The sequence below is a fragment of the Pleurodeles waltl genome, chromosome 4_2 (assembly GCF_031143425.1).
Source record: "Pleurodeles waltl isolate 20211129_DDA chromosome 4_2, aPleWal1.hap1.20221129, whole genome shotgun sequence".
In the NCBI taxonomy this organism is placed as follows: Eukaryota; Metazoa; Chordata; class Amphibia; order Caudata; family Salamandridae; genus Pleurodeles; species Pleurodeles waltl.
Window position 1 is genome coordinate 994,176,071 of NC_090443.1, and position 144,179 is coordinate 994,320,249.

The 144,179-nt window shown below is 45.8% G+C and overlaps 2 long non-coding RNA genes across 2 annotated transcripts in view; both read left to right on the forward strand.

Annotated features, from left to right (window-relative positions):
• Positions 1-9,353, forward strand: part of LOC138294243 (uncharacterized) — a 17,138-nt gene extending 7,785 nt beyond the window's left edge. Inside the window, exon 2 of the long non-coding RNA XR_011203296.1 lies at positions 8,933-9,353. This is a non-coding gene — a long non-coding RNA (uncharacterized lncRNA). The remainder of the gene's footprint in view (positions 1-8,932) is intronic.
• A 25,367-nt stretch (positions 9,354-34,720) lies between these two features.
• On the forward strand, positions 34,721-84,114 carry LOC138293577 (uncharacterized). The gene is made up of 2 exons (XR_011203053.1): positions 34,721-35,318; positions 83,714-84,114. It is a non-coding gene; the product is annotated as an uncharacterized lncRNA (long non-coding RNA).
• Positions 84,115-144,179: the final 60,065 nt, after the last annotated feature.

Below are 144,179 nucleotides of genomic sequence, written 5' to 3' on the forward strand. Positions count from 1 at the left end.
CTACGTACTTCTTTGGAATACAGGTACCTTTATCTAATCTAATTACTTCTTACTATGCCTACCCATCCCTTGTTGCTCATTTGGCAATTTTCCTTCCTTTGTCTCTTCTCTCTCTCCTGTGTCCCCTCCATAGCTTCAACTTACCTTTTCTCCCATTTGGACTTTCTACTTTTTGGTGTACAAGTTTAGATAGTTTTCTTTAAATTCCTAGACATTTTTTCACTAACTCACGCGTGTTGCTCACTTCATGCACAAGGAGCCGTATATACAGCTCTACATTCATGCATGGATCGGCTTGCCTTTGGCACAGCACTTCTTGATGTCCTTTTTCGAACACATTTACTTGGTGTGTTGATAATTTATCCCACTTTTTGGCTACCTTAGGCTATTACTGACACTTCTTTGCTCCTTTCACATCACATTATTAGTTACCTGGTTCATGTCTGTATTTTTCCTATTATTTATATATGTTCTAATATTATACTTTTTCACGTCTATGACAATCATACGTATATTTTTTTCACACTTTCAATACATTTCCTTACTATTTGTTGTTTGTATGTATCATGAAATAGCAACAAACCTTTGTACCCCATATTCCCTACAGCCTTGAAAAGTCACTGTGTGACGAAACATGTGTTGGCTGTGTTTACTTGACTATACCTATTGACCTACAAATGATCGACACAAATAAAAATCCTTCTGAAAGATGAAGATTACTGTACTATCAATCAACCTTGTTCTTTACTCACCAAAGTTGTTCACTTTTACTCTATTATTATGTATGCTTTCTGTGTGCTGTGGTCATATTTCCTCAGGGCTTTGGAGGCGTAGGGGGAACCGGGGCTTGTGTGCCAAATTATGGCGCTACACTGTTTTTTGCGTTGGGGTGTTCCTGGGGCCAGGGAAAGGCACCTGTGGGCAATTTCCATGGTCTCCGACCCACAGCCTACAGGTCACCTTATGCCTGCCCAGACCAAGGTCTTACATAATGGCGATAAGCAAGCTTAGCCCTATTATTTAAGGCCCCTTTCTCCCCGTGCTGGATTTTAGCACGGGGATAAATATGGCCCAAAGGCCATACCGTCCTTTTCTGGACGGGAATGCCTACCTTACAGCTCATGGACGCAAAGTAGGTTTTCCCCTCCAAAAAATGACGTAAACTCCATCACTTTGGTGCTAGACGTGTCTAGCGCCAAAGTATAAATATGGAGCTAGGTTTGCGCTGAATTAGCGTAAATCAAAATGACACTAATTCAGAGCAAACCAAGTATAAATATGGGCCATAGAGATGAAAAGTTGTAGGATGAATTAGCAGGTAGGTAGGACCAGCTCCATCTGCAAGTTTTATTCCATTTCAGGAGCCCAAGTCCCAAAGATCCTTCTTCCAAGGTTCCTCAAATTCAAATGTAGAAGCTGGAGTTGGCAACCATGGAGAAGGAACTTCAGGGCATATTTACAAGAAAGTGGTGCATCAGTCCCGAAGCGCCACTTTTCTTCTGTTGCGCCTGCCCCTCCTAACAACACCATGGTTGTGCCGTATTTACAACACAGCGTACCATTACAGTCATTAGCACAAGAGCGTGTCGAAAGTTTTGATGGTTTTGTTAACCTTAATGTAGCAAAGCACAGAGAAACACATTCATTAAAATAGTTGTCTTTTTATTACTGATCTGAGCTAAACGTTAAAAATGAAGGAAATATTGGTATAATTAGATCTTGTAGGTTTCACTGCACCTTTTTTTCAGGCCTCCCTGTGCAAGCCTCTACAAACTGAGCCTTGGGCTCAATGCATTAGTTTATAGCTATGGAACAGTGGAACAGTGTGGAGCACTGATTGGACCACTGCTGTATAAAAAATATATATATATAGAAAAAAATAAAGTGACTCAGCGCAAGCCCCTTGTAAATAAGATCCTTTGTGCATAAGGCTAAGTTCAGCTGATGTCCATCGGGGCATTAATACCTCCCAAAGACATCAGCAGGACACATGACAGGATCAGACCCAGATGTACCATGAAAGGCTCAGACCCAGATGTCGAAGGTGTCACACAATGCTGCGCAGCACCCAGAGGTACTCAAGGGGTGGTAGTCATCTTTGCATAAGTCTCCTATCTTTGATGCAGTCACACTGCGTGTGGTGACTGAGGACGAGCGAGTGACATTTTTGGAAAACCTTTGCTAAAGCAGAGGTCGAGCAACATATTAATAAACAAAAGGTTTGCATAGATAGTTTGGTTTGGAATTAATCTGAATAGATTTCAAGATCATAATTTTTTATATTTTTGTAAACAAAGGTTCAATTAAGCACTTTGTGAGGGTTGAAGTCTGTATTTTCTCTTTCTATCTTTAGATAATTTGTTAGACTGTGCACACACTTTTGAATCTAAAGGACACCAGGGTAAGGTAGATCAACTAACAAGGCGCGTCGCTCCCAATGGGAGTTGATAAACATCTTTGGAAGGTTTCCAACTCACACTGTGTGTACGGGTAAACACAACTGATGTCCCTGGGGCCATTAATATCTCCATATGACATCAGCGGCAGCCATCAAAGGCTCAGACCCGGATCTACAAAGGTGTCACACATGCAGCGCAGCACCCAAAGGTACTGCCTGCGTTGCACGACAGGGAGAGGGCAGGAGAGAGACATTTCTACATATATGTGTCTCCTGCCCTCTCCCCCACCGCTGACGCGCGCACACACCTTTGCACCATGGTGCAAGTGTGTCCCTAATGAAGTCAGCCTGGCATCACACTGTAAATACACCAGGATGCAGCACCACAGGCCGTCACTAGGGGTCCCTAATCAATGCAGCCCAGCCACCAACCTGTATGTGCACAGGGGGTGTAGTACCAAGACTTGTCACTAGGGCTCTCTGAACAAGTCGTGAGGCTGTTACTAGAGGTCCAAGGTGTCCATAATGCATTGCAAAAAGTCAAACCCGGAGCCTCCGAAACTAAATAAACTTCTCATAAGTACACTAATATAGTTGTACTCAGCATAATATCACCAAAAGTTTTTCTGTTCGTCTCGACCTTTTTAACTTGTATTTAATTGCCCTACTATTGAAAAGATCAAAAATTATACTCTGTTAAGGAGTTTCTTAGGTCAATTGAAGATTCGCATGTTGTGTATATCCTATTTGAATTAGTCACACTGCGTGTGGTGACTGAGGCCATCTAGTGAAATTTTTGCAAACCTTTATCAAACAAAGGTAGTAATTTGTTCAAAACGAATGTCATGCTTCCGCAGCGCTATGTGATTTTACAGTGTATGAGTGGTCACTTTCCCTGTTTGGACTTGCCTTTCAAAAATTCTATGTTATCGTGGTGAAATGCTTCACGTTTGCTACTCCTTGCGGCAGATTTGTTACCGCCTCTGTTACATGGATGATTGCACTTTTGCTGGTAGGTTTGACTGTAGCCAACTTTTGGCGGAGGGCCGGCGCAATAACATCCGCCTGGCCCTGGGAATGACCGGATTAAGCCGCTTTAGTGGATAACCAACAAAGGGAGGGGCATTCTGCTCCCCCTCCTTAATGGGAAGACAAGCGCGCCAAGGGCGGCGGAAGACACCAGGCCAATGAGGGCCTGGCAAAGACAAGTTTGGGTTTAAATCCCCCTATGAGGAAACACCACCGCACCCATGCTGGGGCACGTGGTGGGGGTTTAAAAGGACTGCGCTGCCCCTGCAGAAAATACATTTGTGGGGCAGCGAGCAAGAAATGCAGGACGGAGGACAATGTACGTGGTGGGCGCTGATTTCATTTTGCGAAGGCCTCGATTGGAAGCTACTGGCGGCGCGATTGATGACCGTCCCGCCATGCCCCCGGCATATCATCTCTGCTCTGGTTCCTGAGGCCTTTTTCCCCTGCTTCAGAACCCGCGCCGCTGCCAAATCCAAGATTTTATTACAATAATGGAGGCTCCTATTATGCTTTCTTCTCTTGCTTTAATTCAGATAGCAGCCAAGAAAAAACTACAAGTCCCAACATTCCCTGTTGGGAAACTACAAATAACTACTATGTCATACCATATGTCATAACAAGTAACCAATCACGAACATGGAAGGGTATAAACATATTGACTGATAGCCGCAAGTCCTCTTTTCTTGCTGCTAGCAGTCAAGATAAGTACTACCTTTCTATTCATCTACATTTATGTCTTAATCAGTGTTTTTTAACTTATTTGACTTAGTTTTCAATTATAACTTATTTCGTTATTTTCCTTTTCTTCTTTCCGTGTTCATTTACTGTCTGCAACGTTATTTTTATAACGATATTTTATAATCTCTCTTTTGGTGTTGGTTATCGCGCCCCAACGTTCTAAATTGAACGCCTGGGGCGCGCTCTCTAATACGCTGCGTTTCTCTTCAAAACGCGAGCGGTTTCAGCCAGTTGACAGCGCGTTTTCTTGACGCGTGTCGGATCAGCTGTTTCTCAGCTGAAGCTTGTCGGCTGTCAGTCAGCGCTGCCGGGAAGACGTTTATCTCGGAAATCGGGTTCCTTAGTTTATTATCCGTCAACGCGGTCACGCTTGGCTGGATTATTTAATTATAGCTTTTCCGACGGTAACGGAGACATTCAAAACTCAGTTTATTTTTAAACTTGTTCAGAACGGATTTTATTTATTTATTCAAAAATAAGTATTTAACCCGGTTTTTAAGGGAAATTTTAGTTCTTCAGTTTTCATAAATCTCTTTTAAAAATGGAGAATTATTCGGAAGAAGACGACGCTCAACAATTTAAAGAAGATTTGGATCTATTTATCCAGGATTCTGTTCAGAAGGCGGTATCTTCTTCAATTTCGGGGTTTTCTAAAACTTTTGAAGCCTCCATTAAACGGCTAATTTCTTCTGCTTCTCCTTCCAAATCTAGGAAACGAAAGTCAGACAATGTTGAGGATAAATCCGACTCTCCTGCAAAAAAGGTAACTAATCAGCCGTCTACCCCCAGCACTTCCTTTCCTATACAGATCACTAATTTGGGAGACACAGAGGATGATATGGGTGATTCTGATTCGGATAGAGACTCAGATAAGGATGATCCAGACATAATGATCTGGCCAGGGCCTTCGGAGAAGAGGCGTAAAACTTCTCTTAATAAACTGGGAGAGTCATCGCAATCAAAAATAAAAAATTCTTTATTGGACTTTGAGGGTCAACCGATGTTTGACCCCTCCCTTATCCGTCACCCAAATTCCACCGAATGGACTCCCTGTGATCACGTTTCGGAATACGTGTTAAAGAACTTGCGACAACCACTAGACAAATTAGTGCGCAACAGACTTAAATCCGAGTGTCCCAGACCTTCACTGCCCAACAACATTACCAATACTCCTGCCATAGATCCTAATATGATTATGTTTTTTACCAAATTTGGGAAAGATCCCAAAAAAGGAGTGGACAGAGCCTGGACCAACTGTCAGGACAGGTTGCTGGACATATCTGGTCCACTCACCAGAATTTTGGACCTAGCGGAAGAGGCTAGGATGGAGGGTAAGAAAGTGGATCCGGTAATTCTTTCTAATTGGGCCCAACGGGCGATATGCCTTCTTGGCAACGCAAATGCATCAATGGCACAGGAGAGACGGAAAAGTCTACTTTTAAAAATTGATCCGAAACTTAATTCTCTCGCTTCTAAAGAGACTGGTCCGGAAGCCAATGGTTTGCTGTTTGGGGATTCATTCCTTAAAGAACTCAGCAAATATGTACAGACTTTTACTTCTATGGATAAGGCTCAGTCTTCCATGCACAAAATCTTCCACTCCCGTGTTTTTGGAAGAGCCGGCAAAGGTAGGAGCCGCTTTGCCGGCCGTTACACCCAGAGGGGTGCGGTCAGTCAGACCAGAGGCTCCACTTCCTACCCTCAGGAATACAAGCCACAATTTTATCCACAAAGATACCGGTCTTTCAGACGTGGCTTTAGGACTAGAGGCTCCCAGAACGCAGGTAAGCGCTCTTCCTTATGGCTCATTGTTGGTGGGAGGCCGGACGGCTTTGTTTATAATGAATTGGCGCTCTCTAACCGCAGATCCTTGGGTCCTGCAGACAGTCTCGGGTTATCATATAGAACTATATTCAATTCCGTTTCAACATCTTCCTCCAAAGCCCTTAAAGTTTTCCGCACAACAAGATGCTCTTCTCTCTCAGGAGGTCCACTCTTTAATTCTCAAACAGGCGATAGAGCCATGCGATCCTCATCCTTCAGGCTTCACCAGCACTCTTTTCCTGATACAAAAAAAGAACAAAAAATATCGTCCTGTTATAAATCTAAAGTTTTTCAACAAATTCGTAGTTTACCATCATTTCAAGATGGAAACCATTCTCCATCTTCGAGATTCCTTGTTAACAAACGATTGGATGGTCCGTTTAGACCTACAAGATGCCTACCTTTCCATTCCCATTCATCATTCCTTCAGGAAATTCTTACAATTTCAGTGGAACGACCAATTTTATCGATTTACATGTCTTCCGTTTGGCCTTTCCTCGGCCCCTTGGTGCTTTACCAAGGTGTTGAAGCCAGTGGTAACTCATTTACGAACACAGGGATTCAGGATTATCGTATATTTAGACGACTTTCTAATCTTACATCAGGACAGGTCCATTCTTTCACAGCAGGTAGACACATTAGTTTCTCTTCTTCAGGATTTAGGTTTTTTAATAAACAAAGAAAAATCCAACCTCATTCCATCTCGTCACATGGAATTCTTGGGGTTTCTCATAAATTCGGTCAAGGCCACCCTTCATCTTCCGACTCAGAAAATTTCCCATATCAAAAAGGAGATTCTCCTAGTTCTCAGCAAATCTCAACTTTCGATCAAAACTCTCGCCCGGATAATCGGTCTATTAGCATCTTCTATTCAAGCCATATTTCCAGGCCCTCTTCATTATCGAGCTCTTCAAAGACTAAAAATCCGACATCTCAGAGAAGGTTTTACTTACGAAGACCTGATTCTTCTAGACCACGAATCCAGAATCGAACTCCAATGGTGGCTCGATCATCTAGACGCGTGGAATGGCCGGGCAATATTCTCTACAGCACCAGATCTTGTCTTAGAATCCGATGCAAGTCGGACTGGTTGGGGCGCAAGATGCGCTCAGTTCTCGACTGGAGGTTTATGGTCAAAAGAGGAGTCTTTTCTGCATATAAATTGTTTAGAGATTCTTGCAGGTTCCTTTGCGATCCAAACCTTCGCCAAAGACAGGGTAAGCTGTTCTATTCTCCTTCGGATGGACAATCTTTCAGCGGTTCGTTACATAAATCATCTGGGAGGTACTCGATCAAAACCCCTTGCCGAACTAGCAAAGAGCCTATGGGAATTTTGTCTCCAAAATCAGATTTCTCTTCGAGCAGAGTATCTTCCGGGGGACATGAACACAATCGCAGATTGGTGTTCCAGATATCTTCGAGATTCCAGCGACTGGCGTCTTCACCCTTCAATATTCAAAGTTCTTTCTTCCAAATTCGGTCCCTTCTCGGTCGATCTATTTGCTTCTCGTTTAAACAATCAGATTCCGCGATTCTACAGTTGGCGACCAGATCCTCAAGCTTTGGCCACCAATGCTTTTCAACAGGACTGGTCCAATCAAACCAACTATGCTTTTCCTCCTTTCATTATGATTTCCAGGGTCTTAGCTCAGATTCGACGTCAGACCACCAGAGTACTTCTGATCACCCCCCTTTGGAAGGGTCAGCCTTGGTTTCCGCTAGCTCTCGAATTACTTATAGACCTTCCGATCCTTCTTCCAATTTTTCCATCCCTTCTATTAAATCCTCAGGGTCAATCTCACGATCTGATACTCAATCAGTCCCTCCAATTAGTCTCTTGGATGGTTTCGGGTCTGCCTGGAGAACCCCAGGAATTTCGCAGGAAGCTTCAGATTTCATACGTCAAGCCTGGGCTCCTGGCACGACCAAAGCTTATAGGTCCGCCTGGTCAGTCTGGCATAATTGGTGTTTGCTCAGGGGTGCCAATCCCATTTCAGCAGATGTCGTCCTAGTTGTTAATTTTTTAGCATCTTTGGCTGCTCAGGGTAAGGCCTATAGAACGGTCAATATGTATAGATCCGCCATTTCCGCGGAACATGATAGAATAGATAATAAACCTATCGGTGAGCATCCTCTGGTATGTCGATTGTTAAAAGGGGTTCGTTTTTCCAAGCCTCCTTTACCCAAGTACAATTCCATGTGGGATGTAAATGTAATCTTACAGTTCTTTTTATCTCAACCGTCTAATTCCCTTCTATCTCTAAAATTACTTTCTGCTAAACTAACCATGCTTCTCTGTTTGGTTTCTCTGAAACGTATTTCCGATGTTAGAGCATTAGATGTGACCTTGGTACAGTATACCCCTCAAGGTGTTTTCTTTCAGATACAAAGAAGAACAAAAACTAATTTAATGTCTGTTTTTTATCCATATTTTCCCGAACATGTTAATTTATGTGTGGGCAATTGTTTGAAAGAATACATTGCTAGAACCAAGGATTTGAGAAGGTCTTCGGAAACCCAACTTCTCGTCTCTTTCAGACCCCCTCATAAATCAGTCACTTCCACCACCTTAGCACGGTGGGTGAAATGGGTTATGGATTTGGCTGGTATTAACATTTCCATTTTTGGGGCCCATTCTACCAGAGGAGCTATGGCTTCCAAAGCCTTTTGGGCAGGTCTGGGTTTGGGAGACATTCTCAAATCCGCTGATTGGTCTAATGTTTCAACTTTTAGAACTTTTTATTGTAAACCTGTTTCTCATGTAGCTAATTCAATAATTTCTATGCTTTGAACTAAGCATAATAGGAGCCTCCGTGATTGTAATAAAATGGAGATTTTCTTAGCTTCAGTGAAAGAAAGTCTTGATTTTATTAATACACGGAGGCGAGTATTATCCCACCTCTGTTGTTACACTGTTAACCCTCCCTTTATTTTTATTAGGTACAACCTCCACCAACAACCAGTCAACTTAAAACTTTTCCTCCACCTTCACGAGACATTCCGCGTGCGGCGGTCTACTCGAGTCAAGCAAGGACTTTGTTTCAAGATCTCTTCATTCCTAACCTGGATCAAAAGACTATTAATATTATATATCGTTGTGAAGCTTTGTTTTCAATTCTTTTGGCATGTATTATTTTATTGTTGATATTTCCGTTGTTCAGAGTGACTTAACTGCTCTGCAAGAAAAGAGGACTTGCGGCTATCAGTCAATATGTTTATACCCTTCCATGTTCGTGATTGGTTACTTGTTATGACATATGGTATGACATAGTAGTTATTTGTAGTTTCCCAACAGGGAATGTTGGGACTTGTAGTTTTTTCTTGGCTGCTATCTGAATTAAAGCAAGAGAAGAAAGCATAATACTCGCCTCCGTGTTTTAATAAAATCAAGACTTTCTTTCACTGAAGCTAAGAAAATCTCCATTTTCTGCATCATTCACGGACCGAAGGCGCACGCGACAACTTACAAAGGTAAATAGTGACATAAGGGTTGCAGACTGTGAGCCTTATATTGTCTTTGGCGGGTTGTCGAACCTAGAGAGATGGTGTGTGCATGATTTCAGTTTCACTGACTGAACACACAAAGAAAACCACCTAGCACGTCCAAGATCACACATGTTGTTAGCTGGTAAAGTTCATCTTCCTCACGCTTTTCTCAAATTAAGCGTTTGCCATTATAGTGCCAGGGTTTATCAAAACAAGTGGATGAATGATCTATCGGTTATCTCATAAAAATTACTCGGGTGAGATTACAATTACATTTGAAATCATGATTGAAAAAAAAAAAAAACTGAATATAGCCCCTTGATCCACAAGAGCAGTGGAGACATAAAGGGGCATATTTATACTCTGTTTGCGCCGGATTTGCGTCGTTTTTTTTTACGCACATTCGGCGCAAACGCTGCCCCATATTTATACTTTGACGTCCGACGCAGCGGGCGTCAAAGTTCCACCATGTGCGCCATTTTTTAGAAGGGGGAACCAGCCTTGCGTTAATGATATGCAAGGTAGGCGTTCCCTTCTAAAAAATGACTCCCAGGCCTGTGCGCCATATTTAAACTCCCGTGCAAAAATGACGCACAGGAGTAGGCGGGCCTTAAAAAATAACGCTCAGGGCAGGCGTTAAGGGACCTGTGGGCTCGGAAGGAGCCCAGAGGTGCCCTCCCATGCCCCCAGGGACACCCCCTGTCATCCTTGCCCACCCCAGGAGGACGCCCAAGAATGGAGGGACCCACCCCAGGGACATTAAGGTAAGTGCAGGTAAGTATATTTTTCCGTAATTTTTTTGTGGCATAGGGGGGCCTGATTTGTGCCCCCCTACATGCCACTATGCCCAATGACCATGCCCAGGGGACATAAGCCCCCTGGGCATGGCCATTGGGCAAGGGGGCATGACTCCTGTCTTTGCTAAGACAGGAGTCATGTCAATGGCGTCTGGGCATTAAAAAAAAATGACGCAAATCGGGTTGAGGCAATAATTTTACCCCAACTTACCTTTTCTTCCCTGGGGTGGGTCCCTCCATCCTTGGGTGTCCTCCTGGGGTGGGCAAGGGTGGCAGGGGGGGTCCCTGGGGGCAGGGGAGGGCACCTGTGGGCTCATTTTGAGCCCACAGGCCCCTTAACGCCTACCGTGACCCAGGCGTTAAAAAGTGGCGCAAATGCGGGGTGTTTTGACCCGCCCACTCCCGGGCGTGATTTTTGCCCGGGAGTATAAATACGACGCATTTGCGTCGCCGTCATTTTTTTAGACGGGAACGCCTTCCTTGGATCTCATTAACGCAAGGAAGGCGTTCACACAAAAAAATGACGCTATTTGCCCATACTTTGGCGCTAGACGCGTCTAACGCCAAAGTATAAATATGGCGCTAGTTTTGCGCCGAATTTGCGTCGAAAAAAACGACGCTAATTCGGCGCAAACGGAGTATAAATATGCCCCTTAATGAGCTAGATCTCTTTCCTGCTGCCACCCCATATGGTGATTAAGATCTGAACGGAGTTCTTCATGTTTATGCCTATTCATTAGGGCAGTATCGTTTATGCCCTTGCCAGTGATATGTGATGCTGAATCAATTGTCGACGTACTGTGTTTGATGCTTGTATGGAGTCTCCCGTTACATAAAAAGTTTCAAGGCCACAGACCACCACGCTGAGAGGGGAGGGTTTGTTTATTCCAAGAGTGTCCGAAGACATTTAGGGGCATATTTATACTCCGTTTGCGCCGAATTTGCGTCGTTTTTTTTCGACGCAAAACTAACTCCATATTTATACTTTCGCGTTAGACGCGTCTAGCGCCAAAGTTCATGGAGTTAGCGTAATTTTTTGGCGTGAACACCTCCCTTGCGTTAATGAGATGCAAGGGAGGCGTTCCCGTCTTAAAAAATGACTCCGAGGCATGTGCGTGGTATTTATACTCCCGGGCAAAAATGACACCCGGGAGTGGGCGGGGCAAAAAACCCTGCATTTGTGCCTCTTTTTAACGCCTGGGTCAAGGCAGGCGTTAAGGGACCTGTGGGCTCAGAATGAGCCCAGAGGTGCCCTCTCCTGCCCCCAGGGACACCCCCTGCCACCCTTGCCCACCCCAGGAGGACACCCAAGGATGGAGGGACCCACCCCAGGGAAGAAAAGGTAAGTTGGGGTAAGTATTTTTTTCATTTTTTTTTTTGGGCATAGGGGGGCCTGATTTGTGCCCCCCTACATGCCACTATGCCCAATGACCATGCCCAGGGGACATAAGTCCCCTGGGCATGGCCATTGGGCAAGGGGGCATGACTCCTGTCTTTGCTAAGACAGGAGTCATGTTGATGGGGGATGGGCGTTGAAAAAAAATGGCGCAAATCGGATTAAGACGATTTTTTTGCCTCGACCTGACTTGCCCCATTTTTAGACGCCCATATGCCATTTTCCCCTACGCCGGCGCTGCCTGGTGTACGTGGTTTTTTTTCACGCTCACCAGGCAGCGCCGGTCGGCTAACGCCATTCTATAAATACGGCGCCCGCATGGCGCTTCAGAATGGCGTTAGCCGGCGCTAATTTTTTTTACGCAAAACTGCGTTAGCGCAGTTTTGCGTCAAAAAGTATAAATATGGCCCTTACAGCTTTAAAATTCTTTCACACAAAAAATAAATAAAAAAATAAAACCCTAACGCTTCTGAAACATCAATTAAAGATTATGTTTATTCAAAGTTTAAAATTCAAGGAAATATTAAAATCGAGGGTAACTTAATGGGCCACTATAGGCAGATAAAACACACAGAAAATGGAAAACATGTAAGGTAGCATGTATGTGAAAGAGGTGTAAGGGCCGGAGATACCACCTTTAGTGCTGGGGAACCAGGTTCGAGCTGTGGCACAGCCTCCTACGATCTGGCGCAGAGCGCTTAATCTCCCTCGGCCTAGCGAAAAGGAATATGTCCTCGTATCATGTAACGGGTTCTCAAGTAAGTGCCCCAATACTTGCAGACCAAGGGCCATATTTATACTCCGTTTGCGCCGAAATTGCGTCGTTTTTTTTGACGCAATTTCGACGCAAAACTAACGCCAACTAACGCCATATTTATACTATGGCGTTAGAGGCGAATAGCGCCAAAGTTCCCGGAATGTGCGTCATTTTTTAGCGTGAACCCCTTCCTTGCGTTAATGATATGCAAGGGAGGCGTTCCCGTCTAAAAAATGACTCCCAGGCCTTTACGTGGTATTTATACTCCCGGGCAAAAGAGACGCCCGGGAGTTGGCGTGGCTAAAAACGGCGCATTTGCGCCGCTTTTTAACGCCTGGGTCAGGCATGGCGTTAAGGGACAAGTGGGCTCAAAATGAGCCCAGAGTGCCCTCCCCTGCCCCCAGGGACCCCCCCTGCCACCCTTGCCCACCCCAGGAGGACACCCAAGGCTGGAGGGACCCACCCCAGGGACATTCAGGTAAGTTCAGGTAAGTATTTATTTATTTATTTTTTATAATTTTTTTTGGCATAGGGGGGCCTGATTTGTGCCCCCCTACATGCCACTATGCCCAATGACCATGCCCAGGGGACAGAAGTCCCCTGGGCATGGCCATTGGGCAAGGGGGCATGACTCCTATCTTTACAATGATAGGAGTCATGTTGATGGGGGATGGGCGTCGAAAATAAATGGCGCAAGTCGGGTTACGACGATTTTTTCGACGTAACCTGACTTGCCCCATTTTAAGACGCCCATGCGCCATTTTCCCCCTACGCCGGCGCTGCCTGGTGTACGTGGTTTTTCTCGCGCACACCAGGCAGCGCCGGTCTGCTTGCGCCGGCTAACGCCATTCAATAAATACGGCGCCCGCATGGCGCTTCAGAATGGCGTTAGCCGGCGCAAAACTTTTTGACGCTAAACTGCGTTAGCGCAGTTTAGCGTCAAAAAGTATAAATATGGGCCCAAGTTTCACGCTATTTGGTGGGTTGCAATAAATGGAAAAAAAAAAACGAAATAATAATAAATATATATATATTTTTTTAAAGTAAATAAAAAAGAATTGAAGCAGCAACCTTACCAGAATGTAACGAGGCCCAAGGAAAGTTAATGTATGATTATTATGGTATGTTACTATTTTTCTAGAGGTGGACAAAACAAGGATAATGGTCTACAGGTAAATAAAACAGAATGGGATAGAGGCATAACAGCCCGTGCTGCTACCTTTGTAGCTGGCGAACCAGGTTATGGTCTAGGCACTGGATCAACATCCTGTGATCCTGGGCAAATCATTTAATCTCCCCAGGACTAGCAAAAGGAATGTGTCCATGCGTAACGTACCAGGACCTCAGGTAGAGCACTGCAAATACTTTTAGGTTGAGTCTCGCTAAATAAAACTGCAATAAATAGATATAATAATTTAAGCAGTAACATGCTGCTATGTCACACACGACTAGTGCTAGAGAACAATGTATTCCTACATGAGGGCCATTGGTACAGACAAATCCCAGGGAGTAGCAATGGGAGCAAAATTCTCACCCTCGTATGCTAACCTATATATGTTTTTTTTTTTTAAAACAACATCTGTGGGCAGACTGCCCCTCTACCATCACACAACATATCCTCTTCTGGGGAAGGTACATTGATGACATACATGTTATTTGGACTGGTAACAGACAGGACCTATCCACACTTATAGACCATCTTAACACCAACCACTACAATCTGGTCTTCACGCACAAGGTGAATCAAAATTAAATTGAGTTTCTTGATCTTCTCTTATACGCTAGTAACAGCAGAATCTCTTTTAGAATATATAGGAAACGGACGGCTTGTAACTCTATCCTCAATGCACTCAGTACACATCCTAGTGCTCAGATTAAGGCCACCCCCTATGGCAAAATGGTAAGAACCAGATGTAACTGCAGTGAGAACGAGATCTTTCTAGAGGAAATGGATTTGTTAGCCCAACGCTTCCACAAGAGAAGATACTCTGCGGAAGCAGTGTCCCTAGCCAGGAAACACATAGGGCCATATTTATACTCTGTTTGTGCCGGATTTGCGTCGTTTTTTTACGCAAATTCGACGCAAAACGAACTCCATATTTATACTTTGGCGTTAGACGCGTCTAGCGCCAAAGTCCATGGAGTTTGCGTCATGTTTTAGCGTGGACACCTACCTTGCGTTAATGATATGCAAGTTAGGCGTTCCCGTCTAAAAATGACTCCCAGGCCTGTGCGCCTTATTTACACTCCTGTGCAAAAATGGCGCACAGGAGTGGGCGGGTCAAAAAAAATGACGTCTACCCGCGTTAGCGTCATTTCTTAACGCCTGCTCAGGGCAGGCGTTAAGGGACCTGTGGGCTCGGAAGGAGCCCACAGGTGCCCTCCGATGCCCCCAGGGACACCCCCTGCCACCCTTGCCCACCCCAGGAGGACGCCCAAGGATGGAGGGACCCACCCCTTGGACATTAAGGTAAGTTCAGGTAAGTATATTTTTTTATTTTCTTTTGTGGCATAGGGGGGCCTGATTTGTGCCCCCCTACATGCCACTATGCCCAATGACCATGCCCAGGGGACAAAAGTCCACTGGGCATGGCCATTGGGCAAGGGGGCATGACTCCTGTCTTTGCTAAGACAGGAGTCATGTTAATGGCGTCTGGGCGCCAAAAAGAAATGGCGCAAATCGGGTTGAGGCGATAATTTTGCCTCAGCCTGACTTGCCCCATTTCTTGACGCCCAAACTCCATTTTCCCCTACGCCGGCTAACGTCATTGATTAAATACGGCGCCCGCATGGCGCTTCAGAATGGCGTTAGCTGGCGTTAACTTTTTTGACGCACAACTGCGTTGGCGCAGTTGTGCGTCAAAAAGTATAAATATGGCCCATAGTCTCCAAACAACGGAGTACCCTACTTATTAGGGGACACAAACAAATCTAACATCAGTAGGAGAAAGGAAATCTCCCTTATCACTAGATTTAGTCCTGTCAGCAATTCTTTGTTTCGTATACTTAAAAAACACTGGCTTCTGCTACTTTTGGACACAGGGTTTGGGACAATTGTAGGCAAGAGACCATCCATTACTCACAGTAGGGGCCGTACTCTGAGAAACATTCTCTGTCCAAGTTACCTAGCACCTCTCACACCAGCCCAACCCCAAATGTGGTTACCCAACAAACTGGTTGGGTTCTACAAATGTGGTTGCTGCATTTCGTGCCAATTTGCTCTAAACAGAACCCTGACTTTCACATACAACACGGGGGTTAATTACCACGTTAGACAGTTCATCAATTATAATACGAGGTTTACAGTTGACTGCATCATTTGTGTGTGTGGACATATCTATGTGGGCAGCAGGATCCGCCCTCTGAAAGAACGCATCCAAGAATACATCAGAGCAATTAGGAACTTCAGTGCCACCTATCTGCTTGCAACACACTACAACTCACAACATGCGGAAACGCACATTCCTAACATTAGGTTCCATGGCATTACCCAAGTAGCCCCATCACCCAGAATGGGGGATAGGACTAAAGAACCAAATGGATACTTAAACTTCGGGCTGTGGAAAAAGGTCTAAATATTGACAGGGAACTTTGTGTTTTTGACCTTATTACACTGTTGACTTGTATGCAACTTGAGACTTCCATACGTAATTTCCCTTGGCTGGCTATACTTGAGGACCAGCTAACACTATGGGTACTTGTCTGCTTGTATATGTATATGGATATATTTTCAAACCTCAGTATACAAACATCCATTTGTAGTTATCTCAGTACCAGTGTTCTTTACACATCTTGACATGGTCATACCCTTTGATTGTTTTGCCTCTACGTACTTCTTTGTTTGTTTAAATATGTCACCTTAATGCTATAATATATTTTGTGCTGTGTGAATACTTGATTGCCTCATGCCTCATGGCACTAGCCTGTCGACTGACTATTTTAATTCTGCCTATATGTTAATATACTTGCTTATTAACAGCAGGTACCTGCTTCCACTATACCGCATGACAATGTTGTACCATCTCACATCTTCAACTTGAACTGGTCTTTGGATGGGTGCACACTGATGCAGTACTCTATATTTTGTCATCATATTTCTCTAAATAATTGTTACCAGCCCGTATGGTTCTTTGCACATTGTGGAAAAACTCCTTCACTGCACGGGCTTACCTATGCAAACGGTCTCCCTTGTCTGTTTTCTAGGCAACACCACGCACCAGCACGACTTTATTTTATCCTTCACAGACTCTGCAATTTGTAGGACACCTCCATTCTCTCATGACTTTCTCCCTTCTTTGTCTTACCAATGTTTTTGAGGTGCACTAGGACTAAATGTGCCTAAAAACTTGGCCTTTCTTAGTCTTTCGTACTCAACATGGCTGCCATTATACACACTCTCGTAAGATAACTCCTGCGGTATAGCTTCTATGGACTGCATTGGGTTAAGTCCGTTCTCTATGTCTAACCCTCACAACCATTATTTAACCACAACCATTTGGTACGCTAACGGGACCGTTCTAACCAGAGAGCGCGCATGCTTACGAAGCGGGGATGTAAGTTCCTTTTCCTTCGTTTTAAGGGAGGCTTCATCACTTTTTTCTTTAACGACATTTTACAATAATCACTACACTGCTCAAGTTTTGATCACGAAATACGCTACCAGGACTTTTTATCTTTCTATGGGGGCCATTAACGTGAGGCTTCGCCACTTTTTTCTTTAAAGGTTCTTTTACCATATTCACTGCGATACTTAATGATTAACCATGGGATACGCTACCAGGATTATTCTGACCTGATAGCGGGCACGCTTACGAAGCGTGAATATAAGCTCATTTTCCCCCAAACTAAGGGGGGACACTAACGGGAGGCTTTGACACTTTTCTCTTAACCCACATATGTTTAGGTCTACGGTTAACTGACCTGGCCTTCTTACTCCATAACGTTGGGAACGTACGTATATCCCTTGCAGAATTCTTATGCCAGACTAGGTGTGTTTTGTCCCATGACCCAGCAAATCTTTTGCCCGCAGGTCCTGGTTACACATCTCTCACCTGTGTACTAGTAGGATACCTCAAGCTTTCTCCCTATTCTTCACAGGACTTACCAAGGTCCTCTGGCTCTCTACTCTAACATACTTGGCACTAATGAACATTTTGATGCCCACTACTTGGCAACATCCGTACTATTAACTTTACTACGTACTTCTTTGGAATACAGGTACCTTTATCTAATCTAATTACTTCTTACTATGCCTACCCATCCCTTGTTGCTCATTTGGCAATTTTCCTTCCTTTGTCTCTTCTCTCTCTCCTGTGTCCCCTCCATAGCTTCAACTTACCTTTTCTCCCATTTGGACTTTCTACTTTTTGGTGTACAAGTTTAGATAGTTTTCTTTAAATTCCTAGACATTTTTTCACTAACTCACGCGTGTTGCTCACTTCATGCACAAGGAGCCGTATATACAGCTCTACATTCATGCATGGATCGGCTTGCCTTTGGCACAGCACTTCTTGATGTCCTTTTTCGAACACATTTACTTGGTGTGTTGATAATTTATCCCACTTTTTGGCTACCTTAGGTTATTACTGACACTTCTTTGCTCCTTTCACATCACATTATTAGTTACCTGGTTCATGTCTGTATTTTTCCTATTATTTATATATGTTCTTATATTATACTTTCTCACGTCTATGACAATCATACGTATATTTTTTCACACTTTCAATACATTTCCTTACTATTTGTTGTTTGTATGTATCATGAAATAGCAACAAACCTTTGTACCCCATATTCCCTACAGCCTTGAAAAGTCACTGTGTGACGAAACATGAGTTGGCTGTGTTTACTTGACTGTACCTATTGACCTACAAATGATCGACACAAATAAACATCCTTCTGAAAGATGAAGATTACTGTACTATCAATCAACCTTGTTCTTTACTCACCAAAGTTGTTCACTTTTACTCTATTATTATGTATGCTTTCTGTGTGCTGTGGTCATATTTCCTCAGGGCTTTGGAGGCGTAGGGGGAACCGGGGCTTGTGTGCCAAATTATGGCGCTACACTGTTTTTTGCGTTGGGGTGTTCCTGGGGCCAGGGAAAGGCACCTGTGGGCAATTTCCATGGTCTCCGACCCACAGCCTACAGGTCACCTTATGCCTGCCCAGACCAAGGTGTTACATAATGGCGATAAGCAAGCTTAGCCCTATTATTTAAGGCCCCTTTCTCCCCGTGCTGGATTTTAGCACGGGGATAAATATGGCCCAAAGGCCATACCGTCCTTTTCTGGACGGGAATGCCTACCTTACAGCTCATGGACGCAAAGTAGGTTTTCCCCTCCAAAAAATGAAGTAAACTCCATCACTTTGGTGCTAGACGTGTCTAGCGCCAAAGTATAAATATGGAGCTAGGTTTGCGCTGAATTAGCGTAAATCAAAATGACACTAATTCAGAGCAAACCAAGTATAAATATGGGCCATAGAGATGAAAAGTTGTAGGATGAATTAGCAGGTAGGTAGGACCAGCTCCATCTGCAAGTTTTATTCCATTTCAGGAGCCCAAGTCCCAAAGATCCTTCTTCCAAGGTTCCTCAAATTCAAATGTAGAAGCTGGAGTTGGCAACCATGGAGAAGGAACTTCAGGGCATATTTACAAGAAAGTGGTGCATCAGTCCCGAAGCGCCACTTTTCTTCTTTTGCGCCTGCCCCTCCTAACAACACCATGGTTGTGCCGTATTTACAACACGGCGTACCATTACAGTCATTAGCACAAGAGTGTGTCGAAAGTTTTGATGGTTTTGTTAACCTTAATGTAGCAAAGCACAGAGAAACACATTCATTAAAATATTTGTCTTTTTATTACTGATCTGAGCTAAACGTTAAAAATGAAGGAAATATTGGTATAATTAGATCTTGTAGGTTTCACTGCACCTTTTTTTCAGGCCTCCCTGTGCAAGCCTTTACAAACTGAGCCTTGGGCTCAATGCATTAGTTTATAGCTATGGAACAGTGGAACAGTGTGGAGCACTGATTGGACCACTGCTGTATAAAAAATATATATATATAGAAAAAAATAAAGTGACTCAGCGCAAGCCCCTTGTAAATAAGATCCTTTGTGCATAAGGCTAAGTTCAGCTGATGTCCATCGGGGCATTAATACCTCCCAAAGACATCAGCAGGACACATGACAGGATCAGACCCAGATGTACGATGAAAGGCTCAGACCCAGATGTCGAAGGTGTCACACAATGCTGCGCAGCACCCAGAGGTACTCAAGGGGTGGTAGTCATCTTTGCATAAGTCTCCTATCTTTGATGCAGTCACACTGCGTGTGGTGACTCAGGACGAGCGAGTGACATTTTTGGAAAACCTTTGCTAAAGCAGAGGTCGAGCAACATATTAATAAACAAAAGGTTTGCATAGATAGTTTGGTTTGGAATTAATCTGAATAGATTTCAAGATCATAATTGTTTATGTATTTTTGTAAACAAAGGTTCAATTAAGCACTTTGTGAGGGTTGAAGTCTGTATTTTCTCTTTTTATCTTTAGATAATTTGTTAGACTGTACACACACTTTTGAATCTAAAGGACACCAGGGTAAGGTAGATCAACTAACAAGGCGCGTCGCTCCCAATGGGAGTTGATAAACATCTTTGGAAGGTTTCCAACTCACACTGTGTGTACGGGTAAACACAACTGATGTCCCTGGGGCCATTAATATCTCCATATGACATCAGCGGCAGCCATCAAAGGCTCAGACCCGGATCTACAAAGGTGTCACACATGCAGCGCAGCACCCGAAGGTACTGCCTGCGTTGCACGACAGGGAGAGGGCAGGAGAGAGACATTTCTACATATATGTGGCTCCTGCCCTCTCCCCCACCGCTGACGCGCGCACACACCTTTGCACCATGGTGCAAGTGCGTCCCTAATGAAGTCAGCCTGGCATCACACTGTAAATACACCAGGGTGCAGCACCACAGGCCGTCACTAGGGGTCCCTAATCAATGCAGCCCAGCCACCAACCTGTATGTGCACAGGGGGTGTAGTACCAAGACTTGTCACTAGGGCTCTCTGAACAAGTCGTGAGGCTGTTACTAGAGGTCCAACGTGTCCATAATGCATTGCAAAAAGTCTAACCCGGAGCCTCCGAAACTAAATAAACTTCTCATAAGTAGACTAATATAGTTGTACTCAGCATAATATCACCAAAAGTTTTTCTGTTCGTCTCGACCTTTTTAACTTGCATTTAATTGCCCTACTATTGAAAAGATAAAAAATTATACTCTGTTAAGGAGTTTCTTAGGTCAATTGAAGATTCACATGTTGTGTATATCCTATTTGAATCAGTCGCACTGCGTGTGGTGACTGATGCCATCTAGTGAAATTTTTGGAAACCTTTATCAAACAAAGGTAGTAATTTGTTCAAAACGAATGTCGTGTTTCCGCAGTTAAGAACATCGTTATATAGAATTAAAAAACATGTTGTTAATCGATCCAGCACGCAAGCGCTATGTGATTTTCCAGTGTATGAGTGGTCCCTTTCCCTGTTTGGACTTGCCTTTCAAAAATCCTTTGTTATCGTGGTTAAATGCTTCACGTTTGCTACTCCTTGCGGCAGATTTGTTACCGCCTCTGTTACATGGATGATTGCACTTTTGCTGGTAGGTTTGACTGTAGCCAACTTTTGGCAGCGGCCGCCCCCACAGGGGCATCAAGGGCCGGCGCAATAACATCCGCCTGGCCCTGGGAATGACCGGATTAAGCCGCTTTAGTGGATAACCAACAAAGGGAGGGGCATTCTGCTCCCCCTCCTTAATGGGAAGACAAGCGCGCCAAGGGCGGCGGAAGACACCAGGCCAATGAGGGCCTGGCAAAGACAAGTTTGGGTTTAAATCCCCCTATGAGGAAACACCACCGCACCCATGCTGGGGCACGTGGTGGGGGTTTAAAAGGACTGTGCTGCCCCTGCCGAAAATACATTTGTGGGGCAGCGAGCAAGAAGTGCAAGACGGAGGACAATGTACGTGGTGGGCGCTGATTTCATTTTGCGAAGGCCTCGATTGGAAGCTACTGGCGGCGCGATTGATGACCGTCCCGCCATGCACCCGGCATATCATCTCTGCTCTGGTTCCTGAGGCCTTTTTCCCCTGCTTCAGAACCCGCGCCGCTGCCACATCCAAGATTTTCTGCATCATTCACGGACCGAAGGCGCACGCGACAACTTACAAAGGTAAATAGTGACATGAGGGTTGCAGACTGTGAGCCTTATATCGTCTTTGGTGGGTTACCGAACCCAGAGAGATGGTGTGTGCATGATTTCAGTTTCACTGACTGAACACACAAAGAAAACCACCTAGCACGTCCAAGATCACACATGTTGTTAGCTGGTAAAGTTCATTGTTTGCCATTATAGTGCCAGGGTTTATCAAAACAAGTGGATGAATGATCTATCGGTTATCTCATAAAAATTACTCGGGTGAGATTACAATTACATTTGAAATCATGATTGAAAAAAAAAAAAAAACTGAATATAGCCCCTTGATCCACAAGAGCAGTGGAGACATAAAGGGGCATATTTATACTCTGTTTGCGCCGGATTTGCGTCGGTTTTTTTTACGCACATTCGGCGCAAACGCTGCCCCATATTTATACTTTGACGTCCGACGCAGCGGGCGTCAAAGTTCCACCATGTGCGCCATTTTTTAGAAGGGGGAACCAGCCTTGCGTTAATGATATGCAAGGTAGGCGTTCCCTTCTAAAAAATGACTCCCAGGCCTGTGCGCCATATTTAAACTCCCGTGCAAAAATGACGCACAGGAGTAGGTGGGCCTTAAAAAATAACGCTCAGGGCTGGCGTTAAGGGACCTGTGGGCTCGGAAGGAGCCCAGAGGTGCCCTCCCATGCCCCCAGGGACACCCCCTGTCATCCTTGCCCACCCCAGGAGGACGCCCAAGAATGGAGGGACCCACCCCAGGGACATTAAGGTAAGTGCAGGTAAGTATATTTTTCCGTAATTTTTTTGTGGCATAGGGGGGCCTGATTTGTGCCCCCCTACATGCCACTATGCCCAATGACCATGCCCAGGGGACATAAGCCCCCTGGGCATGGCCATTGGGCAAGGGGGCATGACTCCTGTCTTTGCTAAGACAGGAGTCATGTCAATGGCGTCTGGGCATAAAAAAAAAATGACGCAAATCGGGTTGAGGCAATAATTTTACCCCAACTTACCTTTTCTTCCCTGGGGTGGGTCCCTCCATCCTTGGGTGTCCTCCTGGGGTGGGCAAGGGTGGCAGGGGGGGTACCTGGGGGCAGGGGAGGGCACCTGTGGGCTCATTTTGAGCCCACAGGCCCCTTAACACCTACCGTGACCCAGGCGTTAAAAAGTGGCGCAAATGCGGGGTGTTTTGACCTGCCCACTCCCAGGCGTGATTTTTGCCCGGGAGTATAAATACGACGCATTTGCGTCGCCGTCATTTTTTTAGACGGGAACGCCTTCCTTGCATCTCATTAACGCAAGGAAGGCGTTCACACAAAAAAATGACGCTATTTGCCCATACTTTGGCGCTAGACGCGTCTAACGCCAAAGTATAAATATGGCGCTAGTTTTGCGCCGAATTTGCGTCGAAAAAAACGACGCTAATTCGGCGCAAACGGAGTATAAATATGCCCCTTAATGAGCTAGATCTCTTTCCTGCTGCCACCCCATATGGTTATTAAGATCTGAACGGAGTTCTTCATGTTTATGCCTATTCATTAGGGCAGTATCGTTTATGCCCTTGCCAGTGATATGTGATGCTGAATCAATTGTCGACGTACTGTGTTTGATGCTTGTATGGAGTCTCCCGTTACATAAAAAGTTTCAAGGCCACAGACCACCAAGCTGAGAGGGGAGGGTTTGTTTATTCCAAGAGTGTCCGAAGACATTTAGGGGCATATTTATACTCCGTTTGCGCCGAATTTGCGTCGTTTTTTTTCGACGCAAAACTAACTCTATATTTATACTTTCGCGTTAGACGCGTCTAGCGCCAAAGTTCATGGAGTTAGCGTAATTTTTTGGCGTGAACACCTCCCTTGCGTTAATGAGATGCAAGGGAGGCGTTCCCGTCTTAAAAAATTACTCCGAGGCATGTGCGTGGTATTTATACTCCCGGGCAAAAATGACGCCTGGGAGTGGGCGGGGCAAAAAACCCTGCATTTGTGCCTCTTTTTAACGCCTGGGTCAGGGCAGGCGTTAAGGGACCTGTGGGCTCAGAATGAGCCCAGAGGTGCCCTCCCCTGCCCCCAGGGACACCCCCTGCCACCCTTGCCCACCCCAGGAGGACACCCAAGGATGGAGGGACCCACCCCAGGGAAGAAAAGGTAAGTTGGGGTAAGTATTTTTTTCATTTTTTTTGGGGGGCATAGAGGGGCCTGATTTGTGCCCCCCTACATGCCACTATGCCCAATGACCATGCCCAGGGGACATAAGTCCCCTGGGCATGGCCATTGGGCAAGGGGGCATGACTCCTGTCTTTGCTAAGACAGGAGTCATGTTGATGGGGGATGGGCGTTGAAAAAAAATGGCGCAAATCGGATTAAGACGATTTTTTTGCCTCGACCTGACTTGCCCCATTTTTAGACGCCCATATGCCATTTTCCCCTACGCCGGCGCTGCCTGGTGTATGTGGTTTTTTTTCACGCTCACCAGGCAGCGCCGGTCGGCTAACGCCGGCTAACGCCATTCTATAAATACGGCGCCCGCATGGCGCTTCAGAATGGCGTTAGCCGGCGCTAATTTTTTTTACGCAAAACTGCGTTAGCGCAGTTTTGCGTCAAAAAGTATAAATATGGCCCTTACAGCTTTAAAATTCTTTCACACAAAAAATAAATAAAAAAATAAAACCCTAACGCTTCTGAAACATCAATTAAAGATTATGTTTATTCAAAGTTTAAAATTCAAGGAAATATTAAAATCGAGGGTAACTTAATGGGCCACTATAGGCAGATAAAACACACAGAAAATGGAAAACATGTAAGGTAGCATGTATGTGAAAGAGGTGTAAGGGCCGGAGATACCACCTTTAGGCCCATATTTATACTTTTTGACGCTAAACTGCGCTAACGCAGTTTAGCGTCAAAAAGTTTTGCGCCGTCTAACGCCATTCTGAAGCGCCAAGCGGGCGCCGTATTTATGGAATGGCGTTAGACGGCGCAATCAGACCGGCGCTGCCTGGTTTGCGTGGGAAAAAACCACGTAGACCAGACAGCGCCGGCGTAGGGGGAAAATGGCGCATGGGCGTCTTAAAATGGGGCAAGTCAGGTTACGTCGAAAAAATCGTCTTAACCCGACTTGCGCCATTTTTTAACGACGCCCATCCCCCATCAACATGACTCCTATCATTGTAAAGATAGGAGTCATGCCCCCTTGCCCAATGGCCATGCCCAGGGGACTTCTGTCCCCTGGGCATGGTCATTGGGCATAGTGGCATGTAGGGGGGCACAAATAAGGCCCCCCTATGCCACCAAAAAAAAATATAAAAAATAAAAAATTATACTTACCTGAACTTACCTGAATGTCCCTGGGGTGGGTCCCTCCATCCTTGGGGGTCCTCCTGGGGTGGGCAAGGGTGGCAGGGGGGGTCCCTGGGGGCATGGGAGGGCACCTGTGGGCTCATTTTGAGCCCACAGGCCCCTTAACGCCTGCCCTGAGCAGGCGTTAAAAAGTGGCGCAAATGCGCCGTTTTTAGCCACGCCAACTCCCGGGCGTCTCTTTTGCCCGGGAGTATAAATACCACGTAAAGGCCTGGGAGTCATTTTTTAGACGGGAACGCCTCCCTTGCATATCATTAACGCAAGGAAGGGGTTCACGCTAAAAAATGACGCACATTCCGGGAACTTTGGCGCTATTCGCCTCTAACGCCATAGTATAAATATGGCGTTAGTTGGCGTTAGTTTTGCGTCGAAATTGCGTCAAAAAAAACGACGCAATTTCGGCGCAAACGGAGTATAAATATGGCCCTTAGTGCTGGGGAACCAGGTTCGAGCTGTGGAACAGCATCCTACGATCTGGCGCAGAGCGCTTAATCTCCCTCGGCCTAGCGAAAAGGAATATGTCCTCGTATCATGTAACGGGTTCTCAAGTAAGTGCCCCAATACTTGCAGACCAAGTTTCACGCTATTTGGTGGGTTGCAATAAATGAAAAAAAAAAAACGAAATAATAATAAATATATATATATATTTTTAAAGTAAATAAAAAAGAATTGAAGCAGCAACCTTACCAGAATGTAACGAGGCCCAAGGAAAGTTAATGTATGATTATTATGGTATGTTACTATTTTTCTAGAGGTGGACAAAACAAGGATAATGGTCTATAGGTAAATAAAACAGAATGGGATAGAGGCATAACAGCCCGTGCTGCTACCTTTGTAGCTGGCGAACCAGGTTATGGTCTAGGCACTGGATCAACATCCTGTGATCCTGGGCAAATCATTTAATCTCCCCAGGACTAGCAAAAGGAATGTGTCCATGCGTAACGTACCAGGACCTCAGGTAGAGCACTGCAAATACTTTTAGGTTGAGTCTCGCTAAATAAAACTGCAATAAATAGATATAATAATTTAAGCAGTAACATGCTGCTATGTCACACACGACTAGTGCTAGAGAACAATGTATTCCTACATGAGGGCCATTGGTACAGACAAATCCCAGGGAGTAGCAATGGGAGCAAAATTCTCACCCTCGTATGCTAACCTATATGTTTTTTTTTTTTAAAACAACATCTGTGGGCAGACTGCCCCTCTACCATCACACAACATATCCTCTTCTGGGGAAGGTACATTGATGACATACATGTTATTTGGACTGGTAACAGACAGGACCTATCCACACTTATAGACCATCTTAACACCAACCACTACAATCTGGTCTTCACGCACAAGGTGAATCAAAATTAAATTGAGTTTCTTGATCTTCTCTTATACGCTAGTAACAGCAGAATCTCTTTTAGAATATATAGGAAACGGACGGCTTGTAACTCTATCCTCAATGCACTCAGTACACATCCTAGTGCTCAGATTAAGGCCACCCCCTATGGCAAAATGGTAAGAACCAGATGTAACTGCAGTGAGAACGAGATCTTTCTAGAGGAAATGGATTTGTTAGCCCAACGCTTCCACAAGAGAAGATACTCTGCGGAAGCAGTGTCCCTAGCCAGGAAACACATAGGGCCATATTTATACTCTGTTTGTGCCGGATTTGCGTCTTTTTTTTACGCAAATTCGACGCAAAACGAACTCCATATTTATACTTTGGCGTTAGACGCGTCTAGCGCCAAAGTCCATGGAGTTTGCGTCATGTTTTAGCGTGGACACCTACCTTGCGTTAATGATATGCAAGTTAGGCGTTCCCGTCTAAAAAATGACTCCCAGGCCTGTGCGCCTTATTTACACTCCTGTGCAAAAATGGCGCACAGGAGTGGGCGGGTCAAAAAAAATGACGTCTACCCGCGTTAGCGTCATTTCTTAACGCCTGCTCAGGGCAGGCGTTAAGGGACCTGTGGGCTCGGAAGGAGCCCACAGGTGCCCTCCGATGCCCCCAGGGACACCCCCTGCCACCCTTGCCCACCCCAGGAGGACGCCCAAGGATGGAGGGACCCACCCCTTGGACATTAAGGTAAGTTCAGGTAAGTATATTTTTTTATTTTCTTTTGTGGCATAGGGGGGCCTGATTTGTGCCCCCCTACATGCCACTATGCCCAATGACCATGCCCAGGGGACAAAAGTCCCCTGGGCATGGCCATTGGGCAAGGGGGCATGACTCCTGTCTTTGCTAAGACAGGAGTCATGTTAATGGCGTCTGGGCGCCAAAAAGAAATGGCGCAAATCGGGTTGAGGCGATAATTTTGCCTCAGCCTGACTTGCCCCATTTCTTGACGCCCAAACTCCATTTTCCCCTACGCCGGCTAACGTCATTGATTAAATACGGCACCCGCATGGCGCTTCAGAATGGCGTTAGCTGGCGTTAACTTTTTTGACGCACAACTGCGTTGGCGCAGTTGTGCGTCAAAAAGTATAAATATGGCCCATAGTCTCCAAACAACGGAGTACCCTACTTATTAGGGGACACAAACAAATCTAACATCAGTAGGAGAAAGGAAATCTCCCTTATCACTAGATTTAGTCCTGTCAGCAATTCTTTGTTTCGTATACTTAAAAAACACTGGCTTCTGCTACTTTTGGACACAGGGTTTGGGACAATTGTAGGCAAGAGACCATCCATTACTCACAGTAGGGGCCGTACTCTGAGAAACATTCTCTGTCCAAGTTACCTAGCACCTCTCACACCAGCCCAACCCCAAATGTGGTTACCCAACAAACTGGTTGGGTTCTACAAATGTGGTTGCTGCATTTCGTGCCAATTTGCTCTAAACAGAACCCTGACTTTCATATACAACACGGGGGTTAATTACCACGTTAGACAGTTCATCAATTATAATACGAGGTTTACAGTTGACTGCATCATTTGTGTGTGTGGACATATCTATGTGGGCAGCACGATCCGCCCTCTGAAAGAACGCATCCAAGAATACATCAGAGCAATTAGGAACTTCAGTGCCACCTATCTGCTTGCAACACACTACAACTCACAACATGCGGAAACGCACATTCCTAACATTAGGTTCCATGGCATTACCCAAGTAGCCCCATCACCCAGAATGGGGGATAGGACTAAAGAACCAAATGGATACTTAAACTTCGGGCTGTGGAAAAAGGTCTAAATATTGACAGGGAACTTTGTGTTTTTGACCTTATTACACTGTTGACTTGTATGCAACTTGAGACTTCCATACGTAATTTCCCTTGGCTGGCTATACTTGAGGACCAGCTAACACTATGGGTACTTGTCTGCTTGTATATGTATATGGATATATTTTCAAACCTCAGTATACAAACATCCGTTTGTAGTTATCTCAGTACCAGTGTTCTTTACACATCTTGACATGGTCATACCCTTTGATTGTTTTGCCTCTACGTACTTCTTTGTTTGTTTAAATATGTCACCTTAATGCTATAATATATTTTGTGCTGTGTGAATACTTGATTGCCTCATGCCTCATGGCACTAGCCTGTCGACTGACTATTTTAATTCTGCCTATATGTTAATATACTTGCTTATTAACAGCAGGTACCTGCTTCCACTATACCGCATGACAATGTTGTACCATCTCACATCTTCAACTTGAACTGGTCTTTGGATGGGTGCACACTGATACAGTACTCTATATTTTGTCATCATATTTCTCTAAATAATTGTTACCAGCCCGTATGGTTCTTTGCACATTGTGGAAAAACTCCTTCACCGCACGGGCTTACCTATGCAAACGGTCTCCCTTGTCTGTTTTCTAGGCAACACCACGCACCAGCGCGACTTTATTTTATCCTTCACAGACTCTGCAATTTGTAGGACACCTCCATTCTCTCATGACTTTCTCCCTTCTTTGTCTTACCAATGTTTTTGAGGTGCACTAGGACTTAGGGCCTTATTTATACTTTTTGGTGCAAAACTGCACTAAGGCAGTTTTGCCCCAAAACGTTTTGCACCGGCTTGCACCATTTTGTAGCACCAGCTAGGCACCATATTTATGGAATGGTGCAAGCCGGTGCAAAGGGTAGGCTAGCTTAAAAAAAAATGACGTTAGGCAGCTTTGAGTCAAAATAAATGATTCTGACCAGATTAGCATCATTTTTTGACGCTAAGGGGCATATTTATACTCTGTTTGCACTGAATTAGCGTAATTTTTTTTTTACTCTAATTCAGTGCAAAACTAACTCCATATTTATACTTTGGTGCTAGACCCATCTAGCACCAAATTTATGGATTTAAAGTCATTTTTTGGAAGTGGAAACCTACCTTGCCTTAATGAGATGCAAGGTAGGCGTTCCCGTGCAAAAAAATGACTCTATGGCCTTAACACCATATTTATACTCCCATGTAAAAATGGTGCAAGGGAGGGAGGAGGGGTCAAAAAATGGAGCAAAGCTTGCTTTGCCCCATTTTTTAAGACCAGGGTCAGGGCAGGCGTTAGGGGACCTGTGGCCCTATTTCCATGGTGGAACACCATGGAATAAGCCCAGAGGTGCCCTCCCTAGGCCCTAGGGGCACCACCACCCACACTAGAGGGACTGCGAGGATGGGGGACCCCATCCCAGGTAAGTACAGGTAAGTGCATTTTATTTTTGAAAGTGCCATAGGGGGCCCTGAAATGGGCCCCCATACATGGCACATGGTGCAATGGCCATGTGCCCATAAAATGCCGCTAATCTGGTTAGAGTCATTTTTTTTTTACTCTAACCTGCCTAAAGCCATTTTTTGCTGCTAAACCCTCTTCTTCTATACTGCCAGCCCCACCCGACTAAAGTCATTTTTGAAAACTCTAGCCTACCCTTTGCACCGGCTTGCACCATTCCATAAATATGGTGCCCGGCTGGTGCACAGAAATGGTGCAAGCCGGTGCTAAACTTTTTGGTGCAAAACTGAGTTAGTGCAGTTTTGCATCAAAAAGTATAAATAAGGGCCAATATTTTGCTAGTTGGTGCCACTTTTGCGTCATAAAATGACTTTAATGCGGTGCAAAAAAAGTTTAAATCAGGGCCTTGGTGCTAGATTGGTCTAGCACCAAAGTATAAATATGGAGTTAGTTTTGCACCGAATTAGAGTAAAAAAAAAAATGACACTAATTTGGTGCAAACAGAGTATAAATATGCCGCAGAGTATAAATATGCCCCTAAATATGGTGTTAAGGCCATAGAGTCATTTTTTGCACGGGAACGCCTACCTTGCATCTCATTAAGGCAAAGTAGGTCTCCACTTTCAAAAAATGACTTTAACTCCATAAATTTGGTGCTAGAGGGGTCTTGCACCAAAGTATAAATATGGAGTTAGTTTTGCACTGAATTAGAGTTAAAAAAAATGACACTAATTCGGTGCAAACAGAGTATAAATATGCCCCTAAATGTGCCTAAAAACTTGGCCTTTCTTAGTCTTTCGTACTCAACATGGCTGCCATTATACACACTCTCGTAAGATAACTCCTGCGGTATAGCTTCTACGGACTGCATTGGGTTAAGTCCGTTCTCTATGTCTAACCCTCACAACCATTATTTAACCACAACCATTTGGTACGCTAACGGGACCGTTCTAACCAGAGAGCGCGCATGCTTACGAAGCGGGGATGTAAGTTCCTTTTCCTTCGTTTTAAGGGAGGCTTCATCACTTTTTTCTTTAACGACATTTTACAATAATCACTACACTGCTCAAGTTTTGATCACGAAATACGCTACCAGGACTTTTTATCTTTCTATGGGGGCCATTAACGTGAGGCTTCGCCACTTTTTTCTTTAAAGGTTCTTTTACCATATTCACTGCGATACTTAATGATTAACCATGGGATACGCTACCAGGATTATTCTGACCTGATAGCGGGCACGCTTACGAAGCGTGAATATAAGCTCATTTTCCCCCAAACTAAGGGGGGACACTAACGGGAGGCTTTGACACTTTTCTCTTAACCCACATATGTTTAGGTCTACGGTTAACTGACCTGGCCTTCTTACTCCATAACGTTGGGAACGTACGTATATCCCTTGCAGAATTCTTATGCCAGACTAGGTGTGTTTTGTCCCATGACCCAGCAATTCTTTTGCCCGCAGGTCCTGGTTACACATCTCTCACCTGTGTACTAGTAGGATACCTCAAGCTTTCTCCCTATTCTTCACAGGACTTACCAAGGTCCTCTGGCTCTCTACTCTAACATACTTGGCACTAATGAACATTTTGATGCCCACTACTTGGCAACATCCGTACTATTAACTTTACTACGTACTTCTTTGGAATACAGGTACCTTTATCTAATCTAATTACTTCTTACTATGCCTACCCATCCCTTGTTGCTCATTTGGCAATTTTCCTTCCTTTGTCTCTTCTCTCTCTCCTGTGTCCCCTCCATAGCTTCAACTTACCTTTTCTCCCATTTGGACTTTCTACTTTTTGGTGTACAAGTTTAGATAGTTTTCTTTAAATTCCTAGACATTTTTTCACTAACTCACGCGTGTTGCTCACTTCATGCACAAGGAGCCGTATATACAGCTCTACATTCATGCATGGATCGGCTTGCCTTTGGCACAGCACTTCTTGATGTCCTTTTTCGAACACATTTACTTGGTGTGTTGATAATTTATCCCACTTTTTGGCTACCTTAGGCTATTACTGACACTTCTTTGCTCCTTTCACATCACATTATTAGTTACCTGGTTCATGTCTGTATTTTTCCTATTATTTATATATGTTCTTATATTATACTTTCTCACGTCTATGACAATCATACGTATATTTTTTCACACTTTCAATACATTTCCTTACTATTTGTTGTTTGTATGTATCATGAAATAGCAACAAACCTTTGCACCCCATATTCCCTACAGCCTTGAAAAGTCACTGTGTGACGAAACATGAGTTGGCTGTGTTTACTTGACTGTACCTATTGACCTACAAATGATCGACACAAATAAACGTCCTTCTGAAAGATGAAGATTACTGTACTATCAATCAACCTTGTTCTTTACTCACCAAAGTTGTTCACTTTTACTCTATTATTATGTATGCTTTCTGTGTGCTGTGGTCATATTTCCTCAGGGCTTTGGAGGCGTAGGGGGAACCGGGGCTTGTGTGCCAAATTATGGCGCTACACTGTTTTTTGCGTTGGGGTGTTCCTGGGGCCAGGGAAAGGCACCTGTGGGCAATTTCCATGGTCTCCGACCCACAGCCTACAGGTCACCTTATGCCTGCCCAGACCAAGGTGTTACATAATGGCGATAAGCAAGCTTAGCCCTATTATTTAAGGCCCCTTTCTCCCCGTGCTGGATTTTAGCACGGGGATAAATATGGCCCAAAGGCCATACCGTCCTTTTCTGGACGGGAATGCCTACCTTACAGCTCATGGACGCAAAGTAGGTTTTCCCCTCCAAAAAATGAAGTAAACTCCATCACTTTGGTGCTAGACGTGTCTAGCGCCAAAGTATAAATATGGAGCTAGGTTTGCGCTGAATTAGCGTAAATCAAAATGACACTAATTCAGAGCAAACCAAGTATAAATATGGGCCATAGAGATGAAAAGTTGTAGGATGAATTAGCAGGTAGGTAGGACCAGCTCCATCTGCAAGTTTTATTCCATTTCAGGAGCCCAAGTCCCAAAGATCCTTCTTCCAAGGTTCCTCAAATTCAAATGTAGAAGCTGGAGTTGGCAACCATGGAGAAGGAACTTCAGGGCATATTTACAAGAAAGTGGTGCATCAGTCCCGAAGCGCCACTTTTCTTCTTTTGCGCCTGCCCCTCCTAACAACACCATGGTTGTGCCGTATTTACAACACGGCGTACCATTACAGTCATTAGCACAAGAGTGTGTCGAAAGTTTTGATGGTTTTGTTAACCTTAATGTAGCAAAGCACAGAGAAACACATTCATTAAAATAGTTGTCTTTTTATTACTGATCTGAGCTAAACGTTAAAAATGAAGGAAATATTGGTATAATTAGATCTTGTAGGTTTCACTGCACCTTTTTTTCAGGCCTCCCTGTGCAAGCCTTTACAAACTGAGCCTTGGGCTCAATGCATTAGTTTATAGCTATGGAACAGTGGAACAGTGTGGAGCACTGATTGGACCACTGCTGTATAAAAAATATATATATATAGAAAAAAAAAAAGTGACTCAGCGCAAGCCCCTTGTAAATAAGATCCTTTGTGCATAAGGCTAAGTTCAGCTGATGTCCATCGGGGCATTAATACCTCCCAAAGACATCAGCAGGACACATGACAGGATCAGACCCAGATGTACGATGAAAGGCTCAGACCCAGATGTCGAAGGTGTCACACAATGCTGCGCAGCACCCAGAGGTACTCAAGGGGTGGTAGTCATCTTTGCATAAGTCTCCTATCTTTGATGCAGTCACACTGCGTGGGGTGACTGAGGACGAGCGAGTGACATTTTTGGAAAACCTTTGCTAAAGCAGAGGTCGAGCAACATATTAACAAACAAAAGGTTTGCATAGATAGTTTGGTTTGGAATTAATCTGAATAGATTTCAAGATCATAATTGTTTATGTATTTTTGTAAACAAAGGTTCAATTAAGCACTTTGTGAGGGTTGAAGTCTGTATTTTCTCTTTTTATCTTTAGATAATTTGTTAGACTGTGCACACACTTTTGAATCTAAAGGACACCAGGGTAAGGTAGATCAACTAACAAGGCGCGTCGCTCCCAATGGGAGTTTATAAACATCTTTGGAAGGTTTCCAACTCACACTGTGTGTACGGTTAAACACAACTGATGTCCCTGGGGCCATTAATATCTCCATATGACATCAGCGGCAGCCATCAAAGGCTCAGACCCGGATCTACAAAGGTGTCACACATGCAGCGCAGCACCCGAAGGTACTGCCTGCCTTGCACGACAGGGAGAGGGCAGGAGAGAGACATTTCTACATATATGTGGCTCCTGCCCTCCCCCACCGCTGACGCGCGCACACACCTTTGCACCATGGTGCAAGTGCGTCCCTAATGAAGTCAGCCTGGCATCACACTGTAAATACACCAGGATGCAGCACCACAGGTCGTCACTAGGGGTCCCTAATCAATGCAGCCCAGCCACCAACCTGTATGTGCACAGGGGGTGTAGTACCAAGACTTGTCACTAGGGCTCTCTGAACAAGTCGTGAGGCTGTTACTAGAGGTCCAACGTGTCCATAATGCATTGCAAAAAGTCAAACCCGGAGCCTCCGAAACTAAATAAACTTCTCATAAGTAGACTAATATAGTTGTACACAGCATAATATCACCAAAAGTTTTTCTGTTCGTCTCGACCTTTTTAACTTGTATTTAATTGCCCTACTATTGAAAAGATAAAAAATTATACTCTGTTAAGGAGTTTCTTAGGTCAATTGAAGATTCACATGTTGTGTATATCCTATTTGAATCAGTCACACTGCGTGTGGTGACTGATGCCATCTAGTGAAATTTTTGGAAACCTTTATCAAACAAAGGTAGTAATTTGTTCAAAACGAATGTCGTGTTTCCGCAGTTAAGAACATCGTTATATAGAATTAAAAAACATGTTGTTAATCGATCCAGCACGCAAGCGCTATGTGATTTTACAGTGTATGAGTGGTCACTTTTCCTGTTTGGACTTGCCTTTCAAAAATCCTTTGTTATCGTGGTTAAATGCTTCACGTTTGCTACTCCTTGCGGCAGATTTGTTACCGTCTCTGTTACATGGATGATTGCACTTTTGCTGGTAGGTTTGACTGTAGCCAACTTTTGGCAGCGGCCGCCCCCACAGGGGCATCAAGGGCCGGCGCAATAACATCCGCCTGGCCCTGGGAATGACCGGATTAAGCCGCTTTAGTGGATAACCAACAAAGGGAGGGGCATTCTGCTCCCCCTCCTTAATGGGAAGACAAGCGCGCCAAGGGCGGCGGAAGACACCAGGCCAATGAGGGCCTGGCAAAGACAAGTTTGGGTTTAAATCCCCCTATGAGGAAACACCACCGCACCCATGCTGGGGCACGTGGTGGGGGTTTAAAAGGACTGCGCTGCCCCTGCCGAAAATACATTTGTGGGGCAGCGAGCAAGAAATGCAGGACGGAGGACAATGTACGTGGTGGGCCTGATTTCATTTTGCGAAGGCCTCGATTGGAAGCTACTGGCGGCGCGATTGATGACCGTCCCGCCATGCCCCCGGCATATCATCTCTGCTCTGGTTCCTGAGGCCTTTTTCCCCTGCTTCAGAACCCGCGCCGCTGCCACATCCAAGATTTTCTGCATCATTCACGGACCGAAGGCGCACGCGACAACTTACAAAGGTAAATAGTGACATGAGGGTTGCAGACTGTGAGCCTTATATTGTCTTTGGTGGGTTACCGAACCCAGAGAGATGGTGTGTGCATGATTTCAGTTTCACTGACTGAACACACAAAGAAAACCACCTAGCACGTCCAAGATCACACATGTTGTTAGCTGGTAAAGTTCATCTTCCTCACGCTTTTCTCAAATTAAGCGTTTGCCATTATAGTGCCAGGGTTTATCAAAACAAGTGGATGAATGATCTATCGGTTATCTCATAAAAATTACTTGGGTGAGATTACAATTACATTTGAAATCATGATTGAAAAAAAAAAAAAAACTGAATATAGCCCCTTGATCCACAAGAGCAGTGGAGACATAAAGGGGCATATTTATACTCTGTTCGCGCCGGATTTGCGTCGTTTTTTTTTACGCACATTCGGCGCAAACGCTGCCCCATATTTATACTTTGACGTCCGACGCAGCGGGCGTCAAAGTTCCACCATGTGCGCCATTTTTTAGAAGGGGGAACCAGCCTTGCGTTAATGATATGCAAGGTAGGCGTTCCCTTCTAAAAAATGACTCCCAGGCCTGTGCGCCATATTTAAACTCCCGTGCAAAAATGACGCACAGGAGTAGGCGGGCCTTAAAAAATAACGCTCAGGGCTGGCGTTAAGGGACCTGTGGGCTCGGAAGGAGCCCAGAGGTGCCCTCCCATGCCCCCAGGGACACCCCCTGTCATCCTTGCCCACCCCAGGAGGACGCCCAAGAATGGAGGGACCCACCCCAGGGACATTAAGGTAAGTGCAGGTAAGTATATTTTTCCGTAATTTTTTTGTGGCATAGGGGGGCCTGATTTGTGCCCCCCTACATGCCACTATGCCCAATGACCATGCCCAGGGGACATAAGCCCCCTGGGCATGGCCATTGGGCAAGGGGGCATGACTCCTGTCTTTGCTAAGACAGGAGTCATGTCAATGGCGTCTGGGCATAAAAAAAAAAATGACGCAAATCGGGTTGAGGCAATAATTTTACCCCAACTTACCTTTTCTTCCCTGGGGTGGGTCCCTCCATCCTTGGGTGTCCTCCTGGGGTGGGCAAGGGTGGCAGGGGGGGTCCCTGGGGGCAGGGGAGGGCACCTGTGGGCTCATTTTGAGCCCACAGGCCCCTTAACACCTACCGTGACCCAGGCGTTAAAAAGTGGCGCAAATGCGGGGTGTTTTGACCTGCCCACTCCCAGGCGTGATTTTTGCCCGGGAGTATAAATACGACGCATTTGCGTCGCCGTCATTTTTTTAGACGGGAACGCCTTCCTTGCATCTCATTAACGCAAGGAAGGCGTTCACACAAAAAAATGACGCTATTTGCCCATACTTTGGCGCTAGACGCGCCTAACGCCAAAGTATAAATATGGCGCTAGTTTTGCGCCGAATTTGCGTCGAAAAAAACAACGCTAATTCAGCGCAAACAGAGTATAAATATGCCCCTTAATGAGCTAGATCTCTTTCCTGCTGCCACCCCATATGGTGATTAAGATCTGAACGGAGTTCTTCATGTTTATGCCTATTCATTAGGGCAGTATCGTTTATGCCCTTGCCAATGATATGTGATGCTGAATCAATTGTCGACGTACTGTGTTTGATGCTTGTATGGAGTCTCCCGTTACATAAAAAGTTTCAAGGCCACAGACCACCACGCTGAGAGGGGAGGGTTTGTTTATTCCAAGAGTGTCCGAAGACATTTAGGGGCATATTTATACTCCGTTTGCGCCGAATTTGCGTCGTTTTTTTTCGACGCAAAACTAACTCCATATTTATACTTTCGCGTTAGACGCGTCTAGCGCCAAAGTTCATGGAGTTAGCGTACTTTTTTGGCGTGAACACCTCCCTTGCGTTAATGAGATGCAAGGGAGGCGTTCCCGTCTTAAAAAATTACTCCGAGGCATGTGCGTGGTATTTATACTCCCGGGCAAAAATGACGCCCGGGAGTGGGCGGGGCAAAAAACCCTGCATTTGTGCCTCTTTTTAACGCCTGGGTCAGGGCAGGCGTTAAGGGACCTGTGGGCTCAGAATGAGCCCAGAGGTGCCCTCCCCTGCCCCCAGGGACACCCCCTGCCACCCTTGCCCACCCCAGGAGGACACCCAAGGATGGAGGGACCCACCCCAGGGAAGAAAAGGTAAGTTGGGGTAAGTATTTTTTTCAATTTTTTTTTGGGGCATAGGGGGGCCTGATTTGTGCCCCCATACATGCCACTATGCCCAATGACCATGCCCAGGGGACATAAGTCCCCTGGGCATGGCCATTGGGCAAGGGGGCATGACTCCTGTCTTTGCTAAGACAGGAGTCATGTTGATGGGGGATGGGCGTTGAAAAAAAATGGCGCGAATCGGGTTAAGACGATTTTTTTGCCTCGACCTGACTTGCCCCATTTTTAGACACCCATATGCCATTTTCCCCTACGCCGGCGCTGCCTGGTGTACGTGTTTTTTTTTCACGCACACCAGGCAGCGCCGGTCGGCTAACGCCGGCTAACGCCATTCTATAAATACGGCGCCCACATGGTGCTTCAGAATGGCGTTAGCCGGCGCTAATTTTTTTGACGCAAAACTGCGTTAGCGCAGTTTTGCGTCAAAAAGTATAAATATGGCCCTTACAGCTTTAAAATTCTTTCACACAAAAAAAAATAAAACCCTAACGCTTCTGAAACATCAATTAAAGATTATGGTTATTCAAAGTTTAAAATTCAAGGAAATATTAAAATCGAGGGTAACTTAATGGGCTACTATAGGTAGATAAAACACACAGAAAATGGAAAACATGTAAGGTAGCATGTATGTGAAAGAGGTGTAAGGGCCAGAGATACCACCTTTAGTGCTGGGGAACCAGGTTCGAGCTGTGGCACAGCATCCTACGATCTGGCGCAGAGCGCTTAATCTCCCTCGGCCTAGCGAAAAGGAATATGTCCTCGTATCATGTAACGGGTTCTCAAGTAAGTGCCCCAATACTTGCAGACCAAGGGCCTTATTTATACTTTTTGGTGCAAAACTGCACTAAGGCAGTTTTGCCCCCAAAAGTTTTGCACCGGCTTGCACCATTTTTTAGCACCAGCTGGGCACCATATTTATGGAATGGTGCAAGCTGGTGCAAAGGGTAGGCTAGCTTAAAAAAAATGACGTTAGGCAGTTTTGAGTCAAAATAAATGATTCTGACCTGATTAGCATCATTTTTTGACGCTAAGGGGCATATTTATACTCTGTTTGCACTGAATTAGCGTCATTTTTTTAAAACTCTAATTCAGTGCAAAACTAACTCCATATTTATACTTTGGTGCTAGACTCGTCTAGCACCAAATTTATGGAGTTAAAGTAATTTTTTGGAAGTGGAAACCTACCTTGCCTTAATGAGATGCAAGGTAGGCGTTCCCGTGCAAAAAAATGACTCTATGGCCTTAACACCATATTTATACTCCCATGTAAAAATGGTGCAAGGGAGGGAGGAGGGGTAAAAAAATGGGGCAAAGCTTGCTTTGCCCCATTTTTTAAGACCTGGGTCAGGGCAGGTGTTAGGGGTCCTGTGGCCCTATTTCCATGGTGGAACACCATGGAATAATCCCAGAGGTGCCCTCCCTAGGCCCTAGGGGCACCCCCACCCACACTAGAGGGACTGCGAGGATGGGGGACCCCATCCCAGGTAAGTACAGGTAAGTGCATTTTTTTTTTTAAAGTGCCATAGGGGGCCCTGAAATGGGCCCCCATACATGGCACCGGGTGCAATGGCCATGCCCAGGGGACCCGTGTCCTCTGTGCTGGCCACTGGGGTGGTGACATGACTCCTGCCTTTTCTAAGGCAGGACTCATGTGGCATCGTAGGTTTAGCACCATAAAATGACGCTAATCTGGTTAGAGTCATTTTTTTTTACTTTAACCTGCCTAAAGCCATTTTTTGGTGCTAAACCCTCTTCTTCTATACTGCCAGCCCTACCCGACTAAAGTCATTTTTTTAAACTCTAGCCTACCCTTTGCACCGGCTTGCACCATTCCATAAATATGGTGCCTGGCTGGTGCACAGAAATGGTGCAAGCCGGTGCTAAACTTTTTGGTGCAAAACTAAGTAAGTGCAGTTTTGTAGCAAAAAGTATAAATAAGGGCCAATATTTTGTAAGTTTGCGCCACTTTTGTGTCATAAAATGCCGTTAATGCGGTGCAAAAAAAGTTTAAATCAGGGCCTTGGTGCTAGATGGGTCTAGCACCAAAGTATAAATATGGAGTTAGTTTTGCACCAAATTAGAGTAAAAAAAAATGACACTAATTCGGTGCAAACAGAGTATAAATATGACGCAGAGTATAAATATGCCCCTAAATATGGCGTTCAGGCCATAGAGTCATTTTTTGCACGGGAACGCCTACCTCGCATCTCATTAAGGCAAAGCAGGTCTCCACTTTCAAAAAATGACTTTAACTCCATAAATTTGGTGCTAGAGGGGTCTAGCACCAAAGTATAAATATGGAGTTCGTTTTGCACCGAATTAGAGTAAAAAAAATGACACTAATTCGGTGCAAACAGAGTATAAATATGCCCCCAAGTTTCACGCTATTTGGTGGGTTGCAATAAATGAAAAAAAAAAACCGAAATAATAATAAATATATATATCTTTTTTTAAAGTAAATAAAAAAGAATTGAAGCAGCAACCTTACCAGAATGTAACGAGGCCCAAGGAAAGTTAATGCATGATTATTATGGTATGTTACTATTTTTCTAGAGGTGGACAAAACAAGGATAATGGTCTACAGGTAAATAAAACAGATTGGGATAGAGGCCTAACAGCCCGTGCTGCTACCTTTGTACCTGGCGAACCAGGTTATGGTCTAGGCACTGGATCAACATCCTGTGATCCTGGGCAAATCATTTAGGCCCATATTTATACTTATTGACGCTAAACTGCGCTAACGCAGTTTAGCGTCAAAAATTTTTGCGCCGGCTAACGCCATTCTGAAGCACCATGCGGGCGCCGTATTTATTGAATGGCGTTAGCCGGCGCAAGCAGACCGGCGCTGCCTGGTGTGCTTGGAAAAAAACCACGTACACCAGGCAGCGCCGGCGTAGGGAAAAATGGCGTTAGGGCGTCTTAAAAATGGCGCAAGTCAGGATGACGCTAAAAAATCGTCTTAACCCGATTTGCGCCACTTTAAACGACGCCCAGACGCCATTTACATGACTCCTGTCTTAGTAAAGACAGGAGTCATGCCCCCTTGCCCAATGGCCATGCCCAGGGGACTTCTGTCCCCTGGGCATGGTCATTGGGCATTGTGGCATGTAGGGGGGCACAAATAAGGCCCCCCTATGCCACCCAAAAAAAAAAAAAAAAAATTTTTTTATACTTACCTGAACTTACCTGAATGTCCCTGGGATGGGTCCCTCCATCCTTGGGTGTCCTCCTGGGGTGGGCAAGGGTGGCAGGGGGGGTCCCTGGGGGCAGGGGAGGGCACCTGTGGGCTCATTTTGAGCCCACAGGCCCCTTAACGCCTACCCTGACCCAGGCGTTAAAAAGTGGCGCAAATGCGGGGTTTTTTGACCCGACCACTCCCGGGCGTGATTTTTGCCCGGGAGTATAAATACGACGCATTTGCGTCGCCGTCATTTTTTTAGACGGGAACGCCTTCCTTGCATCTCATTAACGCAAGGAAGGCGTTCACGCAAAAAAAAGACGCTATTTGCCCATACTTTGGCGCTAGACGCGTCTAACGCCAAAGTATAAATATGGCGTTAGTTTTGCGCCGAATTTGCGTCTAAAAAAACGACGCAAATTCGGCGCAAACGGAGTATAAATATGCCCCTTAATCTCCCCAGGACTAGCAAAAGGAATGTGTCCATGCGTAACGTACCAGGACCTCAGGTAGAGCACTGCAAATACTTTTAGGTTGAGTCTTGCTAAATAAAACTGCAATAAATAGATATAATAATTTAAGCAGTAACATGCTGCTATATCACACACGACTAGTGCTAGAGAACAATGTATTCCTACATGAGGGCCATTGGTACAGCCTCGTATGCTAACCTATATATGTTTTTTTTTTTAAAACAACATCTGTGGGCAGACTGCCCCTCTACCATCACACAACATATCCTCTTCTGGGGAAGGTACATTGATGACATACTTGTTATTGGGACTGGTAACAGACAGGACCTATCCACACTTATAGACCATCTTAACACCAACCACTACAATCTGGTCTTCACGCACAAGGTGAATCAAAATCAAATTGAGTTTCTTGATCTTCTCTTATACGCTAGTAACAGCAGAATCTCTTTTAGAATATATAGGAAACGGACGGCTTGTAACTCTATCCTCAATGCACTCAGTACACATCCTAGTGCTCAGATTAAGGCCACCCCCTATGGCAAAATGGTAAGAACCAGATGTAACTGCAGTGAGAACGAGATCTTTTTAGAGGAAATGGATTTGTTAGCCTAACGCTTCCACAAGAGAAGATACTCTGCGGAGCAGTGTCCCTAGCCAGGAAACACATAGGGCCATATTTATACTCTGTTTGTGCCGGATTTGCGTAGTTTTTTTTTACGCAAATTCGACGCAAAACGAACTCCATATTTATTCTTTGGCGTTAGACTCGTCTAGCGCCAAAGTCCATGGAGTTTGCGTCATGTTTTAGCGTGGACACCTACCTTGCGTTAATGATATGCAAGGTAGGCGTTCCCGTCTAAAAAATGACTCCCAGGCCTGTGCGCCTTATTTACACTCCCGTGCAAAAATGGCGCACAGGAGTGGGCGGGTCAAAAAAAATGACGTCTACCCGCGTTAGCGTCATTTCTTAACGCCTGCTCAGGGCAGGCGTTAAGGGACCTGTTGGCTCGGAAGGAGCCCACAGGTGCCCTCCGATGCCCCCAGGGACACCCCCTGCCACCCTTGCCCACCCCAGGAGGACGCCCAAGGATGGAGGGACCCACCCCTTGGACATTAAGGTAAGTTCAGGTAAGTATATTTTTTTATTTTCTTTTGTGGCATAGGGGGGCCTGATTTGTGCCCCCCTACATGCCACTATGCCCAATGACCATGCCCAGGGGACAAAAGTCCCCTGGGCATGGCCATTGGGCAAGGGGGCATGACTCCTGTCTTTGCTAAGACAGGAGTTATGTTAATGGCGTCTGGGCGCCAAAAAGAAATGGCGCAAATCGGGTTGAGGCGATAATTTTGCCTCAGCCTGACTTGCCCCATTTCTTGACGCCCAAACTCCATTTTCCCCTACGCCGGCTAACGTCATTGATTAAATACGGCGCCCGCATGGCGCTTCAGAATGGCGTTAGCTGGCGTTAACTTTTTTGACGCACAACTGCGTTGGCGCAGTTGTGCGTCAAAAAGTATAAATATGGCCCATAGTCCCTAAACAACGGAGTACCCTACTTATTAGGGGACACAAACAAATCTAACATCAGTAGGAGAAAGGAAATCTCCCTTATCACTAGATTTAGTCCTGTCAGCAATTATTTGTTTCGTATACTTAAAAAACACTGGCTTCTGCTACTTTTGGACACAGGGTTTGGGACAATTGTAGGCAAGAGACCATCCATTACTCACAGTAGGGGCCGTACTCTGAGAAACATTCTCTGTCCAAGTTACCTAGCACCTCTCACACCAGCCCAACCACAAATGTGGTTACCCAACAAACTGGTTGGGTTCTACAAATGTGGTTGCTGCATTTCGTGCCAATTTGCTCTAAACAGAACCCTGACTTTCACATACAACACGGGGGTTAATTACCACGTTAGACAGTTCATTAATTATAATACGAGGTTTACAGTTGACTGCATCATTTGTGTGTGTGGACATATCTATGTGGGCAGCACGATCCGCCCTCTGAAAGAACGCATCCAAGAACCCATCAGAGCAATTAGGAACTTCAGTGCCACCTATCTGCTTGCAACACACTACAACTCACAACATGAGGAAATGCACATTCCTAACATTAGGTTCCATGGCATTACCCAAGTAGCCCCATCACCCAGAATGGGGGATAGGACTAAAGAACCAAATGGATACTTAAACTTCGGGCTGTGGAAAAAGGTCTAAATATTGACAGGGAACTTTGTGTTTTTGACCTTATTACACTGTTGACTTGTATGCAACTTGAGACTTCCATACGTAATTTCCCTTGGCTGGCTATACTTGAGGACCAGCTAACACTATGGGTACTTGTCTGCTTGTATATGTATATGGATATATTTTCAAACCTCAGTATACAAACATCCATTTGTAGTTATCTCAGTACCAGTGTTCTTTACACATCTTGACATGGACATACCCTTTGATTGTTTTGCCTCTACGTACCTCTTTGTTTGTTTAAATATGTCACCTTAATGCTATAATATATTTTGTGCTGTGTGAATACTTGATTGCCTCATGCCTCATGGCACTGGCCTGTCGACTGACTATTTTAATTCTGCCTATATGTTAATATACTTGCTTATTAACAGCAGGTACCTGCTTCCACTATACCGCATGACAATGTTGTACCATCTCACATCTTCAACTTGAACTGGTCTTTGGATGGGTGCACACTGATACAGTACTCTATATTTTGTCATTATATTTCTCTATATAATTGTTACCAGCCCGTATGGTTCTTTGCACATTGTGGAAAAACTCCTTCACCGCACGGGCTTACCTATGCACACGTTCTCACCTATGCACATGGTCTCCCTTGTCTGTTTTCTAGGCAACACCACGCACCAGCGCGACTTTATTTTATCCTTCACAGACTCTGCAATTTGTAGGACACCTCCATTCTCTCATGACTTTCTCCCTTCTGTGTCTTACCAATGTTTTTGAGGTGCACTAGGACTAAATGTGCCTAAAAACTTGGCCTTTCTTAGTCTTTCGTACTCAACATGGCTGCCATTATACACACTCTCGTAAGATAACTCCTGCGGTATAGCTTCTACGGACTGCATTGGGTTAAGCCCGTTCTCTATGTCTAACCCTCACAACCATTATTTAACCACAACCATTTGGTACGCTAACGGGACCGTTCTAACCAGAGAGCGCGCATGCTTACGAAGCGGGGATGTAAGCTCCTTTTCCTTCGTTTTAAGGGAGGCTTCATCACTTTTTTCTTTAACGACATTTTACAATAATCACTACACTGCTCAAGTTTTGATCACGAGATACGCTACCAGGACTTTTTATCTTTCTATGGGGGGCATTAACGTGGGGCTTCGCCACTTTTTTCTTTAACGGTTCTTTTAACATATTCACTGCGATACTTAATGATTAACCATGGGATACGCTACCAGGATTATTCTGACCTGATAGCGCGCACGCTTACGAAGCGTGAATATAAGCTAATTTTCCCCCAAACTAAGGGGGTACACTAACGGGAGGCTTTGACACTTTTCTCTTAACCCACATATGTTTAGGTCTACGGTTATCTTACCTGGCCTCCTTACTCCATAACGTTGGGAACGTACGTATATCCCTTGCAGAATTCTAATGCCAGACTAGGTGTGTTTTGTCCCATGACCCAGCAATTCTTTTGCCCGCAGGTCCTGGTTACACATCTCTCACCTGTGTACTAGTAGGATACCTCAAGCTTTCTCCCTATTCTTCACAGGACTTACCAAGGTCCTCTGGCTCACTACTCTAACATACTTGGCACTAATGAACATTTTGATGCCCACTACTTGGCAACATCCGTACTATTAACTTTACTACGTACTTCTTTGGAATACAGGTACCTTTATCTAATCTAATTACTTCTTACTATGCCTACCCATCCCTTGTTGCTCATTTGGCAATTTTCCTTCCTTTGTCTCTTCTCTCTCTCCTGTGTCCCCTCCAAAGTTTCAACTTACCTTTTCTCCCATTTGGACTTTCTACTTTTTGGTGTACAAGTTTAGATAGTTTTCTTTAAATTCCTAGACATTTTTTCACTAACTCACGCGTGTTGCTCACTTCATGCACACGGAGCCGTATATACAGCTCTACATTCATGCATGGATCGGCTTGCCTTTGGCACAGCACTTCTTGATGTCCTTTTTCGAGCACATTTACTTGGTGTGTTGATATTTTATCCCACTTTTTGGCTACCTTAGGCTATTACTGACACATTTTTGCTCCTTTCACATCACATTATTAATTACCTGGTTCTTGTCTGTATTTTTCCTATTATTTATATATGTTCTTATATTATACTTTCTCACGTCTATGACAATCATACGTATATTTTTTCACACTTTCAATACATTTCCTTACTATTTGTCGTTTGTATGTATCATGAAATAGCAACAAACCTTTGTACCCCATATTCCCTACAGCCTTGAAAAGTCACTGTGTGACGAAACATGTGTTGGCTGTGTTTACTTGACTGTACCTATTGACCTACAAATGATCGACACAAATAAAAATCCTTCTGAAAGATGAAGATTACTGTACTATCAATCAACCTTGTTCTTTACTCACCAAAGTTGTTCACTTTTACTCTATTATTATGTATGCTTTCTGTGTGCTGTGGTCATATTTCCTCAGGGCTTTGGAGGCGTAGGGGGAACCGGGGCTTGTGTGCCAAATTATGGCGCTACACTGTTTTTTGCGTTGGGGTGTTCCTGGGGCCAGGGAAAGGCACCTGTGGCCAATTTCCATGGTCTCCGACCCAAAGCCTACAGGTCACCTTATGCCTGCCCAGACCAAGGTGTTACATAATGGCGATAAGCAAGCTTAGCCCTATTATTTAAAGCCCCTTTCTCCCCATTCTGGATTTTAGCACGGGGATAAATATGGCCCAAAGGCCATACCGTCCTTTTCTGGACAGGAATGCCTACCTTACAGCTCATGGACGCAAAGTAGGTTTTCCCCTCCAAAAAATGACGTAAACTCCATCCCTTTGGTGCTAGACGTGTCTGGCGCCAAAGTATAAATATGGAGCTAGGTTTGCGCTGAATTAGCGTAAATCAAAATGACACTAATTCAGAGCAAACCAAGTATAAATATGGGCCATAGAGATGAAAAGTTGTAGGATGAATTAGCAGGTAGGTAGGACCAGCTCCATCTGCAAGTTTTATTCCATTTCAGGAGCCCAAGTCCCAAAGATCCTTCTTCCAAGGTTCCTCAAATTCAAATGTAGAAGCTGGAGTTGGCAACCATGGAGAAGGAACTTCAGGGCATATTTACAAGAAAGTGGTGCATCAGTCCCGAAGCGCCACTTTTTTCCTCTGTTGCGCCTGCCCCTCCTGACAACATCATGGTTGTGCCGTATTTACAGTATGGCGTACCATTACAGTCATTAGCACAAGAGCGTGTCGAAAGTTTTGATGGTTTTGTTAACCTTAATTTAGCAAAGCACAGAGAAACACATTCATTAAAATAGTTGTCTTTTTATTACTGATCTGAGCTAAACGTTAAAAATGAAGGAAATATTGGTGTAATTAGATCTTGTAGGTTTCACTGCACCTTTTTTTCAGGCCTCCCTGTGCAAGCCTCTACAAACTGAGCCTTGTGCTCAATGCATTAGTTTATAGCTATGAAACAGTGGAACAGTGTGGAACACAGATTGTACCACTGCTGTATAAAAAAAAACAAAATATAGAAAAGAATAAAGTGACTCAGCTCAAGCTCCTTGTAAATAAGATCCTTTGGGGCATATTTATACTCTGTTTGCGCCAGATATGCGTCGTTTTTTTTAACGCAAATTCAACGCAAAACGAACTCCATATTTATACTTTGGCGTTAGACGCGTCTAGCGCCAAAGTCCATGGAGTTTGCGTCATTTTTTTGCGTGGACACCTACCTTGCGTTAATGATATGCAAGGTAGACGTTCCCGTCTAAAAAATGACTCCCAGGCCTGTGCGCCTTATTTACACTCCCGTGCAAAAATGGCGCACGGGAGTGGGCGGGTCAAAAAGAATGACGTCTAGCCGAGTTAGCGTCATTTTTTAACGCCTGCTCAGGGCAGGCGTTAAGGGACCTGTGGGCTCGGAAGGAGCCCACAGGTGCCCTCCCATGCCCCCAGGGACACCCCCTGCCACCCTTGCCCACCCCAGGAGGACGCCCAAGGATGGAGGGACCCACCCCTGGGACATTAAGGTAAGTGCTGGTAAGTATTTTTTTTTTTTTTTGTGTGTGGCATAGGGTGGCCTGATTTGGGCCCCCCTACATGCCACTATGCCCAATGACCATGCCCAGGGGACAAAAGTCCCCTGGGCATGGCCATTGGGCAAGGGGGCATGACTCCTGTCTTTGCTAAGACAGGAGTCATGTTAATGGCGTCTGGGCGCCAAAAAAAAATGGCGCAAATCGGGTTGAGGCGATAATTTTGCCTCAGCCTGACTTGCCCCATTTCTTGACGCCCAAACTCCATTTTCCCGTACACCGGCGCTGCCTGGTGTGTGTCATTTTTTTGTGGCGCACACCACTCCGCACCGCCGGCTAACGCCGGCTAACGCCATTGAATAAATACGGCGCCCGCATGGCGCTTCAGAATGGCGTTAGCCGGCATTAACTTTTTTGACGCACAACTGCGTTGGCGCAGTTGTGCGTCGAAAAGTATAAATATGGCCCTTTGTGTATAAGGCTAAGTTCAGCTGATATCCATTGGGGCATTAATACCTCCCAAAGACATCAGCAGGACACATGACAGGATCAGACCCAGATGTCGAAGGTGTCACACAATGCTGCACAGCACCCAGAGGTACTCAAGGGGTGGTAGTCATCTTTGCATAAGTCTCCTATCTTTGATGCAGTCACACTGCGTGTGGTGACTGAGGACGAGATAGTGACATTTTTGGAAAACATTTGCTAAAGCAGAGGTCGAGCAACATATTAATAAAAAAAGGTTTGCATAGATAGTTTGGTTTGGAATTAATCTGAATAGATTTCAAGATCATAATTTTTGAAAGTTTTGTAAACAAAGGTTCAATTAACCACTTTTCTTCTCTTTTTATCTTTAGATAATTTGTTAGACTGTGCACATACTTTTTAATCTAATGGAAACCAGGTTAAGGTAGATCAACTAACAAGGCGCGTCGCTCCCAATGGGAGTTTATAAACATCTTTAGGTTTCCAACTCACACTGTGTGTACGGTTAACACAACTGATGTCCATGGGGTCATTAATATCTCCATATGACATCAGCGGCAGCCATCAAAGGCTCAGACCCGGATCTACAAAGGTGTGACACATGCAGCGCAGCACCCAAAGGTACTGCCTGCGTTGCACGACAGGGAGATGGTAGGAGAGAGCCATTTCTACATATATGTGGCTCTCTCCTGCCCTCTCCCCCACCGCTGACGCGCGCACACACCTTTGCACCATAGTGCAAGTGCGTCCCTAATGAAGTCAGCCTGGCATCACTCTGTAAATACACCAGGGTGCAGCACCGCAGGCCGTCACTAGGGGTCCCTAATCAATGCAGCCCAGCCACCAAACTGTATGTGCACAGGGGGTGTAGTACCAAGACTTGTCACTAGGGCTCTCTGAACAAGTCGTGAGGCTGTTACTAGAGGTCCAACGTGTCCATAATGCATTGCAAAAAGTCAAACCTGGAGCCTCCGAAACAAAATAAACTTCTCATAAGTAGACTAATATAGTTGTACTCAGCATAATATCACCAAAAGTTTTTCTGTTCGTCTCGACCTTTTTAACTTGTATTTAATTGCCCTACTATTGAAAAGATCGAAAATTATACTCCGTTCAAGGAGTTTCTTAATTAAATTGCAAATTCACATCCCATATAGAATCAGTCACACTGCGTGTGGTGACGTGTGGTGACTGAGACCATCTAGTGAAATTTTTGGAAATCTTTATCAAGCAAAGGTAATAAGTGAGACGCAAAACGAACTCCATATTTATACTTTGGCATTAAACGCGTCTAGCACCAAAGTTCATGGAGTTTGTGTCATTTTTTTAGCGTGGACACCTACCTCGTTAATGATATGCAAGGTAGGCGTTCCCGTCTAAAAAATGACTCCTAGGCCTGTGCGCCTTATTTACACATACCTTGTGTTAATGATATGCAAGGTAGGCGTTTCCGTCTAAAAAATAACTCCCAGATCCCGTGCAAAAATGGCTTCAGAATGGCGTTAGCCGGCGTTAACTTTTTTGACGCACAACTGCGTTGGCGCAGTTGTGCGTCGAAAAGTATAAATATGGCCTGTAGTTTATTAATCCTGCGCGCAAGCGCTGTGTGTTCTTACAGTGTATGTGTGGTCACTTTCCCTGTTTGGACTTGCCTTTCAAAAATTCTTTGTTATCGTAGTTAAATGCTTCACGTTTGCTACTCCTTGCGGCAGACTTGTTACCGTCTCTGTTACATGGATGATTGCACTTTTGCTGGTAGGTTTGATTGTAGCCAACTTTTGGCAGAGGCCGCCCCCACAGGGGCATCAAGGGCCAGCGTAATAACATCCGCCTGGCCCCGGGAATGACCGGATTAAGCCGCTTTAGTGGCAAACCAACAAAGGAGGGGCATTCTGCTCCCCCTCCTTAATGGGAAGACAAGCGCGCCAAGGGTGGCGGAAGACACCAGGCCAATGAGGGCCTGGCAAAGACAAGTTTGGGTTTAAATCCCCCTATGGGGAAACACCACCGCACCCATGTTGGGGCACAAGGTGGGGGTTTAAAAGGACTGTGCTGCCCCTGCCGAAAATACATTTGTGGGGCAGCGAGCAAGAAATGCAAGACGGAGGACAATGTACGTGGTGGGCGCTGATTTAATTTTGCGAAGGCCTCGATTGGAAGCTACTGGCGGCGCAATTGATGACCGTCCTGCCATGCCCCCGGCATATCATCTCTGCTCTGGTTCCTGAGGCCTTTTTCCCCTGCTTCACAATCCGCGCCGCTGCCACATCCAAGATTTTCTGCATCTCTCACGGACCGAAGGCGCACGCGACAACTTACGCAGGTATATAGTGGCATGAGGGTTGCAGACTGTGAGCCTTATATTGTCTTTGGCGGGTTGCCGAACCTAGAGAGATGGTGTGTGCATGATTTCAGTTCCACTGACTGAACACATGAAGAAAACCACCTAGCACGTCCAAGATCACACATGTTGTTAGCTGGTGAAGTTCATCTTCCTCACGCTTTTCTCAAATTAAGCGTTTGCCATTATAGTGCCTGGGTTTATCAAAACAAGTGGATGAATGATCTATCGGGTATCTCATAAATATCACTCGGGTGAGATTACAATTACATTTGAAATCATGATTGAAAAAAAAAAACTGAATATAGTTCCTTGATCCACAAGAGCAGTGGAGACATAAAGGGCCGTATTTATACTCTGGTTGCGCCGAATTTGCGTCGTTTTTTTCGACGCAAATTCGACGCTAAACTAACGCCATATTTATACTATGGCGTTAGATGCTTCGGGCGCCAAAGTGCCCGGAGTGAGCGTCATTTTTTAGCGTGAACCCCTTCCTTGCGTTAATGAGATGCAAGGGAGGCGTTCCCGTCTTAAAAAATGACTCCCAGGCCTTTACGTGGTATTTATACTCCCGGGCAAAAATGACGCCCGGGAGTGGGCGTGGCCAAAAACGGCGCATTTGCGCCGCTTTTTAACGCCTGGGTCAGGGATGGCGTTAAGGGACAAGTGGGCTCAAAATGAGCCCACAGAGCCCTCCCCTGCCCCCAGGGACCCCCCCTGCCACCCCTGCCCACCGAAGGAGGACACCCAAGGATGGAGGGACCCATTCCAGTGAAGTACAGGTAAGTTCAGGTAAGTATAATTTTTGTTATTTTTCAATTTTTTTTTGTGGCATAGGGGGGCCTTATTTGTGCCCCCCTACATGCCACTATGCCCAATGACCATGCCCAGGGGACATAAGTCCCCTGGGCATGGCCATTGGGCAAGGGGGCATGACTCCTATCTTTACAATGATAGGAGTCATGTTGATGGGGGATGGGCGTCGAAAAAAAATGGCGCAAGTCGAGTTACGACGATTTTTTTGACGTAACCTGACTTGCCCCATTTTAAGACGCCCATACGCCATTTTCCCCCTACGCCGGCGCTGTCTGGTGTACGTGGTTTTTTTCCACGCAAACCAGGCAGCGCCGGTCTGCTTGCGCCGGCTAACGCCATTCCATAAATACGGCGCCCGCATGGCGCTTCAGAATGGCGTTAGACGGCGCAAAAATTTTTGACGCTAAACTGCGTTAGCGCAGTTTAGCGTCAAAAAGTATAAATATGGGCCAAACACCCTTATATTTTGATTTGGTGTAGCCTCATCCACTTCAGGCGCTCAACCCGCTCTACTTAATTCAGACAGGATGCCGGTGCAGTGCGCTTATTAATGGAATTATCAATTATTTCGGGTTCACTTAATAGGCGCGGCCGGGTGTTGCAATGCTAGGCTTAGGCACAGAAAGGGAGATCTCAGAGCTCTGGCATGAAAAACATATAGGCCTGTATTTATACTTTTTTTGCGCCGCATTTGCGTCGTTTTTTGACGCAAAAACGGCGCAAACTTTCAAAATGCCATTGTATTTTGTAGGTTTGCGCCGTTTTGCGTAAAAAAGCGGCGCAAATGCGGCGCTAAAAAAAGTATAAATACGGGCCATAATTTTATTTGGCAGCAGGACGGCTCAGCGTGTTGAATGCTTGCAGCTCAACAATCGGTAAACTACGAACAAAAGATTTGGTTACTACTGACTTCATACTAGCAACTATGTGAACGGAGTTCAGCCCAAAGGGAGATGCTTTGCACTGACAATAGGAGCATTTAATGAGCTAGATCTCTTTCCTGCTGCCACCCCATATGGTGATTAAGATCTGAACGGAGTTCTTCATGTTTATGCCTATTCATTAGGGCAGTATCGTTTATGCCCTTGCCAGTGATATGTGATGCTGAATCAATTGTCGTCGTACTGTGTTTGATGCTTGTATGGAGTCTCCTGTTACATAAAAAGTTTCAAGGCCACAGACCACCACCCTGAGAGGGGAGGGTTTGTTTATTCCAAGACTGTCCGAAGACATTTAGGGGCATATTTATACTCTGTTTGCGCCGGATTTGCGTAGTTTTTTTTACGCAAATCCGACGCAAAACTAACTCCATATTTATACTTTGGCGTTAGACGCGTCGAGCGTCAAAGTTCATGGAGTTTGCGTCATTTTTTAGCGTGGACACCTTCCTTGCGTTAATGATATGCAAGGGAGGCGTTCCCTACTAAAAAATGACTCCGAGGCATGTGCGTGGTATTTATACTCCCGGGCAAAAATGACGCCCGGGAGTGGGCGGGTCAAAAAAAATGACATCTACCCTCGTTAGCGTCATTTTTTAACGCCTGCTCAGGGCAGGCGTTAAGGGACCTGTGGGCTCGGAAGGAGCCCAGAGGTGCCATCCCATGCCCCCAGGGACACCCCCTGCCACCTTTGCCCACCCCAGGAGGACACCCAAGGATGGAGGGACCCATCCCAGGAAACTTAAGGTAAGTTCAGGTAGGTATATATATATTTTTTTGGGTGGCATAGGGGGGCCTGATTTGTGCCCCCCTACATGCCACTATGCCCAATGACCATGCCCAGGGGACATAAGTCCCCTGGGCATGGCCATTGGGCAAGGGGGCATGACTCCTGTCTTTGCTAAGACAGGAGTCATTTCAATGGGGGTTGGCAGTCCAAAAGAATTACGCAAATCGGGTTGAGGCGAAAAATTTGCCTCAGCCTGACTTGCCCATTTTTTCACGCCCAAACTCCATTTTCCCCTACGCCGGCGCTGCCTGGTGTAAGTCATTTTTTTTGACGCACACCACTCCGCAGCGCCGGCTAACGCCGGCTAACGCCGGCTAACGTCATTGAATAAATACGGCGCCCGCATGGCGCTTCAGAATGGCGTTAGCCGGCGTAAAATTTTTTGACGCACAACTGCGTTGGCGCAGTTGTGCGTCGAAAAGTATAAATATGGGCCTTACAGCTTTAAAATTCTTTCACACAAAAAATAAATAAAAAATAAAACCCTAACGCTTCTGAAACCTCAATTAAAGATTATGTTTATTCAAAGTTTAAAATACAAGGAAATATTGAAATCGAGGGTAACTTAATGGGCCACTATAGGCAGATAAAACACACAGAAAATGGAAAACATGTAAGGTAGCATGTATGTGAAAGAGGTGTAATGGCCAGAGATACCACCTTTGGAGCTGGGGAACCAGGTTCGAGCTGCGGCACAGCATCCTACGATCTGGCGCAGAGCGCTTAATCTCCCTCGGCCTAGCGAAAAGGAATATGTCCTCGTATAATGTAACGGGTTCTCAAGTATGTGCCCCAATACTTGCAGAACAAGGCCCATATTTATACTTTGACGCAAAACTGCACTGGCGTAGTTTTGCGTAAAAAATATTACCGCCAGCTAACGCCATTTTGGTGCGCCGTGCGGGCGTCATATTTATACTTTGATGCACGGCGGTGCAAACAGGTGGGAGTCATTATTTTTGACGCACACCGCGGTGTCAAGTCGTAAAGGAAAACGACGTTAACGCAGCGGAAATGCCTGTGGGTCGATTTACGACACCGCAAACCGGATATGCGCCATTTTTTGGGCGCAATAGCGTAAAAAAACACAGCAAACACAGCCATTTCACCAGAGGAGAGCCAAAATGGATCCCAGATGCCACTACAGACCCCAGGAAGATGACAGCAGACCAGGAACCAGCCAGAAGGACCCACACAAGAACCAGGACACTTTTAAGAAGAAAAGAAAGTGTCGCTTCAGTGAAGAGGAGCAGGAAATCCTGGTTAAAGAGGTGACGGAAAACCAGCACCGACTGTTTTTCGCATCAAAGTTGCCAATCAGTAGGAGAGAGGCTATATGGCAACAAATTGTCGACAAGATTAACAGTGTGGCTGAAGTACGCAGAACAGTCATCGAGTGCAAGAAACGCTGGCATGACTGCAAACGCAGGACCAAGGAAAAGATGGCCAGGAACAGGAAGGCAGCACTGCAGACTGGAGGGGGGAGTCCAGCACACCAGGAGGCCCTGGACCACATGGAGCAGATGGTCGCAGCCGTCATCCCTGAGGAGATCGTCACAGGGATTCAAGGACAGGACAGCGCAGACTACCAGGAGACAATGCACATGCAGGGTAAGTTGCATGGGGAATTGAAATGCACTAATGTCAACTGCAACGGGGGGGGGGAAATACCTATACACATTGCATGTAAGTCATCATATACATGGAGTGCCATGGGTAAAGGGGCACGGCAGGGGGGCATGGCCCGTTCTGAGAAGACCTGGGGCACACCATTACACATCACCAACAACAGTCCCATGGGGGCATGCTGTCATGCCAACAATGGAGCAAAGGGAAAGCCACGACAGGAGGGAAGGCCACTACGTCAAACTGAGATCCTGGCACTCGTCAGCCAACATACCTCCTACATTAACTAGGGCCCTATTAGCAATCCTCTAGCCAAACCGACAACTGCAATGTAACTGCAACAACAGTTGCCACTACCACCTCTGATCTGTGTGCAGCTCAAGTAGCCAATGGCAGTAACCTCCCCATGGATCATACACACCTAAATTAGGGGGTAAGGATGACATCTGCAACAATATCCTGAAATAAGACAAAGGCCCCAGTACACTCAAATGTCAATGCCCATAGTTGTCACAAACATCAGCCAAACTAAACAACAAAAGGAGCGACACAGCACTAAGGACACACCCATGCTGCATATGTCAGGGTCCATCCTGTGCCTGGGTAACAAGGCAACATCACAAATGTCATACTGCTCAGACAACAGCATTGAGGAGGGGACACATGTAACTGGTCACTGAAATACACCTGCACAGTCAGAGGACGAAATAGGACACTGATACGACTATCAGGGCAATCCAATGTAACACACATTACCCAACATCAGCACGACCCATTAACAATGTCAACATCCATATCAGATCATAACATTGCCATGCATAGGATATGCAACATGTCAATTACATTTAAGTCGATGTGAACGATCAGGGATTGGGGCAGGTCTTGATAGTTAAGTGTGCTGCCAGGGCCATCAGAACACCCGCAGGCAGTGAAAGTTCTCGCCATGAGAATGGATATACACGGAGGGTCGACTAGGAAAAGAAGGTGGCAATTCTCGATTTGGCATAAACCAACACCTAGAGGCGATGAGGCTGACAAGTCTGATATCTCAATAACATACATGTGACACACAGGTGGGCCATAGGCCTGAAACAATACCCATCTGAAGGACTGCAGATATTAATACAAAACAAGATCACAAAGTGAATTCATCAAAAGGCAGGCACGTCACGTCAAAATTGTCACAACACAGACATACTAATTGTACCCTGTTTCATTGCAGAGGAAGATGGATCTCCTGCCGATATGCCTGTCCCAGATTTCCCTGATGACATGGATGACGAGCCGATAAACATTCCCCAGGAGACTATCCAAAAGGTCCTTGAAACCCTCCAGGCCCCACCTTCTGTCACAAGGAGGAGCACAGAACAAGCAGCCATCGCAGAGGATCCACCCACCACCCCAATTGTAAGACCTGCCAGCTCCAATACAGCTGAGGACTCAGACGACACTGGCACCAGCTTTGAGAGAACTGTAGTTGGAGTACAGTGGGAGCTGGCCAAGGAGGTGCGGGTGGGGATGCAAAATATGGCAGCCAGCCTTGAGGGGGTGCGTTCGTGCATGATGTCATCTGCAGGTCAGGCAGCAGCTATGCAAGCCCTAACATCCATCTTGCAGGAACTGCAGAAAACCCAGAAGGAAATCAGCACAGCTGTAATACAGTTGACCCAACACCTACAACAGCAATCCTGCCAACGCGTGCACGAATGCAACATTGAACCCCTCAGGGCCAACCAGGCTGCCTACCATTGTGATGTGGCTGCTATTCTCAAGAACCAGCAGGCCCTCCTTGCAGCAGTACTGCCCTTAAGACCTTCACAGGGAGCAGCAACCGTGATGTCTGACCACTTCTTCTAACAGTGAGGTGTGTGTTGCCCCTTCACAACCAACAACAACAAGGACAAAGCAGGCAACACACACATCAGAAGAAGAAGACATGGAACAGATCACATTCACAAGGAAAATGACCCGGAAGCACTAGTCCCTGCCACATGGCCAACTATTACCAAGGTCCTGTGCTTTGTAACTTGCCAGTCTTGCAACAACTGTACTCAAGCACTGTTCTGCAAACCACTGTATATCTTGTCACCCAGTCCAGTGATTGTCTCTCTCCTACTCATTGGCTAAGTCTGTCCCTCTGCACTGTCTGAAACAGCAACCCCAGCATGACAAAAGCATTTTGGTAAACCCTTGTGTTGGATCACAATGGAAGATATCACTTTAATGGACTCACAGTCATGGACAATGTACATATAGCACTGCAGCACTTTTCAATAAATAGCACTTACACAACGAATCTGTCTCTGGGTAATGTGACATATCAACTGCGCAGTAGATAATTGAAATGTCCCTACTGTCAAATAACGTAGCTTGTCAATACAACTGTCCAGATATTATGTAGTTAGAGAAATCTGCACAGTGACCATGATTGCATCATACTCTGCCCATCCTGAGGGAATAATCTGATGAAGTGAGAAACCATACACCACTATGCTGTGTTTCGCAGCAGCTGCTGAATGGCCTGCCAGTTCAACTGGTATCTCTGTATGATGTCGTGTTCCCTGAGGCCCTGAAGGGTTGTTCTTGGGCGGAATATCCTCTCCTGCCTTCTGCGCTGCCTTTGGGGTCCCTGCTGCTGGTGTTGTAGCTGCTGTTGTTGTTGCTGGGCTCTGCATCTGCGTGCATGCTGGATTAGAATAACCTCCATGGCTCCCTGTTGCTGCTCTGCTGTTTGTTCTGTTTGTTCTGATGAAATGCAGGTGTGTTTGCCCCATTTTAACGCCTGCCCTGACCCAGGCGTTAATTTTTGACGCAAATCGGGCTGTGCGTCATTTTCTGGCTCCGCCTCGCGGCTGTGCGTCATTTTTGCCCGAAAGCATAAATACGACGCACAGCCGTTTAAGCCATTTTTTGGACGGGAACGCCTACCTTGCATTTAATTAACGCAAGGCGGGTTCCCGCATCCAAAAAATGACGCACACGGCGGAATTTTGTCGTCCGCGGGCTCGGGCGTCAAAGTTTAAATACGGGGCAACGTTTGCACTGATTGTGCGTCAAATATTTTGACGCACAATTGCCGCAGACAGAGTATAAATATGCCCCCAAGTTTCACGCTATTTGGTGGGTTGCAATAAGTAAAAAAAAAAAAAAAAGAAATAATAATAAATATATATCAATTTTTTTTAAGTAAATAAAAAAGAATTGAAGCAGCAACCTTACCAGAATGTAACAAGGCCAAAGGAAAGTTAACGCATGATTATTATGGTATGTTACTATTTTTCTAGAGGTGGACAAAACAAGGATAATGGTCTACAGGTAAATAAAACAGAATGGGGTAGAGGCATAACAGCCTGTGCTGGTACCTTTGTAGCTGGGGAACCAGGTTATGGTCTAGGCACTGGATCAACATCCTGTGATCCTGGGCAAATCATTTAATCTCCCCAGGCCTAGCAAAAGGAATGTGTCCATGCGTAAGGTACCAGGACCTCAGGTAGAGCACTGCAAATACTCTTAGGTTGAGTCTTGCTAAATAAAACTGCAATAAATAGATATAATAACTTAAGCAGTAACATGCACCTAGATCACACACGACTAGTGCTAGAGAACAATGTATTCCTACATGAGGGCCATTGGTACAGACAAATCCCAGGGAGTAGTGATGGGAGCAAAATTCTCACCCTCGTATTCTAACCTATCTATGTTGTTTTTTAAAAAACAACATCTATGCGCAGACTGCCCCTCTACCATCACACAACATATCCTCTTCTGGGGAAGGTACATTGACGACATACTTGTTATTTGGACTGGTAACAGACAGGACCTATCCACACTTATAGACCATCTTAACACCAACCACTACAGTCTGGTCTTCACGCACAAGGTGAATCAAAATCAAATTGAGTTTCTTGAGCTTCTCTTATACGCTAGTAACAGCAGAATCTCTTCTAGAATATATAGGAAACCGACGGCTTGTAACTCTATCCTTAATGCAATCAGTACACATCCTAGTGTTCAGATTAAGGCCATCCCCTATGGCGAAATGGTAAGAACCAGACGTAACTGCAGTGAGAACAAGATCTTTTTAGAGGAAATGGATTTGTTAGCCCAACGCTTCCACCAGAGAGGATACTCTGTGGAAACAGTGTCCCTAGCCAGCAAACGCATAGGGCCATATTTATACTCTGTTTGCGCCGGATTTGCGTCGTTTTTTTTAACGCAAATTCGAAGCAAAACCAACTCCATATTTATACTTTGGCGTTAGACGCGTCTAGCGCCAAAGTTCATGGAGTTTGCGTCATTTTTTAGCGTGGACACCTATCTTGCGTTGATGATATGCAAGGTAGGCGTTCCTGTCTAAAAAATTACTCCCAGGCCTGTGCGCCTTATTTACACTCCCATGCAAAAATGACGCACGGGAGTGGGCGGGTAAAAAAAAATGACGTCTAGCCGCGTTAGCGTCATTTTTGAACGCCTGCTCAGGGCAGGCGTTAAGGGACCTGTGGGCTTGGAAGGAGCCCACAGGTGTCCTCCCATGCCCCCAGGGACACCCCCTGCCACCCTTGCCCACCCCAGGAGGACACCCAAGGATGGGACATTAAGGTAAGTGCTGGTAAGTATTTTTTTTTTTTTTTTTGTGGCATAGGGTGGCCTGATTTAGGCCCCCCTACATGCCACTATGCCCAATGACCATGCCCAGGGGACAAAAGTCCCCTGGGCATGGCCACTGGGCAAGGGGGTATGACTCCTGTCTTTGCTAAGACAGGAGTCATGTTAATGGCGTCTGGGCGTCAAAAAAAAAATGGCGCAAATCGGGTTGAGGCGATAATTTTGCCTCAGCCTGACTTGCCCCATTTCTTGACGCCCAAACTCCATTTTCCCCTACGCCGGCGCTGCCTGGTGTGTGTCATTTTTTTTTACACACACCACTCCGCAGCGCCGGCCTACGCCGGCTAACGTTATTGAATAAATACGGCGCCCGCATGGCACTTCAGAATGGCGTTAGCCGACGTTAAATTTCTTGACGCACAACTGCGTTGGCGCAGTTGTGCGTCGAAAAGTATAAATATGGCCCATAGTCTCCAAACAACGCAGTACCCTACTTATTAGGGGACACAAACAAATCTAACATCAGTAGGAGAAAGGAAATCTCCCTTATCACTAGATTTAGTCCTGCTAGCAATTCTTTGTTTCGTATACTTAAAAAACACAGGCTTTTGCTACTTTTGGACACAGGGTTTTGGTCAATTGTAGGCAAGAGACCATCCATTACTCACAGTAGGGGCCGTACTCTGAGAAACATTCTCTGTCCAAGTTACATAGCACCTCTCCCACTAGCCCAACCCCAAATGTGGTTACCCAACAAACTGGTTGGGTTCTACAAATGTGGTTGCTGCATTTCGTGCCAATTTGCTCTAAACAGAACCCTGACTTTCACATACAACACGGAGGTGAATTACCACGTTAGACAGTTCATCAATTATAATACGAGGTTTACAGTTGACTGCATCATTTGTGTGTGTGGACATATCTATGTGGGCAGCACGATCCGCCCTCTGAAAGAACGCATCCAAGAACACATCAGAGCAATTAGGAACTTCAGTGCCACATATCTGCTTGCAACACACTTCAACTCACAACATGAGGAAGCGCACATTCCTAACATTAGGTTCCATGGCATTACCCAAGTAGCCCCATCACCCAGAATGGGGGATAGGACTAAAGAACCAAATGGATACTTAAACTTCGGGCTGTGGAAAAAGGTCTAAATATTGACAGGGAACTTCGTGTTTTTGACCTTATTACACTGTTGACTTGTATGCAACTTGAGACTTCCATACGTAATTTCCCTTGGCTGGCTATACTTGAGGACCAGCTAACACTATGGGTACTTGTCTGCTTGTATGTGTATATGCATATATTTTCAAACCTCAGTATACAAACATCCATTTGTAGTTATCTCAGTACCAGTGTTCTTTACACATCTTTATCATCACTAAAGGTGTGGGGTAGTAGGAACTGAGGGTGGGCCTGGATCGATTCCCTCAGTATATCGTGTTAGAATCGCGTTAGATTCTGAAGTGGGGAAGTCAAGGTGGGAAAATGTCCAAGTAAGGGGGTGCTATGTAGTACTACAGGTGGAAAGGGGGAGTTCCCTTACGGACTAGGTGGTCTCACACACATAATAGTGTCTTGCTTCATCATTTGACCACCTAGCCCCACCCAAGTAAGATGATACTACTTGGGCGGACTCAACCTCTTGGTTAAAAGAACCAGAGGGAGTGCTGAAATTAGGCTTACTGGATAATTACCGAGATCCAGATGGGGTGAAAAATAAAATTACCCAGAGGTGCCCTCCCATGCCCCCAGGGACACCCCCTGCCACCCTTGCCCACCCCAGGAGGACGCCCAAGGATGGAGGGACCCATCCCAGGGAACTTAAGGTAAGTTCAGGTAAGTATTTTTTTTTTTTTTTTTTTTTTTGTGGCATGGGGGGCCTGATTTGTGCCCCCCTACATGCCACTATGCCCAATGACCATGCCCAGGGGACATAGGTCCCCTGGGCATGGCCATTGGGCAAGGGGGCATGACTCCTGTCTTTGCTAAGACAGGAGTCATGTCAATGGAGGGTGGGAGTCAAATAAAATGGCGCAAATCGGGTTGAGGCAGATTTTTTGCCTCAGACCGACTTGCCCCATTTTTTGACGCCCAAGCTCCATTTTCCCCTACGCCGGCGCTGCCTGGTGTGGGTCATTTTTTTTGACGCACACCAGTCAGCTCCGCCGGCTAACGTCATTCCATAAACAAGGCGCCCGCATGTCGCTTTGGAATGGCGTTAGCCGGCGTAAAAATTTTTGACGCACAACTGCGTTGGCGCAGTTGTGCGTCAAAAAGTATAAATATGGCCCTAAGGGGGGGCACTAACGGGAGGCTTTGACACTTTTCTCTTAACCCACATATGTTTAGGTCTACGGTTAACTGACCTGGCCTCCTTACTCCATAACGTTGGGAACGTACGTATATCCCTTGCGGAATTCTTATGCCAGACTAGGTGTGTTTTGTCCCATGACCCAGCAATTCTTTTGCCCGCAGGTCCTGGTTACACATCTCTCACCTGTGTACTAGTAGGATACCTCAAGCTTTCTCCCTATTCTTCACAGGACTTACCAAGGTCCTCTGGCTCTCTACTCTAACATACTTGGCACTAATGAACATTTTGATGCGCACTACTTGCAACATCCGTACTATTAACTTTACTACGTACTTCTTTGGAATAGAGGTACCTTTATCTAATCTAATTACTTCTTACTATGCCTACCTATCCCTTGTTGCTCATTTGGCAATTTTTCTTCCTTTATCTCTTCTGTCTCTCCTGTGTCCCCTCCATAGCTTCAACTTACCTTTTCTTCCATTTGGACTTTCTACTTTTTGGTATACAAGTTTAGATAGTTTTCTTTAAATTCCTAGACATTTTTTCACTAACTCACGCGTGTTGCTCACTTCATACACGGAGCCGTATATACAGGTCTACATTCATGCATGGATCGGCTTGCCTTTGGCACAGCACTTCTTGGTGTCCTTTTTCGAACACATTTACTTTGTGTGTTGATAATTTATCCCACATTTTGGCTACCTTAGGCTATTACTGACACTTTTTTGCTCCTTTCACATCACATTATTAGTTACCTGGTTCATGTCTGTATTTTTCCTATTATTTATATATGTTGTTATATTATACTTTCTCCCGTCTATGACAATCATCCGTATATTTTTTCACGCTTTAAATACATTTCCTTACTATTTGTCGTTTGTATGTATCATGAAATAGCAACAAACCTTTGTACCCCATATTCCCTACAGCCTTGAAAAGTCACTGTGTGACAAAACATGTGTTGGCTGTGTTTACTTGACTGTACCTATTGACCTACAAACGATCAACACAAATAAACATCCTTCTGAAAGATGAAGATTACTGTACTATCAATCAACCGTGTTCTTTACTCACCAAAGTTGTTCACTTTTACTCTATTATTATGTATGCTTTCTGTGTGCTGTGGTCATATTTCCTCAGGGTTTTGGAGGCGTAGGGGGAACCCGGGCTTGTGTGCCAAATTATGGCGCTACACTGTTTTTTGGGTTGGGGTGTTCCTGGGGCCAGGGAAAGGCACCTGTGGGCAATTTCCATGGTCTCCGACCCAAAGCCTACAGGTCACCTTATGCCTGCCCAGACCCAGGTGTTACATAATGGCGATAAGCAAGCTTAGCCCCATTATTTAAGGCCCCTTTCTCCCCGTGCTGGATTTTAGCACGGGGATAAATATGACCCAAAGGCCATACCGTCCTTTTCTGGACGGGAACGCCTACCTTACAGCTCATGGACGCAAAGTAGGTTTTCCCCTCCAAAAAATGACGTAAACTCCATCACTTTGGTGCTAGACGTGTCTAGCGCCAAAGTATAAATATGGAGCTAGGTTTGCGCTGAATTAGCGTAAATCAAAATGAGACTAATTCAGAGCAAACCGAGTATAAATATGGGCCATAGAGATGAAAAGTTGTAGGATGAATTAGCAGTTAGGTAGGACCAGCTCCATCTGCAAGTTTTATTCCATTTCAGGAGCCCAAGTCCCAAAGATCCTTCTTCCAAGGTTCCTCAAATTCAAATGTAGAAGCTGGAGTTGGCAACCATGGAGAAGGAACTTCAGGGCATATTTACAAGAAAGTGGTGCATCAGTCCCGACGTGCCACTTTTCTTCTGTTGCGCCTGCCCCTCCTAACAACACCATGGTTGTGCCGTATTTACAATATGGCGTACCATTACAGTCATTAGCACAAGAGGATGTCGAAAGTTTTTATGGTTTTGTTAACCTTAATGTAGCAAAGCACAGAGAAGCACATTCATTAAAATAGTTGTCTTTTTATGCCTGATCTGAGCTAAACGTAAAAAATGAAGGAAATATTGGTGCAATTAAGGCCCGTATTTATACTCCGTTTGCGCCGAATTAGCGTCGTTTTTTTCGACGCAAATTCGGCGCAAAACTAACGCCATATTTATACTTTGGCGTTAGACGCGTCTAGCGCCAAAGTATGGGCAAATAGCGTCATTTTTTTGCGTGAACGCCTTCCTTGCGTTAATGAGATGCAAGGAAGGCGTTCCCGTCTAAAAAAATGACGGCGACGCAAATGCGTCGTATTTATACTCCCGGGCAAAAATCACGCCCGGGAGGTGGCGGGTCAAAAAACCCCGCATTTGCGCCACTATTTAACGCCTGGGTCAGGGTAGGCGTTAAGGGGCCTGTGGGCTCAAAATGAGCCCACAGGTGCCCTCCCCTGCCCCCAGGGACCCCCCCTGCCACCCCTGCCCACCCCAGGAGGACACCCAAGGATGGAGGGACCCACCCCAGGGACATTCAGGTAAGTTGAGGTAAGTATAATTTTTTATATTTTTTAATTTATTTTGGGTGGCATAGGGGGGCCTTATTTGTGCCCCCCTACATGCCACTATGCCCAATGACCATGCCCAGGGGACATAAGTCCCCTGGGCATGGCCATTGGGCAAGGGGGCATGACTCCTGTCTTTACTAAGACAGGAGTCATTTAAATGGCGTCTGGGCGTCGAAAATAATGGCGCAAATCGGGTTGAGGCGATTTTTTTGCCTCAACCTGACTTGCCCCATTTTAAGACGCCCTAACGCCATTTTCCCCCTACGCTGGCGCTGCCTGGTCTACGTGTTTTTTTTCCACGCACACCAGGCAGCGCCGGTCTGCTAGCGCCAGCTAACGCCATTCCATAAATACGGCGCCCGCATGGCGCTTCAGAATGGCGTTAGACGGCGCTAAAGTATAAATATGGGCCTAAATCTTGTAGGTTTCACTGCACCTTTTTTTCAGGCCTCCCTGTGCAAGCCTCTACAAACTGAGCCTTGGGCTCAATGCATTAGTTCATAGCTATGAAACAGTGGAACAGTGTGGCGCACGGATATGCACTACTGCTATATTAAAAAAATATATATAGAAAGAAATAAAGTGACTCAGCGCAAGTTCCTTGTAAATAAGATCCTTTGGGCCATATTTATACTTTTTGACGCACAACTGCGCCAACGCAGTTGTGCGTCAAAAATTTTAACGCCGGCTAACGGCATTCCAAAGCGCCATGCGGGCGCCTTATTTATGGAATGACGTTAGCCGGCGGAGCTGACTGGTGTGCGTCAAAAAAAATGACCCACACCAGGCAGCGCCGGCGTAGGGGAAAATGGAGCTTGGGCGTAAAAAAAATGGGGCAAGTCGGTCTGAGGTAAAAAATCTGCCTCAACCCGATTTGCGCCATTTATTTTGACTCCCACCCTCCATTGACATGACTCCTGTCTTAGCAAAGACAGGAGTCATGCCCCCTTGCCCAATGGCCATGCCCATGCATAGTGGCATGTAGGGGGGCACAAATCAGGCCCCCCTATGCCACAAAAAAAAATATATATATATATACTTACCTGAACTTACCTTAAGTTCCCTGGGATGGGTCCCTCCATCCTTGGGCGTCTTCCTGGGGTGGGCAAGGGTGGCAGGGGGTGTCCCTGGGGGAATGGGAGGGCACCTCTGGGCTCCTTCCGAGGCCACAGGTCCCTTAACGCCTGCCCTGACCAGGCGGTAAAAAATGACGCAAAAACGGCTGGATGTCATTTTTTTTTAACCGCCCACTCCCGTGCATCATTTTTGCACGGGAGTTTAAATAAGGCGCACATGCCTTGGAGTCATTTTTTAGACGGGAACGCCTACCTTGCATATCATTAACGCAAGGTAGGTGTCCACGCTAAAAAATGACGCAAATTCCAAGATCTTTGGCGCTAGACACGTCTAACGCCAAAGTATAAATATGGAGTTAGCTTTGCATCGGATTTCCGTAAAAAAAAAAACGACGCAATTCCGGCGCAAACAGAGTATAAATATGCCCCTTTGTGTATAAGGCTAAGTTCAGCTGATGTCCATCGGGGCATTAATACCTCCCAAAGACATCAGCAGGACACATGACAGGATCAGACCCAGATGTACCATGAAAGGCTCAGACCCAGATGTCGAAGGTGTCACACAATGCTGCGCAGCACCCAGAGGTACTCAAGGGGTGGTAGTCATCTTTGCATAAGTCTCCTATCTTTGATGCAGTCACACTGCGTGTGGTGACTGAGGACGAGCTAGTGACATTTTTGGAAAATCTTTGCTAAAGCAGAGGTCGAGCAACATATTAATAAACAAAAGGTTTGTATAGATAGTTTGGTTTGGAATTAATCTGAATAGATTTCAAGATCATAATTTTTGATATTTTTGTAAACAAAGGTTCAATTAAGCACTTTGTGAGGGTTGAAGTCTGTATTTTCTCTTTCTATCTTTAGATAATTTGTTAGACTGTGCACACACTTTTGAATCTAAAGGACACCAGGGTAAGGTAGATCAACTAACAAGGCGCGTCGCTCCCAATGGGAGTTTATAAACATCTTTGGAAGGTTTCCATCTTACACTGTGTGTACGGTTAAACACAACTGATGTCCCTGGGGCCATTAATATCTCCATATGACATCAGCGGCAGCCATCAAAGGCTCAGACCCGGATCTACAAAGGTGTCACACATGCAGCGCAGCACCCAAAGGTACTGCCTGCGTTGCACGACAGGGAGCGAGCAGGAGAGAGACATTTCTACATATATGTGGCTCTCTCCTGCTCTCTCCCCCACCGCTGACGCGCGCACACACCTTTGCACCAATAGTGCAACTGTGTCCCTAATGAAGTCAGCCTGGCATCACACTGTAAATACACCAGGATGCAGCACCACAGGCCGTCACTAGGGGTCCCTAACCAATGCAGCCCAGCCACCAAACTGTGGGCCTTATTTATACTTTTTGGTGCAAAACTGCACTAAGGCAGTTTTGCCCCAAAAAGTTTTGCACTGGCTTGCACCATTTTTTAGCACCAGCTGGGCACCATATTTATGGAATGGTGCAAGCCGGTGCAAAGGGTAGGCTAGCTTAAAAAAAAATGACGTTAGGCAGTTTTGAGTCAAAATAAATGATTCTGACCAGATTAGCATCATTTTTTGACGCTAAGGGGCATATTTATACTCTGTTTGCACTGAATTAGCGTCATTTTTTTTTAACTCTAATTCAGTGCAAAACTAACTCCATATTTATACTTTGATGCTAGACCCGTCTAGCACCAAATTTATGGAGTTAAAGTCATTTTTTGGAAGTGGAAACCTACCTTGCCTTAATGAGATGCAAGGTAGGCGTTCCCGTGCAAAAAAATGACTCTATGGCCTTAACACCATGGCCCGTATTTATACTCCGTTTGCGCCGAATTAGCGTCGTTTTTTTCGACGCAAATTCGGCGCAAAACTAACGCCATATTTATACTTTGGCGTTAGACGCGTCTAGCGCCAAAGTATGGGCAAATAGCGTCATTTTTTTGCGTGAACGCCTTCCTTGCGTTAATGAGATGCAAGGAAGGCGTTCCCGTCTAAAAAAATGACGGCCACGCAAATGCGTCGTATTTATACTCCCGGGCGTGGCGGGTCAAAAAACCCCGCATTTGCGCCACTATTTAACGCCTGGGTCAGGGTAGGCGTTAAGGGGCCTGTGGGCTCAAAATGAGCCCACAGGTGCCCTCCCCTGCCCCCAGGGGCCACCCCTGCCCACCCCAGGAGGACACCCAAGGATGGAGGGACCCACCCCAGGGACATTCAGGTAAGTTCAGGTAAGTATAATTTTTTATATTTTTTTATTTTTTTTGGGTGGCATAGGGGGGCCTTATTTGTGCCCCCCTACATGCCACTATGCCCAATGACCATGCCCAGGGGACACAAGTCCCCTGGGCATGGCCATTGGGCAAGGGGGCATGACTCCTGTCTTTACTAAGACAGGAGTCATGAAATGGCGTCTGGGCGTCGTAAAAAAATGGCGCAAATCGGGTTGAGGCGATTTTTTTGCCTCAACCTGACTTGCCCCATTTTAAGACGCCCTAACGTCATTTTTTCCCAACGCCAGCGCTGCCTGGTCTACGTGTTTTTTTTCCACGCACACCAGGCAGCGCCGGTCTGCTTGCGCCGGCTAACGCCATTCCATAAATACGGCGCCCGCATGGCGCTTCAGAATGGCGTTAGACGGCGCTAAATTTTTTGACGCTAAACTGCGTTAGCGCAGTTTAGCGTCAAAAAGTATAAATATGGGCCCATATTTATACTCCCATGTAAAAATGGTGCAAGGGAGGGAGGAGGGGTCAAAAAATGGGGCAAAGCTTGCTTTGCCCCATTTTTTAAGACCTGGGTCAGGGCAGGTGTTAGGGGACCTGTGGCCCTATTTCCATGGTGGAACACCATGGAATAAGCCCAGAGGTGCCCTCCCTAGGCCCTAGGGGCACCCCCACCCACACTAGAGGGACTGCGAGGATGGGGGACCCCATCCCAGGTAAGTACAGGTAAGTGCATTTTATATTTTAAAGTGCCATTGGGGGCCCTGAAATGGGCCCCCACACATGGCACCGGCTGCAATGGCCATGCCCAGGGGACCCCTGTCCTCTGTGCTGGCCACTGGGGTGGTGGGCATGACTCCTGCCTTTTCTAAGGCAGGAGTCATGTGGCATGGTAGGTTTAGCACCATAAAATGACGCTAATATGGTTAGAGTCATTTTTTTTTTACTCTAACCTGCCTAAAGCCATTTTTTGGTGCTAAACCCTCTTCTTCTATACTGCCAGCCACACCCAACTAAAGTCATTTTTTAAAACTCTAGCCTACCCTTTGCACCGGCTTGCACCATTCCATAAATATGGTGCCCGGCTGGTGCACAGAAATGGTGCAAGCCGGTGCTAAACTTTTTGGTGCAAAACTGAGTTAGTGCAGTTTTGCAGCAAAAAGTATAAATAAGGGCCAATATTTTGTACGTTTGCGCCACTTTTGTGTCATAAAATGACGTTAATGTGATGCAAAAAAAGTTTAAATCAGGGCCTTGGTGCTAGATGGGTCTAGCACCAAAGTATAAATATGGAGTTAGTTTTGCACCGAATTAGAGTAAAAAAAAATGACACTAATTCAGTGCAAACAGAGTATAAATATGCCGCAGAGTATAAATATGCCCCTAATTATGGCGTTAAGGCCATAGAGTCATTTTTTGCACGGGAGAGCCTACCTTGCATCTCATTAAGGCAAAGTAGGTCTCCACTTTCAAAAAATGACTTTAACTCCATAAATTTGGTGCTAGAGGGGTCTAGCACCAAAGTATAAATATGGAGTTAGTTTTGCACCGAATTAGAGTAAAAAAAAATGACACTAATTCGGTGCAAACAGAGTATAAATATGCCCCTGTATGTGCACAGGGGGTGTAGTACCAAGACTTGTCACTAGGGGTCTCTAAACAAGTCGTGAGGCTGTTACTAGAGGGCCAACGTGTCCATAATGCATTGCAAAAAGTCAAACCCGGAGCCTCCGAAACTAAATAAACTTCTCATAAGTAGACTAATATAGTTGTATACACCGTAATACCACTGCAAGTTTTTCTATTCATTTCGACCTTTACTACTTGCATTCAATTGCCCTACCATTGAAAAGATCGAAACTTATACTCCAGTCAAGGAGTTCCTATTTTAGTTGCATAAGTCTCCTATTTTTGTTTAATTACGTTTATGCTCATAGTTACATAGAGTTCAAAAACACAGCAAACGCTATGGATTCTTCTAACATATTTGTGAATCGTGGTTAAATGCTTCACGTTTGCTACTCCTTGCTGCAGATTTGTTACCGCCTCTGTTACATGGATGATTGCACTTTTGCTGATAGGTTTAACTGTAATCAACTTTTGGCGGAGGCTGCCCCACAGGGGCATCAAGGGCCGGCGCAATAACATCCGCCTGGCCCCGGGAATGACCGGATTAAGCCGCTTTAGTGGCAAACCAACAAAGGGAGGGGCATTCTGCTCTCCCTCCTTAACCCCTTCGCTGCCAGGCCTTTCCCCCCTCTTGTGCCGAGCCTTTTTTTGGCTATTTGGGGCAGTTCGAGCTTAGGTCCTCATAACTTTTTGTTCACATAAGCTACCCACGCCAAATTTGAGTCCTTTTTTTCCAACATCCTAGGGATTCTAGAGGTACCCAGACTTTGTGGGTTCCCCAGAAGGAGGCCAAGAAATTAGCCAAAATACAGTGAAAATTTAGTTTTTTTCAAAAAAATGGGAAAAAGGACTACAGAAGAAGACTTGTGTTTTTTCCCCTGAAAATGGCATCAACAAAGGGTTTGCAGTGCTAAAATCACCAGCTTCCCAGCTTTCAGGAACAGGCAGACTTGAATCATAAAACCCAATTTTTCAACACAATTTTGGCATTTTACTGGGACATACCCCGTTTTACTGATTTTTTTGTGATTTCAGCCTCATTCCAGTCAGTGACAGAAATGGCTGTGAAACCAATGCTGGATCCCAGGGACCTAAACATTTCTGAAAAGTAGACAAAATTCTGAATTCAGCAAGGGGTAATTTGTGTAGATCCTACAAGGGTTTCCTACAGAAAATAACAACTGAATAATAAAATATTGAAATTGAGGTGAAAAAATCTGCAATTTTTCTCTACGTTTTACTCTGTAACTTTTTCCTGCAATGTCAGATTTTTGAAAGCAATATACCGTTACGTCTGCTGGACTCTTCTGGTTGCGGGGATATATAGCGCTGGTAGGTTCATCAAGAAATCTAGATACCCAGAGCCAATAAATGACCTGCACCCTGCAGTGGGTTTTCATTCTATACCGGGTATACAGCAATTAATTTGCTGAAATATAAAGAGTAAAAAATAGCTATCAAGAAAACCTTTGGGCCGTATTTATACTCTGGTTGCGCCGAATTTGCGTCGTTTTTTTCGACGCAAATTCGATGCTAAACTAACGCCAACTAACGCCATATTTATACTATGGCGTTAGACGCTTCGGGCGCCAAAGTGCCCGGAGTGTGCGTCATTTTTTAGCGTGAACCCCTTCCTTGCGTTAATGATATGCAAGGGAGGCGTTCCCGTCTTAAAAAATGACTCCCAGGCCTTTACGTGGTATTTATACTCCCGGGCAAAAATGACGCCCGGGAGTGGGCGTGGCCAAAAACGGCGCATTTGCGCCGCTTTTTAACGCCTGGGTCAGGCATGGCGTTAGGGGACAAGTGGGCTCAAAATGAGCCCAGAGTGCCCTCCCCTGCCCCCAGGGACCCCCCCTTCCACCCTTGGCCACCCCAGGAGGACACCCAAGGATGGAGGGACCCATCCCATGGACATTAAGGTAAGTTCAGGTAGGTTTTTTTTTTTTTTTTTTTTTTGTGGCATAGGGGGGCCTGATTTGTGCCCCCCTACATGCCACTATGCCCAATGACCATGCCCAGGGGACAGAAGTCCCCTGGGCATGGCCATTGGGCAAGGGGGCATGACTCCTATCTTTACAATGATAGGAGTCATGTTGATGGGGGATGGGCGTCGAAAAAAAATGGCGCAAGTCGGGTTACGACGATTTTTTCGACGTAACCTGACTTGCCCCATTTTAAGACGCCCATACGCCATTTTCCCCCTACGCCGGCGCTGTCTGGTGTACGTGGCTTTTTTCCACGCAAACCAGGCAGCGCCGGTCTGCTTGCGCCGGCTAACGCCATTCCATAAATACGGCGCCCGCATGGCGCTTCAGAATGGCGTTAGACGGCGCAAAATCTTTTGACGCTAAACTGCGTTAGCGCAGTTTAGCGTCAAAAAGTATAAATATGGGCCTTTGTATTTCCAAAATGGGCACAAGATAAGGTGTTGAGAAGCAGCGGTTATTTGCACATCTCTGAATTCCGGGGTGCCCATACTAGCATGTAAATTACAGGGCATTTCTCAAATAGACGTCTTTTTTACACACTCTCTTACATTGGGAAGGAAAAAATGTAGAGAAAGACAAGGGACAATAACACTTGTTTTGCTATTCTATGTTCCCCAAAGTCTCCCGATAAAAATGATACCTCTCTTGTGTGGGTAGGCCTAGCGCCCCCGACAGGAAATGCCCCAATACACAACGTGGACACATCCCGGGCCGTATTTATACTCTGCTTGCGCCGAATTTGCGTCGTTTTTTTCGACGCAAATTCGACGCTAAACTAACGCCATATTTATACTATGGCGTTAGACGCTTCGGGCGCCAAAGTGCCCGGAGTGTGCGTCATTTTTTAGCGTGAACCCCTTCCTTGCGTTAATGATATGCAAGGGAGGCGTTCCCGTCTTAAAAAATGACTCCCAGGCCTTTACGTGGTATTTATACTCCCGGGCAAAAGAGACGCCCGGGAGTGGGCGTGACTAAAAACGGCGCATTTGCGCCGCTTTTTAACGCCTGGGTCAGGCATGGCGTTAAGGGACAAGTGGGCTCAAAATGAGCCCAGAGTGCCCTCCCCTGCCCCCAGGGACCCCCCCTGCCACCCTTGCCCACCCCAGGAGGACACCCAAGGCTGGAGGGACCCACCCCAGGGACATTCAGGTAAGTTCAGGTAAGTATTTTATTTTATTTTTTAATAATTTTTTTTGGCATAGGGGGGCCTGATTTGTGCCCCCCTACATGCCACTATGCCCAATGACCATGCCCAGGGGACAGAAGTCCCCTGGGCATGGCCATTGGGCAAGGGGGCATGACTCCTATCTTTACAATGATAGGAGTCATGTTGATGGGGGATGGGCGTCGTTAAAAAATGGCGCAAGTCGGGTTAAGACGATTTTTTTGCCTCAACCTGACTTGCCCCATTTTAAGACGCCCTAACGTCATTTTTGCCCAACGCCGGCGCTGCCTGGTCTACGTGGTTTTTTTCCACGCACACCAGGCAGCGCCGGTCTGCTTGCGCCGGCTAACGCCATTCCATAGATACGGCGCCCGCATGGCGCTTCAGAATGGCGTTAGACGGCGCAAAATTTTTTGACGCTAAACTGCGTTAGCGCAGTTTAGCGTCAAAAAGTATAAATATGGGCCCCCATTTTTTGACAGAAAACAGAGGTGTTTTTTGCATATTGCCTACCTGTAGATTTTGGCCTCTAGCTCAGCCGGCACTTAGGGAAACCTACCAAACCTGTGCATTTTTTAAAACTAGAGACCTAGGGGAATCCAAAATGGGGTGACTTGTGGGGCTCTGACCAGGTTCTGTTACCCAGACTCCTTTGCAAACCTCAAAATTTGGCTAAAAAAACAAATTTTCCTCACATTTCGGTGACAAAAAGTTCTGGAATCTGAGAGGAGCCACAAATTTCCTTCCACCCAGTGTTCCCCCAAGTCTCCTGATAAAAATGATACCTCTCTTGTGTGGGTAGGCCTAGCGCCCACGAAAGGAAATGGCCTAAAACACAACATGGACACATCACATTTTTTCACAGAAAACAGTGCCTACCTGTGGATTTTGGCCTCTAGCTCAACTGGCACCTGGGGAAACCTAGCAAACCAGCACATTTCTGAAAACTAGACACCTAGGGGAATACAAGATGGGGTGACTTTTGGGGCTCTGACCAGGTTCTGTTACCCAGAATCCTTTGCAAACCTCAAAATCTAGCCACTTGTGTGGGTGGGCCTAGCACCCACGAAAGGAAAGGGCCCAAAACACAACGTGGACACATCAAATTTTTTCACAGAAAACAGAGGTGTTTTTTTTAAAAGTGCCTACCTGTGGATTTTGGCCTCTAGCTCAGCCGGCCCCAGGAAGGGTGCGGGGGGGCAGAAATGGCCTAAAATAAATACACCCCCCCCCCCCCGGAGCGACCTTTGCCTACGGGGTCTAGAGCCTAGTGGTTTCTGCCCGCCTTGGGGCAGATTCACCTAAAATCGGCCGATTTGCCCCCAAGGGGGGCAGAAATGGTCTAAATACAATTTGCCCCTCCAGGCGAGCGACCCTCGCCTAAGGCGATGCTCCCCATCTGTAAAACAACAACAACAACAAAAAATCCCCCTTGGGGGCAGATCGGCCTAATTAAAATAGGCTGAAATGGCCTAAATATAATTTGCCCCCTAGGGGAGCGACCCTTGCCTAAGGGGTCGTTCCCCACCTCAAAAACCAAAACTAAACAAAAAAAACAAAAATTAACCCTGGTGCCTAGAGGTTTCTGCCCCCCCTTTGGGGCAGAAAAGGCCTAAAAAAAATGCCCCCCCCTGGGAGCGACCCTTGCCCAAGGGGTCGCTTCCTTATGCCAATTTTCTTTGTAAAAAAAGACATCCCTGGTGTCTAGTGGGCGTTTTGACAGCCGGATTGCTTTTAATCCGGCTGCCAAAACGCTGAGAGAGACTTCAAAGGGAAGGAAATACATTTCCTTGCCTTTGAAGCCTCTCTCGGCCTCCCCCACGTGATCGAAGAGAAATGCAAAGCATTTCTCTTCCGATCGTGCTGGAAGCTGAGCTTCCAGTGCCATGGGGGAGGCTCTGTGACGGGGGAGGGGTCGGGGTTGGAAGGGGAGTACCTTCCCCTTCCATCCCTGACTTGGGTGGTTGGGGGGGGAACCCCACAGAGAGAGCGCTAGCGCTCCTTCTGGGCTGTGTACCCAGGACGTAATGGTTACGTCCTGGGCACAGCAGCACTGTGCCGCAGGATGTAACCATTACGTCCGTGGCACAGAACGGGTTAATGGGAAGACAAGCGCGCCAAGGGTGGCGCGAAGACACCAGGCCAATGAGGGCCTGGCAAAGACAAGTTTGGGTTTAAATGCCCCTATGGGGAAACACCACCGCACCCATGCTGGGGCATGGAGGTGGGGGTTTAAAAGGACTGTGCTGCCCCTGCTGAAAATACATTTGTGGGGCAGGGGGCAGCGAGTAAGAAATGCAGGACGGAGGACAATGTACGTGGTGGCCGCTGATTTAATTTTGCTAAGGCCTCGATTGGAAGCTACTGGTGGCGCGATTGATGACCGTGCCGCCATGCCCCCGGCATATCATATCTGCTCTGGTTCCTGAGGCCTTTTCCCCCTGCTTCACAACCAGCGGCGCTGCCCCATCCAAGATGTTCTGCATCACTCACGGACCGAATGCGCACGCAACAACTTACAAAGGTAAATAGTGACATGAGGGTTGCAGACTGTGAACCTTATATTGGCTTTGGCGGGTTGCCGAACCTAGAGAGATGGTGTGTGCATGATTTCAGTTCCACTGACTGAACACATGAAGAAAACCTAGCACGTCCAAGATCACACATGTTGTTAGCTGGTGAAGTTCATCTTCCTCACGCTTTTCTCAAATTAAGGGGCATATTTATACTCCGTTTGCGCCGAAATTGCGTCGTTTTTTTTTACGCAATTTCGACGCAAAACTAACTCCATATTTATACTTTGGCGTTAGACGCGTCTAGCGCCAAAGTCCATGGAGTTAGCGTCATTTTTTAGCGTGGACACCTACTTTGCGTTAATGATATGCAAGGTAGGCGTTCCCGTCTAAAAAATCGACTCCGAGGCATGTGCGTGGGATTTATACTCCCGGGCAAAAATCACGCCCGGGAGTGGGCGGGTCTAAAAAACCCGCATTAGCGCCGGATTTTAACGCCTGGGTCAGGGCAGGCGTTAAGGGACCTGTGGGCTCAGAATGAGCTCAGAGGTGCCCTCCCCTGCCCCCAGGGACACCCCCTGCCACCCTTGCCCACCCCAGGAGCGTCAAAAGCTAACGCCATTCTGAAGCGCCATGCGGGCGCCGTATTTATTCAATGACGTTAGCCGGCGTTAGCCGGCGCTGCGGAGTGGTGTGCGTCAAAAAAAATGACTTACACCAGGCAGCGCCGGCGTAGGGGAAAATGGAGTTTGGGCATCAAAAAATGGTGCAAGTCAGGCTGAGGCAAATTTGTCGCCTCAACCCGATTTGCGCCATTTTTTTTCACTCCCAACCCCCATTGAAATGACTCCTGTCTTAGCAAGGACAGGAGGCATGCCCCCTTGCCCAATGGCCATGCCCAGGGGACTTATGTCCCCTGGGCATGGCCATTGGGCATAGTGGCATTTAGGGGGGCACAAATCAGGCCCCCCTATGCCACCCAAAAAAAAAATATATACCTACCTGAACTTACCTTAAGTTTCCTGGGATGGGTCCCTCCATCCTTGGGTGTCCTCCTGGGGTGGGCAAGGGTGGCAGGGGGTGTCCCTGGGGGCACGGGAGGACACCTGTGGGCTCCTTCCGAGCCCACAGGTCCCTTAACGCCTGCCCTAAACAGGCGTTAAAAAATGACGCAAACGCAGCTGGACGTCATTTTTTTTGACCCGCCCACTCCCGGGAGTATAAATACAACGCACATGCCTCGGAGTAATTTTTTAGTAGGGAACGCCTACCTTGCATATCATTAACGCAAGGAAGGTGTCCACGCTAAAAAATGATGCAAACTCCATGAACTTTGACGCTAGACGCGTCTAACGCCAAAGTATAAATATGGAGTTAGTTTTGCGTCGAATTTGCGTAAAAAAAACGACGCAAATCCAGCGCAAACGGAGTATAAATATGCCCCTTAGTTTACCTCATCATATGCCCGTGTAATTTAGACTATGTGGGTGAAACATCGAGTGAGTTCAGATTTGGATACTATGAACATTGTTCAGCATGTAGAACTCAGAAAGTGAAGGCCCCGTTGGTCTCACACTGGCAAAAGTGCAAACACAAACAAAAAGATATTAAATGGACAATATTGGAAAAAATTGGATCCAGTGATACAGAAGATTGCGATAAGAAAATGAAAAAGCGAGAAGTGTTCTGGATTTTTCTTCTAGATACATACAAAAAATAATTAAATGTGGAACTACCATGGCAGAACGCTATTAGTTGATGTCCTTATCTGTTCAGGGTGGTAGTGGGACTGTAGTGCAAACCTATTGACCTTACAATATAGACTTGTAAAATTGTATGAGGGTATCTGGGTATACTCCTAAGACGTTGAACAAGTGTAAGTTTAACTGGATGTTTGAGTACACACTTTAGGTTCTATTACACTTCTATGTATAGAGCAATTGTTATGTCTTAGAAGTGCTACGAGTAAGACATGCTAACTTGACAAGATATTATATATTCATTAAAGTTATTGTTCCTCTGTAATTGTGGTTATTTTTGAAGTAATGGATTGGATACAGAGAGGTAGAAACAAGTGTGAATTGCACTTTCCCCCTTGAGGCATGCTTCAAGATGGCTGCCAAAAACACGGCAGTCGGGGTCATTATTGAAGCTTAGTCGGGGTTAAATTTTTTGACGCACAACTGCGTTGGCGCAGTTGTGCGTCGAAAAGTATAAATATGACCCTAAATGTTTAGTTCTACAGTTTGACAGGTTTCTTAATTTGATTTTCTTGTTATTGTATGTAATGGTGCTTGATGTTATCGCTCCCTTACATGCTCCACATGTCCCACATTTTTGGTTGCCTTTCACAGGTTCCAAACCGCAAATAGATTTTTGTACCGATTTGCTTTGCGTTTTCATCGCAGATTTAACCAAAATATTTCTCAAATTTTGGTTTCTCTTAAAAGCAAAAAGAGGTTTTTCAAGAAGTTGCTGATCTGTTCTCACACTCAAAATATGCCACTGAGAATTAATGATTTTTCTAATCTTATCTTTGATATTAGAGTGGCCAATGGAGCAGACAAGTCTATTATTGGCTTTCTTTGGATTTGTTTGGAACATTGCCTGACGATCGTAGTATTTAGCTCTTTTTAGAGAATCTCTAATTAGTTTGGGGGGATATCCTCTGAGTAAGAATTTTTTTAGCTAGAATGTTTGAATGCTCTATGAAATCTATCATACTAGTACAGTTTCTCCTTACTTGCAGAAACTGACTAAATGGAATATTTTGCTTTTGACTAACAGGATGATAACTTTCAAAATGCAGTAATGTATTTCTGGCTTTAGGTTTAACATAGAGTGATATAGACAGGACCCCCTCTTTATGGACAATGCATATGTCCAGGAATTCTACCTGGTTTCGATCATATTTCATAGTGAATTTCAGATTATTGTCACATAGATACAACCAGGTGAAAAACTCTTGGCGTTGTTCTAATTCTCCCTTCCAGACAAAAAATATGTCATCAATATATTGTGACCATCGTGTACTGTTCTCATAGAACGGGGCCACTTCATTGTAAATACATTTCTCTTCAAACAATCCCACATATAAGTTAGCTATACTGGGAGCGCATGCTGCTCCCATACTAACTCCTTTTATTTGATGGAAGATAGTGGAGTCAAACTCAAAAACATTGTTATACATAACTGTCTCAAGGCAGTCTTCAATGAATTGTTTAAGTGGTTTGGAATGCATGTTTTGTAGGCCATGTTTTACACATTCTAGGGCTTGCTCTTGTGGGATGTTACCATATAGCGCCTCTAGATCCATCGTAACCAAAAATTCAATATTGGGATTAAATTGCTTGCCTTCCAATTTCGAAATGATGTGACTGGTATCCCTGATGTAAGAGGGAAGTTCCAAAACTAATGGTTTTAGAAAATTGTCCACATATTTAGATAATGGTTCAATTGCCGAACCTATCATATAAACAATCGGTCTCATAGGTGGATTTGTAGTATGCTTATGAATCTTCGGAAAACCATAAATTACTGTAAATCAAGTGTTTTCGGAGTAAGAAAATCAAACTCTTTCCTACAAATGACCTCTTGTTGTAAGGTTTCTTTGCATAATCATATTCTTAATTCTTTTTTCTGGGCTTAGAGATAAGTGTAGAGTTCTTGACACTGCAACATGTTAGAAATTTTTCAATATATTGGTCTGTATCAAAAATAGTAATCCCACCTCCATTATCACATGGTTTGATGGTAATCTGTTTGTTCTCTTGTAATCTTTTTTAAGGCCAATTTCTCATCCTTTTCTAGATTATACCGTGGTTTAGGAGTAAATCTAAGCAAATGGGTCAATTTATTCAACACAGCTTTTTCAAAAATTTTAACTTCTGGACCCAACGACTCTATCGCTGGGGTAAATTGAGATACGGAACGTAAGCCTGATATGTTCACATCTGTTTGAGAAGGCCTTGTTTCAAATTTTTTTTTAAAACATATTCTTCTAAAAAAAAGCATGTATATCTGTCAACGATTCAAATTTATTGACATTCGAACAAGAGACAAATGAAAGTCCTTTAGTCAAAACCTTTTTAGTAGAAATGTCAAGAGTTTCAGTGCTTAAATTAAATATTGGGATATTTTCTAATCCTGCCAGTATTGATTTCTTCTGGTTTGTAGAAATTGAGCTGTTTTTTCTGAATTTACAAATCTGTTTCCCTGATTGAAACGGGGTCTCCCACTGTAGTTGTTTCTCCTGTTCCCTAAAAACGGGTATTAGGATACGAATGATCACCTTGGTTATGTCTATTACCATAGGTGTCAAATTGGTGTGAGCTGCCTTCTCCTTCTGAGTCTGAAGTGTCAGAAAAAGTAACAATCTTTTTAGATGTCCAATCAAATTTATCTTGAGGAGTCTGACTTACTTGCTTATAATAATTTTCAGCTAAATACGGATGTTTTTTTCAACGGCAAAATACCGATTATCCTTCTTCAGTTTTCAAAGACTGTGAAGAACAAAATTAGTGGATATTTACGGCAAAAGGAAGATTTGGATATAGATTGTTTTACAGCTGATAGATTATTTAAAAAATATATATTTCTTTATTTGATATTATGTGTATGTGATTATAAGTATGATATATTTTTTGATATATAATGTAAATACGAGTAGTTTGTCGTAATCTGTCTCATCTGTTGTGTTTATGTGTTTCGTCTTAAGTCTTTTATGTGTGGTCCTAATTTGGAGGTTTTTCCATGTCCGAGTTCTTTGTTGAGTTTATACATGATAGCTGTTTATTTTTTCATTATTATCACAAATAAAATGTATTTTCTTTTGATATTTTAGCTCTTTTGATCTTTGAATGCTTAGATATTTTGTATTGTAATCTGAGGGAGATATATTTTTCTTTAAAATCTAGGCACTGGATCAACATCCTGTGATCTTGGGCAAATCACTTAATCTCCCCAGGCCTAGCAAAAGGAATGTGTCCATGCATAAGATACCTGGACCTCAGGTAGAGCACTGCAAGCACTTTTAGGTTGAGTCTCGCTAAATAAAACTGCAATAAATGAATATAATAATTTAAGCAGTAACCCCCAAAAAAGAAATAATAAATTAACAAGTCCCAGGGACAGTGAAGTGCAGCGGCTGCACGTGAGAAGGGAGAAAGAAGTTTGAGATGAAACTGCTCCAGGTGCAACATAACTCGGTACTTCCAATATTGAATGTTTTTATCTACATGTTGACATCTTTCTGAAGAACCATCATCAACCAGTTAGCGCTCATGGTCATCAGACACAGGGTGTACATCATACAGTGACCGTGGAGGCCCACATTTTCAGAGGTTATAAGAACCCTTGTTGTGTGAGCAGTGAGGAGACATAGGAGAGCACCTGGTCATGTCATGGCAGGAGTTCAGCTGACATGTGAGGGAGGGGCTATTGACTGGGTTATTGATCCCCACAGATCCAGAGTACGAATTTAATAATGCTGCTGTTTTGGAAGTCAGTATGCTGTATAAGATTTAGAGGGATAAACTGGTGGAGACACTAACTAGCTACACAGTTTAGGTGCAGCCGCACAGTGATGAAGCAACTGCTGTGGGGCACATAAGCACTCTGAAAGAAGCTCTAGTGGGGAACATGTGGTGTTATGCTTACAACCTCAGGCTAACTGCAGTCCTGTTAGCACTAACAGATCTCCCCGTGTAACACTGGGTGATGCTGGGCATCTCCAAATACATCTTGGGGCATTAAACACAACAACTGTAAACTAGAGTGCTTATAAACACCATCCAACATTGCAAGGAAATTTGCAGCAGGGAATATTTCCAGCCATTTCGTTCCCCGCAGCAGAACGTCTGCATGCAGGTGCATATGCCCACGGGCCTCCCGGTCGAAGTTAATGGTAACAGACAGTCGCACTTACCTGAGTGAGCTGTTCTGGGCATTATTTAAGCAGGTGGTTTTGGTTTGGTGACATTGTGCTGCACCGCTCCTCGGAAAACAGGTGTCTGACTGGCTCTCCAGTTTCTCTTTCATTTATGACATCTGCGATTGGGAACGACACACGGAGAGACCAAAGAGGACCTGAGAATGCACACACAAAACTGTGAGGACGGAGCAGAGCACATTTGGTGCGTGTGGGGAAGATAACCGAGGGAGCCCAACATACGTCACTCTCTCTCAGCCACGGCTAGTATTGCTATTCCAGGACTCTAGTCTACTTAATGGCTTTCCCCTGATAACAGGTGAGTAACTGCTGACAGCTCGATAGGGATACATCAGTCACTGTTTATCACTGTTTAGGGATACCCAGATTAGGGTAACTTAGGCACCATGCACTGGCAACATGCACACTGCAAGGCATAGGTTTACACTTTAGGACTTCCTCCCAAAGGATGGTAGGGATGGATGCAACCTTTTGGGTACAGCCATCGCCATCTAGGGTGTAGCTTTGAATCCCAAGTTAGTGCTGCGCCTGGCACTCTCCAAGTACAATGGCGCACGGAGAAAGCCTCTGTAATAGACACTGAGGCCATTATTTATACTTTTTTAGCGCCGCATACAATTGTATTTTGCAGGTTTGCGCCGTTTCTGTGTCAAAAAGCGACGCAAATGCAGCGCTAAAAAAGTATAAATAAGGGCCTGAGGACCTTCTTCACTGCATATAACAGATACTATACACAGATTTATAGATATAGGAACCATTGGCTCTATATAAGACGCGCATGACTCAGACACCCTACTGGGTTACAAGCAGTGGTATTGACAAAGAAGCAGCTCAGTGGGGGGTTGGGAGGTGCTATCATCGCCAAAGCCAGCCCCTGGGCAGCGTCTAATCAATCCAAGGCACAACCTAATATTGAAACGGCATGGGAGTCACTACAAATTAAAATGTGAATAGCAATATTACCTACAATATGTGACACTCCCCAGATGACCAACCGTACTAATTGGGAGTGACCAGGCCACCGAAGGCTTACCTAATTGGAAGGGAAATACCGATAGCACTCATGCTTACCTAACCCGCAGGGATAAATAGCCTAGCCCGCACTGAATAGGGTGATTTGATCAGAAAGGGAGCAACAAAGAGAAGTAGTTGGTAGTATCACAACAAAGGCTGGGACCTCCAAGTGCTTCCCTCGGCCCCGGAAGCATAACCAGGGGTGGTCCAAACCTCTAACATTGGTACACCTGGGCAGGTGTTAATGGTCCCACAATAAAAATCATAGGGGTGAGGCAAAAAATAGGTCAGTAGCAGTACCTGAGAGCGGGACAGAACACAACCAGTTCCGATAAGCAGGGACAACAGAAAACTGAGTATCAGGGTCACCACACGCCTGATGAGGGCAACTACTGTAGGTTTTCCCCTCATTCTAGTCAGGGATAGGGCACTGAGGACCAAAGCAATTACCTAGGATGCCACATTTAGCAGTTCATATGCCCGCCATGTGGACAGCTTGGATTTACAATGGGCCTGGGGCCTTTGGTGATGCAGCTTAGCCAGGTACATAAGGGCCTTCTGCTGCACAAGTACCAGTCACCAGACAGAATACAACAGACTTGTTGAGGCTGAGACAAGATACCCCTTTGCACCAAGGATCTGAGAGGCATTGAGTTAATCTGAGATAATTAGTACAGGTTACCAAAAGAAGGCAAAGGTCGGGATACCACCGTCATGGTGGCGGAGAGAGCAACTAGTAATAGTTCCATAAAGCATAAAAGTGGCCAGTAGACCGTCAAAAACGAATGCATTGCCAGAACAGAGATCCTTAGGAGCCCTGATGGCCGGGACACTGAGTGGTGCTGCTAAGGGTCAGACAGGAAGCCGAGGGTAGCATTTAAAGGAAGAAGAAGGAGCAAAGGGTGAGCCCACAGGCGGCGTGGCGGTAAAACGGGTACGTTGGTTGGTAAAGGAGGCACACCAGAGGGTGGTGTGCCAGGGGAAGGCCACTTACCTGGGGATGCCTTACGGCAGGGTAAGTAGGCAGATGGGGAGTAAGCGGAGCACGGCACTCACAGCCCAGACCCGCCGATTGGCAGGGCACAAAATGGACAGGCAAGGCAGCGAGTTGAGCCTAACAGCAGTAAAAGGCTACCCCCTCACAATCAGAGGAAGAACCAACAAAAGACCAAAAAAACGATATAACTCCAAAAAGCGGCATGGAGGATGGCCTCAACAATAACAGGTGGCAGAACTGTGACCAGCAAATGACAAGGACTTGATTGATACATGGCAGAGATGATTGAGGAAGTATTAACCGTTGATGTTTATGTCCTGTCGAGCAGCAATGTCCTTAGGATCATGCCAAAATGATTAATGTACAGGGGAGATGATTCATGACCTATCAGCTGTGATTTATGACCTATCTCCCAGTTATGATTTATGATCATGTCAAGAATTATGTGTGGCACTCAGAAGGAGTTATGACACTGTAAATAACTTTTATGGCCTTGTCGTCTTCATATATGACTGACCACTCTGATTTACGGGGTTAATGATTTACTGTAAGAATCCATGCATGTAATAAAACTGCAGCCAAGTTATTCCCACAGCAAAATACAAGAGAGATAGATATGTAATTTGCACGATTGGGAGTGGGCCAAGTGCGGGGGTTATCCCGTTGTGTAGCTTCTTTCCGCTGGCACTCAAAGAGGTTGTGGTGCTTTGAATCGGCTCGCTTATGTCAACTGTTTTACTTTCCATTTTTAATTATTGGGGCTAGATAAGTCCAGTTAGCAATTTACAACATCAATACCTCTAACTCATTCCTCTTTGCCAATACTTGCTCTGTAACAGTAGCTGATGTAGCCTTACAGGCTTCAAGTACAGAACACACTGGCTCATTCATGGTCTTGAAACAATAGCAATGAGCCAGCGAGCATGCTTTAACATAGACATATAAAAATCATCTTCTTCGGTGCCACCGGTCCTCACATGTGAGGCTCCATTCAAAATGTGCAGAGGTAAAGGAGCCGACATTGCCACTTGAGCACGGAAACTATTGTGGTGCAGCCTTTCCTCTCACCTAACCTACGACTAAATTTACATACCCACAATTCCTGTCACTTCTGAGCCCTCCTGTTTTACTTTTTGCGCAAAAAAGTGTTTTATAAATGTACTGGATAACAACAATTATTAAAAATTGGTTGTATTTCAAAGCATTTTCTAAGATGAACTCAGTATATTAAATCGCCATGACAGTCTGTGGAACAGTGTTTATTGGCCCTGTAGACTGCATCACTTTTTCCTATTCTTTGACTTTTGTTGATTTCTTTGTGGTCTGTTTCCAAAGACAGGGGAGGCTACCCAAAGATGCTGGAGAATTTTCTGCTGCCTTAAGTATATTCTGCTGTATGCCAGGATCTGACTGGTGACAACCATGCTGCATAATGCTACACAACCTGCTGAGAGATTACACAGACAAGAACAAGGAGAGTGAGAAGAAGGAAGAATTGTAAACCCTAATCTCTCTTTCTCACTGAAGTTCTCAACCTGCCCCAAGAACCAAACCCCTTTTACGACTTCTTTCACATGTAAACCAACTGTATTGTTAAAATATGTTTGAAACAAAGTTTAAGTGGAGTGCCCTTCCTAAGGGAAGAGGTACCACTCTTTTAAAACCTATGTATTGCCTACTTTAAGCACTAAATAAAGGTTTTTGAAAAAAAAAAAAGTAAAGCTTTTCAGTGGAGAGTTATGTCTAAGGCTTTTACTCATTTTTTGTAAACTCTGGTAGTTTAGTGTTTACTTCATTAAGCAAATAAAGTATGACTATGTCGTAGACAGATTTAATATTTGATAGCTCTTAAGTGTCAAACAGCATGTCTTAACATGCTTTTGTTGTCTGTCAATGTGCTTTTAGGGAGTGATTCGTAATGTGAGGATTAACTTTAAGGATGATGAAGGAAAAGTGGTGCTGCTTCTAGCGCAGTATCCCTTTTTTGCACCCTTTAGCGTCACCCCTACTGTCACCATGTGTGTGCTATATTTAAAATATGGCATACAGTGGCACAGGGTAGGGGGCAATAGCGTCAACAATTTTGATGTTATTGATGTTCTGTTCAGGGTTAGCGCCCATTTTTCTTATCTAACTCTGACAGTAGAGGGGGGGAGGTCCCCTATCCTTTGGTGTCCCTCTGGTGTGGGTGAGGGTGTTCTTGGGGTGGGTATCTGGGGGCCCATTCTATGGTGTTTAGCCATGGAAATGGGTCCACAGGTCCCCTAGCGCCTGGACAGACCCAGACATCTGATTAGCGCAAGGTATTTTGCTGTATTCACAATATGGCGCTAAGCACTATATTTTGACAATAGATGGGTCTAGCATCAAAATATAAATGTGGAGTTAACCTTGCACTGTTTTAGCATCAAAATAAAAGATGCAAAAATGGCACAAATCAAGTATAAATATGCACCTTGGTGCGGCGATTTTGGCCTTGTTTGGCCACATTAGTGTAAAAAAAAAGAAAATTACACTAATGTGGTGCAAGGAGGCAGTAGGGGCTCTTAAACCTGCCCCTAATCATTTACAAAATAGCAATCAGTAAATAGCATAGAAACAACAAGCATTAGTAATACTTAGTGAAAATAGCAAGGACCCCAATGGAGGGCCAAACCATATACTAAGAAAGTGGAATACGAGATACAGTCCCCCACCCACGGAAGTGGAGTTGTTAGAGGGGAGCCGCAGGAGCTAGGACCCATCAGAGGTGAGTACCAGAGTTACCCCCAGCGACCAGGAGAGCAGAGGTAAGTACCTGGTTTTCCCAAGAGCTAACAGTAGGACTTAGAAAAAGGATTATGTAAGAACAGGTCCAGACAAAAAGAAACCAAAGATGGATTCCGGTAGAAGATGACCTGCAAAAGAAGGGGACAGAGTCCAGTCCACGATGGAGTGTCCAGTAGGGGAAAGAGCCACTACCTGCCCTTCTGAGGATGCAGAACCAGGTCGATGGGGTAAGAAGAAGACCAGCTGTGGAGCCCAGGAGCTGAAGAGGAGTCCTTGGAGTGGTGCAGATGGTGTCCCACGTCGGTTGTCAGGTCGCAGATGGTCAGTGGTGCAGAAGAACCACCAACAAGCCTTGGCAAATAGAAGAGGAGCAAAAGAAGATTTACAAGGCTGAAGAGGGCTAGCAAGGCCCAGGGGACTCAACCCTTGGAGGTGACAATGAGGTAACCCTCAGTAGTCAAGAGTGCCAACAGAAGTAGTCGCAGCCCCCACAGGCATCCCACTGGCAGAAGGCACAGTAAGTCGCAGTGAGGCCCTGTCAGCACACCTGAAGAGGAGTTCCACATCGCTGGAGCAGCAGAGAAGAGACTGTGCTTTGCAGGAAGAAGTGTTTGGGGCCAGAGCTTCTCGAAGCCTGAAGATCCCTTGGATCAGGATTAAACAACCTTGGTAGCTGCAAGAGTAGCAGTGCACAGGGGTATTATCCTGCAAGGAGAGGCAACTGCTTACCGTCTCCCAAGCTGGACAGTTGGCAAAAAGGACCAAGGAGACCATGCCAGAATTCCACCTGTGATGCAGGATCCACGCAGTTCTGGAGGAGAGCAGATCCACACAGCCAGTCGCCTTTGCGATTGGTTCCTGCAGATGCAGGGGAGTGACTCCTTCACGCCAAGGGAGATTACTTCTTGCCTCTTGGTGCATGCCGATGGCTCGCCGACCTCAGAGGATGCACAGCCGGGGAAATATTGCAGTTTCTGAAAGATACCCGGAGAAACAATGTTGCAAAGCGGAGTTGTTGCTGGAGTAGCGGATTGTCGGTTCCTGAAGAGTACGGTTGCAGTGGCCACAAGATGAAGTAAATGATGCAGAGGAGTCCTGCTGGAATTTTGCACGTCGAATCTGGGGACCCACCCTCAAAGGAGTCCCTAAATAGCCCTAAAAGGGGACTTTGTCACCTAGTAGGTGATCACCAATCAGGAGGGGGCTGTGAGGTCAACTTGCCTGACCTGACAACTCAGATGCTCCCAGGGGCCTCTGCACATCTTGGTTTCAAGATGGCAGCATCAAGTGACCACCTGGAGGAGCTCTGGGCACCACCCAGGGTTGGTGATAGACAGGAGAGTGGTCACTCCCCTTTCCTTTGTACAGTTCTGCACCAGAACAAAGACAAGGGTCCCTGGACTGGTGCAAATCGGATTTTGCAAAGAGGGCACCAAATGCACCCTTCAAAGCAAACTAGTGGGATAGGGAGGCTACCCCCTCCCCAGCCCAGTAACACCTATTTCCAAAGTAGAGGAGGTTATCCTCCATTCTTCCTTCCCTTACTTGAGCTGGTCAAGCAGTAGGAGGGAGGAATCCTGTCTGAGGGGCTGCAGCAGCGTGGGCTTCTCGCAGACCCTCAAAGACTTGTAGGAACAGTACTGGGAGGAGTCCTCTAAGGAGCCCCAAGAGTGCATCGAATCATGCCACCAATACTGGAATCAGTATTGGGGTATGATTCCGACATGTTTGATAGCATGCATGCCTAGGTTCGGAGTTACTATTATGTAGCTGGCCCTCAGATGGTGACCATTACGTAGTTAAAATGGCTTATCCGCACTTACAAAGTCTAGAGAATTGGAACTGGAGTTCGTAGGGGCACTTCTGCTCATGCAGGGGTGCCCACAAACACAGGAACCTGCACTAAGCTCTTTGGGCTGGAACACGTACCATAGGGGTGACTTACAGTGACATGGTGTAGTGACTAGCAGAGAAGTGGTGCATGCACCTTTTCCTGCAGGCTGCAAATGGCAGGCCTGCAGACACAGTTTACATGGGTTCCCATGGATGACATAATATATGCTGCAGCCCATGGGGGACCCCAGGTGTACCAATTCCCTAGATACCTAGGTAGCATATACTAGGGACTTATAGGGGTACACCAGTATGCCAATTGTGGGGTGTAAGAAGAAACAAAGCAACTTCATTTGGAGGAGAGAGCACAATCACTGTGGTCCTGATTAGCAGGATCCCAGTGAAAAGTCTAAGTACACTGACATCAGACAAAAAGTGGGGTAACCACGCCAGAAAGAGGGGACTTTTCTACAACCATTGCACCAGTTTGTAACGCCTTGTTCCACATTAAACCTGCACCAGGTATAATGTCTGCAACGTAGGCGTTCCCCAGTTCAAATTCCCACAGAAATGGCGGTAAGAATTCACTGCACCATGTTGCACAAGCATAGTGTCATTTTTTTAACGCCTTCTTAGGGCAGGCACTAAAGGTGATGCTGTGCTGTTGTCTGTGGTGCCCCTTAACATTGCTGGACTAATGTCACATTTTTTACGCTAGTCCAGCAATGTTAAGGTTTAGCGCCACAACAGCATCAGAATTTCTGACACTGTTCTGGACACTTTTCTTTATGGAGCACGGTATTGTAAATACAGCACTCCTATGTTAGTTAGGGGGACGCAGGGCGGGCAAGAAAAGTGGTGCATTGATCACGATGTACCAGTTTCTTGTAAATGAGCCCCTAGGTCTAATGTTGGTCCCAGGGTCAGACGGCCATGTAGTGATTAATCCTACCTGTGTAGCTTCTATAATAAATACCGCTGACATTGTGATGAATACCACCACACAATAGCCATATTTTTGAATGCAAAAATTGGTTCTATACGAAATTGTTAGCACAGGATATAACTCAATAAACCTGCAGTACCAATTCCTCACAAACCCAGGCCAGTACCATTATCTGTGAGATGTTGTTAGATAATTTGGTAGAAGAAGGTGTCATTACCACAACTGACTCTTCTGAGTGGGTAAGCCGAATTGTAATTGTTCTTAAAAACTCAGGGTACACAAGCTTAAATGCCAACTTAAGCACATTAAACAAGAATATACTAGTGGTTTGCCATCAACTCCACAAGATCCAAGATTTACTGGCTAATTTGGGAAGTGCAGTTTTTCACCTTGTTAGATTTGCGCTCAGTTTATCAGATTCCTCTTGCTGCAGATTCTGAAGATTTAACTACTTTTATTACCCTATTTGGGCCGTTCAAATTTTTGGTACTACCCTTTGGACTAATGTCTGCAGAAAGTGTGTTTCAAAAATGTATGGACTCTATTTTATCAGGCATAGTGGCACACAAGCATATCAAGATGATGTTTTGATATTTGCTGAATCTATTCAAGAACATAACTAAATTTTGACAAAAGTACTGGATGTTTTCAAGGAGGTTGGCATTTCTCTCAAAACAGATAAATGTCAGTTTCTGATGTATATATCTACCTGTGATTCCTCACCTTTGCAATATTTCCTATGCACCAGCAATCAATGGAAATGTTTTCTTTCTAGCTCTCCCCGTTGACGAGGACGTCACAATGGAACAGCTCCACATGTGACTCCGTCTGATGTCATCAGAGCCATAAAAAGTCCTCGACAGCGTGCTGACATCAATTCCTTTTTTTCTGCGCCTTCGATGCTAACATTTTTTCTATCACTCCAGGTGGTTACACTGTACACTAAAGAGCTTCTTTATCAAGTTTCTTCTTCATGCAACAATGTATCCACTGAAGAAGTCAGGCTTTAAGCCTTGTAGAGAGTGTGTGGGTCACATGTCGGTTACCTACCCTCAAGAAAACTGTCTCTGGTGCCCAACTTCTGATCATGACGTTGGGGGATGCTCTACATGCCAAAGCATGAACCCGAAGGAACTTAAGGAAAGAGAGGTGAAGCTGTTCTTAGTGCAAGCTAAAAAAGAGAATCGGGCGATTGAAGATCCAGGTTTTGAGAGGAGTCATTGTCCCACAGCTCTTTGAGGTCGCCCAAGAAGCAGCGTCACCACAGCTTATGGCACCACTCATCCCGGGATGCCAGCCCTCGGTCTTTGTCTCCAGTGTCAGTCTCACTGCTGTGTGACAGGGTGAATGAATCCCACTCTATTGCCTCCTCAACTGATGTTGCCAGAGATGTCACTGGCACCTTCTTTGGTGGAAATCTTGCCACTGAATCCTCTGGCACAGATTTCTCCTGTTACTCAGTCAGCTGAAGAGATGGAAGAACAGATGTCAGGCCAGGCCCAGCTTCTTCCACAACAGGAGCAGGAGTTTCCTTCCTTTCTGGCCCGAGAAACTGACTCATCCAACTTCTTAACTCCTTCGCTGCCAGGCCTTTTCCCCCTCAGGTGCCAGGCCTTTTTTTGGCTATTTGGAGCAGTTCGCGATTAGGCCCTCATAACCTTTTGTCCATATAAGCTACGTATGCCAAATTTGCGTCCTTTTTTCCAACATCCTAGGGATTCTAGAGGTACCCAGAGTTTGTGGGTTCCCCTGAAGGAGACCAAGGAATTAGCCAAAATACAGCAAAAAAACTTTTTTTTAATTTTAAATTGGAAAAAGGGCTACAAAAGAAGGCTTGTGTTTTTTTCCCCTGAAAATGGCATCAACAAAGGGTTTGCGGTTCTAAAATCACCAGCTTCCCAGATTTCAGGAACAGGCAGACTTGAATCAGAAAACCCAATTTTTCAACACAACCTGCCGAAGCTTATCGATACCCAAATTTCCACACTATTCTTTGTGTTAACTAGACTGCCTACTGCTCATTGTTTAATTGTTTATTACCTCCTTGCGTGCACAACAGCACATCATAAACAAGGCTTGGGTGAGTCCAGGCCCCCACAGAAGCGGGACAGCCAGGTCTGGGTGCGGCTTGTGGAGGCAAAACGGTTTGCCAAACACCCAACGTATGGAAGTGCACCCATAAAACCCCGGGTTCTTTGGAGGTGCCGGAGAAGTAATCAGTTGGCCAAGTAGGGTTCCCTTGGCTGCCTCAGTAAGACCGGTCCCTTAGCAACCCAAAAGGTACCAGTAGCTTGAATGGAATAGTACTGGAATAGTACTGAAGGAGGACCACACGTGCCTGTGCCCCTCAAAACCAGAGGTGTGGCGGCGTGAAATATTTCTTGGATCCAATCAGGAGCCAGCAGTAAACTTGGGTAATTTTCAAAGAGGAGCACGCATGCTCGTGCCCCTCATCTGAGGTGTGGCGCTGCGTTGTGTCAGACCAAGCAAGGAGGTATAACTAAAGGAAAATCTTACAGACGGCGAAGATAAGACCAGGGAAAGAAAGGGCACCTCAGCCACAATCCAGGAGAAACTAAGGCTAAGCCCTCTTCACCTTCAACACCAAAAGGGGAAGGGAAAATGAAGACTAAGCATCAATCCCTGATTTCCCCTATAGCACCTTTCTTCTTCAGGGTTCAAAAATCAGTAAACGCCCCCCCCAAAACTGATTTTCTAAAGGATCCTTTGGATGTGATATTTTTCCTTATTTAACGGCTCTGCGACTTTACCCCTTCCAATCTCCCCCATAAAAAGTGAATGCAGTGTGCTATATGAGCAAGACGATAAAAGTGGGACTAAGGAGGAAGGGTGGATTGCAAAATTTACCCCTTAAAAATATAAGATCCAAATGGAAGGCAACCCTAAAGAAAATGTTTGGGACTCAATCAATGATCTAGAATTATTGACTCTCCGGTCTTCTTCACCTTGCCACGTTACCTCAAGCATTTGACTCTTCCTTAAAGGAACTTGCCGTGAGGCCGCAAGAGAATGGTAAAACAAGGAAAAGGAATCATTCTCTTGAAACTACTCATATTTCAGAAAATGTTAATAATCCGGACTCGTTAAAATTAAATCCTTCTTGCCAAAAGAGGGATTTGAGCCCCTCCAAGTTCATCTCCAATAAGCCCTTTAAGAAAGATATGGGGGTGCCCCTGCAAGAAGAAAAAATTGAAACCTCAGAAACTCAAATGGATATTTCTGTTCCTGAATATAAATCCCTAAATGCATCCATTTTATTAAAAGAAAAAATAATTGAACCCAAAGTAAAGGAGGAAAATAACAAGAATACACTGGATCAAAATGCAGTGTGGGACATCTTTTTTCAAACCTCACAACTAACGCTAGATGCTCTGTCCTATTAGTCCTCTAAAATGGATGTCCAGGTGGATATATTGAATGCTATGGCTAAATCAGTAGCAGGGATTGACCAGAAGCCGGCAAATTTAAACAACTTGATTAAGCGAGCTCAGAATCTTGCTGAAATGACAGTAACAGATTACTATTGTGAGCCCATAATCAAATAAGCTGGCCACGCTCCCAGAAGCACTAAACTCATTTATAGTAAACCTTAAAGAAAATTAAAATATGAAAAGGGAGGATGAAATTATAGCTGAAGAATCCCTCCCGATTCGGGGGTGAGGGGAAAAATAAAAACCGGGAAAAAGAGAAAATAGTGTCTAATGGAATCGACCAACAAGAAGATAGAACCCCCTGAAGAACTGAGAAGTGCCCAGAAAAGAGCTTGTAAGGAAACGTTGGGCTCTTCTGTCTCCCCCAAGCTAGCGGGTCTTCCATTGCATCCAGTAAAACCACCTACTTAAAGACAAAAGAAAAAGCAACAAAAAGCGCAAAATAAAAAAGGGGCTCCCTTAGTGGGCCCCCCGGGTATAAATTTGAGCCCTTCTTCAAACCTGGACTTAGGGGAGGCTATGTCAATGTCCAATGACCCCGTGTCAAACACAAAGGGTATTTTAATGGCAAACAAACTGTTCCCACTATTTAACACTAGAGTAAGGCACCATTCCATCCAAAAATCAAAAGGGGCAAAATGAAAACGATCTATACTCCTATGAGGGGGATATAAAAAGTAATGACCAACAAATTATGCCCCTTTCATATGACATAAGCCATTCAAATCAGTAACCTCAAAATATTAAATTACATCAACTGGATCCGCAAGCGTGTTAGTCCATCAATAAACAGGAAGTCTTTTGAAAAAGAGGGTATAACAATCACGGTCGCAAATTCTGAATATGCAGTGTACCAAGGGGTACAAACCGGAGCCGTACTGGCGCAACACCAGGCAAAAAAAGGAAGAACGCCTAGTCCATCCCGGAATGAAGAGTCCCTAAGCAGACCAATGTGAAAGCGAAAGGCTACAAAATTAGAATGGTTTGATAGAAAGCCCCAGGTAGGGACACTGGTAACAGAACATCAAAGGGCAGTTCAACTAGACGAACAGGTGGTCACTATAGGTAGCTCTAACTCCAGTCTGCTGAATGACTGTTCTCAGCTAATTCTGGAACCACAATATCATTCTATGGGTCAATATGATGTCCTAAATAGAGGAAATATGCTAAAGTTATTACAAGCCATTCCTGCATTAAAAAGTATAAAATCCACTGATATTATCTCCATAGAGTTTTTACCAAGGGAAAAAACTAGTGAAGGAGGCCAAAATGAATCAATTCCGGTGTTAGAAATGGGGTCTTTGGTTGGCAGTCAGGTTACCCCCTGTCGAAGCAAGGACCCTAACTCTAGTCAGGGTAAGTCACACACATTCCAAATTATCCTGTGCCCACCCTCTGGTAACTTGGCACTGAGCCGTCAGGCTTAACTTAGAAGGTGATGTGTAAAGTATTTGTGCACTAAGTCATACAATACCACAATATAACACCACAAAAATACACCACACAGTGTTTAGAAAAATATATAGGCCCGTATTTATACTTTTTTTGCGCCGCATTTGCGTCGTTTTTTGACGCAAAAACTGCGCAAACTTGCAAAATACCATTGTATTTTGTAGGTTTGCGCCGTTTTGCGTCAAAAAGCGGCGCAAATGCGGCGCTAAAAAAAGTATAAATACGGGCCATAATATTTATCTGAATAAATGCAGGTCAAAACAATTAAAGATGAAGGGCCATATTTATACTTTTTGACGCAAAACTGCGCTAACGCAGTTTTGCGTCAAAAAATTTAGCACCGTCTAACGCCATTCTGAAGCGCCAGGCGGGCGCCGTATTTATTGAATGGCGTTAACCGGCGCTAGCAGACCGGCGCTGCCTGGTGTGCGTGGAAAAAAAACACGTACACCAGGCAGCGCCGGCGTTGGGGGAAAATGGCGTTAGGGCGTCTTAAAATGGGGCAAGTCAGGTTGAGGCAAAAAAATCGTCTTAACCCGATTTGCGCCATTTTTAACGACGCCCAGACGCCATTTACATGACTCCTGTCTTAGTAAAGACAGGAGTCATGCCCCCTTGCCCAATGGCCATGCCCAGGGGACTTATGTCCCCTGGGCATGGTCATTGGGCATTGTGGCATGTAGGGGGGCACAAATCAGGCCCCCCTATGCCCCAAAAAATATAAAAAATAAATAAATTATACTTACCTGAACTTACCTGAATGTCCCTGGGATGGGTCCCTCCATCCTTGGGTGTCCTCCTGGGGTGGGCAAGGGTGGCAGGGGGTGTCCCTGGGGGCAGGGGAGGGCAGCTGTGGGCTCATTTTGAGCCCACAGGTCCCTTAACGCCTGCCCTGACCCAGGCGTTAAAAAGAGGCGCAAATGCAGGGTTTTTTGCCCCGCCCACTCCCGGGCATGATTTTTGCCCGGGAGTATAAATACGACGCATTTGCGTTCACAGTCATTTTTTTAGACGGGAACGCCTACCTTGCATCTCATTAACGCAAGGAAGGCGTTCACGCAAAAAAATGACGCTCATTCCTCATACTTTGGCGCTAGATGCGTCTAACGCCAAAGTATAAATATGGCGTTAGTTTTGCGCCGAATTTGGGTCGAAAAAAACGACGCAAATTCGGCGCAAACGGAGTATAAATATGCCCCGAAATAAGCAATTGTAGGGATATCACTGAAAGTGATATCAAGTGTCTGTAGAGTTAAACGATTACTGTAAAAGCAAATAAAAAGTGTCTTAAGTTCTCCTAGAAACAACAAGTGCCTCTTGCAGGCCAAAGTACCTGGTTTGCGTTGAAAAATCCTTGCAAGGGACCGCAGAGGAGGAGATGCGTCAGTTTCGCCCCTTCGCACACAGACTTGCATCGTTATTTCCCACACGGGGAAGACGTTGCGTCGATTTCCGGAGCGCGGACTTGGATCCTTTTCTGGTTGCGGGGTTTTCAGACGCCCCGGGGACAATGCGGGGAATCCTGGTCTTGCAAAGCGAAGTCACAGTGGCTGCGTCGATCCCGGTAGGCGATGCATGGAATTTTCTTCCGCACAACAATCGCTGCATCAATTCCTCTCAAAAATTTGGCCGGCGGCCTTTCTGAGTCGGTTTGCGTCGATCCAGTAGGGCTGTGCGTTGAAGTGCCGGTCACGTCGCTGGTGCCGTGTTGATCTTCTGTTTGCGAAGTCGGGCTACGTTGTTCCGGACTCGGCCTGCAGTGAAATTTTTACAGCAATCAGGCTGTGCATCATTCTTGGCAGGCGGTGCGTAAAATTTTTGCCAAACGGGGATTTCAGCTGCAGGCGAGAAGTCTTTTTGATCCTGAGACTTCAGGGAACAGGAGGCAAGCTCTATCCAAGAGAGCAGCAAGACAGCAGGGCAACAGCAAGGCAGCAGTCCTCTTCAGAAAGCAGTCAGGTGAGTCCTTTAGGCAGCCAGCAGTTCTTCTTGTCAGGGTGCAGGTTCTGGTTCAGGTTTCTCTCCAGGAAGTAATCAATGTAGGAAAAACTACTAGATGAGCTACAATAATAAGCCTAAAGATATAATAATCTTTAGGAATGAATCACTATAGGTACAGATAATTGCAACATGATTTGCTAGAACCTATCAATGATTTATGATGCAAAGCTGCTAGACGTAAGTAAATAATCACAGAAAAAAATATTCTATCACAACTTCGTGTACTTTTATTGGATGGTGAGAACAGTCATTAAAATGCATAGAAAACAAATATCAATAAAACAAAATACCTAACTCAGACACACCACACTCAGGCTGGATGAAATAAGACAATAAAAGAAAAACACAGGAGAAAGACTGCACGAAATGTGCAGAAATTTACCTAATGACACAAAAAGACTGAAAAGCTCTCAATGATAACAAGTTAATACAGTGGGGAAGAATACTCAATGGGTGACTTATATGTAGAAAAAGGGGAGTTTTAGGCTTGCCAAGTACTTTTAAATGCCAAGTCGAATTTGCAGTGAAACTGCACACACAGGCCTTGCAATGGCAGGCCTGAGACAAGGTTAAGGGGCTACTGAAGTGGGTGGCACAATCAGTGCTGCAGGCCCACTAGTAGCTTTTAATCTACAGGCCCTGGGCACATATAGTGAACTCTATTAAATAGCCCAATTGGGTGTGATTCAATGTTACCGTGTTTAGAACGAGAGAGCATATGCACTTTAGCACTGGTTATCAGTGCTAAAGTGCGCAGAGTCCAAAAACCAGCAAAAACAGTACCTCAAAAGTAGAGGGATCCAGACAAAAAGTTAGGGGTGACCACCCTAAGGCTGTCAGGTCTAACACCTGGTAACCTGGAGATCATCACATTTGGTAAAAATATTTTTTAAAGAAAAACTCTCCTTTTTAAAATGGGGAATCAAATTCATCATACCCAAGCAAGTAGGTTATCCTGACCCGTTAGAAGATCAAATTAATATGGCTAATCAATTTAAACCAAAAGAGTTGGATAAGCCTTTCTCGGTTCTGAGATCTGCGACTGGAAGAACGGAAAACTACCCCTCAGGGAGCGTTGTATCTAATGCACAGTCCTTATCACAGTTAGATTCAGGCTGGATATCGGAAATAATCCATCTAGAAGAACGTCAGTGACTTATGAGTAGTAGGGCGCATAATAGGTTGGGAACTTTGCATGATGACCCTCTTTAAGTTTGTTACTGGAACATAAATGGGGTTAGATCAAATACCAATCAAAAAGATCTATCAAGCATATTAAAGAAATTTCAAATTATCCTTCTCCAGGAGACCTGGGCTACCAACCCCTTCGCAATCAATGGATTTATGGGATTTTTTTCCCCAGCAACAAAGGAGAAAAGGCATGGGCATCCAAAGGGGGGTTTAGCAATTTTTATCGCAGCAGGATTAAACATATTGGCCCACATTTTAACCTTGGCGGTCTTTTTAAAAGACTGCTGAGGTTACTCTGGGCCGAAGACCGCCAGTAGTGGCAGTCTTCCACCAACTGTATAATGACTGCTTGGAGCCCTCTGCCCTTTTTTGGACTGAGAGCTACCAGCAGCCATACTGGTGGTCGGCGGTGAAGTGGAGGCTGCTCCACCTCCAACACCACGTCATCAGAACACCGCCCACCAAATCACGTCCCAGGATTCGGCGTGGTGGTGTTCTGGTGACTGGATGCTGGCGGTGGACCAGCCCCCTTGGATCCCATTCCCTCCCGGAGGATCACCGAAACAGGTAAGGTGATCGTCCGTTAGGGGAAGGGGGTGTGGGGTGTTATGTGTTGTGTGCATGCATGGGGGTGTGTGTGTGAGTGTGTAGTGGGGTTGTGTGAGTGCGTGTATGCATGTGGGGGGTGTATTGTGTGTATGGGAAATGTGACATATATGTCTGTGCATGTGTGCATGTGTGTGCGTGTGTGTGTATGAGTGGTGTGAGCATGCGTGTAGGTGGGTGTGGGGGGTGTGTGTGGGTGTTTCTGTGGGGGGGTGGGGTGAGGAGGGGTCCTACTGCCTTTGGGGGTACTAGGGTGGTTGTGTGTGCTGGGGGAGGACTCAGGGGAGGGGTATACCCCAATCAGTGCCAGGGAACGAATTCCCTGGCACTGATAGTGCCTACCGCCATGGATTTTGTGGCAGTGGAAAACCCCACGAAATCCATGGCGGTATGCGGGGTCCTGATACTGCCGGCGGTCTAGTGATGGCTGCCAGGCTGGAGACCGAAGACTCCAGCCCAGCGGTCGTTAACACCCTGGCGGTCGATGTGTAAAAGTGGCGGTTTTGCATGGTGGCAACCGCCATGGTCGTAATTCCATTTTTTTCCGCCGGCTTGTTGGCGGTATTACCGCCGCTTTTACACAGACTGCCAGGGTTGTAATGAGATCCATTATGTATTCGATTGTATGAGGAAAACAAAGATTTCTTGCTAGTGAAGCTAGACGGGTGGAATAAGGAACATTCCAGCCCTCTCCTGCTAATTAATGTCTATATCCATCGAGATGCCCGATCTAAAAAACATATATCTTTTAAATTGATAGACATAATTCTAACTGCCTATCAGGATTTAGGTCCCCTGGAGCTCCTAATAGCTGGGGACTTTAACCTGAAACTACTAAATCCCTTTGAAAGGGACGCACAAATCATCCTGCAAGACCAATTGTGGGCAGTACCACAGCAGTCCCTGGGAGCAATAGAGAGAAGAAAAACTGGCACACTAGCTCTTACCTTAGTAAAGGACCTTGAGGCTCTTGGACTTAGGCACACCTATCTGGTCGACTTTCCTAGATAGATTTGTGGCAGGTCTTCTAGTAGACAGATCACAAAAGAAGTTTTAAAACTAGGGGCGGGGTGCGGAAACTAACAAGAATATACATTTTTCAGCACACATGTTATGCTACATGGACTTGTATAGCGCATGGCTACCCGTAGGCCTCCCAGCGCTTATGGCTAAAGTAGCAGCGAGAAAAGTGAAAGAGCAGGGGTTACAACTTAAATAGCCAAGTCTTCAGTGCTTTGCGAAAATTCAGTTCATGGCTGACTTCTCGCAGGATTTTATTAAAAAAAAATTTGTTATTAACATTTTGTTGTTTAATAAACAGTATCTTGGTTACAGCACCACATCGTTTGCTTGATGTTTATGCGTAACAGTGTTAACATCACTACTGTCTACATTGTTTGGTTGTTCTTCTTCATTGTTCAATAAGCATATACTTTAAACTTATGTGGGAGCAGAACATTAGTGGTGCTTCTTCTTGTTTGGGCTGCCCAATAGCTGGGCGCTGTGGCGCCGTATTATTCTAGGTATTATACAACACATTTAACTCGTCTCAAACAATAATTAAACTAAACTTTGAACATGATGGCATTGTAAGGGGTGGTAGCTGTTTACGCAGGGGTAGGCCACGTCCTGTTTTTTTCAGTGTATGTGGTGTCAGTGCTCATAGACTTTGTCTGATTTCAGGTGGGTGGGGTGTCTACCGTGTCCAACCTGTCTGTTACTTAATGTCCAGGGCTCTATCCACTATTGACCCGCCCCTTATTCAATCTCGGTCTCGTCATTGTCCACCCTAGTCACGTCCTTGTGGGTGTGGTAACGTCCCTTCTTTCCTATTGTTTACCCAGTTTCCACTTCTGTTGGTGCGTCTGTGCCTGTGTCCACTTCTCTCACTATATTGTCCCAGCTTGTCACTGCTACTTCCCATTCCTGTGCAATAGGGTGGCGATGCAGTCCCTTCCCCTCCTCGCTCTTCAGAACCTGGAGCTCGGCTCTGGCCCCTGTTGTAACGTCTTGTCTCCACCTAACCCGGGGGGGACGAACCTGCGCCTTCCAGTTCTTCGCGATCTGTCTCCTGTACAGGACCAGGGCCAGATTCAGGAAGCGGATCTCCACCCTCCCCGCGGCAGACCATCCCCAAAGCCCAGCAAACATACGTCAGGGGTTGGAGTCAGGTTCATATTAAAGAATCTTGATAGGTCAGACATCACCTCGACCCACCCCAGCTGGATCTCCGGGCAGTTCCATACCATGTGGTCAAAGTTTGCGTCTAGATTTTTACATCTAGGGCACGTCCTAGGATCTCCCCCGTAAATTACTGTTAGTCGATGTGGGGTGAGGTATGTTCTGTGAAAGTAATTGTATTGTGTATATCGCAGCCGTGTGCTGCGAGCGACAGTCCGGGGATGAGCTAGGGCTCGGTTCCACTCCGCATCGGACGGTTCCATACCGACTATCCTCCCCCATCTCTCTATCAGTGGCCGCAGGGAGTCCAGTGCATCCTCAATTTGAACTCAATATAGTTTAGTGATCAGATGGGTCTCCTCTCCTGATGTCAATAGGAGATGCAATACCCTGTGGGTGGCCGGTTCTGTGTTGACCATGATCCAATGCATTTTCAGCGTATGCACCAGCTTATGAAACAGAAGGAACTGCCCCGGGGAGACTCCATCATCAACAAGGTTAGAGAAGGATCTCAGCACTCCCTCATGAAACAGGTCTCCCACCGTTTCTATTCCTGCTCTCCTCCATGGTTCGAGGCTCATGCCCCCAGGTGCCTCCCTCCTGCTTCAATTGCGAGTACCGCCAAGGGCACGGCAGGGGAGTGCAGGGGCCCACTCCAACCCTTTTCGCGCACCTCTTCCAACATGCGGACGCCACTCTTGTCATCAGGCTGTGCGTGAGGGGAGTGAGCTTCCTATTTGTCATTCGCGCAATGAAACGATTTATATCCTCATCCACTGGGGTGGTGCACCTCTCCAGCTGACCCTTACCTGTAAGCCAACCGGCTACCCATTGCAGCTGGGATGCCAGGTAGTAGGCTTCAAAGTCTGGGGCACCTAGGCCCCCTTGGCTAGTTGGCCTGCAAAGTATCGAGAGCGAGGTTCGTCTACGACCATCATCCCATATAAGTTCCCTGAGTAGGGTGTTTAGTTCACAAAACCATGCTGCTGGTATCAGAAGGGGCAATTTAGCGAAGTAAAATAGAAGGCGAGGTAGCATGCTCATTTTAGATAATGCTATTCTGGCCATTATTGTTAATTTCAGCGAACACCAGAACCCAACCGAGGACTTCAGGGATCATAGTGCTCTACCCAGGTTACCCTCGCGCAAGTCTGTCCTGTCGTGAAATACCTGTATACCCAAGTACTTGAAGGTTCGTGGGGCCCAAATCATATCCCCAGGGCATGCTGTTGGGCGTTCACAGCATGGCGTCATGGGGAACACGCATGTTTTGCTACGGTTGAGGCGTAGTCCAGAGATAATCCCATAGTTTTCCAGCACTCCCAACGCCCATGGGAGATCCCTCTCTCCTTCCCTAAGGTAGACAAGTATATCATCAGCGTATAGCGAGATGACATGTTCTTGGTGTCCCCATTCCACTCCTCTACCTACGCCGTCCTGTCGCATCTGGGACGCCAGTGGCTCGATGACCAGGGCGAATAACAGTGGGGACAATGAGCAACCTTGTCTGGTTCCCCTGTGAATTGGGTAGGTGTCGGACACCGTCTTGCCTGTCCTTACTCTTGCCAGCGGTGACACGTATTGTAAGTCCACCCATTTGACCCAGCCTTCACCCATTCCCATACGGAGCATCACTGCTCTCAGGTAGTCCCATCTGATCGAGTCGAACGCCTCCTCAAAGTCCACCGCGAGCAACACCCCCGCTGTAGGCCTCGCATCGCTAGGCATATTCAGGACCGCAAAGAGACGCCTCAGGTTCAAGGAGGTGCTATGATTTGGAACAAAACCATTCTGATCTTCATGTACAAGAGTTGGTACGTGGTTAAGCAGATGGTTGGCCAGGATCTTACTTAGTATTTTAAAATCACTGTTTAGCATTGACAAGGGGCGGAAGTCGGTCACCGAGGGTTGCCTGGATTTTGTCTTAGGGAGCGGGATCACCAGCGCCTCTCTGATGATGCCCGGCATTATCCCATTTTGTAGCGCTTCTGTATACATCTCTACCAGCTGGGGGGCCAGCTGTTTCTCAATTTTTTTGTAAAAGTCCATGGGGAGGCCATCTGTTCCCGGGGTCTTCCCAGGGGCTAATTGCGCTATAGCTTCACTGACCTCTGCCAACGTCACTGGGCCCCCCCAGTCTATCCCTGTCTTCGGCCGTCAGGCTCGTTATAAGTATCTGTTCTAAATAATTATCAAAGACCTCCGTGCTGATTTCAGCTGGTTTCCCATATATATAGGCATAATATTCCTTGAATGCGTCATTTACAGGGCCTGGCCTACTTCTGCATATCCCTTCCTTATCCAGCACATTTGTAATGGGCTCAGCCTCCCCACCCGGTCTAACTAACCAGGCTAGCATTTTCCCAGACCTACCCTCTTCAGACTGTAAGGAGGTGAAATAGTTTTGTGTGTTGTGGCATCTGAGTTGTTCTTTGATCTGGGAGTGGTCCCTCCTTGCCTGGTTATATTCCTCGTTTACTTGTGTGTCCGCCCCCTGTCTCAGTTCCCCCTCATGTATTTTCTTCTCTAGCTTAGTTAGTTCCCTTTCAAGTATGCGTCATACTCCAGTTGATTGTCCCAGACAAAAACCCCTTGTCACCACTTTGAGGGCTTCCCATTCCGTTGATCTAGAAGTGGTGGATCCACTGTTAGATTGAATATGGTAAGTCAGGTGCTGTCTCAGGGTGTCTCTATATGCTGGGTCCTCAAGTGCTGCAGGGGCCAGTCTCCAAGCCGGGATGGGGGGGCCTAACCTCTGTTGCCCTCCATGTTACCAGTAGGGGGTTGTGGTCGGAAAGTGTATGGCCCAGATATTCTGAGTGGACCATCCCCCGTGCAAGGTCTGCTGTGCACACCACCCTGTCGATTCTGGTATGTAGCCGATGAAGGCCCGAGTAGTATGAGTAGTCCTTGTCGTGTAAGTGTTGTTCCCGCCAGATATCCACCAGCCCCCAAGAGTTCAACCATTCACTAAGCTTTCAGGCTATCTTCCTTGTCACTGCACCCCGCAGCGGGGGAGTGGACCTATCCAAATCTACATCTATTATACTATTAAAGTCCCCTCCAACCAAAAGCTTCCCTCTCCTCTGGCGGGTGAGGTGGCTCGACAGTCGCGTCAAAAAGGGGATCTGGTCTTGATTGGGGGCCTACATGCAGCATAGGACAATCAGTGTACCGTACAATTTTCCCTCCAGAATCACAAACCTCCCCTCACGGTCTATGTTGGAAGCTTCTATCTCGAGGGGGACCCCTGCTCGGACCGAGATCATTACTCCCCTTGTGTATGCTGAGTACTCGGTTGCGAACACCTGCCCTCTCCATCTGCGTCTCAGCCTCTCAGGTTCACCAGGCGGCAGGTGGGTCTCCTGTAGCATTGCCACCTGTATAGTCCTCCTTTTTAAGTAAGCCAGTATTTTGTGTTGTTTGGTCGGTGACCCCATCCTCCTAACGTTCCACGTTAAGAAGTTGTATTCTGTCATGTTGGTGTTTTTTAGATTTAATTGGCTACCCTTTACCACCCTTACCATCGGCTCTCCCCTGCTCATTAATGGAATTCTGCTATTTTCCGAACATTCTCCACCCCTTGCCATCCTAACTTGTAACTGCCTATCATAACTCCCCCTCCCAGGGCGCCTCTCGAACAGTAGGCTGCCCAAAAAAAAACCTGTGCAACAGTGCAGCTTGTATCAACTTTTAGTTGCAGTTCTCGCCAGTCCGCCTGTACGGGCGAGATTCCAGTAGGGGGGTGGCCCTGCACAGAGGGGCCTTTAGTACAACAGTTTCACCTGCCCTGGGGTTGCCCAGTAAGCCTTTGGCCATCAAAGGTCATCTGCAGTCTGTGGGGTTACTATTGGGGCCCGCGCTGAGCTGCCCGAGCCCCCTGCCGATGACAATACGGTTTCGTCCGATTCTCCTCCAGAGCACTGCAGGGGGAAACCCTCTCCACTCATCGGGCCTGCTGCCTCCAGTGCCGCTCTTCTACCACTCTCTTTTTGGTTCCGGGATGGTGCCAAACGGGGGCGGCTTAGGGCTCGACGTCCCCTGGGGGGCCGGTGCGGTCCGCCTCCAGCCAGACCCCCCTCCCGAGACGCTCCGTCTGGACCCCATGGGATTCCAACCACTCCCATGCCTCCTCAGGGGATTGAAGAAATGTTGTTTTACTGTCTAGGATTACTTTCAGTCTAGCCAGGTACAGCAACGAGTATTGGATACCTTCGTCCCTTAGAGCCCTTTTGACTGCCATGTATGAGGCACGCTTACTCTGTACCTCTACTGTGAAATCATGAAACAGTGTGACTTCGCCATTTCCAACTTTAAATGGACCCTCTTCTCGTACCCTTTGCGGCAAGATGTCCCTGTCTCTGTAGTGTAGTAATCTTGCGATCACCACCCAGGGGGGCCTACCCGGTGCCAGGGGACTCGAGGGTACACAATGTGCTCTTTCCAGGGTATAGAAGGAGGTCAGCCGACCCGGCGCCACTACTGTGCTCAACCATTTTTCAAGGAATTCCACCATATTCGATCCCTTGGCCCCCTCCGGGAGACCCACCACTCACACGTTATTCCACCGGCTTCTCCCCTCTGCGTCCTTTGCTCTTTGCTCTAGGCGTGTCACTCTGTCTCTGAGGTGCGTCATTTCGGCCTGCAGGTCTTTTTGTTTTGGTGTGATGTCAGCCAGTGTGGTTTCTGTCTCTTTGACTCTGTCCGATAATTTGTGGTGGTCAGCCCTTAGGAGGCCAAGCTCAACCGCGACCTGATTGATGTCGTGTTGCGGTGTCAACTTAGGCCCATATTTATACTTTTTGACGCTAAACTGCGCTAACGCAGTTTAGCGTCAAAAAATTTTGCGCCGTCTAACGCCATTCTGAAGCGCCATGCGGGCGCCGTATTTATGGAATGGCGTTAGACGGCGCAATCAGACCGGCGCTGCCTGGTGTGCGTGGAAAAAAACCACGTAGACCAGGCAGCGCCGGCGTTGGGAAAAAATGACGTTAGGGCGTCTTAAAATGGCGCAAGTCAGGTTGACGCTAAAAAATCATCTTAACCCGATTTGCGCCATTTTTTCGACGCCCAGACGCCATTTCATGACTCCTGTCTTAGTAAAGACAGGAGTCATGCCCCCTTGCCCAATGGCCATGCCCAGGGGACTTATGTCCCCTGGGCATGGTCATTGGGCATAGTGGCATGTAGGGGGACACAAATAAGGCCCCCCTATGCCACAAAAAAAATAAAAAAATAAAAAAAATTATACTTACCTGAACTTACCTGTACTTCACTGGGATGGGTCCCTCCATCCTTGGGTGTCCTCCTGGGGTGGGCAGGGGATGTCCCTGGGGGGAGGGGAGGGCACCTGTGGGCTCATTCTGAGCCCACAGATCCCTTAACGCCTACCCTGACCCAGGCGTTAAATTCAGGCGCAAATGCGGGTTTTTTTGACCCGCCACCTCCCGGGCGTGATTTTTGCCCGGGAGTATAAATACGACGCATTTGCGTCGCCGTCATTTTTTTAGACGGGAACGCCTTCCTTGCATCTCATTAACGCAAGGAAGGCGTTCACGCAAAAAAATGATGCTCTTTCTTCATACTTTGGCGCTAGACGCGTCTAACGCCAAAGTATAAATATGGCGTTAGTTTTGCGCCGAATTTGCGTCGAAAAAAACGACGCTAATTCGGCGCAAACGGAGTATAAATACGGGCCTTAGTGTCTTCTATCGCGCCTAGAATTTTGTCCAGAGTGTCCTGTACTTTGATCTGCGGTGGGTCCTGCACATCCCCCCCTTTGTGCCCGGGGGCCGCTGTGCTGTCCATGGCTCTAGCCTTGTGGCGGTTCTTGGGGGACATTGGGTGCGCAGGCGATCGCTCCCCCAGGGGACGAATCAGACTCCAGAGTGCCAGTTCAAGGGTTCCTCCACCTAGGGCTTCCATCTCCAGCACAATTCTAAGCCCGCAGGGGCTCCCAGGTAGGATCCCAGTAGCAACGGGGACCCGTGCCCCCTCGCTTTGGGTCTCAGTAGGCTCAGGGCGCGCTTCACTTGGGCGGAAGGAACATCACTGGACTAACCATGGCAGTCGCCGCTTTAGGAATCGGTCCGGTCCAGACAACCAAGGCGCCCACTACAGACCACTTTCATACAGGCCACCGCATGAGGAATCACGGACCGCTCCCATCTTATCTCAGCAGGCGAGCCCCGCCGGGCAGGCCATCCACACCTAGCGAGGCACCGCAAAGCGCCGCGTCGCTGCACCTTACTTCTGGCCCAGTGGTTGTCCGTTGATACTCAGCTCTCCCCAAAGGCAGCTGGGTGACTTCAGACGTCCTCCGGCCCGGGGCCCGTCGGGCAAGACCTAAATTTCAGGGCCATCGCATCGCTCATGCGGTGGGCCACCACAGGCCGTGTCGCTCACTAAGGGGCTTCCTCTGCCAGCCCACCGTCTCGCGCAGCCGGGGCCCCCAACACTCTCCTCCGCCAGGGGGGGCACCTCAAAGGCCAGGTCCGGCCCACAAGTACGTGTTGCCACCAAGGTGTATGTCTGCCGCATCAGGGGCCCCCCAGGCTCCACCAGACACCTCACTCTGTCTGTTGGTCTGGTGTCTCACCAGGGCTCCTCCGCGGTTGGGCCCCCAGTTTCGCCCCGGGGCCTGGGGCAGCACACGTTCTCGCCCCAGTCGCCTCCTGTTTGCTTCCTCTGATTCAGGAGGAAGGGGGCAGAGGGCCGGCTCGCAGCCCGGACCACCGTAACTCCGGCCCTCGCGGCTGCGGGAGCACGATGATTTCCAGCCCGGCGGCCCCGCCCGCTCCTCCAACAGCCCCTCGGGCGCCCCTCTGCTCGCCAGCTGGCCCCGGGCAGGAGGAGGGCCGCCTCGTCCTCCTGACCGCGGTCGGCCGGCTCCCCTCCTGAGGCGCGCGGCCGCAGGGCTGGCCGCACGCCGGCTCGCTCACTCACCCCGGTCCCTGGCACCAGCGCGGAGGCAGGCCCTAGGCCCGGGGGCTCGCAGCACACCTCAGATGTGCTCGGCCGGGCTCGCTCTGGGCTCTGCCGGCGCTCGGATCCCCCACGCGGGTCTCCGCTCTTGTTTCTTTTCAGTTTGCCCCGGGGGGGCGGCACAGGATAATAGGAGAAGTTCCGGCCCCTCCAGAGCAGACAGATTAGGCGTGCGCCATCTTCGGCTTCTTGGCCACGCCCCCAGACTTCTCGTAGTTCATGGGGTAAGGAGTTCCACAGCTTTGCCCCCTGATATGTCAAAGATATTCCTCCCCATTTAGCTTTCCTTACTTTTGGAATCACTGCCAGGTAGGCAAATAAAGATCTAAGAGGTCTATTAGGTACATAGAAAGAGGCTAGAGTCCTCAGCATTACTGGGCCTTTATTATGTAGTGCTCTATGAATATGGCACAATGTCTTAAATTGTATCCTCTTCTCCACTGGAAGCCAATGAAGTGAGGCAATTCCTGCTCTTATAGATTGGTGTTTGGGGATTTTCAGCAGCAAATGCCCAGAGGCATTCTTAACTGTCTGTAGTCTTTTAATTACATATCCTGGTGCACCAAGAAACAGTGCATTTCCAGAGTCCAATTGTGAACTAATCAGTGCCTGTATAATAATTATTTTTGCTATAAAAGGTAGAATTGTGAGGACCCTCCTTAAAAGCTTAAGGATACCAAATGAAGTCGCAGCTATTTTGTTGACTTGATGAGCCATTGATAATTGGGGATCAAGCCATACACCCAGACTTTTAATCAATCCTTTGGGGGGGGTAAGGATCCCAAGTCTTCCCTAATTGATAGATTAGGGATTAGCTTTGTGTGTTGTCCGAGTGTCATCACCTCTGTTTTTTCATTGTTAAGTTTCAACTTACTTCTGGCCATCCATGCTGCCATAGCTTGGAGACAGGGGACAATTGATGTAATTGAACTACAGGAGTCATTAGATAGAGAAACGACTAGCTGTGTGTCATCTGCGTATAACACTAAGGTTAATCCAAAAGGTTTAACTATTTCTGCCGGGGACGCATATAAATGTGAAACAAAATAGGGCTAAAGGAGGAACCCTGTGGGACTCCGTAGCTATTATTAGCGCATTCTGAAAAATAAGATCTATCTAGAACTTGAAATGTTCTATTCTTGATAAAAGGAGTGATCCAGTCTAGAGACAGCCCAGAGATTCCAATTTTCTGTAGCCTGTCAATTAAAATATCAAGATCAACTGTATCAAAGGCGGCGCTCAGGTCTAGGAGGATAATAGCTGTTTCCAAACCCTGGTCTAGGCGCCCTCTAGCCTCTTGCGTGACCGCAATTAGTGCAGTCTCAGTACCATGTAAAGGTCTAAAACCCATTTGAGTGGAGTGTAGAATGTTATTATCCTTCGTGAAACTGGACAATTGAGTATTGACATGTTTTTCAACAATTTTGGACATGACAGGTAATAGTGAGATAGGCCATAGTTGCTAAGCAGTACTGGATCAAGATTGGGTTTCTTTAGGAGTGTTTTAACAATTGCATGTTTCCACTGGTACTACTCCAGAGGACAGTGAAAGATTAATAAGATCAGTGATGATAGGAACTGTCATTGGCGCACCCAGTGACAGTACTTGAGGAGGCGCTGGATCTAAAGGAGATCCTGATTAATGATCGAAAGATATCTCCTGACATCTTCTTCCAATATCACAGAGAAATCTGATAATGTCACAGGGTTATATAATTCTGTTCTAGTGTCCCCTGAGTATAGTCAATAACAGGAGGAAAGGTTGCGTAGATATCCAATACTTTTTGTTGGAAATAGGAACCGAGGTTATTAACATGTTCCTGCGATGCTTCCAAAGTCCTAGATTCCTCTTGAGACTGAGTAATCTCGTTAAGAACCCGAAAAATCTCTTTAGGAGAGTTTGCCGCCCGCTCAATTCCTGAGGAATAATATCTTGTTTGGGCTATTTTTATCTCAGCATGATATGATCGAAACACTTTCCTATTATCTTGTTTTATTGACATATCATATGACTTTCGCCATTTCCTTTCCCACTTTCTACATTCTCGTTTGAAATGTCAAAGATGGGCAGTAAACCAGGGGGTGGCCTGCTTATATTGTCCCTTCCCTTTAGAATAGAATGGTAAGAGAACATCTAAACTACCGGTAATCCATTTGTTAAAGGACTCTGATAGGACCGTAACATTATTCTGGCTGGGTGGTCTAGGCTTTTTTAAAGTGTGGATCCAGTCATCAGCTTTTAAATTATGCCAACGTCTAGAAAGTGGGAGGGTGTTGTGGATCAGTTTCCTGTGCCTAAATATGTCTAATTTAAGTGTTATCAGAAAATGATCTGACCATGCTAATTGGCGTGTTAGCAAAGGTTTTAGTTCTTTAACATTTGAGAAAACTAGATCAATCGTGTGACCCCCTGTTATGCGTCGGACCCTTGATCAGCTGTGCAAGGATAAGGGCCTCCATGTCCGAGAGCAGAGATTTAGTTGCTGCATTGTCCACCTCCTCTGCAGGAATATTAAAATCACCTAATAAGGTGAAATTAGGTTTAGAACAAACTAACTCAGCAATATTCTCTATTAATGACTGCAGAAAAATTCCAGAGGGACCCGGAGGGCGGTAGACCAAGGCACCTGTCAAAGTAAATTGGGGATTCATCCTGATGGAAAAAAGTATACTTTTGCTTCCTATAATCTGAAGGGGCTGTGAATTAACCATAAGGTTATTCCTATAAATTAATGCAATACCTCCTCCTCTAGCAGAGGTTCTATCGAGCCTATATATCCATCAGGTATTGCCAGGGCGACATCTGGACCCGAGCCCTCACATAGCCAGGTCTCGGTTAAACAGATCATCAACGGTTTCGTCTGTTCTATTAGTAGATATATGTCCAATTTATGTGCTACTAAGGATCTACAGTTAACTAAAAGAATCAGGTTTTTGTTGTCTTCCTGGACTTTTAACTCCTGGTTGTCCCAAGCAGGTTGCAGGGACCACTGACACACAGAGCATTGAAGCTCACAATTCACCAGATTTATGCTGTGTGTGCAGTTACTCTGCATATTGGGCCTCAGGGCATGGAAGGCGTCCGCAGTATACTTAATTTTTACCACTTTGCTAGGCATATGGGCATAGGGACTGGGCCTGTTCTGGCGCGGACGGGTGCAGATGGGCTTTCCTTTGGCGTGCCAGTGGCGCACCCGCTATGCGTAGCTTGCTTCTGGGCTAAAAATAGCCCGGATGTCTGAATCAAGAAAAAAAACAGCACCGCCAACATTCTGAGCCCACAGACCCCTTAACGCCTACCCTGACCCAGGCGTTAAATTCAGGCGCAAATGCGGGTTTTTTTGACCCGCCACCTCCCGGGCGTGATTTTTGCCCGGGAGTATAAATACGACGCATTTGCGTCGCCGTCATTTTTTTAGACGGGAACGCCTTCCTTGCATCTCATTAACGCAAGGAAGGCGTTCACGCAAAAAAATGATGCTCTTTCTTCATACTTTGGCGCTAGACGCGTCTAACGCCAAAGTATAAATATGGCGTTAGTTTTGCGCCGAATTTGCGTCGAAAAAAACGACGCTAATTCGGCGCAAACGGAGTATAAATACGGGCCTTAGTGTCTTCTATCGCGCCTAGAATTTTGTCCAGAGTGTCCTGTACTTTGATCTGCGGTGGGTCCTGCACATCCCCCCCTTTGTGCCCGGGGGCCGCTGTGCTGTCCATGGCTCTAGCCTTGTGGCGGTTCTTGGGGGACATTGGGTGCGCAGGCGATCGCTCCCCCAGGGGACGAATCAGACTCCAGAGTGCCAGTTCAAGGGTTCCTCCACCTAGGGCTTCCATCTCCAGCACAATTCTAAGCCCGCAGGGGCTCCCAGGTAGGATCCCAGTAGCAACGGGGACCCGTGCCCCCTCGCTTTGGGTCTCAGTAGGCTCAGGGCGCGCTTCACTTGGGCGGAAGGAACATCACTGGACTAACCATGGCAGTCGCCGCTTTAGGAATCGGTCCGGTCCAGACAACCAAGGCGCCCACTACAGACCACTTTCATACAGGCCACCGCATGAGGAATCACGGACCGCTCCCATCTTATCTCAGCAGGCGAGCCCCGCCGGGCAGGCCATCCACACCTAGCGAGGCACCGCAAAGCGCCGCGTCGCTGCACCTTACTTCTGGCCCAGTGGTTGTCCGTTGATACTCAGCTCTCCCCAAAGGCAGCTGGGTGACTTCAGACGTCCTCCGGCCCGGGGCCCGTCGGGCAAGACCTAAATTTCAGGGCCATCGCATCGCTCATGCGGTGGGCCACCACAGGCCGTGTCGCTCACTAAGGGGCTTCCTCTGCCAGCCCACCGTCTCGCGCAGCCGGGGCCCCCAACACTCTCCTCCGCCAGGGGGGGCACCTCAAAGGCCAGGTCCGGCCCACAAGTACGTGTTGCCACCAAGGTGTATGTCTGCCGCATCAGGGGCCCCCCAGGCTCCACCAGACACCTCACTCTGTCTGTTGGTCTGGTGTCTCACCAGGGCTCCTCCGCGGTTGGGCCCCCAGTTTCGCCCCGGGGCCTGGGGCAGCACACGTTCTCGCCCCAGTCGCCTCCTGTTTGCTTCCTCTGATTCAGGAGGAAGGGGGCAGAGGGCCGGCTCGCAGCCCGGACCACCGTAACTCCGGCCCTCGCGGCTGCGGGAGCACGATGATTTCCAGCCCGGCGGCCCCGCCCGCTCCTCCAACAGCCCCTCGGGCGCCCCTCTGCTCGCCAGCTGGCCCCGGGCAGGAGGAGGGCCGCCTCGTCCTCCTGACCGCGGTCGGCCGGCTCCCCTCCTGAGGCGCGCGGCCGCAGGGCTGGCCGCACGCCGGCTCGCTCACTCACCCCGGTCCCTGGCACCAGCGCGGAGGCAGGCCCTAGGCCCGGGGGCTCGCAGCACACCTCAGATGTGCTCGGCCGGGCTCGCTCTGGGCTCTGCCGGCGCTCGGATCCCCCACGCGGGTCTCCGCTCTTGTTTCTTTTCAGTTTGCCCCGGGGGGGCGGCACAGGATAATAGGAGAAGTTCCGGCCCCTCCAGAGCAGACAGATTAGGCGTGCGCCATCTTCGGCTTCTTGGCCACGCCCCCAGACTTCTCGTAGTTCATGGGGTAAGGAGTTCCACAGCTTTGCCCCCTGATATGTCAAAGATATTCCTCCCCATTTAGCTTTCCTTACTTTTGGAATCACTGCCAGGTAGGCAAATAAAGATCTAAGAGGTCTATTAGGTACATAGAAAGAGGCTAGAGTCCTCAGCATTACTGGGCCTTTATTATGTAGTGCTCTATGAATATGGCACAATGTCTTAAATTGTATCCTCTTCTCCACTGGAAGCCAATGAAGTGAGGCAATTCCTGCTCTTATAGATTGGTGTTTGGGGATTTTCAGCAGCAAATGCCCAGAGGCATTCTTAACTGTCTGTAGTCTTTTAATTACATATCCTGGTGCACCAAGAAACAGTGCATTTCCAGAGTCCAATTGTGAACTAATCAGTGCCTGTATAATAATTATTTTTGCTATAAAAGGTAGAATTGTGAGGACCCTCCTTAAAAGCTTAAGGATACCAAATGAAGTCGCAGCTATTTTGTTGACTTGATGAGCCATTGATAATTGGGGATCAAGCCATACACCCAGACTTTTAATCAATCCTTTGGGGGGGGTAAGGATCCCAAGTCTTCCCTAATTGATAGATTAGGGATTAGCTTTGTGTGTTGTCCGAGTGTCATCACCTCTGTTTTTTCATTGTTAAGTTTCAACTTACTTCTGGCCATCCATGCTGCCATAGCTTGGAGACAGGGGACAATTGATGTAATTGAACTACAGGAGTCATTAGATAGAGAAACGACTAGCTGTGTGTCATCTGCGTATAACACTAAGGTTAATCCAAAAGGTTTAACTATTTCTGCCGGGGACGCATATAAATGTGAAACAAAATAGGGCTAAAGGAGGAACCCTGTGGGACTCCGTAGCTATTATTAGCGCATTCTGAAAAATAAGATCTATCTAGAACTTGAAATGTTCTATTCTTGATAAAAGGAGTGATCCAGTCTAGAGACAGCCCAGAGATTCCAATTTTCTGTAGCCTGTCAATTAAAATATCAAGATCAACTGTATCAAAGGCGGCGCTCAGGTCTAGGAGGATAATAGCTGTTTCCAAACCCTGGTCTAGGCGCCCTCTAGCCTCTTGCGTGACCGCAATTAGTGCAGTCTCAGTACCATGTAAAGGTCTAAAACCCATTTGAGTGGAGTGTAGAATGTTATTATCCTTCGTGAAACTGGACAATTGAGTATTGACATGTTTTTCAACAATTTTGGACATGACAGGTAATAGTGAGATAGGCCATAGTTGCTAAGCAGTACTGGATCAAGATTGGGTTTCTTTAGGAGTGTTTTAACAATTGCATGTTTCCACTGGTACTACTCCAGAGGACAGTGAAAGATTAATAAGATCAGTGATGATAGGAACTGTCATTGGCGCACCCAGTGACAGTACTTGAGGAGGCGCTGGATCTAAAGGAGATCCTGATTAATGATCGAAAGATATCTCCTGACATCTTCTTCCAATATCACAGAGAAATCTGATAATGTCACAGGGTTATATAATTCTGTTCTAGTGTCCCCTGAGTATAGTCAATAACAGGAGGAAAGGTTGCGTAGATATCCAATACTTTTTGTTGGAAATAGGAACCGAGGTTATTAACATGTTCCTGCGATGCTTCCAAAGTCCTAGATTCCTCTTGAGACTGAGTAATCTCGTTAAGAACCCGAAAAATCTCTTTAGGAGAGTTTGCCGCCCGCTCAATTCCTGAGGAATAATATCTTGTTTGGGCTATTTTTATCTCAGCATGATATGATCGAAACACTTTCCTATTATCTTGTTTTATTGACATATCATATGACTTTCGCCATTTCCTTTCCCACTTTCTACATTCTCGTTTGAAATGTCAAAGATGGGCAGTAAACCAGGGGGTGGCCTGCTTATATTGTCCCTTCCCTTTAGAATAGAATGGTAAGAGAACATCTAAACTACCGGTAATCCATTTGTTAAAGGACTCTGATAGGACCGTAACATTATTCTGGCTGGGTGGTCTAGGCTTTTTTAAAGTGTGGATCCAGTCATCAGCTTTTAAATTATGCCAACGTCTAGAAAGTGGGAGGGTGTTGTGGATCAGTTTCCTGTGCCTAAATATGTCTAATTTAAGTGTTATCAGAAAATGATCTGACCATGCTAATTGGCGTGTTAGCAAAGGTTTTAGTTCTTTAACATTTGAGAAAACTAGATCAATCGTGTGACCCCCTGTTATGCGTCGGACCCTTGATCAGCTGTGCAAGGATAAGGGCCTCCATGTCCGAGAGCAGAGATTTAGTTGCTGCATTGTCCACCTCCTCTGCAGGAATATTAAAATCACCTAATAAGGTGAAATTAGGTTTAGAACAAACTAACTCAGCAATATTCTCTATTAATGACTGCAGAAAAATTCCAGAGGGACCCGGAGGGCGGTAGACCAAGGCACCTGTCAAAGTAAATTGGGGATTCATCCTGATGGAAAAAAGTATACTTTTGCTTCCTATAATCTGAAGGGGCTGTGAATTAACCATAAGGTTATTCCTATAAATTAATGCAATACCTCCTCCTCTAGCAGAGGTTCTATCGAGCCTATATATCCATCAGGTATTGCCAGGGCGACATCTGGACCCGAGCCCTCACATAGCCAGGTCTCGGTTAAACAGATCATCAACGGTTTCGTCTGTTCTATTAGTAGATATATGTCCAATTTATGTGCTACTAAGGATCTACAGTTAACTAAAAGAATCAGGTTTTTGTTGTCTTCCTGGACTTTTAACTCCTGGTTGTCCCAAGCAGGTTGCAGGGACCACTGACACACAGAGCATTGAAGCTCACAATTCACCAGATTTATGCTGTGTGTGCAGTTACTCTGCATATTGGGCCTCAGGGCATGGAAGGCGTCCGCAGTATACTTAATTTTTACCACTTTGCTAGGCATATGGGCATAGGGACTGGGCCTGTTCTGGCGCGGACGGGTGCAGATGGGCTTTCCTTTGGCGTGCCAGTGGCGCACCCGCTATGCGTAGCTTGCTTCTGGGCTAAAAATAGCCCGGATGTCTGAATCAAGAAAAAAAACAGCACCGCCAACCCACCCAAGATGGCAGCTTGTAATGGCACTTAAAAAAGAGTGAAAAATGGCAGGCGGGAAGATTAAAAGAATCAGGAATTCCCTATCCCCCTTTTCTACTAAACACGGACCTCGGGTGAGGGAAATAAACATAAAAATTGTCCCCCCAAGGTCACAGCACCCTCCTATATGCTAGCCCCACCGATCTCTCTTCAGACATCGGCGTTTTGGCCAGCTTCAAGGTAAAAACAAATCTTTTATGTTAATCTTATTTTATAAAAAAATAGCATTTAAAAGTATCCCCCCACTCTCAATTTTCTATAACAACGCGTTGCAGAGGCAACACATGATTAAATTAAGAAAAGAACGAAATAGAGTCTTAAGACTATATAACAAGAATCCAACCTATTGTTATATTAATGCTGACCTAAAAATCTAAATAATATATCTCGGAAACAAATTTGGGAATATAAACATCAAGAAAATGATGATTTTTGGGGAAAGTCCCTTTTCTTAAGTAAAAAATCAAACACACAAGGTTTTTGGACAATAATAAATGACCTCAATAGAGCCCTGATCACTCTGACCAGCTCTAATATTTCGGAAGCCGTCTGGTTTGACTATCTAGGTCACCACTTTGATGAACAAAAGAGAGCCAACAAAAATTTAGAAGAGAACTTAAAAAAGTCAAGCCTAGAAAGAGTAAAATTAAAGCCCCTTACCCCCAAAAGGTACCGAAAAAATAATATGTACAACAGCCGAAATTATGAACTTTATAAAAAACAGGAGTGGGGATGCTTCTGGTCCAAATGGGATCCCAAGTGCCATGTTCAAATTGAATCCTGGCTTTTGGGGAGAAAAACTGGCCTTGACTTTCAACCACTGTTTAGCGCTATGAAGTATTCCACAATCTTGGAGGGGTGCGATAATCCATCCAATAATTACAGGAGGTAGTAAATCACAACCTGAGAGTTATCGATTAATTACCTTAACAAATGTAGAAGCCAAATACTATGCAGGGATTTTACTGGAGCCTCTTCGTAGGTGGGCAATTGAAAGTAGTATCATTCCCTCTAATCAGACAGGTTTTGTAAAGGGCCTGGGTACGGCTGCAAATATTACTCTATCAATGGCTATTGATAAATGTAAACAAAAAAATCAACCCTTGTATCTGTGTTTTGTTGATTTTAAGTCGGCTTTCGATTTGGTACAGCGATCCCTTCTATGGGAGAAATTATCCTCCTGGGAGGTACCGGAGAAGCTGTTAAAAGCAATTCAGCAGCTATACACAGATACATGGATAAGAATTAAGATAGGGGATGGATCCTTCCTTTTGAGGGAAATTAAGACAAAACAAGGACTGAAACAGGGTTGTGTACTGGCACTGTATCTCTTTAATCTCTTCCTATCAGACTTCACTGCGGAACTCAATAATGTAAATGTGCACTCTCCAAAACTCGGCGATATGACCATTTCAAACTTGCTATATGCTGATGATGTAGTACTCCTGAGTCAATCCAAAGTAGGGCTACGGCGGCCCATCGTAAAGATATTTGAATATGCTGAGCAGAATGGAATGGAAATTAATCAGAAAAAAAACAAAATAATGGTAATCAGTAAAAAAACTTCTAAACTCAAAAAATGGTCCATGCAAGAGGGTGGTTTGGAGCAAATGAATCAGTATAGATACCTGGGTGTACTCTTTGATGAACGGGCCTCTTTTCTCCCCCAGAAACAGGAGCTATACAGGAAAGGAAGGGGCATATTTATACTCTGTTTGCGCCGGAATTGCGTAGTTTTTTTTTACGCAAATCTGACGCAAAACTAACTCCATATTTATACTTTGGCGTTAGACGCGTCTAGCGCCAAAGTTCATGGAGTTTGCGTCATTTTTTAGCGTGGACACCTACTTTGCGTTAATGATATGCAAGGTAGGCGTTCCCGTCTAAAAAATGACTCCGAGGCATGTGCGCCGTATTTACACTCCCGGGCAAAAATGACGCCCGGGAGTGGGCGGGTCAAAAAAAATGACGTCCAGCCGTTTTTGCGTCGTTTTTTAACGTCTGGTCAGGGCAGGTGTTAAGGGACCTGTGGGCTCGGAAGGAGCCCAGAGGTGCCCTCCCATGCCCCCAGGGACACCCCCTGCCACCCTTGCCCACCCCAGGAAGACGCCCAAGGATGGAGGGACCCATCCCAGGGAACTTAAGGTAAGTTCAGGTAAGTATTATTATTTTTTTTTTTTGTGGCATAGGGGGGCCTGATTTGTGCCCCTCTACATGCCACTATGCCCAATGACCATGCCCAGGGGACATAAGTCCCCTGGGCATGGCCATTGGGCAAGGGGGCATGACTCCTGTCTTTGCTAAGACAGGAGTCATTTCAATGGGGGTTGGGAGTAAAAAAAAATGGCGCAAATCGGGTTGAGGCGAAAATTTTGCCTCAGCCTGACTTGCCCCATTTTTTGACGCCCAAGCTCAATATTCCCCTATGCCGGCGCTGCCTGGTGTAAGTCATTTTTTTTGACGCACACCAGGCAGCTCCGCCGGCTAACCCCGGCTAACGTCATTGAATAAATACGGCGCCCGCATGGCGCTTCAGAATGGCGTTAGCCGGCGTTAGATTTTTTGACGCGTTGGCGCAGTTGTGCGTCGAAAAGTATAAATATGGCCCGAAATGTTTTACTGTTCGCCTTCCTCACTTTAAAAAATGTGCTTACTGGCCCAAGCTACCGGCCCTTACATCAAGTCATTGCAGCTAAACTAATTCCAACTTTAGGGTACGGAAGTGAAGCCCTGTGTGGTCAAGATCCTAAATAAAATAACTGGAATTTTTTTTAGGTCCTTATTCCAGCTCCCGGGCATTCCTCCCAAGCTCAAATGAGGCTGGAGTTCGGCTATTTAAATCAATGTATAGACAGGAAAGCCAGTTACATCAAAGCCTGGAAACGTTTACAGCTAATGAAAGAAAATCAGCTCTGCCAAGCACTCTGGAAAGAGATTAGTTCAAACTCTAAAGCCAAATCCCGACAGTAGTTAGACCAGGCACTAAAAGACTTGGAAGCAGTGGAATTATGGGACTCAAACCTTTCCTACCTTGTCTTAAAAAAAATCTTAAATCGAACAGTGAGGAAAAGATCAGTAAATATGGACAAGAGTTTATTAGCCACCATATTGCATTCCTGGATGGTAGTAAACGAGTATAAACTCTTGAAATATCAGCCATATCTGGAGGCTGGATGGACAAAATCAGACAAGGACCTTTTCATCAAATATCAATTCTGTATCATTCCCGGTGGTGGCCATCTAGTCCTGTGGGAGCGCCCTGCAATAATCCCTCAGTGCAGGTTGTGTGGCCGTAGTCAAGATGATATAATTCATTTGATCTGTATTTGTAACAACTTACAAAATGAACGCAAATCTCTATTGAAGACAGCATTCAATCAAAGGGGCATACGGTCCTGCAGGCAAGTGCTGATTGCCTGTTTTAAACCTTCTGACGTTGTTCTGAATGCTAGATTTACCAAATTTGTACTTTTAATATCAAAAAATGTTTTAATACAAGTTGCTAATTAGTATAAATATAACAAAAATACAGAATTTACAGAATTACTTTTATCTTTTATTCCATATAGTATTTTAGAGTTTAACCGACAAGGGTATGGTTAATTTGTATTTACCTCGGAATAAGTGGTACTTATAAGTAGATTTTTTTTAATGATATCCTTAAGCACATTAAGAATTTATAGTAGTCATCCCGCACTGTATATATTTTGTTTTAATTAGAATGATGTGATGTATTGGTTTTTATTAACTATGCATTAAAATAAACTTGAACTTGAACACAGTTTTGGAATTTTACTAAGAAATCCCCCTTTTTTACTATTTTTTGTGCTTTCATCCTCCTTCCAGTTAGTTACAGAAATGGGTGTGAAACCAATGCTGGATCCCAGAAAGATAAACATTTCTTAGAAGTAGACAACATTTTTAATTCAGCAAGGGGTAATGTTTTCCTACAGAAAATAACAGCTGAAAACAAATATATTGAAATTGATGTAAAAAACAGCAGTTTTTCTCAACGTTTTACTGTTTAACTTTTTCCTGTGATGCCAGATTTTTTAAAACAGTATACCGTTACATTTGCTAGACTGTTCCTGTTGGAGGGATATATAGGGCTTGTAGGTCATCAAGAACCCTAGGTACCCAGAACCAATAAATGAGCTGCACCTTGCAATGGGTTTTTAGTCTATACCGGGTATACAGCAATTCATTTTCTGAAATATGAAGAGTGAAAAATAGATATCAAGAAAACCTTTGGGCCGTATTTATACTCTGGTTGCGCCGAATTTGCGTCGTTTTTTTCGACGCAAATTCGACGCTAAACTAACGCCAACTAACGCCATATTTATACTATGGCGTTAGACGCTTCGGGCGCCAAAGTGCCCGGAGTGTGCGTCATTTTTTAGCGTGAACCCCTTCCTTGCGTTAATGATATGCAAGGGAGGCGTTCCCGTCTTAAAAAATGACTCCCAGGCCTTTACGTGGTATTTATACTCCCGGGCAAAAATGACGCCCGGGAGTGGGCGTGGCCAAAAACGGCGCATTTGCGCCGCTTTTTAACGCCTGGGTCAGGCATGGCGTTAAGGGACAAGTGGGCTCAAAATGAGCCCAGAGTGCCCTCCCCTGCCCCCAGGGACCCCCCCTGCCACCCTTGCCCACCCCAGGAGGACACCCAAGGACGGAGGGACCCATCCCATGGACATTAAGGTAAGTTCAGGTAAGTATTTATTTTTTTATTTTTTGTGGCATAGGGGGGCCTGATTTGTGCCCCCCTACATGCCACTATGCCCAATGACCATGCCCAGGGGACAGAAGTCCCCTGGGCATGGCCATTGGGCAAGGGGGCATGACTCCTATCTTTACAATGATAGGAGTCATGTTGATGGGGGATGGGCGTCGTTAAAAAATGGCGCAAGTCGGGTTAAGACGATTTTTTTGCCTCAACCTGACTTGCCCCATTTTAAGACGCCCTAACGTCATTTTTGCCCAACGCCGGCGCTGCCTGGTCTACGTGGTTTTTTTCCACGCACACCAGGCAGCGCCGGTCTGCTTGCGCCGGCTAACGCCATTCCATAAATACGGCGCCCGCATGGCGCTTCAGAATGGCGTTAGACGGCGCTAAATTTTTTGACGCTAAACTGCGTTAGCGCAGTTTTGCGTCAAAAAGTATAAATATGGCCCTTTGTATTTCCAAAATGGGCACAAGATAAGGTGTTGAGAATCAGTAGTTATTTGCACATCTCTGAATTCCGGGGTGCCCATACTAGTATGTGAATTACGGGTCATTTCTCAAATAGACGTCTTTTTACACACTGTCTTACATTTGGAAGGAAAAAATGTAGAGAAAGAGAAGGGGCAATAACTCTTGTTTTGCTATTCTGTGTATCCCCACGTCTCCCAAACTGTGAATTTTGGCCTCTAGCTCAGCTGGCACCTAGGGAAACCTACCAAACCTGCACATTTGTGAAAGCTAGACACCTAGGGGGATCCAAGATGGGGTGACTTGTGGGGCTCTCGCTAGGTTCTGTTACCCAGAGTCCTTTTTAAATCTCAAAATTTGGCCAAAAAAAACACTTTTTCCTCAAATTTCGGTAACAGAAAGTTCTGGAATCTGAGAGGAGCCACAAATTTCCTCCACCCAGCGTCCCCCAAGTCTCCTGATATTAATGGTACCTCACGTGAGTGGGTAGGCCTAGTTCCTGCAAAAGGAAATGCCCCAAAACACTATGTGGACACTTCAAAATGATCAAATCTACAGTACCTGTTTTTGCAGGGGGACAGGGCCTGCGTTTTTCGTCCTGGGCTCAGCAGCCACATAGGGAAACCTACCAAACCCAAACATTTCTGAAAAATAGACACCAGAGGGAATCCAGGGAGGTGTGACTTGCGTGGTTCACCCAATGTTTTCTTACCCAGAATCCACAGCAAACCTCAAAATTAGCTAAAAAAACCTCACATTTTTCCCACATTGCTGTGTGGGATCACCGCACCGGGACGAATTTCCTACCACCCAACGTTCCCCGCAGTCTCCTGATAAAAATGGTACCTCATTTGCATGGGTAGGCCTAATGCTTGCAAAAGGAAACGCAACATGGACACCTCACGTTTTTACTTTGAAATCTGACATGTTTTTTGCGAAGTGCCTAGCTGTAGATTTTGGCCTCTAGCTCAGCCGGCACCTAGGGAATCCTACCAAACCTGTGCATTTTTTAAAACTAGACACCTAGGGGAGTCCACGATGGGGTGACTTGTGGGGCTTTCACCGGGTTCTGTTACCCAGAATTCTTTGTAAACCTCAAAATGTGGCTAAAAACACTAAGTTCTCATATTTTGCTGACAGAAAGTTCTGGAATCTGAGAGGAGCCACACATTTCCTTCCACCCAGCGTTCCCCCAAGTCTCCCAATAAAAATGGTACCTCATTTGTATGGGTAGGCCTAGCGCCTGTGACAGGACATGCCCCAAAACACAACGTGGACACATCACATTTTCCCAAAGAAAACAGAGCTGTTTTTTGCAAAGTGCCAAGCTGTGGAGTTTGGTCTCTAGCTCAGCCGGCACCTAGGGAAACCTACCAAACCTGTGCATTTTTTCAAACTAGACACCTAGGGGAATCCAAGATGGGGTGACTTGTGGGGCTCTCACCAGGTTTTGTTACCCAGAATCCTTTGCAAACCTCTAAATTTGGCCAAAAAAACACTTTTTCCTCACATTGCGGTGACAGAAAGTTCTGGAATCTGAGAGGAGCCACACATTCCACCCAGCGTTCCCCCAAGTCTCCCGATAAAAATGGTACCTCACTTGTGTGGGTAGGACTAGTGCCCGTGAAAGGAAACGCCCTAGAACACTAAGGCCCTCATTACAACTTTGGCAGGCGGCAACCGCCGCCACCAAGTTGTAACCGTTGCGCGGCCGCCAATGCGGCCGCACTCCTGCGGTGGCCATTTCGACATCTCCGCTGGGCCGGTGGGCGGAAACCGAGTAGTATATATATATATATATATATGTAAAACACTCCACTTGTGGCGTTCCCTTTCGGCACCTGAACGTCAACGGTGCTATTCCTGATACGCACGCCATCGCGTATTATATTACACACTTCTCTTCCGTGGATATAGGAAAAAGGCAGCACTCCACAGCCATAACGAATTCAATCATGTTTATTCACCTACAGGGACGCGTTTCGGCGTTGCCGCCTTCATCGACCTGTGGAGTGCTGCCTTTTTCCTATATCCACGGAAGAGAAGTGTGTAATATATATATATGTATATATACAAAACAAAGCGCACTCTTAACAAGGTTGCAGTTTATTTTCTAAAGCAGCGAAGCCAGTAACATTCAAAGAATTCTTTACACATTTTCCAGGCCTTACAGGTTTCAGACATCTCATCCTTGGTGACAGGCCACATGCTTGGGTTGAGCAAATTATTGCAGGTACCTGATTACTTGATTAAATGTTCTGGTGAGCTACACAATGCATCCTGGTAGTAGTAGTCCTGCACATTTATATTACATCTTTAGTAGACAATCATTTCTGCCTTGGTAGGTTGCTGCAGCCAAACACACATTAAAGCACATTTAAAACCTTAGTAGGCTAATTCAAAGCACAGTTACTGAGTTTTGCTGAAATTGTTGTGTAACTTACCAGAGCATTTAATCAACTGCAAACTGTTGAGAGTGCGCTTTTGTCCAGAGGACAACTTTGTTCTATCTATCTATCTATCTATCTATCTATCTATCTATCTATCTATCTATCTATCTATCTATCTATCTATCTATCTATCTGTCTATCTATATATGTATATATATATATATATATATATATATATATATATATATATATATATATATATATATATATATACATATATGTTTTAAGTAATGTATTTTAGTTAGGGACTAGGCTGCTTTACCTCTTTAAAACAACACAAGGGGAGGGTGTAGTGAAGCCATTATTGGTGATGTGTTTGGGCAGGTTATTTTAGCAACTAGGCCTGCTGTTTGTGCCCCTTAGCCTAGTCATATTTCATTTTATTCCATTTTATTCTTTTGGAAACTATCACATTTGTGGTGATGTTTTATTTTCCTTTATCTTGCTGTCCTTTCACCTAGGAAAGCATTTACATTTCACTAATGGCGCTTTGGCACTTCTGTGTGTGCTGCAGAATGCAGCACACACAGAAGTGCCAAAGGGTCATCTTCAAATGATTGTTTATGTGTACATGTCTATGAATTGTGGGAGTGTGAATGCGTGTGTGATAGGCCTCTCTCGTAATAGTGTGCGGCTGAGAAATGCGTGTATGATTACCAGTACTAGAAATAACCCAAATTTGGCTTGCGCAGAGACAGCGGCTTTGAGGGTGAGAACAGACTCATCGTAGGTTCATAAAATTAGCTCCTGAAGCTCAAAATCAGCAGCTACGCCAGTACAACTCCGTGAACACCAGCTGAATGTAAACAGCAAATCCATTAAATTACGCTGGCGGTGGGCTCCTGACTACGCTCGTCACCTATACGCCCATATTTATACTTTTTTACACAAACCTGGGTTAGCGCAGGTTTGTGTAAAAAAAGTATAGCGCCGGCTAGCACTATTCCAAGACGCCGGCTGGGGGTCATATTTATGGTAATGGCACCAGCCAGAGCTAAGGCCCTGTTAGCGTCCTTGGAAAGGACGCTAACAGGGCTGGGGAGGCACGGGGGAACCGGGCTTGTGTGCCAAATTATGGCGCTACACTGTCTTTGATAAGACTGGAGTCATTTCAATGGGGGTTGTGCGTCAAAAAATGGCGCTAGTCCGGTTTGAGCCATGATTTTTTACTCCAACCTGACTTGCACCATTTTTTGATGCACAACCCCCATTCTTCCCTACGCCAGCGCTGCCTGGTTTGAGCCTTTTTTTTTACTCTGACCAGCTTGCAGTGCCGGCTAACGTCAATCCTTAAATAAGGCGCCCGCATGGCACGTTTGAATGGCGTTAGCCAGTGGTGCACTTTTTTACACAAACGATGGCTTACGTTAAAAAGTAAGTATAAAGATGGGCCTCTGTGTAGAAGGATAAGTTCAGCTGATGTCCATCGGGGCATTAATACCTCCCAAAGACATCAGCAGGACACATGACAGGATCAGACCCAGATGTACCATAACAAGCTCAGACCCAGATGTCGAAGGTGTCACACAATGCTGCGCAGCACCCAGAGGTACTCAAGGGGTGGTAGTCATCTTTGCATAAGTCTCCTATCTTTGATGCAGTCACACTGCGTGTGGTGACTGAGGAGGAGCTAGTGACATTTTTGGAAAACCTTTTCTAAAGCAGAGGTCGAGTAACTTATTAATAAACAAAAGGTTTGCATAGATAGTGTGGTTTGGAATTAATCTGAATAGATTTCAAGATCATAATTTTTTGATGTATTTTTGTAAACAAAGGTTCAGTTAAGCACTTTTTGAGAGTTTTAGTCTATATTTTCTCTTTCTATCTTTAGGTGATTTTTTAGACTGTGCACACACTTTTGAATCTAAAGGATAACATACTAAGATAGATCAACTAACAACTCACACTGTGTGTACGGTTAAGCTCAACTGATGTCCATGGGGCCATTAATATCTCCATATGACATCAGCGGCAGCCATCGAAGGCTCAGACCCGGATCTACAAAGGTGTCAACCATGCAGCGCGGCACCCAAAGGTACTGCCTGCGTTGCACGACAGGGAGAGAGTAGGAGAGAGACATTTCTACAAATATGTGGCTCTCTCCTGCCCTCTCCCCCTCCCGCCCCCGCTGACGCTTAATTTTGCTGCCAAGCGGCACGCGCACACACCTTTGCACCATAGTGCAAGTGTGTCCCTAATGAAGTCAGCCTGGCATCACACTGTAAATACAGCACGGTGCAGCACCACAGGTCGTCACTAGGGGCCCCTAACCAATGCAGCCCAGCCACCAAACTGTGGGCCGTATTTATACTCCGTTTGCGCCGAATTTGCGTCGTTTTTTTCGACGCAAATTCGACGCTAAACTAACGCCAACTAACGCCATATTTATACTATGGCGTTAGAGGCGTCTAGCGCCAAAGTTCCCGGAATGTGCTTCATTTTTTAGCGTGACCCCCTTCCTTGCGTTAATGATATGCAAGGGAGGCGTTCCCGTCTAAAAAATGACTCCCAGGCCTTTACGTGGTATTTATACTCCCGGGCAAAAGAGACGCCCGGGAGTGGGCGTGGCTAAAAACGGCGCATTTGCGCCGCTTTTTAACGCCTTGGTCAGGCATGGCGTTAAGGGACAAGTGGGCTCAAAATGAGCCCAGAGTGCCCTCCCCTGCCCCCAGGGACCCCCCCTGCCACCCTTGCCCACCCCAGGAGGACACCCAAGGACGGAGGGACCCATCCCATGGACATTAAGGTAAGTTCAGGTAAGTATTTTTTTTTTTTTTTTTGTGGCATAGGGGGGCCTGATTTGTGCCCCCCTACATGCCACTATGCCCAATGACCATGCCCAGGGGACAGAAGTCCCCTGGGCATGGCCATTGGGCAAGGGGGCATGACTCCTATCTTTACAATGATAGGAGTCATGTTGATGGGGGATGGGCGTCGAAAATAAATGGCGCAAGTCGGGTTACGATGATTTTTTCGACTTAACCTGACTTGCCCCATTTTAAGACGCCCATGCGCCATTTTCCCCCTACGCCGGCGCTGCCTGGTGTACGTGGTTTTTCTCGCGCACACCAGGCAGCGCCGGTCTGCTTGCGCCGGCTAACGCCATTCAATAAATACGGCGCCCGCATGGCGCTTCAGAATGGCGTTAGCCGGCGCAAAACTTTTTGACGCTAAACTGCGTTAGCGCAGTTTAGCGTCAAAAAGTATAAATATGGGCCTGTATGTGCACAGGGGGTGTAGTACCAAGTGTTGTCTCTAGTGGTTTCTAAGCCAGTCAGCCAGGCACCACACTGTACATGCATCCAGATGCTGTGCGAGAGGCTGTTACTAGAGTTCCGAGGTGCCCATAATGCATTGCAAAAGGTCAAACCCGGAGCCTCCGAAACAAAATAAACTTCTCATAAGTAGTATTCGGCATAATAGCACGAAACGTTTTTCTGTTCATTTCGCCCTTTACTACTTGTACTTAATCACCCTATTATTGAAAAGATCGAAAATGTTAGTCCAACCATGTAGTTCATCACTTAAATGCATATCATTCTTATAATTGAATCAGTCACACTGCGTGTGGTGACTGAGGATATTTAGGCCCATATTTATACTTTTTGACGCTAAACTGCGCTAACGCAGTTTAGCGTCAAAAAATTTTGCGCCGTCTAACGCCATTCTGAAGCGCCATGCGGGCGCCGTATTTATGGAATGGCGTTAGACGGCGCAATCAGACCGGCGCTGCCTGGTGTGCGTGGAAAAAAACCACGTAGACCAGGCAGCGCCGGCGTTGGGCAAAAATGACGTTAGGGCGTCTTAAAATGGGGCAAGTCAGGTTGAGGCGAAAAAATCGCCTCAACCCGATTTGCGCCATTTTTTTACGACGCCCAGACGCCATTTCATGACTCCTGTCTTAGTAAAGACAGGAGTCATGCCCCCTTGCCCAATGGCCATGCCCAGGGGACTTGTGTCCCCTGGGCATGGTCATTGGGCATAGTGGCATGTAGGGGGGCACAAATAAGGCCCCCCTATGCCACCCAAAAAAAATTAAAAAATAAGAAAAATTATACTTACCTGAACTTACCTGAATGTCCCTGGGGTGGGTCCCTCCATCCTTGGGTGTCCTCCTGGGGTGGGCAGGGGTGGCAGGGGATGTCCCTGGGGGCAGGGGAGGGCACCTGTGGGCTCATTCTGAGCCCACAGGTCCCTTAACGCCTACCCTGACCCAGGCGTTAAATTCAGGCGCAAATGCGGGTTTTTTTGACCCGCCACCTCCCGGGCGTGATTTTTGCCCGGGAGTATAAATACGACGCATTTGCGTCGCCGTCATTTTTTTAGACGGGAACGCCTTCCTTGCATCTCATTAACGCAAGGAAGGCGTTCACGCAAAAAAATGACGCTCTTTCTTCATACTTTGGCGCTAGACGCGTCTAACGCCAAAGTATAAATATGGCGTTAGTTTTGCGCCGAATTTGCGTCGAAAAAAACGACGCAAATTTGGCGCAAACGGAGTATAAATACGGGCCTTAGGGCCTTATTTATACTTTTTGGTGCAAAACTGCACTAAGGCAGTTTTGCCCCAAAAAGTTTTGCACCGGCTTGTACCATTTTTTTAGCACCAGCTGGGCACCATATTTATGGAATGGTGCAAGCCGGTGCAAAGGGTAGGCTAGCTTAAAAAAAAATGACGTTAGGCAGTTTTGAGTCAAAATAAATGATTCTGACCAGATTAGCATCATTTTTGGACGCTAAGGGGTATATTTATACTCTGTTTGCACTGAATTAGCGTCATTTTTTTTTACTCTAATTCAGTGAAAAACTAATTCCATATTTATACTTTGGTGCCAGACCCGCCTAGCGCCAAATTTATGGAGTTAAAGTCATTTTTTGGAAGTGGAAACCTACCTTGCCTTAATGAGATGCAAGGTAGGCGTTCCCGTGCAAAAAAATGACTCTATGGCCTTAACACCATGGGGCATATTTATACTCCGTTTGCGCCGAATGTGCATCAAAAAATTTGACGCACAATCAGCGCAAACATTGCCCCATATTGAAACCCTGACGCCCGAGCCCGCGGACGAAAAAAATCCGCAGTGTGCGTCATTTTCTGGATGTGGCAACCCGCCCTGCGTTTATAATATGCAGGGTAGGCGTTCCCGTCCGTGCGCCGTATTTATGCTTCCGGGCAAAAATGAGTCTTGGCCGGGAGGCGGAGCAAAAAAATTACGCAAAGCCCGATGTGCGTCAAAATGTAACGCCTGGGTCAGGGCAGGCGTTAAAATGGGGCAAACACACCTGTATTTAATCAGAACACACAGAACAAACAACAGAGCAGCAGAGCAGCAGAGCAGCAGCAGGGAGACATGGAGGTGATTTTTATTCAGCGTGCACGTAGACGCAGAGCCCTGCAGCAACAACAGCAGCTACAACAACAACAGCAGGGACCCCAAAGGCAGCGCAGAAGGCAGGAGAGGATATTGCGCCCAAGAACAACCCTGCATGGCCTCAGGGAACACGACATCATACAGAGGTACCGGTTGAACTGGCAGGCCATTCAGCAGCTGCTGAGAAACATTGAACAGCAGTTGGCCCCCACTTTAGTGACACCTTGCACCATCCCAACAGAAACAAAGCTGCTTGCCGTACTTCACCTGCTGGCAAGTGGCTCGTTTCAAACAACTGGTGCCCTGGTTGGCGGAATATCACAACCATCATTCTCCACATTTCTGCCAAAAGTACTGGATGCCATCATTCGCCTGACACCCCTCCACATCTGCTTCCCTAACACACTGCAGAAGCAGCAGGAAACTAAACAGGGGTTCTACGCCATCAGTGGCTTCCCACATGTCCTTGGTGCAATCGACTGCACACACGTACACCTTGTGCCACCTGCTGCAACAGAACACCTCTACCGCAACAGGAAGCACACACATTCAATCAACGTGCAGGCCATAGTCGATCACCAGGGATTGATCAGCAACATCGTGGCTAAATATCCTGGGAGTGTCCATGACTCCTTCATCTTCCGTCAAAGCACCATCAACCAACACTTCCAGGATGGACGGTATGGCAATGGACTACTTGTTGGTAAGGACAAAAATCAAACTCATATACACACTGCACAGCAACCCTCTAGGACACACAACACATACACCACAACAGCAACATCTAGACAGGAACACACTGAGGTCCTCACATCACTAGCCATGTTTCTTAACTCACCATTGAACCTGTCACACATTGGAATTTACTGTACAGCTTCATGTGAAGACATTAATGAGTGTGGTTGCCTAAATGTCACCTTGCAAATTGTAAGTGGCACAATAACCTGTACATTAATATATTGCATAAGTCTAAAGGTATGGGATGTCCAGGGTACTTTCATATGAACGTGTTAACAACACTTTCAATTTTAACTCTGCATGGAACTATCATGTCACCCCCAGTGAAGACACACGGACACCTGTATCACAAGTCACAATGCTAGGGAGGACACACTCTATTGCAATTCCCAAAACATACTGCTGACAAACGGTTAGCTGACAAACACTTGCTCAGCCAAGGAAAAAACACAAAGCAAAAGTTATAGCCTACAAGTATAGGTTGTCACATTAGTACACAAAAGAGTCACAGACAACACAAGACAACTACTGCCATTAAGGCCCATATTTATACTTTTTGACGCTAAACTGCGCTAACGCAGTTTAGCGTCAAAAAGTTTTGCGCCGTCTAACGCCATTCTGAAGCGCCATGCGGGCGCCGTATTTATGGAATGGCGTTAGACGGCGCAATCAGACCGGCGCTGCCTGGTTTGCGTGGGAAAAAACCACGTAGACCAGACAGCGCCGGCGTAGGGGGAAAATGGCGTATGGGCGTCTTAAAATGGGGCAAGTCAGGTTACGTCGAAAAAATCGTCTTAACCCGACTTGCGCCATTTATTTTCGACGCCCATCCCCCATCAACATGACTCCTATCATTGTAAAGATAGGAGTCATGCCCCCTTGCCCAATGGCCATGCCCAGGGGACTTCTGTCCCCTGGGCATGGTCATTGGGCATAGTGGCATGTAGGGGGGCACAAATCAGGCCCCCCTATGCCAAAAAAAATTATTAAAAAAAAAAAAAAAAAAACTTACCTGAACTTACCTGGGGTGGGTCCCTCCAGTCTTGGGTGTCCTCCTGGGGTGGGCAAGGGTGGCAGGGGGGGTCCCTGGGGGCAGGGGAGGGCACTCTGGGCTCATTTTGAGCCCACTTGTCCCTTAACGCCATGCCTGACCCAGGCGTTAAAAAGCGGCGCAAATGCGCCGTTTTTAGCCACGCCCACTCCCGGGCGTCTCTTTTGCCCGGGAGTATAAATACCACGTAAAGGCCTGGGAGTCATTTTTTAGACGGGAACGCCTCCCTTGCATATCATTAACGCAAGGAAGGGGTTCACGCTAAAAAATGACGCACATTCCGGGAACTTTGGCGCTATTCGCCTCTAACGCCATAGTATAAATATGGCGTTAGTTTGCGTTAGTTTTGCGTCGAAATTGCGTCAAAAAAAACGACGCAATTTCGGCGCAAACGGAGTATAAATATGCCCCAAAAGGTCTTTACAAGAGTGCCTGCTACATCTACATGATCCCATTCTGTGTTTTTCTTTCAGCTGATCAGGGGTATGGCATCCAGCCGTGGCTAATGACACCATTTGGGAACCCGACTACTGCTGCAGAGCGGGCATACAATGACGCCCATAAGAGGACACGCAGCATTGTCGAGCGGACCTTTGGGATCCTAAAGTCAAGGTTCCGCTGCCTTGACATCACTGGCGGTAGCCTACTATATTCCCCAGAGATGGTCTGTAGGATCATACTCACTTGTGCCATATTGCACAACATTTGTGTAAAAAGGAACATTCCCCTCCTGGAACCAGACCCATACATGCCTGAAGACGACGAAGAGGAGGATGCTGGCCTGCAACAGGAGGGGGAACAACCAAACACGGCTGCTGGAGTGCGTAGGCGCCAACACATTGTAAATAATTTCTTTTCATAATTTTTTCCATCACCACTTAATGCACAATTGTAAATAAACACAGATAACAAACACCACATCATGGTTTGGCCTATTCATTTCTGCCCACCTTTAGTTTGAAATTGCTGAAGAAGAATGTCGTCTCATTGAGCAATAATGACATAACACTCATCACACACAAAAAATACATGTAATGGCCACCATACAATGGTCAAATACACACACCATGTAAATGACAGACATCCTGTACAGTTCACCTTTGAAGGGCAATAACTGAGGACCACACATATGACTCACATACATGTAGGAAACATGGATCATCGCAGCAGATGGCACACAACTAAAACACCATCACTCAACTAGGGGAAAACAGGCCTCATACATCAGCCAGTTCACATGCTAATGCTTCAGGAACAGGAATGTATTACCAGACTCTTGCCAACAGTAATTCCAACTACTTACTATCATTGCAATGACTATCTGTCACTAGAGTTACACATAAGCATAACATACACAGCACAAGTGCTACACCTATGACAAGCATCCAGCACATCACATCCCATCTACATGTCAGCTCTTTTCTAAAAACAATACACACACTTGCAGCTGCTCACACCCCACCTGTCTGAAGAGGTCCCTGGAATGACGATTTGTGTATACTCAGATTCCCTCATCAACACACACACACTCACAAGAGTCATCCAGTGTGCCACACCCTTTACTATGCCACCATTGTCATACTACCATCTCACTGCATGGAACCAAGCTCATATAATACACTGCCTTGGAGTTTATAAGGCCTGGTATCACCTGTAGATTGATTCTTCTGTGAAAGGTACTGTAGGCTATTTATCAGCTAATCCCATCTGACAGGACTAGTGAGACACAGATGGAGGCCACACCTGTGATCCCCTCCATGCACACCACCCAAATGTACATGCCCTGTCCCTGCAGATGCCTCCTACTGCATACATGTTTGAATGTGAGCCATTACATCATTAAGCTTTGACACTAATGTTGCCGTGTAACACTTTATCAGGGTTCATGTGTCACCTTCAAAGCAACACAGGACCTACACAGTGTGACATCTCAACTGTCTAATGCTCCCTCTGACCAGTCCTAGTCAGAACACGTGATCATGTAATTACTGAAAGAGCGTGCACCTGATTGACCCAGCATCCTGTCAGCCTGACTGGCACCTGTCCGTGGGTCACTCTACAGATACCTGGGGTCCACCTATGGACCACACATGCTGTCCAATACCTTTTGTACCTCAGACAATAATTTGTCATTAGCCTCATCAATGTATACTCAAATACATAGTAGTGCATCATCTGACTGTCATTTGCATCAGATTTGTGACAGTACCCATGAATAGGCAAATCTTGGCCCTTCCGTTGTCTGACCTTCATTATTGCCTAAACTTAAAAGTGTGACAGTGGACCAGGACCATAGTGTATAATGGTGTAAATGGCCTCCATCAAAGCCAGCAACCTCAGATAATGTCCATGAAAAGTCAACACATATGAGGACCCTGACTGTTCAAAACGCTGAGTAAATTTTTTTTTCAAATGCTAAAGATGAGTTGTGTTGAATACCAGCCATTTACGTCTGCACAGAGGCTATGATGTTTCATGATACATTACCATCCACAGAGGCCAACAGGAGTACAAATGTGGCAATGACACATGCCTGATCCAAACACCTGAGACATTCTCTCACTCAGCACAAAAATGTAGCTCATTTGAAAGTCTCATTACACGTGTTCAGTGACAGGGTGGGCCATCCATGTGTAGGTGACCATGTCCTCAATGGCTTCTCTCCATTTTTGCTACAAACAATGCCCAATTGGAACAAGATTTGCTGCCACTAACTCATGAGGAGACCTGGAAGTTACAGTGACAACATACACCCAGACAGTTGATAGTGGATCTACATTGGACCACACATATAAACATGTGCCATCCAATCAACCAAATATTTGCAAGCAGCCGATCACAGTAGTGTCCCAGTTGGAACCTAGCAGGAAGAATGAAACATGCCACTAAACCAGGTAATGCATAAAGGGCCACATACATCAACAACCTATTTGTCATCAGCACATGAGGAACGCTAAGATTTAGCAAAACATTTCAATGCAAAATGGTATGTCAGATTGCTCCAAATAATCAATAGGGCAAACGTCAAATGGGCAAATGGGATTATTGAATGGCAAACAGTGAATCATACCCTATGGCCTTCCATGAGCCTGCTGCTGCAGGTTTAGCATTACTGAATAAATGAAACCCTTGGATAAATTTGCAAATCTGGAAGGGCAAACCCTAGGGTGCTGGGGGCCTAAGTCCACCTCTACCGCCCCCCAAATATACATGAAATATGCACATGTGAAGTACACACATGCATAAGGCGCATGTGTGGCCTACATGTCAAAAGTAAAACACATATAAGATACACAAATTCATAATTAGGACATGGTTACCCCCACAAAAAGTGTAAGTGACAATTGCACTACCTGTTTGGACTATAGATAATTGGATTACTGTGATAAATGTGGACACATTGTTGCTAAGGAATACATCCTGGTATCCCATTCATCATTTGAAATTAGCCATCAGCAATTACCCAAAATATGTGTACAATTATGGGTAATAACCATTTTGAGCAATCATTACTAATACACTGTGAATGCCTTCTATACATCCTATAAGGGACATGTGTCATAGCTAACCCCAAATGTGTATCACTTAGCACCGTTTGGTCATGACAAAATTCCTTTCACAATTTGACAAAATAAAGACATATTTGTCAAAATGCGTCATATTTCCACACATACAGCTTGGGCGTCATAAATTTTGACGCACAGGAGTGCACATAATGCAGAGTCAAAAAATATAATTTTAAAATTAATATATTAATAACCAGCATTACATGGCCACCATATTTTCTATGATGCGTCATATTTCCACGCATACAGCTTGGGCGTCATAATTTTTTGACGTACAGGAGTGCACATAATGCAGAGTCAAAAAATATCATTTTAAAATTAATATATTAATAACCAGCATTACATGGCCACCATATTTTCTATGATGCGTCATATTTCCACGCATACAGCTTGGGTGTCATAATTTTTTGATGTATAGGAGTGCACATAATGCAGAGTCAAAATTAATTTTCATATCTGGTCATCATATTTGCCAGCGGCTTAAATTTCAACTCTAGAACTGTAAAATAAGCCTCACACAAATATAAGGGAACAATGTCGAAAAAAAAATTGACTCTGCATTATGTGCACTGTTATGCGTCAAAAAATATGACGCACAATCTGTATGCGTGAAAATATGACGCATAACAGAAAAATAAAAACGGCGGCCATTTTATGCAGGATGTGATGTAATAGGATATCCTGTTTACAGATTCTGTACTGTGGGTATACTTTCACTTTGCAGTCTCAGATTCTTCTAGACTGTGTGGCTGTGTGGAAAGTGTTGTCCTGTGTTTTAGTGCTTTTGTGTCCAGTGTACCTTCTCTATTGTGCTTTTGAGATCATTGTCTTGTTGTTTAATACTGTCTGTGTCTTTTTTGTATACTTTTGTCATGTCCAGTGTTTCTTTTATTGTCTGTGGGAGTCTGTTCTGGGTAGTGTAAATTTGGGGTTAGTTAGACTCTTATTCTTAAGTTTTCTTTTTTTTTTCACTACTCTACCTTTCCCCATTTCCCCCTTTTCCTTTTTGTCCAACTTTTTCACCTTTGTAAGTGCAGAGATGTCAGGTAGGCCACGGCTTGCCAGGATGGGTGAGGAGGAATTGGGGGGATTTATATGGCTTGTTTGCCATTTCCTCCCACTCATGCTGGAGGCTGGGGGCCGTGTGATACAGGGGTATCACACGGAGGCGCGTAAAGTCCGGTGGGGGAAGGTGCGCCATCACTTGGTCCGTGTCTACGGTAGCCTGAGGAATGACCATCAACTCAAGGACCGGTTGGCTGATCTGATATCCAGGGAGCAGGATCTGCTGGACCAGCTGGGAATCAGGATTGGTGGCCATGTTGGTGAGTACAAATCAATTACATGTGAATAATTGAAAGCTGTGTGGGGACATGTGATGATTGTTACCCAATCTGCTAGATAAGTAGCTGACTGTGTGTAATGCTAAGGAAACCTACTGGGTAATTGTTGCACAATGCGTAGGAAGACAAATGCTAGCAGTCAGATAGCTCATGTTTTCTACACATACCGGATGCCTGTGGCTGTATGTAATGTAGTGTTGCCTTTGTGTCAGACAAGCGACACGTTAATGCCTCTATTTGAACTCTACAGGTCATAACAGCCAGTGAAAAATGGATGTTGAAACATCATACCTACATATGTAGACGCCATAGCTAGACAGAAATTTGTAAACCCAATATGATGCTATAAATGAGTGGTGCCTTCACGTCAATTGAAGTTAGCTATGTTGTCCACACATATGTCACATGTGTGTCTGGTTGGTGTGTGTTGAAAATGACCACATAGGCTGTTTGAGTTTGAGGGGTCATGCAGTCCTCAAGTAACCATCTTTTGGATGTCTCTCTGGGATGCACATGATGAGATGAATGCACCCCGATATTGTTGGGGCATACTAATGGAGGTGTATCTTTGACACCACATGACTGTCCTGGCCACTGCATGTGTGTAGTAGGGTGTGTAACTGTAGCAGGAGACTCATCCAATGTAAATGTTGATTAAGAATTCTTCCATGCAGTATGAGCATGTGTGAAAGTGTTTCATTACGCATGTCATATTCTCACATTGTCTTTGTAAGTGCAATTGTTTGTCAGTGCACGGAGTCTGAGTATATTCTTCCTTCCATGCTTTACAGGTGGACCTGCACCGTACACCGTGGGAGAGGTGGCTCATTTTGAGGACCCCGACACCTACAGTGAGTGTGGCATGAGTGCTATTTTTATTGTTTGCTAGTGATGCGTGATGGACTACTGTGTGTTCAACAGAATTCAAGGTTTGATGCGCTGCCCATTCATTGGTACTGTTGCATTAGTGGGATTTCAAATATCAATTCAGTTTCAGTAGACCAATGCTTATCCATCTCTCAGATTTAGGGGCTGTAGGTCATTCCAGTCGGCCCGCTATGGGGAATGGGATGAGTCATGTGGAATACACTGGTTAATGTAAGAGTTGCTCTGGGACTTGGCTTGGACTGAGTCTGCATTTTAGACTGACATTCTCCCAGATAGCTTCTGCAAAAGGCTTGTCTTAAATATGCAGCTTCCCTAGTTGAGGATAGACTGAGTACACTGTAGGTTGGATCTTCCGGGGGCATGTCCTTCCACAAGTTGAACTAGAAGTGTGTGGGACTAGAGTGCAATGGCCTAGGTGTTCATTCTATTCATGATCATGGGTGTTCTTGCTCCTCTGTGTGTGTGTTAAAAATGCCTCACTGGTAGTATGTGATGTTGGCCTAAGGCAGTGCATTTTGACATGTGTGGACCTTGGATAGGACAAGGTTTGGCTGACTCCAATTTGTTGCTAGCCCTTCATTGGTGTTGTGTTTGGAGGCAAATACTTGTTGAGCTTTCTATACACTCCTGGGTGTGCATTGAATCTGGGATTGTTGGTTGTTCTTCCCACCCCACCCTCAAAGACTGCCATGTGATTGGGAATAGGGTACCTAGGACTGTAGCAACCAGTATGTTACACATACTTGTGACCTTTTGCAACTTTGTTTAGAACCTAGTGTACACATTCGGTTATGGCACATGAGTTCAATATTTGCAAAAAACATTTACAAAGGGCATTGATTGAGGGTTGTGATAGTTATCACATAGAGTGACATATGTAGTGAAGTCAGTATGCGGAAGAGGTTCAGCCATAATGTCAGCTGCATTACCCATTATTTGGATGAGAAGTTTAGGCTGATGTCACCCATCATGTTGAGACATGGATATGCTAGGTGTGAGATGCCCTTTTGTATGCAGGCTTCCCATGTACTTCCTCTGAGACTTTCAATGAACTATGTTGTGAAAATCGCTGTAACAAATACAGTACAAGTAATGTGCAATTGACCCATTGTGCTATTCCACCCAATGCATTTCCTATGGTAAATAGTTGCCATATCTCTTCACAGCTGCAAACATGAGTGCCGCACAGAGACATCAGTTCGAAAGGCGTGCAATGAGATACCGGCACATCCTGCAGGTGCAGTCGGGGTTCAGGAGGATGGCCCGAAAATACCAAGCCGATCGGGCCTCCAGGGCATGGTGGGCCTCACCACAGGGTGGCCCTACATTGCCCACAACAGCCACCACCACCACATCCACTAGGTCTTCCCAAGAGGCCCCAGCAACGGCGGGGATAGTTGACCCTGCCTCGTCAGCACGACCTGGACCCAGCAATTTACAAGCTGCAGGACAGTCCAGTGGGCAAACAACTACTGCCACACTGTGCACCTCGGCCAGCACACAGACTGCAGCAGCCCCTCCTATTGACCCAGCGGCATTCCTGGCATTAAACCGGAAAATGGACAAATTTATTTCAAAGGTGGACAAGCTAAGCCAGGATGTGGCATATATTAAGAAAAGGGTTCGGTCCATCAGGCGGATCCTACGGAGGGCCAACCTCTAGGACTTTATTGCATTTTTTACATTTACCCCTGCCCTCTCTCCTCTTTCCTTTTTGTACTGATAGTTGGGTTTTGGGGATTAGTGTTAGGTTAGTGTAGGTTGTTAGCTTAGTTAGTGTTAGGGAGGAGGGTGGGGGGTCCTTATTCTTTCTATTTTTCATTTTTGTGTGGGTGGATGGGGGTCAATGTTGGGATTCCTGTTTGTTTATTAAAAAATATATATATATAAAAATAAAATTAAAATTACAAAAAAATATATGATTGTTTAGGATAGTATAGTATGTGTGTAGGTTAGTATGTGTTGTCCTGCATGTGTCCTGTCTCATAATGGTGGGTGGGGGGTTGATGTTTAGATCGATTCGTTATATGTGTAGAGTAAGTTTAGCTTAGGTTAGTTAGGGACAGTTGTGGGTTAGGAGTAGTCAGGTTAGATTAGTGTAGGTATGACTTTTCCCTTAGTTGCCTCTGGTGTGAATACATAGGAATAAACATATAGTTAACCCTTTGCATTATGCGTTAACTGCTACTTGTTCATGGCCTTGACATCAGTGTAGGTGAATGTTTTTCTATGACATTTGTGTCCTATGCTACACACCACAGAACATGGAGCTTTAACATGGCAGCTACCAGTGTGCTAACTTGGTAAGTATCCACCGTTTGGTAGACCCACCATTGGTAGTTTACATCGATCACCAAGGATTTGTGTTGATGAGTAGGTATTCTACATCACAAAGTGTGCTTCCAGACCTGGTATTGTGGGTAATTTATTAGGTCGGACTGCAGTGTGATGTTCAGGGAGATCTTTGTAGATGAGGTGTTGTTAACACTCTTGTCTTGTTGCCTTCATTGCTGACATAGATCATGTGTGTAAACATTCTGCATGACTTTCCTTCATGGAAGTATACTCAGAAAGGGTGATTGATGCAGTGTTTAGTTGTGTTTGCTTAGATTATGCTGCATAATTTCATGTTTTAGTATTGCATGGTGCCTACATTTATCAGCCACCATTAGTTGACTTGAATTGCTATAGATGGAGCATTATTCTGTCCAACACAGCATGATTGTGTGTGGTTTGTCCCTTCATCAGTTATTCTCCTCAGGATGGTCAGGCTATGATGCAATCCTGGCCACTGCACAAATGTATCAGACTACATGATGACAGGACAGTTGTATTGACAAGCTACATGGTTGTCACACAGGCACTTTAGAGTTATCTACTGCACAGTTGATGTGTCAATTAACACAGAGACATATTAGGTGTGCAAGTGCTATTTATTGATAGGTGCTGTAGTGCAAAATGTCCATTGTCCATGTTTGCTGAGTCCGTTCTGGTGCATTCTTACATGGTGATCCTACAGAAGGGGTGTGGATGATGCTCCTGACATGCTGGGGTGATGGAACAGACAGTGCAGAGGGACAGGATTTGCTGAATAGTAGGAGAGAGACATTCACTGGCAATGGTGACAAGTCATACAGTGGTTAGCAGAACAGTCATTGAGTGTAGTTGTAGTGAGACTGGCATTTGACAAAACGTAGGACCTTGGTCAAAGTAGGCCATGGTGCAGGGACTAGTGCTTCCGGGTAGTCTTCCGTGAGAATGTGATCTGTTCCATGTCTTCTTCTTCTGATGTGTGTGTTGCCTGGTTTGTCCTTGTTGTTGTTGGTTGTGAAGGGGCAACACACACCTCAGTGTTAGAAGACGTGGAGTCAGACATCCCGGGGGCTGCTCCCTGTGAAGTTCTTAAGGGCAGTACTGCTGCAAGGAGGGCCTGCTGGTTTTTGAGAATAGCAGCCACATCACGATGGTAGGCAGCCAGGTCGGCCCTGAGGGGTTCAATGTTGCATTTGTGCACGCGTTGACAGGATTGCAGTTGTAGGTGTTGGGTCAACTGTATTACAGCTGTGCTGATTTCCTTCTGTGTTTTCTGCAGTTCCTGCAAGATAGATGTTAGGGCTTGCATAGCAGCTGCCTGATCTGCAAATGACGTCATGCACGAACGCACCCCCTCAAGGCTGGCTGCCATATTTTGCATCCCCACCCGCACCTCCTTGGCTAGCTCCCGCTGTACACCAACTACAGTTCTTTCAAAGCTGCTGCCAGTGTCGTCAGAGACCTCAGCTGTATTGGAGCTGGCAGGTCTTACAATTGGGGTGGTGGGTGGTTCTTCTGTGATGGCTGCTTGTTCTGTGCTCCTCCTTGTGACTGAAGGTGGGGTCTGGAAGGTTTCAAGGACCTTTTGGATGGTCTCCTGGGGAATGTTTATGGGCTCGTCATCCACGTCATCAGGGAAATCAGGGACAGGCATTTCGGCAGGAGATCCATGTTCATCTGCAATGAAACAGCGTACAATTAGTGTGTCTGTGTTGTGACAATTTTGACGTAACATGCAAGCCTTTGATGACTTTACTTTGTGATCTTGTTTGGTATTGGTATCTGCTGTCCTTCATATGGGCATTGTTATAGGCCTATGGCCCACCTGTGTGTCACATGTATGATATAGAGTTATCAGACTTGTCTGCCTAATCGCCTCTAGGTGTTGCTTTGTACCAATTAGGGAATAGCCATCTTTTTGTCCTACTCGACCCTCCGTGTATATCTATTCTTATGGTGAGACCTTTCACTGGCTGTGGGTGTTGTGATTGCCCTGGCAGCACACTTGCCTCTCAGGACCTGCCCCAAAATCTTTTTTTTCACATTGACCTAATTGTAATTGTTATGTGGCATATCCTATGCATGGCAATGTTACAATGTGATATGGATATAGACATTGCTGATGTTTCCAGCTGATGTTGGGTAATTTGTGTTTAATTGGATTGCCCTGTTTATCGTATCAATGTCCTATTTGGTCCTCAGACTGTGCAGGTGTGTTTCAGTGACCAGTTGCATGTGTCCCCTCCTCAATGTTGTTGTCTGAGCAGTATGACATTAGTGATGTTGCCTTGTTAGCCAGGCACGTGAGGGACCCTGACGTATGCAGCATGTGTGTGTCCTTAGTGCTGTGTGGCTCCTATTGCTGTTTACTTTGGCTGATGTATGTGTCAACTATGGGCATTGACATTTGGGTGTACTGGTGCCTTTGTCTTATTTCTGGAGATAGTTGCAGATGTCATCGTCACCCCCTTATTTAGGTATGTATGTTCCATGGGGAGGTTACTGCCATTGGCTACTATAGCTGCACAGAGATCAGAGGTGTTAGTGTCAACTGTTGTCGCAGTTACATTGCAGTTGTTGTTTTGGCTACTGGATTACTGATAGGGACCTAGTTGATGTAGGATACATTTTGACTGACGAGTGCCAGGATGTAAGTTTGACGTAGTGGCCTTCCCACCTGTCGCGGCTTTCCCTTAGCTCCATTTTTGTCATGACAGGATGCCCCCATGGGACTGTTGTTGGTGCTGTGTTTTGTCGTGCCCCAGCTTCCGGCTGTGCTGGGCATGCCCCCCTGCCGTGCCCCTTTACCCATACCACTCCATATATATGCTGACTTACATGCATTGTGTAGTAGGTATTCCCCACCCCGGTTGCAGTCAACATTTTTGTATTTTAATTCCCCATGCGACTTACCCTGCATGTGCGTTGTTTCGTGGTAGTCTGCACTGTCCTGTCCTTGAATCCCTGTGACGATCTCCTCAGGGATGATGGCTGCGACCATCTCCTCCATGTGGTCCAGGGCCTCCTGGTGTGCTGGACTCCCCCCTCCATTCTGCAGTGCTGCCTTCCTGTTCCTGGCCATTTTTTCCTTTGTCCTACGTTTGCAGTCATGCCAGCGTTTCTTACACTCGGTGACTGTCCTGCGTACTTCAGCCACACTGTTGATCTTGTCAACAATTTGTTGCCATATGGCCTCTCTCCTACTGATTGGCAACTTAGAGGTGATGAACAGTTGGTGCTGGTGTTCCGTCACCTCTTTAACCAGGATTTCCTGTTCCTCTGCACTGAAGCGACACTTTCTTTTTTTTCTATATATGTCCTGGTTCCTGTATGGATCATCCTGGCTGGTTCCTGGTCTGCTGTCATCTTTCTGGGGTCTGTAGTGGCATCTGGGATCAATTTTGGCTCTCCTCTGCTGAAAGGGCAGTGTTCGCGGGTAATTTTGACGCTATTGAGGAAAAAAAAAACGGCGCTTTCCGGGTAGCGCTGTCGTAAATCGACCCACAGTAATTTACGTCGCGTTAACGTTGTTTTCCTTTACGACTTGACGGCGGTGTGTGCGTAAAAAAAAAATGACTCCCACCTGTTGGTTGCGACGCCGTGCGTCAAAGTATAAATTTGACGCCCGCACGGCGCATCGAAATGGCGTTAGCCGGCGGTAAAATTTTTGACGCAAAACTGCGCCGGCGCAGCTTTGCGTCCAAAAGTATAAATATGACCCCATATTTATACTCCCATGTAAAAATGGTGCGAGGGAGGAGGGGTCAAAAAATAGGGCAAAGCTTGCTTTGCCCCATTTTTTAAGACCTGGGTCAGGGCAGGCGTTAGGGGACCTGTGGCCCTATTTCCATGGTGGAACACCATGGAATAAGCCCAGAGGTGCCCTCCCTAGGCCCTAGGGGCCCCCCCACCCACACTAGAGGGACTGTGAGGATGGGGAACCCCATCCCAGGTAAGTAAAGGTAAGTGCAATGAAATGGGCCCCCATACATGGCACAGGGTGCAATGACCATGCCCAGGGGACCCCTGTCCTCTGTGCTGGCCACTGGGGTGGTGGGCATGACTCCTGCCTTTTCTAAGGGAGGAGTCATGTGGCATGGTAGGTTTAGCACCGTAAAATTACGCTAATCTGGTTAGAGTCATTTGTTTTTACTCTAACCTGCCTAAAGCCATTTTTTGGTGCTAAACCCTCTTCTTCTATACTGCCAGCCCCACCGACAAAAGTAATTTTTTAAAACTCTAGCCTACCCTTTGCACCGGCTTGCACCATTCCATAAATATGGTGCCCGGCTGGTGCACAGAAATGGTGCAAGCCGGTGCTAAACTTTTTGGTGCAAAACTGAGTTAGTGCAGTTTTGCAGCAAAAAGTATAAATAAGGGCCAACATTTTGTAAGTTTGCGCCACTTTTGCATCATAAAATGACGTTAATGCGGTGCAAAAAAAGTTTCAATCAGGGCCTTGGTGCTAGATGGGTCTAGCACCAAAGTATAAATATGGAGTTAGTTTTGCACCGAATTAGAGTATAAAAAAAAATGACACTAATTCGGTGCAAACAGAGTATAAATATGCTGCGGAGTATAAATATGCCCCTAAATATGGTGTTAAGGCCATAAAGTCATTTGTTGCACGGGAACGCCTACCTTGCATCTCATTAAGGCAAAGTAGGTCTCCACTTTAAAAAAATGACTTTAACTCCATAAATTTGGTGCTAGAGGGTCTAGCACCAAAGTATAAATATGGAGTTAGTTTTGCACTGAATTAGAGTAAAAAAAAATTACACTAATTCGGTGCAAACAGAGTATAAATATGCCCCTTAGTGAAGTTTTTGTAGGATCTTTTAAAACAAAAGTAATAAACAGTTAAAACAGAAATTGTTTTAATTTAGATTAGAATTAAACTAATAGATTACGAAAATAAGAAGTGTTTCGGTCCGACACGCAAGCTATTTGTGTGTTTTTAACAATGCCTTTCACTCGTTTATGGGCTTGCCTTTCAGCAATTCATCGTTATGTAGTTAAGTGCTACACGTTTGCTACTTCTTGCAGCAGTTTTGTTATCGCCTCTGTTACATGAATAATCGCACTTTTGCCGATAGTTTGATTGTAGCCAACTTTTCTCGTTGTGTAGCTCCTTTCCGCCGTCACTCATAGCTGTTGTGGCGCTTTGAATCGGCTCGCTTATGTCAACTGTTTTACTTTCCATTTTCAATTAATGTGGCAAGAAAAGTGCAGTTAGGAATTTACAACACTAATACCTCTAACTTGTTCCTCTTTGCCAATACTTGCTCTGTTACAGCAGCTGATGCAGCCTTACAGGCTTCAAGTACAACACACACTGGCTCATTCATGGTCTGGAACAATAGCAACGAACCAGCGAGCATGCTTTGACATGGACATATAAAAATCATCTTCGGTGCCACTGGTCCTCACATGTGAGGCTCCATTCAAAATGTGCAGAGTTAAAGGAGCAGGGAAACTATTGTGGTGCAGCCTTTCCTGTCACCTAACCTGCAACTAAATTTACATAACCACAATTCCTGTCACTTCTGAGCCCTCCTGATTTTCTTTGTGTGCAAAAAAGTGTTTTATAAATGTACTGGATTATAACAATTATTATAAATAGGTTGTATTTCAAAGCGTTTTCTATGATTAACTCAGTATATTAAATTAACCTGACAGTCTGTGTAACAGTTTTACTGGCCCTATAGAGGGCATCATTTTTTAATTATGTTGGAACTCAATTAGACCCTTTTTTTTTTTTAACTTTTTGGTGTAAATCAATGACAGTTTTGGTGCACAACCCCCATAAAAATGACTTTTGTCTTAACAAAGAGGGGAGTTATGTACTCTGGACTTGGCTATTGGGAACAATGTCATGCCACTTTAAAAAAAAAAAAAAAAATTGAACTTACCTGGATTTACCATGGATTGGTTCCCCCATCCAAAGGTGATTTTCAGGAGTGGGTGAGGATGGCAGAGGGTGTTCCAGGGTGCACCTGTGGACCGCTTCCATGGTCTCCCACCATGGAAATGAGCCCACAGGTCCCTTAGCGCCTGCCCTGACCCAGGCGCTAAAAATCAGCGCAAATCCATCTGGGTGCCTTGTTTTACGCCTCCTGTGCCTCATTTTCAAGCGGGAGTGTAAAAAAGGCGCACATGCCTTAGAGTCATTTTTTGCACGGGAACGCCTACTTGGCATGTCATTAGCGCAAGGTAGGTTTTCACGTACAAAAAATGACTCAAACTCCATAACTTTGCCGCTGGACGGGTCTAGTGCCAAAGTATAAATATGGAGTTAAGTTTGCACCAAATTTGCATTAAAAAAAAAATGACGCAAATCCGGCGCTAACAGAGTATAAATATGGGCCCAAATCTTTTGGTAAAGATTTTCAGTGGAGCGTATTGTCTAAGGGTTTTACTTATTTTTTTGTAAACTCTGGTAGTTTACTGTTTACTTCATTAAGCAAATAAAGAACAACTATGTAGTAGACAGATTTAATATTTGGAGCTCTTAAGAGTAAAACAGCATGTCTTAACATGCTTTTGTTGTCTGTCAATGTGCTTTTAGGGAGTGATTAGTAATGTGAGGATTAGCTTTAAGGATGATGAAGGAAAAGTGGTGCTGCTTCTAGCGCAGTATCACTTTTTGAGCGCCCTTTAGCGTCCCCCTACTGCCACCATGTGTATGCTATATTTAAAATACGGCGCACAGTGACAAAGGGTAGGGGGCAATAGCGTCAACATTTTTGATGTTCTGTTCAGGGTTAGCATCCAAATTTTTGTTCTAACTCTGTAGCAGTACATGGGGGCCCATTATAAATGGTGGTGTGCCACCTTGTATTGCCTGCTTTGAGCCTGCGTTGAAAATGCAGCAAAAAATGACGCAAATAAATCTTTTCGAATCCTTTGTATCATCTTTTCAGTGCCCCCTAAAGGGGGAACGCCCCCCCTTGCATACAGTATGCCCGGCACAGATATAATGTGGCGCAAGAGGTTACAAAGTGGCATAATGCATTAATTGCACCACTTTGTAAATCTGGTACGGCGAATTTGGCCTCGTTGGGCCACATTGGTAACCAAAAAAATTATGCTTGTAGGAAATTGGCCTGGTGTCTGGTGGGCACCTATGAGGGGAGATTTAAGAGGTCTTAGCGCCACATTAGCGCTGTTCCATAGTGCCAGCCGGGTGCCATATTAATGGAGTGGGGCATGGTGGTGCAAAGGACAGGCTAGTGTCTACAGAAAAGACGCTAGCTGGGGGGGTGAAT